This window comes from Zootoca vivipara, chromosome 8, assembly GCF_963506605.1.
Source record: "Zootoca vivipara chromosome 8, rZooViv1.1, whole genome shotgun sequence".
NCBI classification, from domain to species: domain Eukaryota; kingdom Metazoa; phylum Chordata; class Lepidosauria; order Squamata; family Lacertidae; genus Zootoca; species Zootoca vivipara.
Genome location: NC_083283.1, coordinates 14,876,781 through 15,018,508, shown reverse-complemented (window position 1 = coordinate 15,018,508; position 141,728 = coordinate 14,876,781). Strand labels below are relative to the sequence as shown.

Sequence of the window (141,728 nt, the reverse complement as noted above, 5' to 3'; positions counted from 1 at the left end):
TAGCTATTCATATCATTCTTGTTTTCATTTGCTTTACATATAAATGTGTAAGCAATCTGTCATGGCATGGCTGGAAGCAGGGGAGTGGTGGGAGGCACCAGCTGGGGAACCCCCCCCCCAAGGGAACCCCCAAGGGAAGAAGGCTCAGAGCCAGGGGTTGGGTGGTGGGTCTGATGAGTAGAGACTATGAAGAATAGCTCTGAGCAGTTAGGGTAGTAGAGCTGTCATATACCATATAATTTCTTGCTTGTCCGTTTGTTGTCCTTACGCCACCCTTTTCTCCAAGGACCTCAAGGTGGCATACATGGTTCTCCCCCTTCTCATTTAATCCCCACGACAATGCTGTGAGGTAGGCTCGGCTGAGAGGCAGTGAATGGCCGAAGGCTTCAAGGCCGAGTGGGGATTTGAACTGTGGTTTTTCCCAGGTCCTGGTTCGACACTCTAATTAGTCTGCATGGAATCTTGGGGTGCACCCCCACGCTTGTGGTTTCATTCCGTAGAGAAAAAGACTACTCTCAAGTGATCCCAAAATATCTATTTGTTAAGTTAATGGCTCTCACTGTCAAGTGTATCTTTGCATGACTAAAGAGGACAAGTCACTGGTTGCCATGGAAACTACCAGCTGGAGGTTCTTCCAGAAGATGGCCAAATCAGGCAGCCAACCAACCAACCAACTGGAGGTGATGATATTGATGAGTCTAAGAAAACAAGAGTCTGAAAGCCAATCTCATCTTGGACTGGGAAGATATGCACAGGCTTGGCTTGTTTTATGTGCTGATCCCAAAGCTGTGGCTTTCTTCTTAAAGGTAAAAGTAACCCTGATTGTTAGGTCCAGTCGCGGACGACTCTGGGGTTGCGCGCTCATCTCGCTCTATAGGCTGAGGGAGCCGGTGTTTGTCCGCAGACAGCTTCCGGGTCATGTGGCCAACATGACTCAGCGGCTTCTGGACAATCAGAGCAGCACACGGAAATGCTGTTTACCTTCCCGCTGGAGCGGTACCTATTTATCTACTTGCACTTTGACATGCTTTTGAACTGCTAGGTGGGCAGGAGCTGGGACCGAACAACGGGAGCTCGCCCCATCACGGGGATTCGAACCGCTGACCTTCTGATCAGCAAGCCCTAGGCTCTGTGGTTTGGACCACAGCGTCACCCGCGTCCCTTATGGCTTTCTTCTTACACCCCCCACCCCTAATGCAGTTGGGGTGGAGGGAGAGTAAGAGTTCTTGCTATGAAAATTCCACCTTTTGCTCAGCTTGTGTGTGTGTGTATGTATATGTGTTTGTGTGTAAATAAAATTATATAATAGAAACACCACAGTCTCCAGTGACTTTCATACCAGGGAAACTAACCTGTGTTATGTGCTCGGACTCTTGAAATATCACACACAGATTGTGGCGCATGTAGCACCACAAAGGCAGAAAGAGGCAATGGCAATTTCTGGCTGGGTTAGGGCCAGGATACTAAATTTTCCCAGGCGCAAACAATTACTCTTCAAGCATCCAGAATGCAACCTTGGTAGAGAGACATTGTGAGGCACATAGCCAGTGCACAAAAAATGCACATTTATTGCTCCCTAAATTCTAAGGCTTCAAGACTGCAGAAGCTTTGAATGTTTGGGAGATGGGCTTGTAAGATCCAACAAGCTTCATTGCCATGTTTTTGTCTATTCTGTTCAAGTGAAATTTGGAAGGGAATGTAGTCCAAACCTTTATGCTCAATTGTATGCTAAGGAGTAAATAAAGCATTTTCTGGGAACAGGGATATGTCTGGTAACGCTATATTTAGGGAGCATTTAAAGAAACAGAAAATAAACAGGGCCATAATTCTGCATATGTCCAATAAACACAGCTTGGTTTTGATACCTGGGGCTATATTGACTCCAGAGCATCACAGAACATAGCATTAATTCCAACTTAGCCAAGCCCCCTCCCCCTGAAAAGTGTGTAAGGCTTAAAAATAATGAATCTATCTAGCTATATATGTGTCACCTTATCTATATTTAGGAGTTCCTAGTGCATGAGGACTAGACACTGCTGTGATAATAGTCGTAGTGGGTGTGAAGCAGGAAATCCATTTTTCCCCCATGGACGGAAGACTGGTCCCCACAGATGCTAAAAATGCAGAATAACTAACAAAGAAGGAAAATGCCCTTCTGAACTCCACCTGAACTTTGGTGTGTCTGCTTCATAAAAAGCAAACCTTAAAAATAATCTTGATGAATTATCTGTGCATCCTTTTGAGACAACTGAAGAAAGGCAGGAGTGATGTGTCTGGTAGACCTGGGTTCTTTTCTGGTACAAGCTGCTTTGAAAGAAACATTGTGAAGGTTGGATCCAGGTGAGCAGGCATATCACCTGACACACTACCTTTTGAGATTGTCTGTTGCACTGTTGAACACCTCATACCACCTACCACCAGGAGGTTCATCTTGATGTTTAGTCTAAAACCCTTTTCTGGTCATTTGAACCTACTGGTTCAGGTCCTATCTTCTGAAGCAACAAAAAAACACAAAGTTATTTCATTATCTATGCCAGCCTTTCTCAGCCATGGGTCCCCAGATGTTGTTGGACTACAACTCCCATCATCCTTGAACACTGGTCCTGCTAGCTAGGGATGATGGGAATTGTAGTCCAACATCTGGGTACACAAGGTTGAGAAAGGCTGATCTTTGTGATAGTCTTCAGATACTTGAAGAAAGCTGTCTTACTGCCTCTTCATAGTCTATTGTCCAGGCTAAACGTACCCAACCCATTTATCTCGCCCCACTTTGTGGATAAACTTGTGGATAACCATCAATTGATATCCTTCTTAACCCTTTGAGGCAATCAATCATGTATCCTTCTTGCTGGTCTGCCTTGATTAGGGTTTGGAGGTACATGCTGTGGTGGTTTCACCTTTACATGGCCAACCAATTTCAGAAGATGGTGCTGGGGGACTTGACTCTCTGACATCTGTGGTGTGGGTCTTGCAGGGTTTTATTTACTGCTCATGTATTTTAACATCTACATGACATGGATGAGATAATTTGTAGGTTTGGCATGAGGTGTCATCAATAGGCAGATGGAACCCAACTCAATTTTTCACCCATTTTTTAAAAATCCAATTCATGTGGGGTGGTGATGGTGCTAAACTAGTGCCTGGGTGAGATAACAGACTGGTTGAGGGCTACATGAACAAATTTCAGATTGGTAGATGGGGAAAGACCTTCTTCACCACCAACCTCTGGCCTTGGATAGCTATTGCCCATCAGTAAAATCTAAAATGCTCACTGGAAGGATGGTTCCTGAAGCTGAGACTCCAATACTTTGGCCACCTCATGAGAAGAGAAGACTCCTTGGAAAAGACCCTGATGTTGGGAAAGATGGAGGGCACAAGGAGAAGGGGATGACAGAGGACGAGATGGTTGGACAGTGTTCTCAAAGCCACCAACATGAGTCTGACCAAACTACGGGAGGCAGTGGAAGACAGGAGTGCCTGACCATGGGGTCACGAGTCAGACATGACTAAACGACTAAACAAGAAAGAACAACATAATCTAAAATGGACCATATTCTGTCAGCACATGGTTGATTCACATGCAAGACTCATCGCTTTTTATAAGCACCACCACTTTTGCCCCTGAAAATTCCAGTGCTTTGCTCCCTACCATCTCCCTACTATGTATCACTAGATAGCTCAGTGGGTTAGAGCCTGCTGCTGATAACACCAAGGTCGCAGGTTCGATCCCCACATGGGACAGCTGCATATTGCAGGAGGTTGGGCTAGAATGATCCTCGGGGTCCCTTCCAGCTTTACAGTTCTATTACTTATTTTTATTTATTTATTAAATTTGAATACCACCTTTCACCCGTAGATCTCTGGGTGGTTCACAATGTAAAAATGCAAGATAAAAACACAAAACGCATTGTTGTTGTTGTTTAGTCGTTTAGTCGTGTCCGACTCTTCGTGACCCCATGGACCATAGCGCGCCAGGCACTCCTGTCTTGCACTGCCTCCCGCAGTTTGGTCAAACTCATGTTCGTAGCTTCGAGAACACTGTCCAACCATCTTGTCCTCTGTCATCCCCTTCTCCTAGTGCCCTCCATCTTTCCCAACATCAGGGTCTTTTCCAAGGATTCTTCTCTTCTCATGAGGTGGCCAAAGTATTGGAGCCTCAGCTTCACGATCTGTCCTTCCAGGACAGATAATAAAACGCATAATAAATAGCAAATCAAAAAAATAGCAAAAAAATAGCAAATCAAAACAACAACCCCCCCCCCACATTATTTCAAGGTCTTCAATGAAAGCCAGCAGGTGAATAGTAATTGAGCAAGATAGCTGTGCCATATTATTCTGAGACAGGACAAAAAGCGAGGCTGTCATGTGGAAGTGCCACACTTTGTCATTCATTATTATTTCCAATCGGAGGCAGTATTCTTTTCCCTTCCATCTCAAACACTGATGTGTCTTGGGACAGTCATATGAGGTTGTCTTAGATCGAACAAGTTACTGGTCCATTTAGTACTCTATCAGGGGCATGCAACCTGAGGCCTGGGGACTGACTGTGGCCCTCCAGGCATTTCTATGTGGCCCTCAGAAATCTCCTCAGGCCACATCCCTCACTGGTCCTGTCTCTCACTCCGCTCGAGTGTTTTCGCCGGTGACCTTGAACTTGATAATGCCTCTCGCTTATCTGGATGCAGGATTGATGTGGGAGCATGTGTCTAGTTAAAAGGTACACAAGTGGCCAAAATTGTGGAAACCTTTCGGAAAAAGTGTATTTCCGAGGTTTGATGGCTCATAACACCACTCTTTTTTTTTTTGGAGCAATACCATAAAAATTATGTATCAATGGAAAGATAATTTAATGAAGAATGTAATGCAATAACTTTTATGGAGGGTTATTTATTACAACAGAAGTCATAAAGGAGAAACACATATAAAAATGAACGCCTTCCCATGGAGTGAGCCAAGTTTTTTTTTAGTTCTGCAGCTGTAACAATGTGAAACCAAGATTGAATTATTGCGTCTATTAACTGGGTTTTGTTGCTGGTTTGCTTCTTTCCATTGAAATATAAGTTTATGGTATTACTAAAAAAAAAAAGTGGTGTCGTGAGCCATCAAACCTCGGAAATACTGTACACTTTCTCCAAAAGGTTTCCACAATTTTGACCACTAGTGCAGTGTTTCTCAACCAGTGTGCCTCCAGATGTTTTGGGACTACAACTCCCATCATTCCTGACCACTGGTCTTGCTAGCTAGGGATGATGGGAGTTGTAGTCCCAAAACATCTGGAGGCACACTGGTTGAGAAACACTGCACTAGTGCACACTTCTCGTTCAGCCTGCTTTTGACTCGGGCCCCATCCACCACCGGCCTGCGGCCCTCAGATGGTTCCCAGGAATGGAATGTGTCCCTCAGCATGAAAAGCGTCTCCTGCCCCGCCTCAAATTGTCTTTTCAGAGAAGCAGTAGCTCTCCAGGGTCTGAAGGAGACTTTTTTTAAAAAAAAGCGTTGCTTCCTGAGATGCTTTTAGTCAGAAAGATTGAACATTGGGGCCACCCTGAGGGCACTTCGCATAAACGACTTCTCCCTTTGTTCCTGAGGAAACTGTCAGGTTTATTCCATATCCTGAGGTGCTAGTAGCAGCCTGTTTGTGGCCATTTCTCACCCCATGCCCACGAGAGGAGAGACTCTCGTGGAGTCCCTTTCTCTGCAATACAACACTTTCTCTCTCCCCCCCCCCCACAACTCTTCTCTCTTCTCTCACATCTCCAGTAAATGCCACTTCTCACTAAAGACATCCATTCTTCTGCTAGACTGTCTTTTAAAAACTCCCTGCAGATTAGACTGTGCCGTTTGGGGAGAAAGCAAGTCTAATGTCTTGTGACAATGAATCAATATGGATTTGATTAAAGCTTTCAGAAAGGCATCTTGAAGCATCTGCACTGCGTGATGCAATCGGGGTTAAGCTGATGGCTTTTTATATCCCTCCGCCCTGCGCTCTCCCCGGGAGATGGCAGGAATGGATTCGATGCTGCCTCGGAAAACTCCAAGATCAGCACTTTAAGAAAGAATTGCGCCATGCGCAGAGCAGTAATTCAGAACGTCCTGAGAGAAATATTGTACCAGGTAAGTAGGTATAGGTTTGCAGAATAAACCTATAAATAAGTACAGGGTTTATCGTTAGGGTTTAGGGCCATTAACTGATAGGGAACCAATATAGGCTTCCTTCTTTGCATTTGTAATTGAATTTATTCGCAGTTTCTGAAATAAGAAGCAAAACACAGCTACCTTTTGAAATTTGTGCTTATCTGAATTGTGTGATTTAATTCTCCGATCAGTGTTTACAAAAATGCATATATTAGGGGAAGGTGTTCATGAAAATGAACCTATTTGTGAAAAGAACATAAAAATGTGCTATGTTTGGGGAAATTGCTTGCAAAAAAGTGTATATTAGCAAAACGTGTATATAAAATGGTCTAATTCTGTGTAGGGCATATTCACATGTTCATAACTGTTGCAGTGAAGAGGGTCAGGAGTTGTAGAACCACAGATATCTCTGAGTGAGCAACTGGTGGAAGTGAAACAGTGTGTAATTCAAGGGTTAAATCTGTTATCAATATGTCAGCTCGGCAGGGTATACACGGAGGTATCACTTAGCAATCAAGCAGTTGTATGATCTCTACCGTAATTGGCTGTGTAGTTCTGAGGGAGTTCCCCCCTTGTATACTTGGTTGAATATTTAACTACTCTGTACAAGGCCTGAAGGGAGCAAGACAAAACCTCTCACTTCGTTTTTCCTCAGATTATAGACTCTTTACTATCCAGTTTCCTTAATAAAATCTTATCAGGGTGTCTTCTTTCTCTGGACTATGCTTGCATTATTTACGTGACTGTGCTAACAGCAATTTGCTCCACTGAAGTTTGAGGGCAGACTGCAACTTTTAAAGACTTTTCCACCTCACCTCCTTTGCCTCTATTCCATAGCCTCTCACCTGATCCTATTGTGGAAGGATTTTGGTTCCTCGGTCTTAAGGAAAGACTGCTGTTAAGGTGCAGGCTCGGGTAAGGGACATAGCTGCCAAGTTATTCCTTTTTTAAGGGATTTTCCATTATGCTGAATAGGCTTCCTCACGAGAAAAGGGAAAACTTGGCAGCTATGGTAAGGGAGGTTCTTCTGAGCTGAAGTCTTGAGACCACATAACACCGGTCTTGAAAGACCTTCATTGACTTCCACTACATTTCCGAGCACAATTCAAAGTGTTGGTGCTGACCTTTAAAGCCGTAAACAGCCTCGGCCCAGTGTACCTGGAGGAGCGTCTCCACCCCCATCATTCAACACGGACACTGAAGTCCAGCGCCAAGGGCCTTCTGGTGGCCCTCACTGCGAGAAGCGAAGTTACAGGGAACCAGGCATAGGGCCTTCTCAGTAGTGGCACCCGCCCTGTGGAACACCATCGCAGCAGATGTCAAGGAGATAAACAACTACCTAATGTTTGAAGACATCTGAAGGCAGCCCTGTTTAGGGAAGTTTTTAATGACTGATGTTTTAATGTAGTTTTAATATTTTGTTGGAAGCCACCCAGAGTGGCTGGGGAGACCCAGCCAGATGGGTGGGGTATTATTATTATTATTATTATTATTAATTGACAATAACTTAGTTGTGATTCCTGCATTGCAGGGGGTTGGACTAGAGGACCCTTGCAATTCTCCAATTCTATGTGAAGGGCTCAAAAGACCACACAAGTCATATTATTATGGAAAAAATGGTTTATAAAATATGATCAATATCCAACCTAGAAACCCACCTTTTTAAATATGGTACATTCATTTTCTAAAACAATACTTCATATACAACTTGTTTATGATATATTTCCACCATATAACTTTTTTTTAAAAAAAAAAATGAGTTGAATTAGGAAATTACATCCACGAGACCTCACAACCTATACAGACGAACCTAAGAAACAATCTTCAAAAATCCACAGAATAAGAATGAAGGATGGGTCCAATATGAAGCATCACATAAGTGCAGCTTATAAATACACCTCCTCGTTCCCTTTAGCTTGAAAATAGACAGTGTACAATCTATTCCTTTCTCTCTCTCTCTCTCATTTGAGGGTGGAAACAGATGAAAAGCTTCCTACACTGCAGTTCGGTCAGCATTAAAAGTTGGCCAACAACAATCTATGCAACAATTGTTACAGGGCCAGCCACTGTAATACCATACAGTTGCTTTGAACTACAAAGCCCATCACCCCCAGCAAACATGCCCAATGATCAGGGATGATGGGTACTGCAGTCCACAACAGCAGCAGGTCACCCCTGCCTTATTGTGTCCCTGCTCAGTTGAGCTCCCCATTGTTCTACACCTGGTACCAGGGCCGTCTTACCCATAGGCACTAGGGGTGCGAGGCACCTGGGCGCCGGGCTCTCAGGGGCGCCAGGCCGAGAGTCCGGGGCCTGAGAGTGGAGTCCAGGGAAGAGCCCGCCCTTCGGTTGGAGTGCCGCGGTGGGCTCTTCTGCTGCGGGCATGAGTTCGGGGGCAACCGATCCAGCAAGACGCTAAGCCGGCCAGCTCGCTCAGCCCTCCTGTGTGCCTGGGACAGGGGCGGGGGGCGCCAGGCGGATCTTTGCACCCCAGCGTTCCATATGCTTAAGACGGCCCTGCCTGGTACATGGGGCACTATATTCAATTTCGTTAAAAAGAACCAAGTATTTTACTTGGGGAGAGGGCAAAGTTTGCAGTAGGGTTCAAAGGCTGACTTTTGGCAATATTCAATATTAATATTTATTATTATTATTATTACTATTAAAAAGAAACCCCCAAACCCCACAAATAAACCCCAAACACACAAGTTTTAAAAAGTCCATTTTAAGAATTTTTGGGGTCGGGGGCAGATTCATATCCACCATGTATGAGCGCTTGCACCTAGGAGAAGGGGGGGGGGAATCCTTTGAATGGCAATATTTCATACCTAGGAGTACATAAGAAGATCTCTACTGGATCAGACCAATGGCCCATCAAGTCCAGCATCTTGTTCTCACAGCGGCCACCCAAACGCTTGTGGGAAATCCACAAGCAGGATAGGAGCACAAGGTCACTCACTATTCCTGTGGTTTCCAGCAACTGGTATCCGGAAGCATGTTAAATTAATTTAGGGGAAAGATGGTTGGGGTGTGCGTGTGTGTTAGAGGTTGGGAAGAGAGGGTTTTTTTGGGGGGGGGAGGCTAATGTGCAGCTGCCACTTGAAGAGGGAGCTTAAAAGCTCTTGTGCGTGAGTCAAGCAGCGTCTCACACTGCTTCGGATCCTGATCTGTACCAGAGACAGAGGTGTTCCTGAGAAAGAGAAACTCGAGCTCTGTATAGGCACTGGAAAAAAGGCACGAGGCCAACAAACTGGAGGGGGCTTGGGGTGGGCACATTGGCACCACAAACACGGGCCTCTGCACCTGGCTTTTGTGTTTTGAGTGTGAAGGCCTGAAGGAGAATTGGGTCCGAATCTTGCGCAATTCTGGTTCCCAGTGGTGGGGAATGACCCTACTAAGCATGTTCAACGGGACATACTTAAGAGTGGGTGCGTGTGGCGCTGTGGTCTAAACCACTGAGCCTCCTGGGCTTGCCGATCAGAAGGTCGGTGGTTCGAATCCCCACGACGGGGTGAGCTCCCGTGGCTCTGTCCCAGCTCCTGCCAACCTAGCAGTTCAAAAGCACGCCAGTGTAAGTAGAAAAATAGGTACCACTGTGGCGGGAAGGTAAACGGCGTTTCCAGGCGCTCTGGTTTCTGCCATGGTGTTCAGTTATGCCAAAAAGCAGTTAGTTCCTATCAGGGGTTCATGCTCATCATGCAAAGGCCAGGAGTGGATTCATAGAATCATAAAATCATAGTGTTGGAAGAGACCACAAGGGCCATCCAGTCCAACCCCCTGCCAAGCAGGAAACACCATCGAAGCATTCTTGACAGATGGCTGTCAAGCCTCCGCTTAAAGACCTCCAAAGAAGGAGACTCCACCACACTCCTTGGCAGCAAATCCCACTGTCGAACAGCTCTTACTGTCAGGAAGTTCTTCCTAATGTTTAGGTGGAATCTTCTTTCTTGTAGTTTGAATCCATTGCTCCGTGTCCGCTTCTCCGATTGGATGGGTCGACCTGCGGATGCAGTAGACCACAGCTCTCATCACCCCCGACCATTGCCTGTGCTTGATGGGGTGATGGGAACGTAGTTCAAAGCATTTGCAGTGTACCAGACTGGCCAGCCTTGCCCTGCTCAGTTGGTGCCCTCAAACCCTCTTTTGAGCATCTGAGTAAGAACTACGTTGGGGGAGCGAGCAGAAGAGCAGCTGCCCCCAGGAAATGGCACGCTTGTTCCTCACCCCACCCCACAGATTCACCATATGGGATGCTGCAGTGCTGACCTCTCTGCAAGCGGGTCATCTGTTTCTACCCTTGATCTCAGACTGCGGCCATTCAAGTTAATAAATACGTACAACATTCTGGAGTTCAGTGACTATAAATAGCAAATACGGCTGCATGCCTGTTCTGGTATTTCTCTGCACATCTGTTTGATTTCACTGGAAATTTCGGATGTCCTAAGATTCCAGATCAGGAGCTTAATGTAACAACAACAACAACAATATTATTATTATTATTTTAAAATGATCTAGGATAGCTCTGAGCTATCCCAGTCAGACGTATAAATATAAATAAGCATAATATAGAAAAACATTCCCCCTCCCCATCCACATACAAAAAATGTAATCGTTATTGCTAGCAGCAAGTAGAGTATGAAATATTGGATAGCTAAAACTACGCACGCCTCACTTTCACCAAATGGATCTGGTTTCCTAGCATTTCTAAGAAAAGCTTCTGGTATAATTTGTACATCGAGAGGCTGTGGAGGAACTTGACCACCTTCCGGAGGCCTTGGATCGTCGTCTTGGGGAAATGGTATGTTTTCGAATGCTTCAGCCCATACGTCAATCCCTTGATGGTGTCTTGGTCTCTATTTTTTACTCTCCACAAGCTGAGAAGCTTGAGAATCTGCTCGGAAGATTTGCACAGCTTCAGAATACGGTCGACTTCTTCCTTCCCCACTTTCTTCCCTGGCAAATTTTCCATCAGGATGCTGAGCTGCTCAAAGGTGATGTTGAGGTGGCCAATGTGTTTTGAGACACTGTTTTCGCAGTGATCAATACCTGCGAAAGACGAATAGAGAAGCTGGTTTATTTCGTAGACTCACAGAATCGTAGAGTTGGAAGGGAGCCCAACCCTCTGCAATACAGGAACCTCAGCTAAAGCATTCATGACAGATGGCTATCCAACCTCTGCTTAAAAACCTCCAAGGAAGGAGAATTCATAAATAAATGTGAGCTTGCTCAGTGTATGCATACACCGCTCTGCTTGTATAAATGGCCTTACCTTGCTTAATGTTCTTGACCACAGTGTGACCATTGTTCTGCTCCTTCCATAATTTCAGTAACTGAAAGGTCTGTTCCTGAGGACTGTGCCTTTGTTTAAGCCATTCTGTAGTTTCTGTGTTGACCTTTATACCTGGCAGACTATCCCTTAGCGTGTTCAGCCAGTTGGGCGTGAGTTTTGTTGGAACGGCAAACCTGAAGAATGCTTCCTCACATAAAGTCACACCTGAAGAAGAAAAAGAAGAAGAAGCATATTGATCTTTCAAAGTCTGTCTGGTCTGGATCAGTCATCCAAACATTGCACCCGTGCCCTTTCAAAAAGCATAAAAAATCCCCAGTATTGCTCTACCAAGGCTGCAGACCTGTGTTATTTATTCATTAAATTTATATGCTACTTTTTCCTCTAAGGACTTCAAGGTGGTGTAAATGGTCCCCTCCTTCCTCATTTAATCCCCACAACAACCCTGTGAGGTAGGCTCGGGTGAGAGATGGTGACTGGCCCAAGGGCACCCAGTAAGCTTTATGGCGTGGGGAGATTTGAACTCTGGTCTCTCCTGGTCCGACACTCTTATTAGGCTGCATAGAATCTTGGGGGTGCACCCTCAAGCTTGTGGCTTCATTCTGTGGAAAAAGACTGCCCAAGCGGCCCCAAACTATCTCTTTGTTAAGTTAATGGCTCTCACGGTCAGGTGTATCTTTGCATGACTAAAGAGGGCAAGTGACTGGTTGCTATGGAAACTACCAGCTGGAGGTACTTTCCAGAGATGGAGTCAAGCAACGCCTAGGAGCCCAAAGATTCCCTACCATATGCTAATGAAGTGCTTTCAGAAGTGTCACTCTGGATGAGGAGTAGAGAGCTGCTACACTAGCTTCACAGCTGTTGTTTACCGGAAGGGAGGAGCGAGGCAAAAAGAGGATTAGACAAATTCATGGAGGAGAGGGCTTTTGATGGCTACTAGGCATGATGGCTGTGATCTGCCTCAATAGTTGGAGACAGCCATGCTTTTGAATATCAGTTGCTGGTATTCAACATAAGTAGGGGAGTCCTCTTTTCCTCAGGCCCTGCTTGAGGGTTTCCTACAGGCATCGGGCCGGCCACTGTGGGAACAGGATGTTGGACTAGATGGGTTTCGACTGGATCCAGCAGGCTCTTCTTATGTTCTTATGGTGGTGGGAAGGTTGGCGCAGTGCAAACACACTGGCAGAATCAATCCAGTGTTCCTGCCAGCGTGTTTGCACCATTCCAACTTCAGCTCTTCTGCATTCCCTCGGGTTAAGCAATGGTGACCCACCTGCTGGGAAGGTCGTGTGGCGGTTCTGCCCCACCCAGCAAGCTACATGGAGAACAACTTCTATTTCACATCAGTCAGCTGCAAGCTATCCCTTGCTTTGAAGCACAAGACTTAACTAATAGAAATACAACAACTGATAAATTGGCTCGTACCGATTCCACACTTCTGATCTGATTTGTTGCTTTTTTCTCCCTGGCAAACATTGTCACGCGTGGCGTCCCCCTTGCGCACCATTTTGAGACCCAGCGCACTGCAGTTGGTGTGCTTTTGACAAGCTTCCTTGGGTGACATTTCATTGGAGAAATAGCCTTCTGGGCATCTCTCGCAAACCGTGTCACTTTCAGGGGTACCTTGGGACAAAAGAAAGAGACAATAAAAATGCTTGGCAATTACTTTGTATACAGCACTTCAGGGACTTCTTATATATATGGTGAAAGGCAGCATGAAAGACTGAGCTGAAAAACAATCAGATAAATGCCTGATTTGTGTGTTCCCAAAGATTCTCATTCAAAGGGGGATGCTCGTTTCCCAGGACAGTTTCGCCAATTAATGTTTTAAATCTCATCTGCTTTGGTTTTGTAAAGGCACATTCAGAAGTCTCACACGGGACAGCGCATGCCCCCAGGGACTGAGCCACTTTCAAACGTAGGTGGAAGACTGCATTGTTTATAGAACTGTAGAGCTGGAAGGGACCATGAGGATCATCTAGTCTAACCCCATCCAATGCAAGAATCATAGCTAAAGAATCTTGGACAGACAGCCGTTCCATCTCTGTTTCTCCAATGAAAGATAGTCCACCTTCTGAGGGAGTCCATTCCACTGTCAGGCACCTCTTATTGCCAAAACGTTCTTCCTAATGTTAGAAAGTTCTTCCTAATGTGATTTCTTCACCTCTAAAGCTCCCTACATATTTAAACCTAGCCCATTAGGCAGTTTTAAAATGGGGAGTATTCAGATACGGAATCTGGACAAGCAAAAGGTTCACATGGAACTTGGTTGGCGCAGCAGGACACCACATGCTGTGGGACTGGTGGGGATCAGCAAAAATAAACCCCAGAAGTCCAACTCTGATACTCCAGAGCTGGTCCAAAGTCAACTCCGCTCAAACAGTTGGAAAAAGTTGCTTGGCTTTGATTCCTATGGACCAGCCCAGCATAAATAATAATAATAATAATAATAATAATAATAATAATTTATTTATACCCTGCCCTCCCCAGCCAAGGCCGGGCTCAGAGCTGCCCTGAAGCTCCACCACATCAACACGCGATGAGCTGCCATTTTATATTTCCCACAATGACCCAGAGCAGGGCTGGCCCAATACATTTCGGCACCTGAGGCAAACCCCAAAAGGGCACCCCCTCTCCAGTGAAGAATGGGCGAGTGAAGGTCTGAGTCAGGAGCAAGGGCAGGAGGTGGGCTGCCAAGGAGGAGGCAGGATCAGGGCTGGCCCATGCAGGAGGCGAGGTGAGGTGACCGCCTCGGGCGGCAGGATCCACAGGGTCAGAAGATCCCGCCTGCAAGGAATGCAGTGGCAGCAACAGCTACGGTGCACTCCCTGGACTCCAGATCTTCTGCCCCTGCCAGGGAGGGCACCAAGATAAGGGCCCACGGGTGGTACTTTTGCCCAAGGTCTTCTCAAACCTGGAGCAGAGCTGGCATTGCCCATGGATGATGGCACAAAAGCACTTTTTTTCTTTTTGGAAACTTTGAAGGAATTCTTTCACCAGAGCACTGAAACAAGTGCATTGGATAACTCAATGAAATGCCTTCTTTCCCTTAAAATCTGGCTTGTCACGCTCACGTTCGACGTGGCATGCCAGCCATGTGTTATGACCTGCTGGGTGGCTTAATAAACCCAGCCTGTGCAGGCAATCTGGATTTAACTAAAATGAAGGGTTTATCAAACACCTGATGGTCTGTGGTTCGTGGCTGCAAATTGGACAGAGCTGATTTAAGTCCCTTCTGAGCAGTTCCCCATTCCTACATAAATGGCGATAGAATTAAAACAGGTGTTGCATTTTTCAAATCAAGCTGGCATTTTCTGCCTTTCCTATGTAAATGAAAGCCCTTGCTTGCACTTAGTTGATATAGATTTGAGCTAGAGTATGAAATTAGAGTTCTGTAGGTAAATTATGCTGCTGGATACACTTAAATGAGTTTCCAAAGATTTTAAAGGTAAGGAATAGCTCAGGAATGCGACACAGTGAAGATTATGCATTGATTCCCCTCTTTTTGGGCCTGGCTGGATTATTGCATATGCCCTAAAAATACGATGCTAATGTTTAATAAAAATTAATTCTAAGGAATGCATATTTGATTAAACTGCTATTGTAAAGCAATCAACACGGAAGGCGTCGTGTATGGATGAAAATATTTTTAGGAACCTGGAGAGCAAGAAAGTTGGGGTTCCTTCCTTTACTAAAAGATCTACAATGATGAATTAAATGTGCAGTTAGGGAACAAATGCTGTCAGGGTTATTAATATGCATAGCTTCTCACAGAAAAGCAAGAATTGTGATCCATCCATATTCAACGCAACAGAAACTCTAGCAGTATGTCACCCTGATTGCGAGTAAATTTCTAGCCTTCAATTCTAGTGTTCACTTTTAAGCTTGTAAAGAGCATGGGTTGAGCTATAAATCAGTGATCCCTGTGTGACTTACCCTCTGTTCTATATTCCCTTGTCAGCTGTTATGTGCAGGAGCTAGCAGCAGGGCCTTTTCAGAACTGGCCCCACTTCTGTGGAATTTCTATGTCAGGGTAAAGGTAAAGGTAAAGGGACCCCTGTTCATTGGGTCCAGTCGTGACTGACTCTGGGGTTGCGGCGCTCATCTCTTGTTATTGGCTGAGGGAGCCGGCGTACAGCTTCCAGGTCATGTGGCCAGCATGACAAAGCCGCTTCTGGCGAACCAGAGCAGCACACAGAAGCACCATTTACCTTCCCGCTGTAGCGGTACCTATTTATCTACTTGCACTTGAGGTTCTTTCGAACTGCTAGGTTGGCAGGAGCTGGGACCGAGCAACGGGAGCTCACCCCGTCGCGGGGATTCGAACTGCCGACCTTCTGATCGGCAAGCCTCTGTGGTTTAACCCGCGTCCCTGCGTCAGGGTAGGTCACAGCATTAGTCTGAATGCAGTCAATGGGTTGCATTCAATCTTCCAGGAATGGATCTAGTGCTTGCATACTCCTTCCTTCCTATGCTCCTTCCTTCCACTCTTCAACTGAATGGCTTAACACATTAATTCCTGGTTTGATCAAACCATAGTTTGCTATTACATTCAGACTGGTAGATTATGGTTTCAGCAACGCCTTTGAACTAGCTTTGCTTACTAGAAAACCAGTTTGTAAGACTGGAATGGAGGGACTGCTTAAATAACAGCCTGAAGTTTTTTTTGCACAACAGCAAACAATGGATTGATCAAACCACACGTGAGGGGGAGGGGAGAGCAGATGCACACGGGTCTCTTTCCCAGCCCCCGAAATGAACGAATGTATTTTGGAAGAATGCATTATGAGTTCATGTAAATATTTTTATATTTCCTGTTTGGCATGCTGAAAGCATTTAATCCAATGTCTAAAATGTAGCTGTAGTTTAAAACATAATTTATGAGGATTCTCACACCTCTGGGCATACAGGAAGCCACTTTATATGCAGCTAGCTAATATTTTTGCAGTAACAGAAATATATGAAAAACCCACACTTTGCATCTGGAGCTGAAATGAAGTAGGAGACTGGATTTCACTCCTCCTTAGCTTCAAAAAAATGATGAAACTAGTATGTGCAGGGCCATTTTCAAGCGGATCCATAAAGTTTCTGCATATCTTTTTGTTGTTGTTTCTAGACAAGGATTTATTTAGCCTTTATTTTCTAGATAGTGCTCTTCGGTGGCAGTATTAATTTCCATCAATAAAGAACACGTGACCTCTTTTATCTGTCTCCCCCCCACTCCTGTTTTTGTTGTTAAAAATCTATCGCCGCGGTCTCTATCCCTTCTAGCAATGCACAATATTACCAATTTGTCTGGCAGGAGAATTACTGGCTGCGTATGTGTGTGTGTGTGTATGCTTTTCTAGGAGTATCTTTTTGCGACATTGGTAATTAATTACTGCCACACATTTGCGATGACTTTTGCTATTACACTAATATTGTTATAATTACTCTCTGGGTGCTATATCAGTCCGCGCTTCTGCTGTTTGTCAAGGCGCACAGAGGCTTGAAACAGCTCTCTTTCCCCCATGAAAAATGTTATTAGTTATAACCCATAAATACTGCATCCCAGATAATGTCCCTGTGAATGAGGTCGATCCATCATGTTTCTCATTAGAAGGCAATTTGCTGGTGCCATTAAATTACCCATTACAGTAAGAGCAGAACATTTTGCTACTGTGAGCAACATCACTTTTGGCAGCGGTCCAACGACATGTTTAGGAGGACAACGGCTGTTTTTCACAGGCGCTGCAATAAATTTGCGACCCATCCGTTGCCTCTGGGCGTATTCGTTTTGGAAATTTGAAAGCTATGCAAGTGTCTCTGTGTGAGAGCTATACAACTCGTGTGTGTGTGTGTGTGTGTGTGTGTGTGTTGGTTTTGTAGTTCCACCCAGGCAGCCCAACCAGGATGTTTTGGAAAATTTTTGACTAGGCTGCCATGCACAGCTGTTGGGATACAGTACAGTGGTACCTCAACTTACGAAGGCGATCCGTTCCGCAGCGCTCTTCGTAAGTCGAAACCTTCGGATGTCAAAGCGTCCATTTTGCGCATGCGTGAAGCGCGATTTTGCACTTTGCGCATGCCGCGCACGCCGCTTCTGCGCAGGCGCAGAACACGCACAGGGCGAAAATAATTCCGGGTTTGCCGACTTCGTAAGTCGAAACCTTCGGAAGTCAAGGCATTCAGAAGTTGAGGTACCACTGTACATTTGCCTTGCAATCCACGCAGGCAATTTCATAACTCTGAACCAGGGATGGGGCAATCCCAGGTCATCCCTGACCATCAGCTGGGGCTAATGCAGAGTTCAAGTCCAACAACATCTGGAAGGCCACAGGTTTGCTATGTCTGATGTAAGCCAACCTTGCAAATGATGATGATGATGATGATAATAATAATAATAATAATAATAATAATAATAATAATAATAATAATAATAATGTCCACTAAAGTTAACAAACTACCAACCCCCAACCCACCTCCTGTCATTCCAATAAGCTGTAAAGGAGTGCAAACCAAGATACCATAGCAAGTTGTCTGTGAGCGAAAGTGATAAACAGACACTCCTCCCTTGTTTCAGCCTCTCTGTATCCCGACCCTGCTGTCTGTCTCAGACCTCATTCACCTTCCTCTGGCGCTCTGGATCCTTGTTGACTTGCTCCGGATCCTGACCGCCAGCCAGATGATACCACACTGACACTGAATCCTATGCACCCCAACAGGAGTTTCGCACAGCTAAAGGTGCCCCCTTGTTTGAACCTTACAACAACCCTGTAGATCAGGTTGAGAGACTGTGACTAGCCTAAGGTCACCCAGTGAGTTTCATGGCCAAGCAGGGTTTCAATCCAGCTCTCCCTGTTCCAAGACAGACTCTCACTCTCACTAGTTGATCCCTCTGGGTTGGGACCCAGGTGGCGCTGTGGGTTAAACCACTGAGCCTAGGGCTTGCTGATCAGAAGGTCGGCGGTTCGAATCCCTGTGATGGGGTGAGCTCCCGTTGCTTGGTCCCAGCTCCTGCCAACCTAGCAGTTCGAAAGCACGTCAAAATGCAAGTAGATAAATAGGAACCGCTACAGCGGGAAGTTAAACGGTGTTTCCGTGCGCTGCTCTGGTTTGCCAGAAGCGGCTTTGTCATGCTGGCCACATGACCTGGAAGCTATACGCCGGCTCCCTTGGCCAATAATGCGAGATGAGCACGCAACCCCAGAGTCGGTCACGACTGGACCTAATGGTCAGGGCTCCCTTTACCTTTACCTTTATATATAATGCTAGTCATCTGTGGTGCACTGAAGGTCCTGAAAAGAAAAGGAAAAAAGCACTTGCACTGTTCCCCAGTATACCAAAGGGTGTGTGTGTAATCTTCCTGGTCTGGTTTCCTGGAGAAGTTTCTTCCTCGCCCCAGGTGAACAGGCACGAGGCCATACTCTGGGAAACAGACACATACCTTGCTCAGCAACACCATATCCAGGTGGACATGCTGTGTGTTTCAAGCAAAATTCCAGTTCGAGGTGCCGCCCTTCGATGCACTCGCAAACTCGGTTCTGGGTGCTGCTGCATTCGACTTTCTCGTATTGCAGCTCCTTGCACACCACATTGCAGTACTGGCACTCATCGTTGCTGTTCCATTCGTCTGCGTAGAACTGATCCGGGCAGGGGGCACACTCGGTCTTCGACGAAGCCGTGCAATGCTGCTTGACGTAGGTTCCGGGGGGACACTGGTCACACAATATCTGATGGGAGGTTGCCGGGTCGAAATGGAGGTACTTTGGGGGAAGATCCTCCTGGACAGTCCATTTCACAGATATGTCCAACAACTAGCAGAAGAGACACAACACAGGGTTTTAGGTTACATGGTTTGCAACACACTGGTATTGCTGCTGTTATTTACATTTCTCAGAGGCATTACCCTTAAAGCCGGTGCCAACAGGTGTCAAGAGACAGGGGGGACACCATTAAAAAGGCCCTGCCCCTTGTTGCCACCCTCTAAACACCTCTCGGAGAGGGAATTTGGAGAGTGTCCCATTGTTTTGAGGGCAGATGTAGGGCAACTTTGAATGATGCAGTTTTATTTGTGTGTGTTTGTGTGTGTGTCCCCCCCCACACACACACAGAGAGAGAAGGATTTTGAAAGGGAAATGACATTATATTGATTTCCTTTTCTATTGGATCTTTCACACTTTCACACTGATCTCCAAACAGAAGTCAAATGACATTTGAGCTCCACCCACTCATGTGAAATAAATGTGGATTTGGAGGACAATTGCAAAGACAGCCAAAGCTCCTACAGGCTTCTTTCCCTTCAATCACAGCCTTGTGAAAGTAAAGAAACTAGTTTTTCAGCATACAAAAACATTATTATATGTCTTGGCTTTGGGGTTTCACGCAGACCGCAGAAGAATGTTTGGATTTACTGAAAGAAACAAATAAAGCAGCCTCTGTTTTGCATCACAAACACATCTTGGTGTCTCCTTTGCCTTTGAAAAATGACTGTCAGGGTCTGGATGGGATCCAAAGTCGAATCCCTAAACTCTGCTATTCACTTCTCTACATAATACAAGTGCAAATGGGGTCCAAGGCCCATTGGGCCACCAGTGTTTTTCCACCAACGGGTGAGATCTCAGAAGCAGAACATACAGGGTGATAGGCCATGCCCCTGTTTGTTTGTATCCAGGATGTAGTTTTCTGGTATCTGTGGCTTCTAAACCTGGACCTATTTTTCACCTGGGTTTTTGCCTTTCTCTTTCCATGCCATCATGTTATCGAAAACCCATGAGGGACAGAAGCCCACCCAAAACCAATGACCCACTGGATCCTTGCTGGAAAGTGACATTTCCCCCTTCCCAGTCTTTCCTGGGGGTTTATGCCATTTCCCCACCACCTTTTCCCTACGCAAGTCAACGGAGAGAGATACTTTTCTGAGGGAGAAAATGCTGTGTAGCTGAAAACCTGTTGTGGGGGAGCCAATCCCCACCAAAGACCCTTCGGGTAACATGTTTCTTGGTGGGAGACGGATACTGTCCTCACTTCTTCTAAGAAACCATGCTCTTTTTTTTCTCACACGCCCCTATTCCTAATGTACCCACCCCAAAACAGTTCTCTTTGCAGGAGAACCACTGCGGCTGTCAATCTGAAATCTGTCAGGAGTCATCCCCTCAATCAGAAGAAATGACCAGTCTTCAAATCCCTGTGAAAGGGATGCACACACACACACACACACACACACAAATTATGTTGTTTGATCTGCTAACAAGAATTGCCAGTATCTGGAGATGACTTTAAATCCTAGCATCATTCTAATAATGAATTCAGTTTATGCAAACTACTGGGAAGTTGAATTCTGTTCTTCTTTTCATATTGAATATACTGTTGTTGTTTTTGATGGGGCACAATCCACTGAGAAATGGGGCTAATACAGGGGGCCATCCCAGTGGGCTGAGTCCCATTTTTAAGAACCAGAAAATCCCTTTGTTCTAAGTGTTTCTATATGATTGGCAATAATAACTCACTGAATACATGATCTACCAAAGGCTCACATGAAGCAAAGTCGACAGATAAAAGGAAGCACTCACAGTTATCTGATCAGCTGTTCCTCCATGTTGCACAACTTCTAGGTAACATCAAACATCACTTGGGTTGATTAGTCACAAGGCAAACTATTCTCAGCTATGAGATCACTTTTAGAATATATTTGTAGGGTTGTAATTGGTGCTAATCACACTCAGAGAAGACCCTTGACGTTGATGGACACAATTCACTTAGGTCTATTCATTTCAATGGGTTTACTCAGATTATAACCTACTTGACTACTGCCCATAGATTTTTGGATTCTTAGCTTTCCCAGAGTGGGGCATAAATAAATGTCTCCCTAATGTACATCTGAGAGAGGGTAAAGTGGAGAAAGGGGTAAAGGAGATTGCAAAAATAACAGACATTCCAACCCATTGATTTTGGGGCACACCTGGCGGCGTCGATGTTCAGTGGATCTCCTTATGAGTTTAGGAGCTACCCCATCCTCTTTAACGCCATAGACATCTCCACACATGCAACGGGAGCCAGTAAGAGACATTTGCCCAGTTGGGCACAGAAGATCCACAAACTGTGACCATTCGCATCAGGAGGAACTGGTGGCAGAGCAGAAATTGCAATGCTCCAGAGATCTTTCTCCCTACGATCATTTTATGGGAAGATTCCAGGGATTGTACCTTAAACCTTCTGCTCTGTCTGCCACCAGAACCTGTTCCACATCCAGCCACCACCCTTAGACCATCAGAGCACCACGATAGATAATCCAGTGCTCTCTCTGCCTATGTGAGGCAGCCCCATATATCCATACATTTGTGCAATGTATAAAATTAAACACGGTATCTGACAAACCAGTCCAGTCTCACAGATTTGCTCCTGTTCTTTCCAGCCCTCCTCTCCACAGACTGTCCTGACAATATTAAACAGATTCATAAAATTTGCAGTGGCCCAAGGCTCTCATAGGAGGGTCAGAACTAAGAGATTTAGATGGCACCTATTTCTCAAAAATGCAGCATATTAATTCCTTCCTCCACCCCCCACCCCAGAAGCCAGGAATGCCTCATCCCTTGTTAAAACTTTGCAGCCCACTACGATTTGAAAGCTAGCACACTTACTAAAAGACCTGAAGAGGGAAAGTCAGCCAGCGGAGAACAGAGAATGATATCAAGGCTCTGATCATGTCAGTTCCAAAGCAATCGTCAGTCTCTGGGCAAGGACTTACCACAAGTGTGCAGCACAGGAACTTGTTCATTGTGGTTGCTTTCAAACCCTCAGGGATCTGGGAAAGCAATCAGGCAGTTAGGGAGTGCTCTGGTCTCGTAGCAGCTTGCAAACACTGGCCCGGCACATTAAAAGCTCGTTTATATATATATCTGCAGCCCCATGCAACAGGAAACCTTGGCTCAGCTTTGAATACTCATTCCCTCCCCACGATCAATTTCTTTTTTATTTTTTATTTTTAAAAGGAACCTGTCGATGATTTCATGCAACTCCTTTCAGCTGTATTTAACCACAAGCTGGGGGGAAAAGGAGGGAGTGTCAGGATCCGGGCACAGCGATGGGTTAACTAATTACTGTCTGGCAGTCACCGCCTCTGCTGTGTTACTGCCCACCCCTTTTCTGGGCAAAGAGGGGGAGTCCAAAACAGACTCACCTCCAGGACAACAAGGGGCGAGTTATTCACAGCCTGGCTGTTCTAGAAACAAAATTATAAAAATATCCTGCTGCAACCAGCTCATCCTTAAGTTGTCTTCCTTTTTGGTAGTAAAGTTTTTGGAGGGTTTTTTTTTTTGCTTCCGATGCCCTGAACTAGAACTGAAATAAGCAATCCTTCTCACTTTGTGATACATGGTTTTAGACTTTATTTCCTAGAATCATAGAATCATAGAGTTGGAAGAGACCACAAGGGCCATCCAGTCCAACCCCCTGCCAAGCAGGAAACACCATGAAAGCATTCCTGACAGATGGCTGTCAAGCCTTCGCTTAAAGACCTCCAAAGAAGGAGACTCCGCCATACTCCTTGGCAGCAAATTCCACTGTTGAACAGCTCTTACTGTCAGGAAGTTCTTCCTAATGTTTAGGTGGAATCTTCTTTCTTGTAGCTTGAATCCATTGCTCCGTGTCAGCTTCTCTGGAGCAGCAGAAAACAACCTTTCTCCCTCCTCTACATGACATCCTTTTATATATTTGAACATGGCTATCATATCACCCCTTAACCTTCTCTTCTCCAGGCTAAACGCCCAGCTCCCTAAGCCATTCCTTATAAGGCATTGTTTCCAGGCCTTTGACCATTTTGGTTGCCCTCCTCTGGACACGTTCCAGCTTGTCAGTATCCTTCTTGAACTGTGGTGGCCAGAACTGGACACAGTACTCCAGGTGAGGTCTGACCAGAGCAGAATACAGTGGTACTATTACTTCCCTTGATCTAGATGCTATACTCCTATTGATGCAGCCCAGAATTGCATTGGCTTTTTTAGCTGCTGCATCACACTGCTGACTCATGTCAAGTTTGTGGTCTACCAAGACTCCTAGATGCTTTTCACATGTACTGCTCTCAAGCCAGGTGTCACCCATCCTGTATTTGTGCTTTCATATATTTTTTTTTTTGCCCAAGTTTACATTTCTCCCTGTTAAAATTCATCTTGTTTTCTTTGGCCCAGTTGTCTAATCTGTTAAGGTCATTTTGCAGTGTGATCCTATCCTCTGGGGTATTAGCCACCCCTCCCAATTTGGTGTCATCTGCAAACTTGCTCAGGATGCCCTCAAGCCCATCATCCAAGTCACGGATAAAGATGTTGAATAAGACTGGACTCCTGATCCAGTTGACACTGCTATGAAAGTCCATATTTTTATTGATGCATTCAATACATTTTTGTCAATTATGTTTGACCCCGCCTTAAACCCTGTACGGTAGCCCCCTCTTCGTCCTACAGTACAGATGGGAAAAGAGGGTTAAGACAGCTGTAGCAGGTTTTCTTTGGAATTAAGTATTTTTGGTTTGGCTCATGTATCTTACTTCTTTGAAATCGTCGGAATAGAAATATCATTTCAAAATGATGATGGGTAGGAACATATCAGGGAAGCTGCCTTATACCATCAGACCACTGGTCCACCTAGCTTGGTATTTCCAACTCTGAATGGCAGAAGCTACTTAAGAGTTTCAGGGAGGGGACATCGCTCTCCTACCTGGAGATGACAGAGATTAAACTTTCCCTTTAAACCTTTAATGCTTCCAGCGTATAAAGCAGATGCTCTACAACTGAGCTATAGTCTTTCCTCTGATGAAATTGTCCCCAGAGCTGATTCAGGATGAATGTCCTATTCTCATCTCCCCCTTGGCCGTCTTTCCCTCCCCACTCACAAGGCTGAGAAATTAAGCTCACAATTTCAGCTAGGGATTAGCTGAAGGTTCTCTACTGCATTAGATTCGTCTATTGGTGTTTAAATTTGTTCCTTCACAAAATAACATAGACACGAACCAACTATGGAAGATGGAAACTGTCTGAAAGTAATTTACATACCTCCTCCAAACAAAAGTACAGTTATCTGTCCCATGATGTGGTTTGGGATTGGTGGATTTGGGGAAAGTTCAATCTGAACTGGAGAAAAGTTGGCTGAAGCAGGCGCGTATTGGCTAGTGCCCATGTTAATACCAACACTCCTCTACACAGTGAAGCCTCAGAGCAGTTTTGCAAGTGTTTTGAAAACGTAAGTGCATGTTTTGTTTTTGTTTTAATAAATAAGGTGGATGAGCAAATATGCACAATGAAATGTGTTACTTAAAAAAGAACTTGCGGACAGCTCTCTCGATGCAGAAAGGCTGAGGGCAAAGCTGTGAGCTAACACACCTCTTCAGCATGGGAAGAAACTTGCCAATTCTACTTTCATCTCGCTACTATGACTGCAAGCACAGGTTGAAGTAAAATGAATTCACTGTGACCGCAAGGCTTCACAACAAGTCGGGGGGGGGGGGGGAGAGAGAGTGAGCGGGGAGAGGTGTTCCTCAGACTCTGTCACTGATTATTTATAACTCAGAAATTCTTCTCCTGCCCACCCCGCTCAGAGTTCGTTCAAATGACCATTCACAAAAGGCAATTGATTCATACAGCCACCTTTACTCCAGCCTGCGCCATTTCCCTGCTGAATATCCTCCTCCTGCTGTTTTTTACTCCCCAGCCCAATAAGAGGGGGGTGGGGGAATATACAGGTTCCCATAGCCATTCCCCACTGAATTGGTATGGTTGTGGGGGGGCAGCTTGGACTGCATTTGGACTACGGGCTGCACTTGGACTACGGGCTGCATTTCCAGAAAACAACAACAAGGACGCCTAAAAAGAATCACCAGGCTACACGGAACATGGAGTTCCGTCCTAAGACTTCAAACGTCATTTCTAGCTCACCTGACCACATATACCTAGGTTAGTCATTTGTGGCCTATGGATGAAAGGGAAAAAATAAGTAACTTTCTTCCAGTTTACAGAAGTGTCTTGTCTAGGTTCCCAGAGGCAGTTCATTTTTGCCATGATCAACCTGGTGTGCAGCTACTGACAACTTATTATTACCATCACCATATCTAACCTGGATCTCTCTTTCCTTGGAAGATCACTAGCACTGACACTCGCTTCCGGCAGGAAACTTGGTTTTGGGATTCGCACCAGTTTAATCCTTTGAATTTGCTTTGACTTTCAGCTTTGATTCATTCACTTCTGTTAAAATCAAAGCAGGGCCTTTTTCCGCTGCTCTCTGGTCCCAATGGCAAACACCTGACCACAACCGCAGGTTCCGTAAACATCTTACATAAATCCCCGGATTCATAAACACCGATTCGCAAATAATGAAGCGACAGTAGTTTCTACAACATAAAGTTTTGACAGGGAAATGCTCTCCCCCCCTTGCCTTGCCAGACTTAGCCCCCTGCATACAAACTGACTGGAGAAGGGCAAGTCTCAGAAGGATGGGGGCGAAGAGGAGAAATATCATATCACCACATGTGGCCATGACTATACCAGATGACTCAAAGGGAGTTTAGTTTGGTTCAGTTCATATTTTAAAGGCGAACCTACCTGATTTTCACTCCCTGAAACACTGCATGAACCAAAATACAGCCATCCTTTGACACCCACATTTCGAGTTTTGCAACGTTGTTCCCCGGCAAAGTAATGTGTTCAGAAATGCATGTACTAGGTATTCATATAAATGCATATACTTGTGAAAAGAACATAAAAGTGTGTTATGTTTGTGCATATTTGACAAAGCTGCATGCAAAAATACGTATATTAGTAGAAATTTGCACTGAAATACGAATGAGGACTTCTTTTTTCCAAGCTAATGTGCAGATTAATTCTGCAATCTTAAGGCTGCTGCTGGTGGGAAATCCAAAGCCTACATGGGCAAAAAGGCTGTGAATGGCTACTAGCCAGGATGGCTATGCTCTGTCTCCATGGTTAGAGGCAGTTATGCTTCTGAATACTGGTTGCTGGAAACCACAGAAGGGGAAAGTTTTCTTGCGCTTGGGTGTCAGGGCTGGTTCAGCTGCAGGTCAGCAGCTTAGAGATGAGCAGTAAAGTTGATATAATACAGAGAAACCTGCCAGAACTGATGATCTGGGCCTCCCACTTCTCCTCCCCGTCCGGCTGTTTCCCGTGCAGTGTTAAACTCCTCCCCCCCCCCGGGGCGGGCTGTGCTCTCTGTGCTTGTTCCTCTGCTACATGCAAAAGTCGCTGAGACCTTTGAGACAAGGGAGGAGGGGAGCTGAACAGAGTAGGACTGGCAGGCTCCTGTGAATCTGTTGCAGCCTCAGCCTTCCCCTCTTCTTCAGCTGCCTGTCCTATGTCTGCAGTGCTTTCTGCCTCTTCTTCCTCTCTCTCGCTCAAGCCTGTTGTTTGTTCAGCACCCAACCATTCTTCCTCCCTCCTTCATCCTCTGACCTGCCTTCCATGTCCCAACACCACTCCCCTGGATCTGAGCCTTTCTCTTCTGAGGCTCCTCTGGGGGTTTCTCCCACCACTCTCCATTGTCCAGCCAGTCTCTGGCATCGGGTTATGTTTGTTGGTTTCCCACAGGCATCCACTTAGCCCCTGTGAGAACAGGATGCTGGACTAGACAAGCCCTTGGCCTGTTCTAGCAGGCTCTTCTTATGGTCTGTTTAACTGCCCACCCGAAGCCCTGCTGGGCTCTCAGCAGCAAGACGTAAGTGAGGTCAGCAGAGCTCTTGCTCTTGTACTCTTCCAGGCTTTTAAGTTTTATTCCCCTTTGTTAAACAATCAGAAGGAAATTCTCAGGACCAGCTTCTGAGAACATATTACAAAGGCCAACTGCTGAATTGCCTGGGCTGTAAGCATTCAACAGAGCTAGGTGCACCGCTTGAGTAATGCCTTCTCAAAGGGGAACAGACCCAAGTTGTTGAAAAAGTTAGATTTAATTTCCTGGAAATATAAGAATGCTGCATATTTTATAATTTTGGAAAGGCAGAAGAGTCGTTCTAGGAGTCAGCGGATGACCCCATCTTGGCATAGGGCCACCACCCAAGCCTTCTTTTGGGCTATGCAGATGTTGTCAGTTTTTGGAAGAAAAACTGTCACGTTTGGCTTTGAGATGCAAGATACTAATCGGACCCGGTCACTGTCAAAAACATGAAGGATTATGGATAACACAAAACCAACTGCCTTCCTTTGGGTTGTGCAATCATTTTGGATGATCTGTTGTTGTTGTGTAGTCATTTAGTCGTGTCTGACTCTTCGTGACCCCATGGACCAGAGCACGCCAGGCACTCCTGTCTTCCACTGCCTCCCGCAACTTGGTCAAACTCATGTTCGTAGCTTCGAGAACACTGTCCAACCATCTCATCCTCTGTCATCCCCTTCTCCTTGTGCCCTCCATCTTTCCCAACAGGGAGTCTTCTCTTCTCATGAGGTGGCCAAAGTATTGGAGCCTCAGCTTCACGATCTGTCCTTCCAGGGAGCACTCAGGGCTGATTTCCTTCAGAATGGATAGGCTTGATCTTCTTGCAGTCCATGGGACTCTCAAGAGTCTCCTCCAGCACCATAATTCAATAGCATCAATTCTTCGGCGATCAGCCTTCTTGCTGGCCCAGCTCTCACTTCCATACATCACTACTGGGAAAACCATAGCTTTAACTATACAGACCTTTGTCGGCAAGGTGATCTCTCTCCTTTTTAAGATGCTGTCTAGGTTTGTCATTGCTTTTCTCCCAAGAAGCAGGCGTCTTTTAATTTCGTGACTGCTGGATGATCTAGCAGGTATTTAAGCCATAGAGTGTACCTGCATTTGCCATTCTAGTTATCAGAATGGGTGGTGGGAGGCTTTCGTTATGGATTTCCTACCAGATTTCTGTGAGCAGGTCTGTGTAGGTTATAGACATCACTGGTGTTTGTTTGTTTGTTTGTTTAAAAAAAAATATTTATTTCATGAAATGTATACACTGCTCGATTGCAGAAAAACCATCAAAGCTGTTTCTGAAGGAAAAGGAAAAGATAAAACAATACCATTACGTCTACAAAACTTACCCCTGCTGAAATCCCTCGTGACTTAGAGAGATTCCTTTCAGGGTATATGAATGACAACCACCTATAGGGTTACCATATTGCGTGGACAGGCGGAGTCCCCCATACCCCAGGCGACCCCTGAGCAGAATAATGACTCAATACAACTTGCTATGGAATTAAAATTGGCCACAACTTTATTAAGATTCAGATTTAGGAAGACCTTGGCTCAGGCATTGGGCGTTTATCCTTCCCAGTGCCCAGCAAGGGATCTGGGAGGGTTATCCAGAATGTGTGGGGATTGGGCTGGCTCTGGAGAACATATGTTCAAGCAGAGAGCCCGTCTCCCGTTCACCGCCATTGGAGGGGAGAGCAATGACAACCTCTCGGTGTATGGCCAAGCCTCCCCTCAAGACCCCTTTAACAGGGAACCCTGGTATCACCGCCACAAAGGGGGAGCGTGGATCACCGCTTCACGCTCTCCCCCCAATATCGGAAGATAGACTAAGGATTTCGCCCAAGGCCTGAAACCGCCAAAGTTGTGACGTTTTGCTACGGGAAAGGCGAAACCTGCCAATGCAGGAAAATTCCTTTCCGGCCCTTCAACAGCGGCCTTGACATAGCAGTGCCTGCGTACCTGTGGAGAAGAGGTTAACCTGCAAAAGAAGACTTAATTGAGGGAGGGGAGGGTGGGAGAAGCTCTGGAGCCGGCTGACGCTTCCCAGGTAAGCAACATCTTCTATTGTGTGGGCAGGGTGGCCCCTCCCCTTACGTGGCCAATCCCCTGGCAACGCCTCCCCAGGTAGGATTGGGTGCTTGACTGAGGTAGGCGGAGACCCCAGGTATCCTGCCTGGGGAGGATGAAGCCAGTCCTGAACTACCAGTAGCCACACTGGGATCCAGGGGGCTGCGCGCGACCACGCAAAAGTCGCCCCCCATTTGATGTGGGGAGCGGTCATTTTGAAGAGCAGAAAAAGAGGACACATTTGCCAACTTCCACTTTTAACTATGGATTACTATGACGACTCTACCCATGGAAAAAAGAGGATGTGTCCTGGAAAAAACCAGGACAACCTGTTTCCTGGGAAGCCTACAGCACATTCTCTGCAAATAAAACTGCCTGTATGGAATCTTACTGCCATGTTATCTATGGAGCAGAAAAACCATCCTCTCTGGGTCACATGCTGAGAGACATCATCTAAAAACTACAAGCATTTGCTTCTGCCAAAGTTTCATTAAACATGAATCAGGCATTGTTGGTTACACCCTGAAACCACCCAGTGCACAGTTTCGGGGTGTGAGGAACTTGAATTAACAATGTAGCTAGTGTGTAAGTAGTTATTGGAAGTTCGAGAAATAGGAACAGATGGTTCTCCAGCTTGGTCTAGCAAGGATCCCACACAAATGTAAGGGCAGCGCTACCAGAAAATGAAACAGTTATTAACATTCACTACCATTTACTGGAATAATACATTTAGGTCACCTCCAGGCTGTCAGTATTTTACAGGAGGGATCCATATCGGAAATTTAGGTTTGCACAATTAGAGTGGATTTTAAAGCACAACAAATCCACTTTAAAAAATTGGAACTTTTTGTGCTTCAGAAAGTGATGGGGGAATGCACTGAAAAATGTAGGGCTTCGGTTACATTTGAAATTTTATTTATGTTTTAAGTTAACTTTTTTGAATGTTTCTATGACTTAAATTTTAAAAAAGTTATTATTATTTTTTTAAAAAAAGAAATAAATGAATGTGGGAAGGATGAATGATTAGTGGGAAGTCACAGATAAACACCCTGCAAGCAAATCAGGATGAATTCGGTGTGAATGTTCATTGTCGTATAACCTCCCAGCGACCAAATCAAAGCTAATGCTCAATAAAGACCAGGCTCAACCTCAGTGTAAGCTTTGTGCAAGAAAATCAGGGTGAATACAGACAGTCTGTAGGAGCTCTTCAAATGATCTCCCTTTTCTCACAATGGCTAGAACTATCCTGACAACTCCAGGTGTCCTCTGAACAGCTTTGCAATTGAGGGTGCAGTTTGAAACGGACAATCGTTTAAGTAGAATATGATAGCAAAGCAGTAGCAGACCAGGGCTGCAAACAATTCCCAAGTAGCAGAGCAGGAAGGAGTAGGGGATGCAGCCACAAGTGGGGATGTGGAGGATGACAGCACCAAATTCTCTACATCAGGCACCCCCAAACTTCGGCCCTCCAGATGTTTTGGACTACAATTCCCATCATCTCTGACCACTGGTCCTGTTAGCTAGGGATCATGGGAGTTGTAGGCCAAAACATCTGGAGGGCCGCAGTTTGGGGATGCCTGCTCTACATTGTCCCAAAGGGACTAAATGCCTGAATAAATAAAAACTGTATTTGCAAGGGACAAATCTACAAGGAGAGGGCATTCCATCACATGATTCCAGGGTGGTTTACAAAAGAATACAGTGGTACCTTGGTTCTCAAATCCCTTTGTACTCAAACAGCTTGAAACCCAAACATTGCAAACCCAGAAGTAAGTGTTCTGGTTTATGAACTTTTTTCAGAAGCTGAACGTGCTCTGTTCTGAGAGTTACGCTTCCGATTTGAGTGCCACACTTCTGTTTTGAGTGTTACACTGAGGTCTTTCTGTTTTTACTATTTATTTTCCGTTTTTGTTTTTGCGGCTTTTTTTTGTGACTGTGTGGAACCCAGTTCAGCTACTGCTCGATTGATTGTGCGATTGCAGTACATTGCTCATTGCTTTCATTTTATATATCAGTGGTCTCGTTAGATAGTAAAATTCATGTTAATTTGCCATTTTAGGGGATGTTTTTAAAAGTCTGCAATGGATTAATCCATTTTTCATTACTTTCTATGGGAAAGTGGGTTTTGGAATGCTTTGGTTTTGGAACAGTCTTTCAGAGCAGATTAAGTTTGAGAAACATGGTACCACTGTACAAAGAATGCAATACAGTAAGAATGTAATGATTGCAGCATTGTAGATGTTTCTAACTAGCTTCTTATTTATGTAAACTCAAGCAAAATTTATATAAAATAAAAAAGCAGCAGAGTTAAAAGGGAAAGGTACCCCTGACCATTAGGTCCAGTCATGGACAACTCTGGGGTTGCAGCGCTCATCTCGCTCTATAGGCCGAGGGAGCCGGCGTTTGTCTGCAGACAGTTTTTCCGGGTCATGTGGCCAGCATGACTAAGCCACTTCTGGCGAACCAGAGCACCGCGCGGAAATGCCATTTACCTTCCCGCTGTAGCGGTACCTATTTATCTACTTGCACTTTGATGTGCTTTCGAACTGCTAGGTTGGCAGGAGCAGGGACCAAGCAATGGGAGCTCACCCAATCGCGAGGATTCGAACCGCCGACCTTCCGATCGGCAAGCCCTAGGCTCTGTGAGTTACCTGTGCTGAATAGGATCGATGTAGGTGCCCTACTTTCGCTTGCTTGATCATTGGATGATGTGGAGAGGGGGGAATCTTGGGAAAGAGAAGCCTTCATCAACCCACTTAACTTGTTTCTTCACACCTACAGGGATGGCTATTTGGGATGCGCAAGCGTTGGCAGAAAACAACAGAAGTATGGAAGTTGAAATTTCTTGCTATATGTTGCTCTGAAGTGTTGTCCGTAGAAGAACCTCCTTATTGATTTAGAACTATCCATGTTGCCAGCAGCATCTTGCTTATTTTCCTTTTCTTTCTCCCAGTATTTGCCTTCCCATCTTGCCTGTTATGATCGTTAAAAAAAATCTATTTTCCGTCCGGCCTGTCATTATAATAACTGAATCTATAAATGGACCTGCGCTTTAATCCTTCCTTTGTTCGCGGTGAAGGGAATGTGAAAGCTGAAAACAGTGAGTCAATGTACGGCGGCAGGTGAATATTGTATCATCGAGGCAACTAGGTTTTTTTCCCCAGAAGGATATTTCTGGAGCTCTATCAACAAGCAGCAGCCAAACAACAGCTTTCCTGATTCCGGCCGCATCCTTAAAAATAACTTAGCAAGCCAAGGCCAGCTCAGATGCTTGCAGGCCAACATGGTAACTGAAATAATTCCTCTGGTGTGGGCCCAGCGATCAGTACATCATCGAAGAAGGGGGTGACGCCAGGAATCCCTTTAAGGAGAGAGTCCATTAGATTCTGGAATATGCCTGGTGCCACGCTAACGCCAAATTGCAGCCGCTTTACTCTGAATGCCCCTCTGTGCGTCACAATCGTCTGAGCCTCTGCTGTGGCTTCGTCCACAGGCAACTGTTGATACGCTTGGGCCAAGTCCAGTTTGCCAAAGATTTTTGACCCAGCCAGGGTGGCGAGGACATGGCTGACCACTGGCACTGGGTATGCATGGGCCGTGAGAGCCTTGTTTATGGTGCATTTGTAGTCTGCACAGATACGGACCGAACCGTTAGGCTTGACGGGTGTGACAATTGGAGTTTCCCAGGGTGCGTTGGGCACCGGCTCCAGCACTCCTTGCTCCACGAGCCGGTCCAATTCCTCGTCTATGCGGGGTTTCAGGGCGAACGGGACCCGGCGGGCCTTGTGCCTGATGGGTCGTACAGCGGGGTCTAGCTGTAGGGCAATGGGGGGTCCTGTATATCGTCCCAATGCCCCATCGAAAACCCCTGGAAACTCTTTGCATATGGCGTCCACGTCCACTTGTAAGCTAGTGCGGTTCACCCCGGTAACGGCTAGCCCCAGAGGTCCAAACCATGCCAGTCCCAGTAAGCTAACGTAGGGGCCCTTAACTACCAGCAAGTCCAATTGTTGCTTTCGCCCTCGATATTGCACCCTGAAGGTCCCCACCCCCATTGTAGGGACCTTACGTTTCTGGAAGTCCCGGAGGGTGAATGGGGCCGGCCTTAGTTTGGGACCCCCATTAGGGCACAGTTCCCTTAATGTTCGGGCCGAGATTATGGATAGAGTTGAACCCGTGTCCAGCTCCATGCGGCATGGGGCTCCCTCTATCTGTACCTCTATATAAATTTTCTCTGTGCTGGGATGGGGCAACTGGAATACCTGGTAGTCCGTGATCTCCGTCGAGTTGCCTTGGTGCATGGTGCCGTGTGACCTGGGGCTCCTGGGTCGGTCATCTGATGCTTGTTGACGGGTGAGTCGAGCCCGACACACCCGGGCGATGTGTCCCAATTTTCTGCACTGCCTGCACTCTGCGTTGCGGAAACGACAGGTCCTCCTCTCGTGGTTCTCCCCGCAGCTTGCACAGTTCCCTCCTTCTCGTCGAGGCTGCTGTGGTGTGTGTGCTGCTTGAGTGCGCCGCTGTACTCGGTGTACTTCCTCCCTGTCAGATTCGGATTCGTCGGTGAGGTCTTCGTGGTAGACCCTCGGTTGGGATGGCGGGGCCGGTCGTGCCTCTTGCGTTGACCTCTCGGCGGCTTCGGTTGCCAGGGCTTCCTCCAGAGCAATCTGGAACGTGAGGTCTTTTTTGGCGTAGAGGCGTCGTTGCAACATCTCGTCCCTCAGGCCACCGACGAGGCGGTCACGAAGCATGTTCTCCAACTCTGAGAAGTTGCATAACCGGGCGGCTTGGCGGAGGGAGGTCACAAACCCAGTTATGGTTTCCCCTGGGGCTTGCCGCTTTGCGTAGAAGGCATTTCGGCAAGCTACCACCGAGGGCTGTGGTGAAAAGTGCTCCTTCAGCCGTTCCATTATTGTTTTGTAAGAGACGGTAGCGACATCTCTAGGTGCAAGGAGAGCCCGGGCGATTTCAAACGTCTCCTCTCCACAGACGCTGAAGAATGTCGTCCTCTTCATGGCATCGTTGGTGACTTCTTTCGCTTGCAGGAGGAAGTTGAAACGGGCGGCGTACCCTTCCCAGTCTCCTGACGCTGGTTTGAATGGCAAGAAGCTGCTGTCGGTTGCCATTCTGGGTTCCTTGGGTCCTGGAGCTGAAGCCTGGATGCACGGTGCGATGCAGCGGTGCAGCAGGTGGCGGTGCTGCGGTGCAGTGCGTGGTGGCGGTCAGCTCAGCAGGATCCCACCTTCGTCGCCAGTGAAATATACTCGGAGTCGAGAGTGAATTTCATGCTCTTTATTCAGCTCATATTCATCAAGGAGAAGAAGAGAAGACGAATGGCTCTTTTCCCAAAACCATCTGCTTATATACATTATTTACACAATGGGCCTTGCGTGATTGGCTACTTCAGGGCTACACCTGTGGGCCAATTATATTGTGGATTGACTTCTGCCTGCAGCCTGATTGGCTGCTCCTACAGGCCAATCAGGTAGCAGATTCACTTCTGCCAGCCGCCTGATTGGCTGCTCCAGCAGGCCAATCAGGTTGCGGATTCACTTCCACCTGGAGTTGGATTGGGTAGCTCCCGCTGATTCTGAATCCTATTGTTCTAGGATTCAGCTCAGTACATAACAGTAACATAAGAACATAAGGAGAGCTCTGCTGGATCTGGCCAATGGCCCATCTAGTCCTTCATCCTGTTCTCACAGTGGCCAACCAGATGCCCCTGGGAAGCCTGAAAGGGGGACCTGAAGGCATGGCATGTGGCTGGCAGGCCCATTTTCATGGGAAGCCCTTATTGCAGCATTTCTTTCTTTCCCAACTAGAAGCTCTGTGGCAGAGCCATACAAAAGGTCCTTAAGTTCTGTCACTGGTGCTTACCATTCATCTGAGGACTAAATAGAGGCTGCCTCTCCCTAGTATAGGAGATCTCCTACCATTGGCATTCGTCTGACTGAGTCCTGCTCCCAATACCATTGCTTTGCCAAGATAATTAGACACGAGGACAAGGCATTTTGCTGAGTGCTCACCCCATTGCTGAGGCAGGCCTTCCTAATGGAGTTTGGACCTCTTTACCCCTCTTGGCATTTTGGAGATAATTAAAAATAACACCTTTCTTTTTTGAAAAGTCTTCTGGTGCAAAGGCCTGTTTTCCTGCTGTAATTGTGCTTTCACTTAAAAATAAATAAATCCTTGAGCTTGGGAAAGGTAGCTTAAAAATGTTTTTGAATAGATCCACACTGACATTTTGAACCGCTTTGAAACTGGCTTAATGATTCTTATCAGAGGTACCAACTTGAATAAAATATTGGGGAGGACAACACGCACACATCATTTGAATGGCAATGCATGCCCCTCTGAGTCATGGAGAATAGTTTCTCTCCCTCTCTCATAGCACTAGAACTTTTAGACATCCAATGAACTTGTAGAACCTTTAGACATCCAATGAAGCTGAATCTGAAAAATTCAGGACAAATAAGAGAAAACACTTCTCCACACTGGATAGTTAAACCATGGGATTATCCCTACCAGAGAAAAATGGCAAAATAAGCTGTTGGACTATGCCGAAATGGCAAAACTGACCAGAAAGCTCAGGAACCAAGAAGACCAAAACTCCAATAAAGACTGGGGGGGGGAATTATAATTTACTTGAGTGACCACTGTAAGCAGATGAAAACATTAGCAGGATTGCAATAACACTTGTAATGTAGAAGATATTGTGGATTAAAAGGAGAGGCCTAAAATTTGGATGATGAAATAATATGCAGTTGAAGAGGTTTATAATATTACCCATGGAGGGGAAGGTGGGAAGTCTAGAGATTCGGAATAATCTCCAAATATGGATATGTATTTTGTATTGTTTTAACTCTGTACTTGTAAAATCAAATAAAACTTATTTCAAAAAACAAAACAAAACCCAGATAAACATGGGATCAACTCCCACAAAATGTAGCAATGTCCACCAACTTGGTTTTCTGTAGGAATCTGGTTGGCCACTATGTGAACAGGATGTTGGACTAAATGGACCATGGACCTGAACCCAGGACTCTTCTTTTGTTCTTGTTATTTTCATTCTTAACTAATTCTTGGTGCAAGTTAAAATTTTGGTTTTTTGACTGGACAGTGCCCATTCCGTTCTAGACTCAAAGTGATGGCCTACCCCTTAAGCCAAGAGATTGGTTATGTATGCATGGCAACTCTCAACCTTCAGGATCAAAGAGCTGCTCAGAGATGTTCCTCACCAAGGGATTCAATTGATGTGGTCAACCTTGTTCTGCCATTAGAGGCTGAATTCCTAAGTGCCCTTATGGGAAAGGACCTTCTTCCAGAACATTCTTCTCCAATCTACCCATCTAGAAGGTCAAAGAGTGCATTTGCTTTGGTGAGATGGCACAAATATCCGAGAAACCTAATTCCAGGGAAACGACTGCTATGCTTGCTCAGTGCCCTCTTGATCTTCTTGGCCTCGGTTTGCTTACTCTATAATGAGCGCTATTGAAGTGGGCAGGAGTCTTCCTGCAATATGATTCAAAGAGTCTCCATCCATCCAGACGGCTTTAATCGCTTGCGCAAAGACCCACTTTGACACTGAAAGCTCATTATTCATGGCTGTATCTGATAAGCCAGATTTGGCTGGTGCCAGTTTCAACATCTCCTCCAGTTACAAGCCATTGATCCAAAAGAAGCAGCAAAGTATTATCTTTTTCTAAATCTATTGAAAGTTATGGATGTTGGAAGTGATACAAGATAAGCTCTGACCAGTACAGTTTCTTGAGAGATTTCTCCCGCCGCCACCTCCTTTCATCTCTGGCTAAATTATGCTTCATGACACTGTGATTTGGTTAACCAGCTGCAGCAGAGTTCTGTTATTTCGAGAACTGTTATAATCTATACCTTTCTTCTTTGGGGGCATCAGATCAGCTCCGTCAGGATGACAGGAGGAGCTCATTTGAGACCTGGGTTTGGAACTGAATCAGCCTTGGTCACTTTGATGGATGGCCGGTATTGGGAAAGAGATCGGAGGAGTGTGGCCCTGCCTCTCTTGCTTGATAACTTGGTGGCTTTTGATACCATTGACCAGGGTATCCTGCTGGGCCAGCTCTGTGGGATGAGTATGAAGGCTGCTGTTTTCAGTGGTTCCATTCTTACTTGCAGAGAGTAAAATTTGGAGACTGTTCCTTGGACCCACATCAGTTATGTTACGGCATTCCACAGGGCACTATTTTGTCCCCATCTAAAGGAAGGTGTGAGGGACAAAAGGTACAGAGAGCCCCCTCCCATCCTGAAGAGCAGCTCCTCCACCAGCAGCAGCGCCAGCGGGGAGGGGGAAGAGTCCAGTGAGGAAGGAGGAAGGAGGCGACCCGGCTCTGGCAGCATAGGAGAGCCCCTGCTGCACGTGGGACAGGAAGAGAGAGAGGGGGAAGAGGGGGAGAAGGAAAACATGGAAAGGAGACCCCCTTGCCCTCCAGTTCCGGAATTGCGCAGGAGGAAACGCGGGAGGAGATTTGGGGTGCCCAGCCTCTTATGTTGGAGGAAGACACGAAGCGCGCCATTCCAGGGTTCTGACCAAGACTGAGCGGATGTATCCTGTATAGCTCTAGCACTGTAAATAGCCTGCACTAAATAAAAGTATGAAAAGGTAGCGGTCTGGAGAGTCGTTACTCTAGAGGAGTCGCAACGGATCCCCTGTGACAGAAGGCTTTGGAAGTGGTCATGAAGAGGTTTGGGACAAGGTGCCATCCATATACTGATGAAACCCTACTCTATTTCTCTGATTCAGGATAGGCTGTTTGGGGACTTAAATGCCACAGAGCTGGAGCTGTTGCACCCTAAGCTACACACAAACAGGCTGCACAAAGGAAAACAGGCTAAAAACAAACCATAGCCCTCACTTTGTTTTTATGGATCGAGGTGGAAGGGAATCTTTCTTGAACCATGAATCACGCTGCAGTTCTCCAGAACCCCCCAAACTGCCCTGTTACAAGGGCAGGAGGAACAGCTATGAAATGCAGTTTTCTGTCAAGCAACATCTGGTGTCTCTCCTTCTGCCTTAGGTGGAGGGAAGAAACTGGGATGCTGCATTTGCTGCGGGCATCTCCTTTTCATATGGATGCGTTGAAAGCAAGATGAGAAGGCGCCTTTTGAAATTTCCCTTCTGCCTTCCTGTGCTATTCAAGTACGTACATATTGCTGCATTTCAAACTAAAACGGCTTAGGGAGCTGGGTATGTTTAGCCTGGAGAAGAGAAGGTTAAGGGGTGATGTGATAGCCATGTTCAAATATATAAAAGGATGTCATATAGAGGAGGGAGAAAGGTTGTTTTCTGCTGCTCCAGAGAAGCGGACATGGAGCAATGGATTCAACCTACAAGAAAGAAGATTCCACCTAAACATTAGGAAGAACTTCCTGACAGTAAGAGCTGTTCGGCAGTGGAATTTGCTACCAAGGAGTGTGGTGGAGTCTCCTTTTTGGAGGTCTTTAAGCAGAGGCTTGACAGCCATCTGTCAGGAATGCTTTGATGGTGTTTCCTGCTGGGCAGGGGGTTGGACTGGATGGCCCTTGTGGTCTCTTCCAACTCTATGATTCTATGATTCTTCCTCTTCTGTTCCTAAAACTGTGACGTGCTTCTGTTCAGGGTTCCAGACACTTCATGCCCACTTGCTCCTCATACCCAAGGTTACCATTTTCTTCTCTTTTCTCCTCTGTGTGTAGGGCTGGCAGGTCCAATGCCAAAGAACCCAAGGAAAGGAGAACAGATCCCTTGAAGTTGTTGATCAGCAGTTAGCAGTACAGTAGCAGCACAGGAACCCACGGTCTCCATTCTGAGATGAATTTGTTTCTAAATGCACAACCATACATGCATATTAGGGGGGGAAATGTAAAAATTTAAGCACACATGCATCTTCTTTGATCCTCTTTTTGGGTAATCCCTTTCCTTTATTTATTTTGGCAAGGCATAAGTGGCCAATCCAGTCTCTGCAGCCTATTATTCAGGGACCCCTTGTAGCATGCTAAGTACTCCCTGGGCTATTTTGCAGGTGTCCCCCACCCCATCTGTATGTCTCCCCTAAGGATTTTCTGTACTTCTGCAAACCTTGGGATTCTCCCGAGCCCAAAATGGGCGCTGTCGTTTTGCATCCACAAAGCAATGGCACTCACAGCCTATTGCTGGTAATAGAGAAAAGGATTGTTCGGGAAAGTTCAGAAGCGGAAGAAGCAACGCAGTCATTTTGCCTCTGTTAGACAGCTATAAAAAAAATGTTTGCTTTAAGCCCAATTATGTTTGGTTTCAGTTGCCTGTTGGTGGGCATGTATGTGGGTCCCTCCCACAGCAGATTTCTGTGTCTTGTGGTATACATTGTTTTGTAGAAGAATAGCAGGAATACTTTTCATTTCCATTTGGAATAGATGAGGGAGGGTATTTGCTCGCTCGCTCGCTCTCTCTCTCTCTCTCTCTCTCTCTCTCTCTCTCTCTCTCTCTCTCTCTCTCTGTGTGTGTGTGTGTGTGTTCTAGTATAAACTACCCAAACTGTTGGTTTTTTTAAATAAATAAAAAATCCTAGAGGAACTGAACCTTTTGGAAAATCCCAGTCAGTTAAAAAGGTAAGTTTTCTCTGAAAAGTGGCACACTTCCTATTGTTTTTGCATATAATGCGTAAATTGCCACCTTAGCTCCCTGCATCATTGGTCTGGTATTCTGATCATCCAATAACCCCTTCTGTGTAGCATTTGAGGGAGCGGGCTGGGCTGAGGACCAGCAGCACATTCAAGACAATCCACTGAGGTCCAAACCGCATGTGACTCTTAACACATGCAAACAGCAGCCATTAGTCAGGATCATGGCCGTGACAGATTGGCAGGGGCATTCAGTGTTTCATCCTCTGCTGTTGGCCAATCGGAAATCAATGCCACCCTTCGGAAGCTGCCGTTTGCCTTACAAGGGTATAATGGATCCCCACCAATTTTATATATACAATGGTGCCTTGGTTCACGAATTCAATCCGTTCCGGAAGCCCGTTCTTAAACCAAAGCGTTCTTAAACCAAGGAGTGCTTTGCCATAGCCGCGGGTGACTCAGTTTACAAATGGAACACACTCAACAGGAAGCAAAACATGTTTCTTATTCCAAGGCAAAGTTCGCAAACCAAAACACCTACTTCCGGCTTTGCAGCGTTCTTAATCCAAGTTGTTCATAAACTAAGCTGTTCTTAAACCAAGGTACCACTGTATATATAAATTGCACTACAATTTGCTCTTTGTAACTTTAAAAGGTATGCCTAATATTAAACATCGCATGGAATTTTGCCCTGAGCTCATGGTGGTGGCTGCATTTTCATAAATTTATTTTTGCAAATTGTAGTACGATAAAAAAAATGACAAAAGCGAAACAAACGGTTACAGATCCCTCATGGGTCGTTGTTAAAGCACATGATTGGAAAAGTATGTTAAGGTATATGATTGGGGAGGAAGTGATGAGCATTAAAATCGGATAAGCAATAAGGGAAACAGCTATCTGTTATAGCCCCTCCAAAACCCAGCACGGCTAGTTGAAGGTCAGGAGCTCTCAAGAGGAGCATTTATAAAAGTTAGGAATGGAAACCCGTGTCAAATTGATTAGATGTAGTTTTGAGTTCATGGTTGAGGCAAAAATTCATTATTAGGGGCTTGGCGGTTGGCAGTTAAACCTCACTGGCTGCAGTCCAAACCTTGGCTTCCAGCTATCAGAGCTGAGCAGCACAGGAGGGCCACTACCCCATCAGAAGCACAATGGCCAGGATGGAAGGTGGGGGACTGGGAACACAAGGCTGGAGCTGGTATAGCTGTCAGACCTGGAATGGGTTGCATGTCGTTGCACAACAGCAGTGAAAACAGCTGAGGATTTAACAGCAGAAAGCTGGCTTAGCCACTTCAGCTGGGCAGAGCGACACCAAGTCTAACACACACACACCCTCCAGTCCAGTGCAAGAGAAGGTTTGTATTGCTCTCTTAGTTGGTAGGCTACATCTTCCCTGAAATTGCTTCTTCTTTATGGGCTGACATAAACTCGTTCTACCTTTCCCAACTAAAGGGGGTGGGAATATTCCACAAATGGAAAGCAAATATTGACTCTGGGCGTCTCGGTTGATGCCCATTAAAAAATAACAACGGTTCATTATTTCGCATTGTTGGTTTTGCTGTAAATTAAAAAAAAGGCACTTAGGGAACCGAGGAAGTCACACATAGAGATTTGATAGGTCTCTCTCAAAGGGAAAATGTCACCGAAACCTGAAATCCACTTTTGTAGCACCCAGTTAACTTCTGCTTCCCAGGAACTTTGCTGCCTGGCATTTCAAGCCAAAAGGTACATTTCATGCAATTCCCTGAAACTGTCATCTAATGGTGTCTTATTGGGCGAAAAGACACTTTGGGTAGGGGCACTTACATGCAGAACACCAGTAGAGTTGGGGGGCAGTCCAGGGTTGAGAAGGGGGGTTTTCTTGGCAGTAACGGCAGCTGAGGGGCGGAAGCAGTAGAACTGCAATCAAGGTCAGAGCCGCCATGTAAATTTCCCACAATTCCCTAGGCCAGTGGGGGACGCAGTGGGCAGTACATTACCAAGCCTGCTTTGCAGTGCTTGTGGGTTTTTTTGGACATAGAAAACCCTGAAATGCTATCTTGGCCCCCTGTTCACTGCTTCAGCAGATGCTCTTACATGTCAGAAAGTAAGTAAGCTTTATTAAACGCCTGCAGGCACAGATTGCATATGGCCACATTCGCACCAAGCATTTAAAGCACTGTTGATACCACTTTAAACATTCATGGCTTCCTCCAAAGAATTCTGGGCACTGTAGTTTGTTAAGGGAGCTAAGGGTTGTTAGGGGGCTCCTTTCCCCCCTCCCAATGTGATTGAACAATCAATTTCTCTTCACAGGGAACTCTGGGAATTGTGGCTGTTTTTTACATTAAGTTATATCCTCCCTTTTAACCTTCATACGTTTCTTGAAGACTTTTTAAAATTGCCCACAGGCCCATTCAGTTGTTTCATTTTCTTTGTTTAGGTGAGCCAGTCATTCTTGTGATAGCTTTGCATTCTTTCATGATACAATAGGTCCTGCGCAGCCTGGTTGTGTTATGTGAGTGGGTGATAAATAAGTAAATAAATAAAAAGGTATATAAATCAAAACAGTTAAGTCCAGTTGCAGACGACTCTGGGGTTGTGGCGCTCATCTCGCTTTACTGGCCGAGAGAGCCGGCGTTTGTCCACAGACAGTTTTTCTGGGTCATGTGGCCAGCATGACTAAGCCGCTTCTGGTGCAATGGAACACCGAAACCAGAGCAGCGCACGGAAACGCCATTTACCTTTCCTGCTGGAGCGGTACCTATTTATCTACTTGCACTTTGGGGCGTGCTTTTGAACTGCTAGGTTAAAATAATAAATAATAGATATCAAAAGGAAATAACTGTTTTCTTGCCTTTTAGAGTCGTTCCAGACTCTGTGGCAGTGTGAACAATGACAAATCACTTCCATAAATAGATAAATCACACACTGACTCATACGACACCCAGCATGGTTTGCCCAGGGTAGATTTTAGCACCTCTAGAGGGGTCCTTCAAGGGTGCTGGGGGGGGGTGTCCTGTGGTTGTCCAAACACTTTCCCCAACTGCTTTTGGCTTCTGCTGGTGCATGTTCAACTTTGCAAATATTTGGTTACAGTTCAGAGTAGGGGGAGCTATTGCTGGTTGCCATGATTTGGAGCAGGGAAACAACATTTAGGAAAAGAGGTGAGGAAATGCACCTTCATCTCTTTTGCTTCCTGATCCTCAATTGTCCCTTCCTCAAATGGCCTTCCAGAGTATTTTTTTAAACGGATGTCAGACTATGACTATGGGCCTTTGTATGAAATGTGTAGCTTGGCCCTCAGATTCCCACTCTATGTGGCTATTCAAATATTTGTGCAAGAGTTATACGCAGAAGATAGTTACGACTCAATAGCTTATTATGTCTTGACAGAGGTATTTTTGCTAGTGATCTGCCTCTGCTTAGAAAAGGTCAAAACATATCTAGCTATGGGGGAATTGTTTTGGGAAAGTGGTTCATTTGTTTTATGCCGCAGAATATTCATGTAAATGCTTTGATGCTCCCTATTAAAAAATAAAGCAGGCCAGCCCCCGGACTTATTCTGTCCATCCATAACTGCTCTTTCTTTTCTTTCCGATGTGCTGCACACAGTTGTACTTCAAGCAGCAAGCAGGAGCTTCGGGTATGGTGGGGCATATAACTTTAGGCAGATGAATAAGGGTTTGCATGCAAGAAAGGTGGAGACTTTGGGGGCCCACATATTATATTATAATGCGGAATATATTGTTGTTGGCATCTGTCTGTCCCGAGAGACAATGGAGTGCACCTCCACGGGTGAAGTCAAACTGCTTCATTAGCAGTACCGAATTGACCTTCCATGGTACTCAAGCTTGGTCATTGTGTAAGGACTGCCGAGACGACAAGACCCCCCTCTTGGTCTCACTGATGTGGTCCAAAGGAATACATTTGGCACCAGCTTGGCTGCAGGAGTTGCCAGAAGGAGATGCAATCCAACCGTCTTAGGGACTCCACTCTGGATTTCTGTAGGATTCACTCCTTAGCCTTTTCTTCTCCTGAAGAAATCCTGCAACAGCCTTCCTTCTCCTAGATGGGTTACCTTCCCAGGTTGACAAGTCCCATCGGTCCCTTGCATCCCTCTACAGCACGTCTTGACCACTGGACCCACTATTGGTCTGGTTCGGTCAATCTGCTGGAGCCTGTCTTTGCATGCAGGGGAAGTCCCTAACTCACAGAGGATTTGAGATCCATCGGCTATCCTCACCTGGTTTAGCTGGCCAGACGAAGCCATTCCCCAGGTGTGTGGCCGCTGATGCATGCTGACAGCTTCTAGGAGCCACAGGTGAGTGCTGAGTGGGGGCCAAAGGTGGACAAACTACCCCAGAAGGAGCATGACATGTCCCACACCAGAGATACTCCTCCTCCCTAACATTCCATACACCCCATGGAATAATCAACATCATCCTAATGGTTTGTATCCAAAGTAGTGTTAAGTAAATTGTATCATCAGTCAAAGTATTTCCATTTGTGCAACAGAACTTTCTTCCCTTCCCTCCCCCCTCAACCTCTAAATCTTTTCTAGAGGGTTCCCTTGGGGGTTCCCTCTAGGGGTTCCCCCAGCCCTCCACAGCAGATTTGGGGAGGGCATGAGGCATATGTAGGGCGAGGAGAGGGGGAAAACGTTCTGTTGTGCAAGCAGAAATCCTTATTCTAATGGGACATGTTAACTGGATAACACCCAGTATTCTTAATTATTGGGTTTTAAATGTTTTTAGAATGCTGTTTAAAAATGTTTTACATCATTGATAAGTTTGCCACCATGGTCTCCTTCAGGAGGAAGAGTGAGATATAAATTGATCGATTGACTGACTGAACAAACAAACAAATAACAATAGTATAGTATTCCTTTCCCACCCTATACCAAACGTTCCTGTGGCAAGTTACATGATAAAAACAAAGCAGTGAAAAAGCAATGCCACCCATAACCTCAAACTCATAACCCATCCAAGACGTTATGACACCAGAGATGACACCAAAATCAGCCCTTCAGTTTTCAATACTAGGTATTGAGTAAGTCCTAGCATGTGTGGTCTTTGTAATTCAACATGTGTAATAAGGTCCTTCTCCGATGTTGCCAAAGCCTATTATCCATCTTTGGGGATGATGCTGTCTCTAGAACTCCCTTGGTGGTCCTGACCATTCTCGGCAATGCCAGAGACAAAGGAAGAAGCAAACAAACAAACAGCCTTCTCTCCTGGGTCAGCATCTTCTCAGAATAGTTATGTGACTGCAATGAAGGAGAGCACCGGCTATGTTACTGGGCCGAGGCGCACAGTAAGGCAACAACCCATTTCCATCAGCCAGTAATCAGTAAAGGCATGTCCTCTTGAAAGGGGTGTCTACATTGGGTAACCCCAAAGCCCAAGCCCCCACCCAGGTCATTTGTGCTGGTCTCCAGATCTCCTGCTCCTTCCCCTGCACAAATCTGTGTCATGTTGGAGCTGTTGCTCAAGTCGTTTAAGTCCCTGGCAATGCCCCTGTGTTCTTGGGACCACATCCCTGCACAATGCAAAAAAAGGGGCCACGTGTTTGAATGCACCCCTGAGAAATGTAGCCTGTCAAGAAGCAGGGTTCTGGTTATCAAAACAAGAGGACAAGGTTGCTGTAGAAGAGGAGAAGAAGAGGAGTTTGGATTTGATATCCCGCTTTATCACTACCCGAAGGAGTCTCAAAGCGGCTAACAATCTCCTTTTCCCCTCCTGCCCCACAACAAACACCCTGTGAGGTGGGTGGGGCTGAGAGACTTCAGAGAAGTGTGACTAGCCCAAGGTCACCCAGCAGCTGCATGTGGAAGAGCGGAGACGTGAACCCGGTTCCCCAGATTACGAGTCTACTACTCTTAACCACTACACCGCACTGGCTCCCAACTACAGTGGTACCTCTACTTACGAATAACTCTACTTACGAATGTTTCTACTTATGAATGGAGCTCCATCCACCATCTTGGATGCGGTTTAGATAGGATTTTTTCTACTTACGAATTTTTAGATAGGGTTGCTTCTACTTACATTTTTTTCTCCCAATGCATTCCTATGGGATTCGACTTGCAAATTTTTTCGACTTACAAATGTGTGTTCGGAACGCATTAAATTCGTAAGTAGAGGTACCACTGTACTGTAGTTGCTCTGTAGAGATCCTGAGGCAACATTTCCTATCCAACCCCATTTTCATAATGATTTCCCTTTCCTTCCGCATTCTCTGGAAAATTCTTATCTTATTGGCTTGCATTTAAGTCTTGTATTATTGTTTTCCCTACATGGTAGTTGAAGCAGTTGTTTTTTTAGCCATTCCTTTTAGAATGTGGTCCAGATGTGACGTCTTAAGGCTAGCAAAGCACACACACACTAGCCTGCTTCAGGCGTTCAGAGGAATGTGTGAAGGGTCAAAGGGATTGGGAAGGACTGCAGAGCATCTGTCTAGCACGCAGAAGACTCCAGATTCAATCCCTGGTTGTCTCCAGGTAGGATCAGTAGAACTGTGGTGGCCACGTGTCTTACCTAACAGACAACAGTCCTATGTTGGTGTCCTCTATCCAAAAAAGTATTTGCTCCAAATCTGCTTAGAGATAAAGAACCACAAGAAGGGAGCTGCCCATCTTCCGGACAGCAGACTGGCAAGGTACGCAGGTCACCTGGTCAGTCTTTCTCACTATGGTGAATTTTTGCACCAGTCTCAAATCTTCCATTCTTGGGCAAGGTGATTGAGCAAGTGGTTGCTGAACAACTCCAGGCACGCCTGAAAGAAGCGGACTATTTGGATCTCTTCCAGTCAGGATTCAGGCCTCATCATGGGACTGAAACTGCCTTGGTCGCACTGGTCGATGATCTCTGGCGGGCTAGGGACAAAGGTGAGAGCTGTTTCCTAGTTCTGCTGGATCTCTCAGTGGCTTTTGACACCATTGACCACAACATCCTTCTGGCCTGCCCAGAGGGGTTGGGAGCTGGGGGCACTGTTATACAGTGTTCCGCTCCTTCCTCCTGGGCCATGTCCAGAAAGTGATGGTGGGGGATGAGTGTTCAGACCCCTGGGCTCTCACTTGTGGGGTGCCTCAGGGTTCTGTCCTCTCCCCCATGCTTTTTAACATCTACATGAAGCCACTGGGAGAGATCAACAGGGGGTTTGGGCTGGGTGTCCATCAATATGCGGATGATACCCAGCTCTACTTCTCTTTTAAATCGGAACTAGTGAAGACAGTGAAGGTCCTGTGTGAGTGCTTGGAGTCGGTTGGAGAATGGATGGCGGTTAATGGATTGAGATTGAATCCTGACAAGACAGAAGTACTGTTCTTGGGGGACAGGGGGCAGGCTGGTGTGGAGGACTCCCTGGTCCTGAATGGGGTAACTGTGCCCCTCAAGGACCAGGTGCATAGCCTGGGAGTCATTATGGACTCACAGCTGTCCATGGAGGCGCAGGTCAATTCTGTATCCAGGGCAGCTGTCTACCAGCTCCATCTGGTACGCAGGCTGAGACCCTACCTGCCCGCGGACTGTCTCGCCAGAGTGGTGCATGCTCTAGTTATCTCCCGCTTGGACTACTGCAATGTGCTCTATGTGGGGCTACCTTGAAGGTGACCCGGAAACTACAACTAATCCAGAATGCAGCAGCTAGACTGGTGACTGGGGGCGGCCGCCGAATCCATATAACACCGGTCCTGAAAGACCTACATTGGCTCCCAGTACGTTTCCGAGCACAATTCAAAGTGTTGGTGTTGACCTTTAAAGCCCAAAATGGCCTCGGCTCAGTATACCTGAAGGACCCCCATTGCTCTGCCCGGACACTGAGGTCCAGCACTGAGGGCCTTCTGGCGGTTCCCTCATGGCGAGGATACAGGGAAGCAGACAGAGGGCCTTCTCCGTAGTGGCGCCTGCCCTGTGGAACGCCCTCCCATCAGAAGGCAAAGAGATAAATAATCACCTGACATTCAGAAGACACCTGAAGGCACATTTAGAAGACATCTGAAACTTCAGGGAAGTTTTTAATGTGTGACATTTTAATGTATTTTTAATCTTTGTTGGAAGCCGCCTAGAGTGGCTGGGGAAACCCAGCCAGATGAGTGGGGTACAAATAATATATTATTATTATTATTATTATTATTATTATTATTATTATTATTATGTCTTCCTAAAACATCACAGGGCATACGTGTTAATTAAAATGTATTTTACCTAGGTCTTTTTGGTCAAATGTAAGTAATACCTAGCCACACCATTTTCCAAAATGCTGTTTCTTTCCCTGCTATGCTGGTTACTGGTTGCTCTGCTCCCCCTCTGGTGTCACATTTTAATTCTTCCTCCTCCCTTCCCATGTCCTTTATTATCTGCCCCTCAAATACCATTGGAGGGGGGGGGGGGTCAGAGTTTGAATGCAGTAAAAAAAGAAAAGGTAAAATGCTACATATGAGCAGCGTTTCACTGATACAGCAGCATAAAACGATTAAAAACATTAAGCAATGAAAAGACAAGGTAATAACACATTATGAACGTAAAAAGTAGGACATTATCTATGTTATCAAAACCATTTCTTAACCCTTCCTTAATGTTAAAAACCATCAGTGTAGATCTGCCCCTGGAGACTGAATGTGGCCCTCCAGTCCTCTCTGCCTGGCCTTCAATACTCTCCCCAGGCCACGCCCCTTACTGGCCCTGCAATGCAGCCTGAACATTTATTGCCTCTTTGGAGTGCCTGCATGGAGGACAGAAAAGGGTGTGCAAGTGTGTGAAGAAGCTAGACTTCGGGATAAAGGAACATTTTACATGAGTTGCTCCATCCACTTTGTCCTCTGGCTCTGGCCCTTGATGGGTTGCCCAGTGAAGAACACGACCCCCATCCATGCTATATGAGCTATATCCCCTAATCAAGCGCCATTCCAGACATCCTATATTCCTCATTTCGTTAGATCAACAGAGCAACGAAAACTGCCTTTCCTGGCAAGTGTAAAGTCCGTGACAGACTACAATTAGAGCCAAAAAACAGGTGCATTCTCAGAAGAAGAAGAAAGAGATTTGAAAAAAAATATGACCCAGCGAACGTCAGTCTCCTTCATGCTGCTTTTAAAAAAAATATTTCCCACCTGGCCACATGTTTCTTGGCAACAAGAGGTTTCTGCCTTCGCACAGTGCAATTTGCATTCATTTGTCGGTTCCTTTGCTGTCTTTCCAGGGACACCAGAGAGACATCATTATGGGATTTTCCAAAAGGCTCCCGGCTATATTTAGTGATGGTGTGCAGTGAGTCAAAACATCCACCTGTGTCCTCCACAAATAGACATTATAAATAGCAGTGACTGAAGTGTCTAAATCCCAGCTCCTGTTCTCCAGTTTTAGCATGAATTCAATTAGTGTTCTTGGTTCCAAGAACTGTAGGCTGTAAACGCTGGGTAAGGGGGGCGTGGATACTGGAAATCTCGCAGTTACTCTTACTACCGGCTAGGCTAGCGGAAGAAAGTTGGAAAGAGGAGATGTAACTTCACAGTGCTGTGATTCCTCCCTCTCCCCTCCCCATCACACCTGCTTTTTCACAAGTCTTTGCTTATTATTCATTAGTGTGTTAGGTGCACAGCCTGACATACTGCAAGCTTAGGTGTGCATGCTAAAACCAGGCTTTATTCAGAAGCTTAACTAATCTGGATTCCTTTGCATTTTTGCTCATTTCAAAAAACAGGCTTTTCTCTTGTCTGTCTTGAACCTTGACTACACATATTGCTAACCAACAGTTTCATTTAACGGGGTTATATTCAGGTTTAGAGTTTGTTAAGGCTGCTGGAAGTTGTAGATCTGTGAGGGGTACAGTTCCCAGATTCTCTTGGGGGAAGTCATGTGCTTTCGATGCGTGTTAGATGTACTTTATGGCATGGATTGCTCCTAGTTTAAGAAATGGCCATCCAACTTCTGTTTAAAAACCTCCAATGAATGAGAGTCCACCAGCTTCTGAGGGAGTCCCTTCCACAGTCGCACAGCTCTTCCTGTCAGAAGGTTCTTCAGAATGGTTAGCCTACCTAATGAGAGAGTGCAGTTATTTTACTGTGCCCTAATACAACCCCTGGTGCTGGAGGAGACTCTTGAGAGTCCCATGGACTGCAAGAAGATCAAACTTATCCATTCTACAGGAAATCAGCCCTGAGTGCTCCCTGGAAGGACAGATCGTGAAGCTGAGGCTCCAATACTTTGGCCACCTCATGAGAAGAGAAGACTCCCTGGAAAAGACTCTGATGTTGGGAAAGATTGAGGGCACTAGGAGAAGGGGACGACAGAGGACGAGATGGTTGGACAGTGTTCTCAAAGCTACGAACATGAGTTTGACCAAACTGCAGGAGGCAGTGCAAGACAGGAGGATTGTTTTCTGCTGCTCCAGAGAAGCAGACATGGAGCAATGGATTCAAACTTCAAGAAAGAAGATTCCACCTAAACATTAGGAAGAACTTCCTGACAGTAAGAGCTGTTCGGCAGTGGAATTTGCTACCAAGGAGTGTGGTGGAGTCTCCTTCTTTGGAGGTCTTTAAGCAGAGGCTTGACAGGCATATGTCAAGAATGCTTTGATAGTGTTTCCTGCTTGGCAGGGGGTTGGACTGGATGGCCCTTGGTGGTCTCTTCCAACTCTATGATTCTAACAGCCAGTCCATTAGGGCAAAGGAGGCACTGCCACACCAACCTATCTGCCATCAACCAGCCCCTACCTGCCCGACTTCTGACCTACAACCAGACCAGAGGGTTGCACTGCTTGTCAGCTCCTTCCTCCTGAGTCTCAGTGTCGCCCCCTGTAGAATTCAGCAAGGAGGAGAAGGGTGGGGACAAAACTAGAATTAGCTGGCTCTGCCTGCAATCGCCTCTGGCACCACCTACTGTTGGATTCCTGGTTTTCTGCCCTACCAGTCCCAACGAGCAATAGCCACCAATGCCAGCAGCTCTACTTCCTGTAGCACTGTTTTCTAAACCTGGATTAAACCTTTAGCCTAGACCATGTTCCTCAAACTTGGGTCTCCAGCTGTTGCTGGAACTACCGTACATACAGGGGTCGGCAAAGTTTACCTTGCCTGGACTGGTTCACTCCAGCAGAGATCCCTCTGTGGGCTGGCTGGATTGTGCGCGCGTCTGTGTCTGCGCAGATGCAATTTCTGGCGCCACAAAAATGAGTTCCCGTGCCGTGCTGCGCCGGTTTAGCGCAGGGCGTGGGGACTCGCTGAGTGGGCAGCTTGGTTTGGGGGCGGCTCGTGGGCTGGTTAAATGGCCCCTGTGGGCCGCTTGTGGCCCATGGGCCTTAGGTTGCCGACCCCTGGACTACAACCCCCAAAATCCCAAGCTAGCAGTGGTCAGGGATGATGGGAGTTGTAGTCCAACAACAAGTTTGAGAAACACTGGTCTAAGCCCTTAGTGAATGTGGTCCTCTCTAGAAGTTGTTGGACTCCAGTTCCCATTCAGCTCCGGCCATCTTAGCTAATGACCAGGGATGATGGGTGATACGAGTCCAACAACATCTGGAAGGAAAGCATTCATTGGCTCTTCCACCAATCCACATAGACTGTTTCAGAATAATGAGCTCCAGCCAGTTCATTCACATTAAATGCCCACATCCTTCGGGACGCTTGTCCGCGTTAACAATTATTGTTTTCTGCTTTTCATACCATATCAGAGCCAAAAACAAGATGTGCCTGAAAGGATGCTAAGAAGCAGGAATGCTTAAGGGAAGGAAACTGGAGGGGAGCCAATGAACTGAAACAAAGGAAAAGAAGGATCTGTAGCCATTTGGAACACATTCGCCAGCATTTATATCTTATAAAATTAGACCTGTACTGCAAACACAGGTCTTCTGAGAAAGCATCCCTCTTGTGAACAAATTTAATTAGCCGTGCTATATAAGTACTCCCCAATCATTGAGAAGTCCAAGGATAATTCTGCTGGGCTTCATCTGAATGTGGGATAGAGAGCTCTGGAACAATGGCGACTTTGTAATATTTGCTTAATTGACAAATATATACAAAGAGAGCCTGCAGGGTCTCTGGCTCCTTCCAGGCCAGCAAATGCTCTCAGCTTCTCCAAGTGCTTACAATTGACTCTCTGGGCCTCCCTAAAACCCTCGGACGTGTCTTGCATTTTCCAATCTGGAAAGAGAATCCACCAAGACCACGAACATTTCATTTGTTTTGTTATGTCCCTAAGAATCCAATGAGAACTTTTGGGAAAGAATAAACTAAGCCCCATATCTACACTGGGGTGGGTTGCTATTTTGGAGTTGGTTGCAGCTAGAGATGGATGAACTTCCCCACAAATTGCATACCCCCTCGACTGTCCCAGTTTTATCCTGTTTCTTCACGCAAGAGCACAGTAGCCATTTTGGGTGTTGTGATCTTGCACTGTGATCTTGCTCTGAAAAGGCACTTTTGGGGGTGTGTGATCTCATGTGGGTCATGTGACTCACACAGGAATGCGGCCTCGGAAGATGCATATCCTGGTTTTTCTTCTCAGCGTGTTGCAGTGTATGCAGACTGAGATCCTGTTGGAATAAGCAACAGCCTTTAATTGAAACCCACTGTACAAGGAAAGAGACAGACAGACAGACAGACATTGAGTAGCAAGCATTGTGAGAGACAAAGCAGTATTTCACTTCCTGATTTTTCTGTATTGTGATACTTCCCATTTAGAACAAAGTCCATTTCTATGCTTTTAATGTAAACCCCACCTTTAGGTCTCAAAGATCTTATCTACCTACTGGAATTACCCTTTCAGGCAGCTCCAATATTTTGCTCTCCAGAGTAGACAGAATGAACAAAAAAAACCCAACCCCATTGTAGTCAGGGGCTACATTGTTAGGGGGTGTCCCCGGGGGGGGGGGGAGATGAGACACTGAGCTCCAGGTTCCATCTACTTACCGTGTTTCTCCTAAAATAAGACGTGCCTCTAAAATAAGCCATGGCACGATCTTTTAAAAGCAAAAAAAAATAAGACATCCCCCCAAAATAAGACGTGTTGGGGGGGGGTGCCGGTACCTACCCGACCCTGACGTTCGCGGGACCCTCTGGGCAGGAAATAGCCGCCTCAACCCTGCTGTGAGGCCATAGCAGGAGACCCGGGAACTCCCCCGCGGGAGAATCGGGCACGCGCGCAAAAAACAAGTAAGCGGCGGCTGATCCTTCTGGCCCCGATGCCGTCCGACGCCACGAGGAGCTGCAAGAAAGGAGCCTCAAATGAAAGGGGGAGCGCGAGCGCTCCAACGCAGCCGTTGCTGGAGTTAGCCCCCAGGCGTCTCCAACCGAGAAGAAGCTCCGCAGAAAGCCCCCTAGGAGGTCGGAGAAAAGGCAGCTTCGTTGCTGAAGCCGCACACACCGCCGCTCTCCAGCTGATCGGCGGAGAAGCGCCCGCCCAGGCGATGTAGGGGTGGACTCCAAGTGAAAAGCAGGCACAGCTTCCTGAGCGCTCACGGCTTCTCGAGCACTGGCGGGGTGGCCGCGCAGGCAGGGGACTCCCAGCAGCTCGGAGCTGCTGCTGAAGAGAGCGCACACCCTCAGGTGCTGGGGCAAAGTCCCAGCCGCGCCGCGCCGTGTGAAGCCCAGGGACCCGGCAGCGGGCGGCGCACAAAGCCACAGGACCCGGCAAGAGCCGGCAGCAGCCTCAGCCGCGCCGCGTGAAGCCCCAGGACCCAGCAGCGGGCGGCGCACGAAGCTGCAAGAGCCGGCAGCAGCCGGCAGCAGCCTCAGCCGTGCCGCGTGAAGCCCTGGGACACAGCAGCAGGCTCAGCGGGCGGCGCAAGAAAGCTCCGTACCATACTTAATAATGCTGTACCATGCTTACCGGTAATAAAAAAATAAGACATCCCCCGAAAATAAGCCGCAATGTATTTTTTTAGAGGAAAAATAAATATAAGACGTGTCTTATTTTAGGAGAAACACGGTAGGTCCCTAAATCTCCTACCCTTCCAGGCTCCTTTTTAATTCACTTACAGGACTGATGAACATGCTGCAAAAACAAAGTAACATGGAGAGACCCCAGCCACTCAGGGACCTTAATTTGTGCATATACACATAAATTAGCATATGCAAAATTTATGAGGCTGTGTCCTGAGTCTTTTGTCTCTCCTTCTAGTGTTGTGATGGATTGTCGTGATTTTGCTTATTGCTGGTATGCTTGTGCTGCTGTTTTATTGAGTTTGCCATATGGTTTTTGTATTGGGGTGTATTGTTATTTTTCTGATTTTATGCCAGCTTAGTGCTTTCGAAATGTTCTAAGTTGCTTACAGCCTTTCTATGAGTCGAGTGACTAACAAATTGAAGTAATAGTAACAACAACAACAACAACAACAACAACAACAACAACAACAACAACTCTATAATATAATATAGCATATCATATCATTCATATCATATCCAGGGTTATAGCATTCTTTCTAGGTCAGGAAACTGTGGTTGAGGCAAAACAATGGAAAGATAACTATTCACTGACTGAGAAATATCAGCTGGCTGATAGAAACAGGCCTTAGTGAAGTCCAGGCTGTATTGAGCTCTTGCCCAACTTCTAGTCATCTGACGTATTCCTCTTCTAGAGGTCCTCTGGGAGCCAGCCTTGCATCAGCAGCGACACACAGTATAACTGGCCTTTTTCTCAGCTGGACAGGAGCCACCTGCCTATGAAAAGCTCCTGTGTACTTGGGCAAAGGTGTAAATAACCTTTCCAAACAGGCAAGGAAGGACTGCCTATTAGAGATGGATGAATGTGTTAAATTCACTTTCACCTGAACATTTCCAGCATGTTAGTGCAAATTTCTCCTACTTTTGACTAACACATTTCTGCAAGCAATGTTGCCTTATATGCAATGCATATTTGTATGTTGCTTTCACTAATATGTGCATTTTACGCACTTTTTACCCTTACATACACATTTTCCGTAACACACTGTTTGGTTGGAGGGATGTGAGTTTGGAAGAATATTCAAATTCCGGTTCACATATTCAAAAAAGCGACACTTACTGTAGGAAATTTCTCCTTATAATGGAAACAGAATTGAATTTCTCCCCCTGGCCCCTACTGGATATTCAGTTATTCTGCATAGGCTCAGGACCATTCTGCGCCGACCATTCTGTGCCAGGGAGAGCAAATTTGACAAGAAAGACCTGGTGAGCATCACTTCCCAGATAACCGACTCCCCTATGTTTGGGGGACCATCTAGGATGTTCTTGCACTAATAAGACCTGAATGCTCAAATTTGCTTAGAACAGAACGTGTACAATTTCAATGTTGTGTTTTAGATTTTGTGGGCTGATGGTTTTTTAAATGAAAACAGGTTTCGGTTATTACTGCAGAAATGTTGCATAACTTGGCGCAGGGACCTGGAGAGGAGCAAGGAAAATGTAACATGAGTAGCTGATCCATGAAAACGAACCCCCCCCCCCCAGCCCATCATTTGTGTTAACTGCATTTTGCTAAATCCTCTGATCGTATTTATCAGGACCCCAAGTTTTAATCAAGCATCATGTGCGATTAATTAAGGCAGCAACGCAACTAAGAGTTGAGCACGCTCGACAGAACAATCCTATGCTGATATTATGCCAGGACTGGGCATATGCCACTGCTGTGTCGGTGGAAAGGCCACTGTATCCAATGTGTGCTCAGGTCACACAAGTAGAAAACCCAAAAAAGAAAAAGCATAAAAACAACAAGCATCTCTGTAAACTTTGCCAGTGCCCACCAATCAGGGGGCTGAGCCAGCAATGCCACCTACATATGGAGCCAATGAACTCATAAGGACGAGGTACACACCCCCACCCACTTCACCTCCATCACCGCAGAAACACCATGCAAGATGCCAGACCGACTGGTCCCTGTGCTAATCATCCCCAGACATCTCTCAAGCCAAGGGTTCGATTCCTCTTATGTTGTTCACAGACATGGTTTCAGGAGCATGCAGCACACAAAGGGAAGGAAGGATAGGCCACACAATATGACATTGGTACGGCTCACTGCGCAAGACACCTGCCTTCTTAGGTCAAGGGTTTGAGACCCACACAGGGAAGGAAAAGCCTTATCACCAAGACCAGGTCACAAAATGAGAGTTTGAGGGTGCCGAAATCCCAAGGGAGCAGAAAAGACTATTTATGTATGTGACCACGGCTGCACGGATGTTACTGGCCCAGAGATGGAAAGAAGATAAAGTTCCTACCAGAGAAGAATGACAGATCAAGTTGATGGACTATGCCGAAATGGCTAAAAGGACCGGAAGAATCGGAAATCAGGAAGACCAAAATTTTAATAAGGAATGGGGGAAATTTATAACTTATCTTAAAGACCACTGTAAGCCGTTAAAATCGTGAGTAGGATTGGAATGCCACTTGTAGTTTAATGGTGAATTTTGGACACAATGGAGATGTAAAAGATTTGGCTCATCATAAAAGATGCAGGAGGAAATGATTAATAAAAGGATCCACAAAGGGGAGGGTGGAAGTCCAGGAGATTCCTTGGAATCTTGCTTTTATGATTTATGTTTGGTATATCTCTGTAAAATTTTAATTTGAAAAACCAAATAAAAAATATATATAAGAGAATTTGAACCTTACTAGAAATGTTGGGATGAGTGCCTACTCTTCGATACACTGCTTCCAGTTGTTTGGGGCAGGGGGGGGGCGTACTGAGGAATCAGCCTTATACTGTGTCAGGCCATTAAAACAGCTGCCCTCATACAAACCAGACTCTCAAAAGAAAGGTAAAACCACAAAAGATTTAACACCTGTTCCAAACTGCTCAACCATACCATCGAAAACTGGTGTGCCTTGCCGAGAAATGAATTCAAAATTTGTGGTTTTGCAATAAGCCTTCATTGCCTGCAAATTGGGTCATCCCTAACAAGAGGGCATGTGTTGCGGTGTGACCTGGCAACCAGACCCTGTGTTGTGGGTGGGAACGTTTGGATGGCCAAAACACCCTATTGGAGGTCCCTCAATCCTGGGTACAATTTGACCAATGGGATCACAGCTAAACCGATCGAGGGACCTTTACTTAAGCCTATGAACGTGTCCCTGAGCTTCCTCTTTGGGGCTCAGTGCATCGGAACACCCGCCCACCTCTCCCTATATTTAGGGCTTGCGCTTGACCTTGCTATGCCGTCGTGTGTCGTCTGTCGTTGGGACAGGGGCACGGCAGGAATTTCCCCCACTTGGCTAATTGGCTGGTGCCATTTGGGTTTCGCCTGCCACATAGCAAATCGTCACAACTTGTAAGGTTGTGGATAGGCTCTGGTTCAGGTGATGGGGTGGCAGAGCACTCTGGCCATCCCTATGCAATAGGTATTCCACTAAAGGAATCCACGGACTCATGGTTGGTCTTCCTTGTGAGGGGTTGTGCCCGGAGCCTGAGTCCAGGGGACATCTGGGTGGAGGACTAGCAGGGCTCCTGCTTTCTACTGTCCCAGGTGTTCACCCCAGGCTGACCTATGGTTGGTGCCCAGGGTCAGAGCTACTTGCAAGGGTGCAGGGAGCTAGTCAAACCAGAGCCTATGCAACCACTCGCTTGATTGTAATCAATAAAGTTGTGGCCTAAATTCTGCCAAAAACCAAACCAAGAATTTGAGTCTTGTCTGAATTTATTTCGGGGGGTGGTTAAAAGGTCTACACATGCAATAGTATCTGATGGATGAAGAAGGCTGCCATACATGGGGAGGTTCATATAATAGCTCCAGACAGTCTGTACCCTGAGCCCAGCCCATTTACGGCAAGAGCATTACTGATCCGATGTTTGATGAAAATTCGCCGTGGTGAAAAGTAAATTTTGAACTATATAATTTCAAGGAAAAGCAAAAGCGAGAGTGAACATTATGCCCCATTCCGTGAAAAGGAGCTTTGATGTCTGGGGAGGCATTTCCCCAAATGCCAGCTCTTCTTCTTACTTGGCACATGTCTAGGGCTTTCACGGAGACTTTCATCAGACAAAGAGCAAATTCAGACACAAGAAAGGAAGGGATCGTCCACATTGCCATTCCACAGATGACGTGGATTTTCCAAAATGAAGTTTAGAATTACACTTTCTGTTTTCCAGTGAGTTGGTAATGCTCAAATAATAGCAGGGAAGAAGAAACGTTGTGTCTGTCATTCCCGCTGGGAACATTTCAGCTGGGAAAGTTGCTTTTTTGGAAAGAGGATTAGCATGAGAATGCATCTCTTGCTGTCAATAGTATACAGGGTAGTGATTGAATTATAGAGGGGCAAAGCAGAGCAATTCCTTTCAGCATTACTGACCATGCTAAACTGGGGTTGATGGGATTTGCAGTCCAACAACATCTTAAGGGCTGCAGGTGTTTTAGCAGGTGGCCGGGATGTGAGGAGAAATCAGTTCAGTGTGCATTTAAAGCAGAATCTATTAAATTTGTACTTCTTGAAACAGTACGAGAACCAAAACACAGCCATCCTTTGAAATCCACCCTTAGCTGAATTTTGCTGAATAAAGTTCTCCAAACAATTTTTACCCCCTCCCATACCTACCGTGTTTCTCATATTATAAGACATGTCTTATATTTATTTTTTCCTCAAAAAAACACACTATGGCTTATTTTCAAGGGATGCATTTTTTTCCTCCTCCTCCTGCCGCGGCCGGCATTGCTGCTGCGCCTGTCACTATGTCTTATTTTCGGGGTATGGCTTATATTCCTTGAATGCTTAAAAATCCTGCTATGGCTTATTTTATGGGTATGTCTTAAAATATGAGAAACAGGGTATATCAGGGGGGGATGTACACAAAAAATGAAGATTAGTCAAGATAACATACAAAAATGAATGATATTAGGACAAATCACTAGTAAAAAATGTTGACATCAGTCAAAACTGCATATCAAAATGTTTCAGTTAGATTGAATTCACCCTAAAATGCTGAAGAAATTCCATGAAGATTTTTTTTAATAATTTTTTTGCAAATTGCTGCAGAAATGTGGATAGCTGAATTTAAGACTGGGGAAATGAGAATGGAGAGAAGCAAAATTATTAGATCCTTTCTGTCAGTTTGCATTTCTTAGTGCAGAAAGTATTGCTCAGATGTGTAGAGATCTTTCCTATTCTAATTAATTCAAGAGGGTTCTGGAAGCTGCTCTGTGTGAAAGAAACAAGCAGAAGGTTCATATTGTTTGGGTTATAGCTTTAGAGAAGCTGAGTACAGCTGATTTAAACTGGTAATCTTATCTCTTTCTGTCAATGTCATGCTGACTATAAAAGTGAGGCCAGAAAGAGCCTGGGTTTCACTTTCACTTTCTATCTCTCTTCCTTCTGGTGTGATGTTCTGTACATAGTATGCTTAGTGTTAAGGTTTAGACTTATTATAAGTCATTGTAAGTTTAAGTTGAGTCTGCTGCAACTGGATTTTTATGGAGAGTGCCAATCCTGATTGTATTGGATTTGTGACCATTATGCTCATTTGCCTTCAGTAGCAGTAGAGCTCTGCTGGATGAAATATAAATTTCCTCTTGGTCAATTTTTTGGGAATCCTGCAACTTGTTTAGGTTTTTACTCTGCTAATTGGAATCTGCTCTGGATCAGTACTGAGTAAAATTCAATGACACTTTCATCCCCACCCAGGAGGCATTTGCTGGTATCCCATGAGTGTGCAGAACCCACACACAAATTTACCAATTCCCCACGCCCAATTGCGGATAGCTGCTTACACACACTCTTGTTTGGGAATACACTGTTTTTCATAGCAATTGGCCTTTGGGACATCTTGTCTGGAGGCCAGCCTACATTTCCGCATTTTCCACTGGCCTCCAGAACTTCTGACCTAAACTTAACTCAGATGCATGTGCTGTGTCAATAAGGGCACTTTTAGAACTTTCTTCTAACTGGGATTCATCCAGATGATTCTCATGGGCCTTAATGTCCTGTTGGCAATAAATTCTTTATTTCTGAAAAGAAAGATGACACACATATATTTCAGGCTGGTCCCAGACATTATGCAGCAAACTCGGGATTCCTAATGCTGTGTTTTCTACTTAATATAAGTGGTTGGTTAGAGTGCAAATACAATATCAGTTGGTTAGAGCAGGGGTCAGCAAACTTTTTCAGCAGGGGCTGGTCCACTGTACCTCAGACCTTGTGGGGGGCCAGACTATATTTTTTTTGAGGGGGGGAATGAATGAATTCCTATGCCCCACAAATAACCCAGAGATGCATTTTAAATAAAAGCACACATTCTACTCATGTAAAAACACGCTGATACCCGGACCATCCGCGGGCCAGATTTAGAAGGCAATTGGGCCGGATCCTGCCCCCGGGCCTTAGTTTGCATACCCGTGGGTTAGAGCATGGTGCTTATAATACCAAGGTTGCAAGTTAGATCCCTGTATGGGACAGCTGCATATTGCTGCATTGCAGGGGGTCGGACAAGAGAAGGGTCCCTTCCAACTTTACAATTCCATGATTCTATGAAGAGAGAGGTATTTGCAGGGGAGAAGTACAAGATGTGGGGTGCTAAACCTTCTCCCACCAGCAGCTTTTCTCCCATAATTCTTCTTTGAACCATTTTCTTCTAGCTGGGATACTTCCCAGTCTCAGAGCCAGGGATCGAGGGAGCAGGAGAAAAGCATACAGAGGAAGGGTTTAGGGAGGGGGACGAGCAGGAGGAAGGAAATGTTTGAAACTGGTTTATCTAGCTCAGCATTGTCTTCATCAGGGATGGAGAGGCTGTGGCTTTCCAGATGGACTACAACTCCTATCATCCCCAACGGTTGGCAAAGGTAGCTGGAGATGAGGGGAACTGGGAGTTTGGCATGATCTGGAGAGCCACAAATTTCCCATCTCTGGTCTATTTTAACTGGCAGAAGGCAGTTTCCCAGGGCCTCAGGCATAGGCAAACTCAGCCCTCCAGATGTTTTGGGACTACAACTCCCATGATCACTAGCTAACAGGACCAGTGGTCAGGGATGATGGGAATTGTATTCCCAAAACATATGGTGGGCCAAGTTTGCCTATACCTGCGGTAGATCTTTCTCACTCCTGCCTGTATTTTTGGGAAGTGCATTTAAGCTACAATCCTATGTCAATTTAGCTTTCTCAAAGTTTTATGTTTTATCAACCTTAGTTTCAGTTTGCTGAATTTATGCATCAATTTGGAATGTGTGTGTGTGTCCTCACAAAAATTCCTGAGCATTTTAGTATGCATTTCCCCTAAAATGCACATTTGGTGTATGCAATTTTGCTAATGGAATGCATTGTCATATGCAATTTTTACATCATTATCTGCATTTTTAAACTTGCGTTCCTCCAATATGCACACTTTTGAACACACTTCTGCATGATGAAAGGAGATCCACTTCTTTCAAAAAGAAAACCAGGCATTGCATAGAGGAAGAGTAGGGAGTTTATTGAGGACAGGCAACCTCTTGGTAGTCTTACCACATGAGAGACTCAGTGGAAAACTGAAAGCCACCAATGCAAATAGCTTTGGAACAAGTCGAAAGGGAGAAGTTGCAGCAGTAAGCAAAAATGGTCGGACCTCAGGCCTCCTAACCGAAAAGATAAAGTAGAAACAGACCAGGCCTACTGAGTGTAAGGAGCATGTCTTTCACCATCATAATGTGTTTCAGTGGTTTCCATACAAGGCCATTTAGAGGATATTTTTTTCTATGAAAGAGTTGACTCTTAAATGATGGTGATGTTATTGCTGGATGCTGAAGCCTACCAAGCCCTCGCTCGGCTGGCATGAGCTCTGGACAAATCTCAAACAGACAGCGAGGAGCTTCAAAAGCATCTCTTTAAAATGGGAAACAGAAAAGAGGGTGAGGCTCACATATGCTCCAAATGAATGTCTCCATCTGCTAGGGCAGTCCACTTATTCGGCATTGTACTCATCTAGCTTTTGCTCAGAGTCGACCCAATGAAATGAATGAACATGGTTATGCGCAAATCCAAACTTCCCTTTTGCCCTTTTGACCACACAAGGGTGGAGCTGTGGTCTAAACCACTGAGCCTCTTGGGCTTGCCTATCGGAAGGTTGGCAGTTCGAATCCCCACGACGGGGTGAGCTCCCATTGCTCGGTCCCAGCTCCTGCCAACCTAGTAGTTTGAAAGCACATCAAAGTGCAAGTACTAGTAGATAAATAGGTACTGCTCTGGCAGGAAGGTAAATGCTGTTTCCGTGTGCTGATCTGGTTTCACCAGAAGCGGCTTAGTCACGCTGGCCACAAGACCCAGAAAAACTGTCTGCGGACAAACGTCAGCTCCCTCGGCCAGTAAAGTGAGATGAGCGCGCAACCCCAGAGTCGTTCACAACTGGACTTAACTGTCAAGGGTCCTTTACGTTTACCTTTTTATGCGAACACGGGTCGACACTTTAAAGCTCTGTGTCAGAGCACTCCTTTCTTTGTCCCGGAGCTTTCCCCATGAAAACCCACTTGTTAAAACTGACGCGCAACAACCAGCAATTCAGGTTTACAGCGGATTGCTGTTTGCTCCAATTCAGCAGTAAAGAGCAGGGGAAAGCTCTGGAACAAAAAGGTGCTCTGGTGTCAGGCTGGGAGTTTTTCTCAGCCCTATCTAGACATACCAGGAACCTCCTCAGTTTGTTATAGGCAAGATATATTCAAGAAGGAGCTTTGGGAAAGATGCATATTGGGCTGGAATAAATTTAAAAACATACTACACCTGCATAAAATGCATGTCAATGTAGTAGCTTACTAACTTGAGATGTTATTTCTTTAGCATGATTGGATTGTTCCGTTGACAATGTTTGTTGTGTCTTCCTATGAATCACGGTTGGTTTTCTCTCTGTGTGTACAAACTTATTTAAATAAAGCATAATATATATATATATATCTGCATGAGCCTTTCATTGCTACAGACCTCCAGTTCTGGATATGTGTAGACCACTAGGAATTACTAGTAGCTGTGATGAGTAAAGGTTGGTCAAAGTGAGGGAACTTCTATTTGGATCAATGTTTGTTTCCGCAAAGCCTGTTGGGGGAGTCTTTGCCACTGGGACACACTGAAGCTGTTATCCACAATGCAATGGTATTTGCTGAAAAGTAAAGGTAGGGTGACTCACACTGCTCTATGTTGCACTCCAATTAAAAGCACTATAATTTGGTTGAGCAGTAGCTGTTTCAGTGGTTACCTTTCGGGCTCGAGGGTTTGTTTTGATGCGGCAGTGAAAGTTTACCCAAGCTGCATGCTGCTACTAGTCATGCCTTAAGGGACCATGCCATCTCAACATTGATTTCTTTCCGTAGTGACTCATGCAACTGACTAACTCCAGTGTCTGTCTAGGTAAAAAAAATGCTGTTTGTTTCTCGTTGCTGTTTATTACTCTCTCTCTCTCTCTCTCTCTCTCTGATATGTGTGTGTGTGTGTATGAAGAGTTGATGATCTTTTAAAGTTCCTGTGTATTTTAATCATGGATGGATTTTATAGTTGTAAATGACTTAGAAGCCATTTTGGCATATAAGCAGTATATAAATTAAATAATATTACTGTACTAATCTGCATTGAAATTGTTTTAAAGATGTTTTTAAGATGCTCTTATTGTTTCATCACTTGTTAGTTTGCTGCCCTGGGCTCCTTTGGGAGGAGTGGTAGGATTTAATTCCAACAAATAAATAATAAAAATAAATTTCATCTGGCCTCAGGCAGTCAAATCAATTTTAATCACGTTCCGGCAAAAAAAGTGTCTTTAGTTTCACTCACAGGGAAATGAAAAACTGTTTTCTAGTAGTACGAAATAGAGATATTCTGCAGTTCATAATAATACTGCAGTAATAGTTATTTCCCGCTTGGACTACTGCAATGCGCTCTATGTGGGGCTACCTTTGAAGGTGACCCGGAAACTACAACTAATCCAGAATGCGGCAGCTAGAGTGGTGGCTGGGAGCAGCCGCCGAGACCACAAAACTCCGGTCCTGAAAGACCTATATTGGCTCCCAGTACATTTCCGAGCACAATTCAAAGTGTTGGTGCTGACCTTTTAAAACCCTAAACGGCTTAGGCCCAGTATACCTGAAGGAGCGTCTCCACCCCCATCGTTCTGCCCAGACACTGAGGTCCAGCGCTGAGGGCCTTCTTGGTAGTGGCACCCACCCTGTGGAATGCCCTCCCATCAGATGTCAAAGAGATAAACAACTACCTGACATTTAGAAAACATCTGAAGGCAGCCCTGTTTAGGGAAGTTTTTAATGTGTGATATTTTAATGTATTTTAATCTTTGTTGGAAGCCGCCCAGAGTGGCTGGGGAAACCCAGCTGGATGGGCCAGGTACAAATACAGTGGAACCTCGGTTTATGAACACCTCGGTTTATGAATTTTCGGTTTATGAACGCCGCGGACCCATCTGGAACGGATTAATTCACTTTCCATTACTTTTAATGGGAAAGTTCGCTTCAGTTTATGAATGCTTCAGTTTATGAACAGACTTCCGGAACCAATTACACCCATGTTTCAGTTTATGAACGCTTCAGTTTAAGTACTTCGCAGACCCATCTGGAACGGATTAATCCACTTTCCATTACTTTCAATGGAAAAGTTCACTTCAGTTTATGAACGGTTACTCCGCGGACCGTCTGGAACGGATTAATCCACTTTCCATTACTTTCAATGGGAAAGTTCGCTTCAGTTTATGAACGCTTCAGTTTATGAACAGACTTCCGGAACCAATTGTGTTCATAAACCGAGGTACCACTGTAATAAAAACTTCTTCCTCTTCTTCTTCTTCTTCTTCTTCTTCTTCTTCTTCTTCTTCTTCTTCTTCTTCTTCTTCATCTTCATCTCTGACTGAGAAAAGTCAGCCATAGAGCTGAAAGTATTAACAGAACTTTTGAGGCTTCAATCTGGTGACTGAGCGGAGAGAATATTACTAAAAGGTTTGCACAAACCATCAAAGTTCCCTCCTACCCAGAAGATGCCAGAGTGAGGAAAGGATAGGGATGGGGGAGACATTTGATTCAGTTCACAGATTGTTCTGAAACAATAGTTTTGGTGTTGACCTTTAAAGCCCTAAACAACCTCGGTCCTGTATACCTGAAAGAGCGAGTCCACTACCACCATTCAGCCCGGACACTGAGGTCCAGCACTGAAGTGAGATTACAGGGAACCAGACAGAGGGCCTTCTCGGTAGCAGCACCCACCCTGTGGAACGCCCTTCCATCAGATGTCAAGGAAATAAGCAGCTATCCTAATTTTAAAAGTCATCTGTTTAGGGAAGTTTTTAATATTTAATGCTGTATTGCTTTAATATTTGATTGGGAGCCGCCCACAGTGGCTGGGGGAGACTTAGCCAGATGGGCAGGGTACAAATAATAAATTATTATTATTATATTGTTATTAATATGTAAATGAAACTCAGTCATTCTTCTAAATTCACACTTCCCTGAATTTTGCAATGCAGTTCCCCAGCCAAGTAATGTGTACAAAATTGTGCATAAGAATGCATCTATTAGGAAAATTCCTTTACAAAGATGTGTATATTAGGGTAAAGTTCATACAAAAAAATGTGTATATTGTATTTGGAAAAATTTGCACTAAAATGCTAACAAATTTTCATGAGGACTTAAAAAAAATAAGTTTGCAAACTGCTGTGGAAATGTGGAGAACTGAATTTAAGATCGGGAAAATGAGAAACCAAATTTGACAGATTTGCCTATGCCAAGAGCAGAAAGTTTTGTGCTATTCTGAAACCAAAGCAGAAGGAGGACAGAAGCAGGAAATGGAACTATTGCTTCCTTCCTCTCCCCTGGTGTCTTCTGGGTAGAAGAGATTATCAATAGCAGCAGGGAATTTGAAGCTACCACCCTTAAGTGGGACAAACACTTTGCCCCTAGTCATGCCCCTCCCCTCCCCATCTTCAAAAACACCTCACCAAATTTTGCAGCCCATTAAAGGTATGGTGAAATTAGGCGAGGTATTGCAATTCTACTGTCCCTGATTTTTAGAGTGGGGACAATCAGCCTGAAACTCTAGGGCAGCCTTCACAACCTTCACAACTCCCATCATCCCTAGTGAGAAGGGCCAGCAGTCAGGGATGATGGGAGTTGTAGTCCAATAACCTCTGGGGACCCAAGGTTGAGAAAGGCTGCTCTCGGGAATATCAAGAATGGCATCCAAGTTATCAAACAGTCCACTAGTCTTGTGAGTTGATGTGAAACAGATATTTATGGGTTAGAGAGGATGGGGGCAAGGACAGAAGATGTTGTGAGGGTCCTTTTAAGTAAAATATTTGCCCGTTGAAAGCTAGAGAGTTCCAGAAAAACGTCTACTTCTGCTTCATTGACTATGCAAAAGCCTTTGACTGTGTCGACCACAGCAAACTATGGCAAGTTCTTAAAGAAATGGGAGTGCCTGATCACCTCATCTGTCTCCTGAGAAATCTCTATGTGGGACAAGAAGCTACAGTTAGAACTGGATATGGAACAACTGATTGGTTCAAAATTGGGAAAGGAGTACGACAAGGTTGTATATTGTCTCCCTGCTTATTTAACTTATATGCAGAATTCATCATGCGAAAGGCTGGACTAGATGAATCCCAAACCGGAATTAAGATTGCCGGAAGAAATATCAACAACCTCAGATATGCAGATGACACAACCTTGATGGCAGAAAGCGAGGAGGAATTAAAGAACCTTTTAATGAGGGTGAAAGAGGAGAGCGCAAAATATGGTCTGAAGCTCAACATCAAAAAAACCAAGATCATGGCCACTGGTCCCATCACCTCCTGGCAAATAGAAGGGGAAGAAATGGAGGCAGTGAGAGATTTTACCTTCTTGGGCTCCTTGATCACTGCAGATGGTGACAGCAGTCACGAAATTAAAAGACGCCTGCTTCTTGGGAGAAAAGCAATGACAAACCTAGACAGCATCTTAAAAAGCAGAGACATCACCTTGCCGACAAAGGTCCGTATAGTTAAAGCTATGGTTTTCCCAGTAGTGATGTATGGAAGTGAGAGCTGGACCATAAAGAAGGCTGATCGCCGAAGAATTGATGCTTTTGAATTATGGTGCTGGAGGAGACTCTTGAGAGTCCCATGGAATGCAAGAAGATCAAACCTATCCATTCTGAAGGAAATCAGCCCTGAGTGCTCCCTGGAAGGACAGATCGTGAAGCTGAGGCTCCAATACTTTGGCCACCTCATGAGAAGAGAAGAATCCTTGGAAAAGACCCTGATGTTGGGAAAGATGGAGGGCACTAGGAGAAGGGGACGACAGAGGACAAGATGGTTGGACAGTGTTCTCGAAGCTACGAACATGAGTTTGACCAAACTGCGGGAGGCAGTGCAAGACAGGAGTGCCTGGCGTGCTATGGTCCATGGGGTCACGAAGAGTCGGACACGACTAAACGACTAAACAACAACAACATTTGCCCGTTGCTGGGTAAAAGCAAGGTTTAAAGGCGAGGGAAGCTGAATTCTCATTCCTGACCATATAAGTCTCAAAGTCCATGTATTGCTACATCAATTTGGAACGCTACCACAGAGGATAAAGATACACTTTGTCAGGGTGCCCAGTCCTTTTGAAAGAAGTCCACATGAATGACACTGCAATGGAGAGAGAGCACAGTGCTGTGCTGTGGTGGGTATCCTGTCGCCCACACATGATGGGGAAAGACTCTGCGGGTTACTGACTCATGCCGGTTGTAGTTGATACTCTCTAGAGGAGAACACACACACACACACACACACACACACTCGGGGAAATTCTTTCTGGTGCTGTGCTTGCTTGTGAAGCATGCAGGAGGCCAGAGAATGGCTGAGCCACAATTGGTTGCTCTCGCTGCAGGTTGCCAAGCAAAATCCATCTCTGGTGGAGATCGGCACCCTACAGGAATTGGCTTACCACACTAGCGCGAAGGCTTCATACCATGTTACCCACCAGGCGTGGAGTGAGCCGCTCCATAGCCATGTGTGGGCATTGCCTAGCGGCATTTGGGGGAAAGTTCCAAGCCCAGAAATGCGGCTGAAGCTGCATGGATGGGTGCCGTTGCACTTATATGGCCAGGGACAGGACACGGTCAACAATAGCTGTGTAGCTGGATGCACACCAAAGCACAGATACAATGTTCTGATTGGTCAGATCCACGCCGCAGGCTTCAAAAAGCTCAGTCATGGGAACTGGAGATCTCTAAGAGATAATGTGAAGGTAAAACATTCTTAGCAGCTGTTGACAGCCATATCTTCCATGGATTTGCCTAATTCACCTTGAAAGCCATCCAAGTTGGTGGCCATCACTGCCCCCTGTAGGAGCATATTCACCCCATAGTTTAATTATGCACCGTAAGAAGTATTTTCTTTTATCCATCCTGAATCATCATTTGTCCCTGCCATTTCCCCTTCTGCATATAATTTATCCCATTGCTGTTTTGCCATCACACCAGTCTCATGCACACCCTTGCATCCGGTCTACTGCCTCCAGTTGCCTCCTTTTCCTTTGCTATCTGGCGTCAGAATTCCAAAGGGAGGCCCCAGCATGGCATTGCTGAATTACAATTTATTTAGGTCTGAACAGAGACAATGGTTTACTTTACGACTCAGAGCTGGCCCACCCATGAGGCAAGGTGAGGTGACCTCCTCAGGCGGCAGGATTCCCAGGGGCAACGAGATCCTGATGTTGATATTCCTTTCCCCCCTTGTTCCTGATGCAGATTTTCCCTCACCCCTTTTCCCCTGGCATGGAGGGGGCTGCCATTTTGGGATCCACCTTAGGTGCCAGTTTATCTTGGGCCAGCCTACAGATGCTAATCTGCATAGTCACATAGGTTGTTTTGCCACTTAACGCTGCTGTGATCGGTTTATTACACTGCTGTTTGAAAAGTGTTGCCACATTGTAGCTAAAATTGAACTGTCACTATCTGTGGGTTTTTTTTTTACATTTTGTTTCCCTATGAACCTCACTACTTCCAGCTACCCACCGCCATTTTACATCTGCCACCTTTATTAATCTAAACTGAAGACATTTTGGATGCTTCAGCTGGTGCAGAGTTCAGCAACCAAGTTGCTCATTGGGGACAAGATGATTTGAGCACATTGCACCGATCCTGACCCGGCTGCACTGGCTGCCAATTTGCTTCCAGGCCCAATTCAAAGTGTTGGTTTTGACCTCAAGGGCTGCTTCCCCCCTTATAAACTGCCCCAGACTTTGTGTTCATCATCTGAGCTGCCTTCTCTGCGTGAGGTCCAGAGGGTGGCAACATGAGAACATGTCTTTTCTTTTTTATATAATAATTTTTATTAAATTTTCTGTTTTACAATTTCAAACCAACATTTTACAACCTTTAAAATATCCTGTGGCTTCCCTTCTTCTCTTGCCTTGCTTCATTTTGCATAGCTTACATCCCTGCATATTTTGCTATACCCATTCAAATCAATTTTCCACTATTACATCCATCAAGAATTATTCACTCTGTTGAATTTAACTTAATGCTGCCAGCGTTTTCAGCCGTACACAGTTATTTTCCATATATTCAGTAAAGGTTTTGCAATCTTCTTTAAACATATGTTCTTACTCTATTATTCTTGCTCTCTTATTCTGTATGTTAAATCTGCAAGTTGTGCATATTCTATCAACTTCAGTTGCCAATCCTCTTTAGGTGGGACCTCGCTCACTTTCCATTTTGAGGCTAACAAAACAGGGGCCACAGTTCTTGCGTATGTGAATAACCTTTCCTGACACCTGGGAATTTCAGTCTGGGTTATCCTCAGCAGAAAGGACTCTTGATAATTTTATTTTTATTTTATTTTTTGAGAACGTGTCTTTTCTGTAGTGGTTCCCTGTTTGTGGAATGCACTCCACAGGGAGCTTTGCCTGGCACCTTCATTATATATTTTTAGGCGCCAGGCGAAAATGTTCCTCTTCAACTAGGTCTTTGGCTCATTAATATTATACAGCCTTTTAAATGTGTCTGCGGGAAGGGGGGGGGTTCTTATTCTAGTTTAATTATTTACTTGTGTTTTGTTTTGCATTTTATTTTGCGAACCACCCTGAGATCTTCTGACGAATGGCAGTACAGTGGCACCTCAGTTCTTGAACATCTCAGTTGACAAACGCCTCGGAACCCGATGGCTGAAAACCAAGAAGGAAATGCTTCCGTTTTCGAATGCACCTCAGAAGTTGAACAGCTCCCGCTGCGTGTTTTTCTATTTTCTCAATTGAATTTGAAGACAGACCTTTGCGCCTTGGTTTTTGAACATTTCGGGACTCGAACGGTCTTCAGAACTGATTACGTACAAGAACCGAGGTACCCTTGTATATAAATGTAAAAAAAATGTGATAAATGAGGTGGATGCAGGTCCACAAACGATTATGTAGTACCAGTAATAAAATGTGTTCGTCTTTTAGGGTGCCACAATCTGACCTCTGTGTGACCTTCTGAATGAGCGCTGTAATTACGAGCTTCCTCCATGAATGTTCAGAAATAGCTTGTCTTCCAGCATATAGCGTGTGTGTGCCGATGATGCCATGCCCCCTGGGAATCCCTGTGCCATTTTCCTATCCCGCCTCACACCACCAAAATGTACTTCCCAGCACCAGTCGTGGCACACAGCCAATTAGAAATTCAACCACAGGGCCACCCCTCTCCAAACATACTCGGGAACAGCGGGAGGTCAGCAAGGGTATGGAAGCTGGCATTAAAAAAGAACGTTTGTGTATCTGCCTACAAAGCAGCGTTCTTTGGGCACATAGCCTGCTGAATGTTAAAAATGCATGCACAGAACCGAGACAGAGAAGAACTTGGGGAGCGGGGAGGTGAACAACACTCTGTGCTGGACAAATTGGCGCTCCAAATAATTGGGAACATGGGAGACATCAGCTAACCTTTAAATAGAGTCATGAGGGACCAAAGGTGCTGTGAGGGACCTCAAGAGGCACGTGGTGAGATGGCTTATTAGAGGGATGTGGAGAAAAAACATTACATACCCAGGGGCGTAGGAAGATAGGGGCGGTGGGGGCGGGCCGCCCCGAGCGGCATGATCCCAGGGGCGCTATCGTGGCTGCCTGCCCTGACCCCCAAACGTGCACCCTGTACCTGCGCGTGGCGCACCCCGCCCCATAACGCACGTCCCGCCTCTGTGCACGGCACGCCACACCCCCAAAACACGGGCCGTGCCCTGCCCCCAGAACGTGCGCCACATCCCTGGGGGCAGCGTGCCTGCTCTCTGCCCCGGTACATACCAATGGGGCTGTTTATAGCACATGATGTCCCCCCCCCCCAAAAATCCTGGGAACTGTAGTTTGTTATGGGAGCAGTGAATTGTAGCTCTGTGACAGAGAAAATACAGTTCCCAGTGTTCTTCGCCATGTGCTTTAAATGTATGGCAGTGTGTAGCCCCCCCCCCCCCAGTCTGCACCTTACACCCATGTTGCTCCCTGAGGCAAAGGGCAAGATTGCACCCCACCCGCCCCCTTCCATGAGTAGAAGCTGACTGGACTAGCACTTGAAATTCACTTGAATGGAATGGCATCCCACAATGCACCTGAGGGCTGCAAGCTAGTTAAGGGAGTGTATGACTGGCATAAGGCACACAGAGCCACTTGAGGGTGGTTGCCTCACCTTGCCCAATGGTAGGGCCGGCCACACAAAGCAGCAGCAGAGAAATTACTTGCAGGCTTCCCAGCTTGCTGCATCAACCGGCAGCTTGAAGGACATACTGATAAGTGGAACTACTTATGAAAAGGACTCCACTTGCCCTATGGCCTGATAGCAAGAGTCTGTGGCGCTCCAGATGTTGTTGAATTCCCAGCTCCCACCATCCACAGCCAACAAAGCCAATGGTCCAACATTAGGGGAGTTGTAGTCCAACAACATCTGGATTTTCACAGGTTCCCAACCCCAGCTATACATCAAATGGAGCTTTCCTTCATTTGATTTTGAACACATGCTCCTGTTTGGTCTCCAGTGGAAGGAAAATTATTGTCCCTGTGGGACATAACGAAATCTTGGCTTGTGATACATAGCTGGAAAACAGATTTAGCTCTGAGCTTCTCCTGTGATCTGCGGTTGTATCTTCTTGCATCTAATATTAATTTGACCCTTACGGAAACATTTTGAAGCTACATCTGCTATATCAAGGGTGGACAGATTTCAGGCCTGCGGGATACATTTGGGGTTTTAAAAAACTAGATCCACCAGCCAGAGCCAGGTGGAAAAGACTCCCCCCCCAAAAAAAAAGGTCACTCGAAGACCTATCATTAGATTCATACCTATCTTCTGCCAACCTCTGTACTACATGGGCATTTCCAAAATGTTTTGCTCAGTGGTCCTCCAATGGAACTTGGTATTTGCTTAAGGTTCACTCGCTAGCCTGTCTATTTCTCTGATCTGGTAAATAATGAAGTAGGAACTGCTTTGCTGCATCGGACAATCTAGCCCAACGGTGGCCAGATAAACTGCAGCAACTGAGCTGGCCCCACCATTGGACAGAGTGAGGTGTCTGCCTCGGGCAGCCGGTTCTGTTAGCCTTGTTTAATTCGATTTACAAATTAAGTGCTGTGGGTGCCAGTCACAAAAGGGATGCAATGGGGCATGGCACAAAAGAAAGTGGCTGCTCTCGGGGGTATGAGAACATAGGAAAACCCTCTCTTCTGGATCAGGCCCTCTCTTCTGGATCAGGCATCCTGTTCTCACAGTGGCCAACTACCGTGTTTCTCATATTTTAAGGCATCCCTACAAAATAAGGCATGGCAGGATTTTCCTGAGGTGGAAAAATATAAGGCATACCTCGAAAATAAGCCGTACCAGGTGGTGGGAGCAGGTCTGTGGCAAAGAAGGGTTGCTGCCGCCGCGTTAACCCCCGGGACCTGGCTGCAGCCTCAGCGTGCAGCGCGCGCAGCCCCAAGACCCGGCTGCAGCCTTTGCGCACCGCGTGCGGACACCCAGGACCCAGCTGTAGCCTCAGCGCGCAGCCCCAAGACCCGGCTGCAGCCTTTGCCTGCCGCGCGCGAAGACCTGGTGGGAGCAGGTCTGTGGTCTGTACAGATACCGGTACTTAATAAAAAAATATGACATCCCTTGAAAATAAGCCATTGTGGTTTTTCCCCAGGAAAAAAATAAATATAAGACGTGTCTTATAATATGAGAAACACGGTAGGTGCCCCTGCGAAGCCCACAAGCAGGACCCAAGCTGGTGAATCTGGGAATCGGCCATCTGAGCTGGAGATCCTCGGCACTGTAAGCTGCTGATCCTGCCAGGTCTTCCCAGATGGTTTCCTCTTTAATGTTTACTCTGTCTTTGTGTTTCTTGCACTGTTATCTATCTACCATAAACTGAAAAAGGAGGGGATAAAAATGTGAACATGAATAAATAACACACATTTATTATTAGATTTCCCCCCCTCCACCCGCAACAGCCTTCCAGCACCATTGCAAAAATTCTGAACCTGTTCAAGGTGGGGATTAGCATTGGCCCCTAAATCTCCCCCGGTCCAAGCAAACCATTTCAAATCTAAACAGTTAACTCTGTGACAGGAAGACGTGTGTTCACTTTTCTCAAGGCGAAACGGGTGCTCCAGAAGGAATTGCATAAATATTTATGAAAATGAAGCAGGACATATTTTCCCAGGGTTGTTTTTCTCTTCAGAGCTTTATCGGGTCACAGAAGTCAGCGTTTATTTTAAACTTAGATCTAGAGCTCTGACACAGGAAAGGGCTGCCTTTTAACAAACTAAGCTGGGACGTGTACATCAATTACCTTACAGCAGCACAGCTGTCAAATTTCCCCTTTTCTCGCAAGGAAGCCTATTCAGCATAAGGGAATTTCCCCTTTAAAAAAGAGAGAACTTGACAGCTATGTACAGCATGTTTTATTTTGTGAGCATGTGTATGCTTTGTGTATCTGCTTTGCTGTTGCTGGTTGTTTTGACAACTCCAGTTGGAAAGCAGGATATAAATCTACTAAACCAGTGGTTTTCAACCACTGTGCCGTGGCATCCTGGGGTGCCTTGAATGATGGTCAGGAGTGCCATGGGCAACACTGGCATTTTCCCCTCTTTCCTTCCCTCGCTCCTCTGCTGCCCTCTCACATCTATGGCTCCCAAAGGCTTGCACAGCCGTTTGCTGCAACAGCCCTGGCTACTGGTGCCTCTGGGGCTGGCCAGGGGGTGCTGGTTGCCAGGAGCTGAGGCAGTTCGGAGACCGGGGGGGGCTGCAGCAACTGCTCAGAGGACTCCCAAGGAGAGGGGGCTGAGGGAGCACCCCACAAGGGAGGGTGTTTGAAAAAGGGTGAGAGGGGAAAGGGGTGACATAACTGGGCTCCTGAGCCTAGGGCCGTCCCTAGGCCTGGGCTGGGTGGTGCAAGGCACCAGGGCGCCTGGCCACCAGGGGCGCGGAAGGGGCGCCAAACGGCTGGTGTCTGGGAGCAGTTGCTGCCGGCGCCCCCCCATCCCCCACGGCGGCAGTAGCGTGTGGCCATTGAGCTTCCTCCAAGAAGCAGAATCAGTGAGACTCCTGCCTAGAGTGGCACCACGTGCCTGCTGCCACTCTAGGCAGGAGTCTCGCTGATTCTGCTTCATGGAGGAGGCTCAATGGCCGCGCGCCGGAGCGGCCGCTGGAGGGAGGAGCCAAGGAGGGGCCGGCACCCTCTGCAGGAGGTGGGCTCTGCGCCCAGGCCAGCCCCCTGCAAGGTGATGCGCGCCGTCCAGGCTCCGCCATCCTACACCTCCGCCCCTCAGCCGCGTGCTACTGCCGCCATGGGGGTGCCGGAGGATTCTTGAACCACGGCGCTGGATAACCTTCAGACGTGACTGCCTAAGCCCCACAGGGGCAATGCAGAAAGAATGTAGGGAGGGAGCCGTGGAGTCAAAAAGGCTGAAAACCTCTGTACTGTACTGAACAAAAAATAGCAATCCCCTGCCGCGTGTTCCTTCCTCCCCACATGGGGAAAACCTCCCTCCCCTCTTCCATCGTCACTACTTCGTATGTCAACAGAAACAGCACCACATCTCCATTGGTCCTTATTTGGTTGGACTGTGTGCCTACGGAGTCTCCATTTTATGTTTCTAAAGGAGAAAATAGCACACAAGCAGAAATATGGAGGAAATGTGAGGCCTTTTGTGCCTTTTGCTGTCTGAGGAACAGCACCGAATGCAAACATTGATTAAGGGTGCATCGCACCCAAGGCCAGTCAAGTTATTTCAGCAGCTGAGGCACAAAATCGCAGAAGCGCCTCCCCTCACTTCTCAGGCAATATAAATTATATATCCATTAATTAAATGGCTGTCAATTTGATACCCTGTCATGACCATCAATATCTGCTGCCTGAAGCAGCCGCCACACTCTGCTTATTTGTACGCTGGTCCTGTGAACAAAAAACTAATTACCGGCATATTATTGAGGCCCTACCAACACTATTTATGGGATGCGGGTGGCGCTGTGGGTTAAACCACAGAGCCTAGGGCTTGCCGATCAGAAGGTCGGCGGTTCGAATCCCTGTGACGAGCTCCCGTTGTTTGACCGGTCCCAGCTCCTGCCAACCTAGCAGTTTGAAAGCACGTCAAAGTGCAAGTAGATAAATAGGTACCGCTCCAGCGGGAAGGCAAACGCCGTTTCTGTGCACAGCTCTGGTTCGCTAGAAGCGGCTTTGTCATGCTGGCCACATGACCTGGAAGCTGTACGTCGGCTCCCTCAGCCAATAAAGCAAGATGAACGCCGCAACCCCAGAGTTGGTCATGACTGGACCTAATGGTCAGGGGTACCTTTACCTTTTTACCAACACTATTTATAATACCACTTTGAACAGTCATGGCTTCCCCCCAAGGCATTGCAGTTTGTAAATGGTGTTGAGAGCTGTTAAGAGACCCTCCCCATTGCCCTCAGGGCTACAATTCCCTGAATCTCCTGGCTAGAAGGATTGTGAAATGCAATTCTTTGAGGGGGTCTCCTAACAATTCCCAGCACCCTTAGCAATCTACAACTCCCAGGATTCTTCAGTGGAAGCCATGACAATTAAAGCGTTGTTGTTTGCATCTGTCTGTCTCGAGAGACAATGGAGTGTGCCTCCGGGAGTGAAAGCAAACTGCTAAGTTAGCAGCACCTCTCTGGGGTGCAAGCCTGGGCAGTGTGTATGGAGGTCCTGAGCTGCCCAGATGACAAGACCCCACAAATACTGCTTAAAATGTATTGTGCAGATGTGGTCTGATTTCAGCAGGGCTTCCTGGGTGGAACTACATACAGGGGGAGGGGGAAATGCTATAAATAAGTCACAAATTAAATCGTTATAACAAAGGGGCAGAAAACGCTATGTAAAAATTGCATAGAATTTTTTTGCTCTCTGGCACCATCTGGTGTTGCATATTTATAACGAATTTAAAACGTTGCTTTTCGACTAGTGTAGATGAGTCCCCTGAGAACCAGTCCAAGTCATTTTGCAGCCTGAGGCAAAGAGCAAGATAGCACCGCCTCTCTCACATTCTATGCACAGATGTGGCAGAATGGCAATGGGACTTCCACTGCACTAAAGAGGAGCAGGTCACCTTAGCAGGCAATGGCATAGGCAGCTCTGTCCTCCAACACCTCATTCTGCTCCCTGACTCCCCAGCATCTTTTTCCCCTGAAGTGCCCACATCTCTTTCTGTCCAATGGTAGAGACGGCCGTGTCAGCCTTACAGTGCAGGTGTGTTTACACATACTGGAGTCCCATTATCTCCAACAGGGATTACTATCCAGGCAGTGTGTTTAGAACGGCTGCCTTAATGCCTTTTCTATTATATTTCTCTGATGAACAGAAGAAATCAGCTCTCAGATTCCAGCAGGCAAATACAGAGGCTGGCTTGTGCATTCAAGACATCTCCTCCGGCCAGTGCACTTAATTATTTCACAGCCAAGAGATAAACTTTAATAAACAACTGTCACTGCTATATTGCACAGTGTATGCTAAAACTCACACACACACACACACACACACACACACACACACACACACACACACAGGGCCTCTTGATGGCCTTTCTCTATTTAGCTCTAATCAAGTGGGATCTTCAATTGAGCTTGCTTTCCAGAGTTATATGGGAAATCTTATTTTAGCAATTATTAAGGCTGGAACGAGGAAGGGCATTTCCTGTGGAGCTGAACGGCGAGCAGCATGAAGAACCAACTTTGGAAACACGAAACCTCCCTGTTGCTTTTTCTTGTCCTCCTAGTGCAGATTTTTGGTTTGGATGACGACAACCGGTCAGCGACGGAGATCTGCTCCACCCATACCATTTTACCAGGACCGAAAGGTGAGCCTTCTGTGTGCGAAACATCTTTGCTATTGCTGAAGGGGACACAGTAGTGTGTGTTTCAAGGGAAACGAACACATGGCTTATTATTCTCCCCCAGCTCTTGTGTTACACAGGATTGGGGAAGTAAGGTTGCCAACTTTTTGGCTGCTTCTGCAACTGCGCCTTTAAGAGCAGAAGACCTTGCAGGCTTCTGCAGCTAATCATAGTGAGAGCTTATATTTTGGTGCATCAGATTTAGTGCCGCTGAAGGTGCCCAGGAATTTTGCTAGTCAGTTGGCAATCCTTCACAGAGCGGGCGGGAGACTTATTTTCATTTTAATCTGATAGACAATGCCTGTTGTGGAAGAATAATTCAAATGTCAGTTGCACAAATCACAACGCTTAACCAGAGTGTTTTATTATGTAAACCAGAGGTGGGAAGCAGGTGGCCCTCCGGTCTTGTTTTGTTTTCTCGCTTGACTACAACTCCCACCATCCCAGATTACTGGTCATGCTAGCTGGGGCTGATGGGAGTTGGAGTCCAGCAATATCTGGAGGGACAAAAGTTCCCCATCCCTGATCTAAGCATCTGATTGGGGAAAAGTAAAGTACTGTAAATCATAATGGAGCAGAAGATATATGTACTGTAGTGTTTGTTTGGGTTATAAAGTGTTAAGCACCTCCCCGCCCCCTCCAGGGGGAAATTAGTTGGAAATATTTTAACTTGAATTAAAGCCAGTGCTATGCTATGCCCCTGGTTTGAGTGGCAGTTAATTCTGTTTGTGGTGTGCTGCAAAACATGGGCTTTTTGCTGCAAAACTGCTGGCACTGGTTTGGAGTGATTTGGACACTGATGGTGTTAACTACAAACCCTGTGTTTGATGTATCAATTACCCAGTTTGTGGGGTTCTGTGAAACATGGGGTTTTTTTCTCTGCAAAACAACAGCAAAACTTTGGCACAGGTTTGCAGGGGACCCGAAATTCCGGGGTCCGTAGTTCGTTATCTTGCCAACCCAATTGGTTGTTGTTGTTTAGTTGTTTAGTCATGTCCGACTCTTCGTGACCCCATGGACCATAGCACACCAGGCACTCCTGTTTTGCACTGCCTCCCGCAGTTTGGTCAAACTCATGTTCGTAGCTTTGAGAACACTGTCCAGCCATCTCGTCCTCTGTCGTCCCCTTCTCCTTGTACCCTCAATCTTTCCCAACATCAGGGTCTTTTCCAGGAAGTCTTCTCTTCTCATGAGGTGGTCAAAGTATTGGAGCCTCAGCTTCACAATCTGTCCTTCCAGTGAGCACTCAGGGCTGATTTCCTTCAGAATGGAGAGGTTTGATCTTCTTGCAGTCCATGGGACTCTCAAAAGTCTCCTCCAACCCAATTGGAGGAGACAACTATTCTCTTTCCCACATCGCCTCAGTTCCAGCAGTGTTCTACCGTATGATTATGATTCCACCGCAAAAAAAAAAAGCTAGTGAAGCAGAGTGCTGGCTGTAGCTGCTTGGTTAGCATTTGAAACATCGAGGTTGGAAATCCCTGCCCAGCTACGCTGCTTGTTGGGGAACCCCATGAATCAGTCTGCCCCAGCTTGGCCTACCTCACAAGGCCGTCGTGCAGATAAAAAAATAAGAGGGCAAAGACATGTGCTCACTGTTGCCTCACAGGGCAGGGTTAAATCTAAGGGGTAGTTTTCAGTTGAACAAGAAGAGGAGAAATTTCTGAATAGGAAGAGCAGTCCCACAGATACACCAGCACAGCTTTGCCATCTTGGCAAAAAAAGAAGCGTTCTGGGAATAGGTCAGTATCAAAACCAAGCAGGGGGGCTTATGCAGGATCTTAACTCTGTTCAGCTCAGTCACATGACCTGGCAAATAGGGTGTTTTTATAGGCAGGACTTGTTTTTGCTCTGAGAAGCTTGGAACCGCTCAGCCAGCAGCAGCCTTGCTCATGAATGGGGGTTTGGATCTGGCACAACTTTATCCCAGCTTACTTGCTTAACGCCAACTCCTCGTGAGTAGGAGCGCTCCCTTAGTCCGTCTCACTGTGGTACACATGGAACCCTCATACCTTTGTTTATTTATTTGCTTATTGAATCACATTTTTAAACCGCTTCGCATTTTAAAATCCAGTAAGTGTATACAGTAAGTGTATACAGTATCCAGTAAGTGTATACATCTCCTGCCAATCTAGCAGTTCGAAAGCACGTCAAAATGCAAGTAGATAAATAGGAAGCGCTACAGCGGGAAGGTAAACGGCGTTTCCATGTGCTGCTCTGGTTTGCCAGAAGCGGCTTTGTCATGCTGGCCACATGACCTGGAAGCTATACGCCGGCTCCCTTGGCCAATAATGCGAGATGAGCGTGCAACCCCAGAGTCGGTCACGACTGGACCTAATGGTCAGGGGTCCCTTTACCTTTACCTTTAAGTGTATACATAAATGCAACATAAATGCAACCGAACAGTTTTGTAAAGACCGAGATACAATACCAAGACTAGAATTTCCTTCCCATTTTCCATAAATGCTCCAGGTTCCACGCCGCCCCAAGGGGAGCTCACACCTTCCCCACCAGTTTCTGATTGTAAGCTCCTTGGGGCAGGGGACCTACCCCTTTTGCTTACGTTTTTATTCTGCAAAGCACCATGCAAGCTGCTAAACAAGGCGCACCTCCTCCTCAGTTCTGTGTGTTCATACAGAAGTTTAAAAAGTTGTGATAAAAGTCTCAGGCTAAAAATACACTGCAAGGATTACTCCTGATAATCTCAGTGGCCCGCTCTGGCTTTAAAAGTCAGCCCTTGATAAGAGCAAATAGCTCAGGCTGCTGTCCTAAGCACACTAACCTGGCAGTCAGCAGCACTGAATCAAATAGGACTCTCCTCAATTAAAAAGTGCCTAATAAAATGGACTGATGAAACCCCCTTGCTTAATAGATATTCAAGGCTGCCCCCAGGTGGCCACAAGAGATACCTGTACTGCAGGCCTTAATATCAACAGCCCCTGCAAGCAAGACCAACCTTTGCCTATGCAGCCTTTTTTCCAGGCTCATACAATAATTGTAAAATGATTTCATTCTTTATCAAAGAAATAAAATGACCGAGACTCTAATAAGGTGGGTTCCCCTGATTTGCTGTGTCTTTTTGTACATTAGTCATAAAGGAAGCTCGGGTATTTAATGCAGGTATGCTGCAGAGCACCTGAATGAAGCTTGCAGGCCACTGGGGGTCCAGTGACCCCCCCTATTGTCTTAGCCTGAGTCTCAGAAATGCTATGAGGATGAAGAAATGAGTGAAGAATTGTACTTCGTTTACTCATAGCTGCCAAGTTCTCCCTTTTTTTAAGGGAAATTCCATTATGCTGAATAGGCTTGCTCACGAGAAAAGGGAAAACTTGGCAGCTATGCGTTCACTGAGAAGTACTTGGGAGATTATTAACACATTAAGGATCAAGCCAGAAGAGATCCAGGTCTCGTTTTTTTTTCACCTAAAAGCAGCTGCAGGAGGGTGGGTTAACCCTTTCATCCCTTCTTGCTTCCCTGATTTCACTCAATGATCTCTTTCCATTGCTGGTTCCCCAACTGCTTCCTCTCACTGTTCCTCTGCCTCCATCATGACAACACTCTGCCACTGAGCTTATGACCCGGCTCCTCTCCCTAATATCCACCGCTGCTTCTCATGTAACATGATGAACCAGTCCCACATCTCATCCAGTTCAGCTGTTATTATGTATGTATTTATTCATTCGAAATTATTTATATCTCACTCTTCCTCCGCAAGGACCTCTTGTGTGTTGTTGGGTTACCAATAGCTGAAGGTACCATGAAAAGGGCCTCGGTGGAAGGTCTCGGTTCTCACACAGGGTTACATAAAGTGCAGTGGTCCTTCAGGTAGCCTGGTCCCACCCAATGATGATGCTTTATACCTTGGTCCATCTAGCTCAGTATTGTCCGCACTGACAGGCAGCGGCTCTTCATGATTTTCAGGCAAGGAGTTTCTCCCAGGTTTACCTGAAGATGCCGGGGATTGAACCTGGGACCTTCTGCAAATAAGACCACCACCTTCTTAAAGATAAACAGGTTTGTGTATGGGCAGCGCTTGGATGGGAGACAACAGAGGAACCACAGATGTACCCTGCGTGAAATGAAGTTACAGGCAACCAGGGAGAGGGCCTTCTCGGTAGTGGTGCCCTCCCTGTAGAATGCCCTCCCATCAGATATCAAGGAGATAAAGAACTATACAACTTTTAGAAGACACCTGGAGGCAGCCCTGTACAGGGAAGTTTTTTTAATGTCTCATGTTTTATTCTGCTTTTATATAAGTTGAAATCCACCCAGAGTGGCTGGGACAACCCAGTCAGTTGAGTGATGTACAAGTAAAATAAAATCATCATCGTCGTCGTCATCATCTAATGGAATAAACAATCACCCATTGTGTAAAACAGGATGCTGGACAAGATGGGCTTTTGGTCTCATCCAGAAGGGCTTTTCTTACATTCATACGGCATCTTCAAAAGAATATAATCAATTTATTTCACAAGCCAGAGCCCCCTTTTGACAAATGCATGGCACCACCCAAAGCATATTCATCACAATATCTTCCTCCATTTTTAATGGTGCCTCATGACTCTTTGCAGCACAGCAGCACCCCTAGAACATGTTGGAGGAGTTGTGTTGTTGTTTCAAGCACTATCCAAACTGCCACATGCTGTGTCCTCGTCGAACCCTCCTGAGGATGTAGGAGAGGTGTGACTCCGAAAACATATTGAAGTAATTGCACGATTGGTTCACCGCATCAAAAAGAAAAGGAATGGATGCCCTCAGCCAAGGTTGATGGGCTGGTTGCTGAGAACTTCAAAGGAACCTGAATTGGGTCCTATGCGTTCGGTAACTGGAATGGAAGGCAATTTGAAGGGGAATAATAGGAGTTCACCCTGCAGCTGTGTGGTGTGTTTTGGAACGCTCCCCTTTCATTATTTTGACAAATGTCAATTATAAACTCCTTGACATCAGTCAGTGCCTCCAAGCCCTGCTTCTTGTGGTCACCGCTGCGGCTGCTGACCATCTTCCAGACCTAATAGTGGCACTTGCACAGCTCTGCTTCTGGAAAAGGGCGAGCTCAGTCTGAAGCGGAGTTTGCCATGTTCTGAGCTCCCTGTTGGAAGTGCAGAAGGACCTCACGCCACATCCTCGAGGCTGGCCGGACTCTTGTTCCTGTGGTCTCTGTCATCACTCCCGTCTCTTCTGACCTTTGTGTTCTCCGTGCTGAAAGTAATAATTAAATAATATTTAATTAAAAATCCGAATTCCGTGCCAAATTCTGCAACGAGAAAATCCACGTTCTGCAACCTGCAGTGGAAGAGCATATGGCTTGCACACAGAAGGTCCCGGGTGCAATCTTTCGTATTGCTTTGTAGAGCTGGGAATATTCCTTGGTCTGAAACCCTGGAGAGTCTCTGCCAGACAGTGTAGTCAACACCGTCCAGGCTAGATCAACCAACGCTCTGATAAGGCAGCTTCCTACTCATATTTTAATAACAGTCGTCTTGTAACAAGGATGCCTGTGAAATCAACTTTTTTTAGTCAGAAAAAAGCAAAATCAACTTCAGAGGTACAGGTTATTCTCAACTCTTTGACTACCCTTCCATGTGCCACCTGAATGGGACTATCAGGCCACCTATGTTCTACAGATGATAGCTTGAGACCCTCTGGTGCAGGTGCAAGGTGCAGAAGTCCCACCCTCCCTGCACTTTATCTTCATAACAATCCTGTGAGGTCGGTAGGTTAGGCTGAGAGAGAAAGAGTGGAAGCCCAAAGTCACACTGGTGATCTTTGTGGCTTCGGCCTGGGTCTCTCTCCAACTACAGAAGCCCCAAGAGCAGGTAATGAAGGCTAACCTTTTTTTGGCTTGATCACACACACAGATGACACCAAATTGGGAGGGGTGGACCAGCGGTCTGATGGTGTAAGGCAGCTTCCCTGATATGTTCCTACCCATCATCGTTTTGAAATGATATTTCTATTCTGACAATTTCAAAGAAATAATATACATGAGCCAAACCAAAATTACAGCTGTCTTAACCCTCTTTTCCCATCTGAACTATAGGACGAAGAGGGGGCTACTGTACAGGGTTTAAGGCGGGGTCAAACATAATTGACAAAAATGTCTTGAATGCATCAATAAAAATAAAAATATGGACCTTCATAGCAGTGTCAACTGGATCAGGAGCCCAGTCTTATTCAACATCTTTATCAGTGACTTGGATGATGGGCTTGAGGGCATCCTGAGCAAGTTTGCAGATGACACCAAATTGGGAGGGGTGGCTAATACCCCAGAGGACAGGATCACACTGCAAAATGACCTGAACAGATTAGACAACTGGGCCAAAGCAAACAAGATGAATTTTAACAGGGAGAAATGTAAAGTACTACACTTGGGCAAAATAAAAAATAAAAAATGAAAGACACAAATACAGGATGGGTGACACCTGGCTTGAGAGCAGTACATGTGAAAAGGATCTAGGAGTCTTGGTAGAGCACAAAAGGGAGCTGGGTATGTTTAGCATATATATGTTTAGTATATATAAAAGGATGTCATATAGAAGAGGGTGAAAGGTTGTTTTCTGCTGCTCCAGAGAAGCGGACACGGAGCAATGGATTCCAGCTACAAGAAAGAAGATTCCACCTAAACATTAGGCAGAACTTCCTGACAGTAAGAGCTGTTCGACAGTGGAACTTGCTGCCAAGGAGTGTGGTGGAGTCTCCTTCTTTGGAGGTCTTTAAGCAGAGGCTTGACAGACATATGTCAAGAATGCTCTGATGGTGTTTCCTGCTTGGCAGGGGGTTGGACTGGATGGCCCTTGTGGTCTCTTCCAACTCTAGGATTCTATGATTCTACAGGTACACAGCACAAGAAGGTGGCCTCTCTCCACAGCTGATCTGTGCAGCCTCTGTGCCTTGGGTTCGCCAAAGGCATAAAGGCAACAGTACTCCCTTAATGTTGCTGTCCCTCCTACCCCAGGAAATGCTATTCAGTAGCATACTGGCGTTGAGATCATGGGCGTACCCAGCATGGGGCAGGGAGGGGCAGCTGCCCCCCCTAGAAGGCCAAACCGCGGGCCCGACTAGGGAAGCAAATACCCGGCGCCCCGCTTGTTGACAGGGGAGGGGGGAGGGGGGAGGAAACGCTGCTGGTGCCACGGCTCCTCGGCGGCGGCTCCTCCTCTCAGCCTGCCCTGCCTACATCTGTACCAATCCCCACCCACTAAAGCCTTCGCGCCTCCCAATGGAAAGCCCTGCCGGGCGGCAACCTATCCTTCCTAAGATAGGTTGGCTGGCAAGCGAAGGAGACACGGCTCGCTGCATTGGTTGCTGCCGCTGCTGTGCTCTGCCTCCCAGTAGGCTGCACTGCGATCGTCGGCGCCGTGGGCTGGGAATCACCCCCTTCCCCCCTCCGCACCCCCATCTACCCCCCTGCTACTTAGGAGTTGCTACTGAGACTCCTCCTGGGCCGGGAGAGGAAGTGCACCAACAGGAGCCAGTTCAGCCTCAGCGGGCAGAAGCAGCAGAAGCCCGCAAAGGAGGAGTGGGGGCGGCGCCCAAAGGCGGTGGTCGCAGCTGCTGAAAGGAAGCTGCGTGGGGGCATTTGCGCCGGATTGCCGGTGGCAGGAGTAGCCCAGTGGCTGCGACCCTTCCTCGCCGACCCCCACCCCGGGCAATAGGAAAGGAGCTGCCTTGGGGTGCGGCACAGCTCTCCGCTCCCCCTGCGTGCATTGCCCTCTCCGGGCATTGGCTGCTGTTTCCTTCTTTCCAATGCGCCCCCCCAGCCGAGAGAGGGGCGTTGAGGGCGGGGGAGCCTCTGCTGCCGCTGTAGAGTCGCAGCTGGGGGGGGGCTCGCTCGCCTGCGCTGCGCCACCCCACCTTTCCCATCTTTTGCTCCCTCGTGATGGGGAGGCGGCGGTGGCAGCTTCTTCTTCTTCTTTGAGGGTCTCAGCTTGGTGGGGGGGTCCCCGGTATCCTTCCAGGCCATGGGGGATGGCCCCCCAGGACTAGCAGACCCCTGAGCCCCTTCCACATCCCAGATATATAGGGTGGGAACTGGAAAGGCTTTGGGGGGACCTGGAGGAGGGAAAGCAGGGCCCAAAGGGGTTTTTCAGGGGGGTGGTTAGGCCGTAAATGGATGGGAGCAGTGTTTTCAGAGCAGGGGAATTTCGTGTGAGAGAGTTTAGGGGGTTCATTTAGCGGTGGCGGCAGCAGCCGCCGAGTCGTCGGGCCCGCTGGCCCTGTAACCCCGCCCACATTCCCACTTTGTGTCCCCTCCCCTCCCATGCCTTGGCCCCGCCCCTGAACGACCATGGCTTGCCCCCCCCCCAGTTTTGATCCTGGGTACGCCACTGGTTGAGATGAGCGGGGTATGTGTGTGTGTGCCTCTTGGCAGTGCAGTTGCTCTCAGAAATCGTTGGGAGAATTTATTATGCACCTGGAGAAATGAAGTTCTATTGCTTTCCTGCTATCAATCTCTGCCAGCAAAGTGGGTGGAGGCAGTGGCAGACCTACATTTGAGGGGCCCTGAAGCTTGAACTGTCATGTTGACTAGATGACCCTCACGGTCCCTACCAACTCCACAATTCTATGAGGACCCCTTCACAACCAGCAACGAGGCCTGGGTAACCACTGTTATCTTCTTCAATGGGATTGTTCCACGACAGATCACCACACCTTTCCAACATCTGTGCTACTGACTCTCAAGCTTTGGGAATGTTGAAATATAGACAACGACAAAAATTAATCCCTCGATTCATTGCGACTCAAACTGGGTCTAGTGTTGTTGTTGGCATCTGTTGGTCTCATGAGACAACGGAGGACTGTGCCTTTGGGGGCGAGGTCAAGCTGTAGGCAGATTAAAGTCACTTATGGGCCCCCTCTGAGATCAGGGGCCCTGAAGCTTAAACTTTGTTAGTTTCATAATAGATCTACCCCTGGGTGGAGGATTTCAACGGATAATTTTACACATCTCTAGAAAAAGGAAATGGGTGAGTTTTGGACCAACAAAAGAGGCCACGAGAGGGCAGCAAGAGTCAACTCTTGGTACATCTTCAAACTCTGTGTTGAGAGAATGTTCTTTGGAAAGGATAGTTTTCGATGGACACAAAAATCAATTCAAGGTGGTCATGATTTAGTCTTTTTTCTTTTGATGACAATAACATCGTGGCTAACACACTGCCAGCAGGGTTGCCACCTCCTCTGTTTGCCCTGGTCCTCTACCTTAAACAGTATGCTGGTGTACAAGAATTAAGACAGCACTCTAAGGCGTCTGATTGTTTCCTTTGCAGCCATGCCTTTAGCTGTCTCACACCTGACATCAGGTGAGGGGCAGGTGAGCACTTGGCCCACAGGCCAGTGGCTCCTCTGCAGCCTCTCCTTTCAAAATGAGGTCAGGATACTCATTCCTAACCTGCATTGTGACTTGTACCATAGTGTCTGTTTTCTCCCCCTCTGCCAACTCACCCTGTGTGTTTGTTTTTGAAGGAGATGGAGGCAAAAAGGGAGACCAAGGAGAAATGGGCAAGCATGGGAAACTCGGCCCCACGGGATCCAAAGGTAAAGGTACATTTGCTGTGCCCTGGAAATGTCTTGGGCCCCCTCCACCTTCCCATATTCATCCCGTCTTTGGAATGCCCTCACAAGTGCTCAGTAATGCCTCTGGATTAATGGAAAAAAGAATAAACTCTGACCCTGCAATCATCATCTGAGGCCCTTTTCTGTGTGCATTAGGATGCAACACCAGAACGGGACTTTTCAGCGGTGGCTCCCTGCTTGTGGAATGCTCTCCCCAAACCTGGCACCCTCATTGCTTTCATTATGCACCAGCAAAAACATTTCTTTTACACCTGCCATTTGGCTTTTAACTATCTGTGGCCTCCTTCAGTGGGTGAGTTGCTCAAATTCAGCACCAAAAGCAAGCCCTGATTGTTGAGGAACAACCAAGCACACTTCAAGCCTCCCAGGTGTTCCCTTGCCGCCATGGCTGTACCTGTCCCACATCTGATGTCAGTTGGGTGTGGGGCAGGTAGGCAGGGTTTGTGGAGAACAGCCTCATCGGCCAAACTGAATGGTCCTACCGAGGCTTGCAGGCTCCCACTCACACCTGAGAGCAGCCTTCACCATCATGGTGCCTTCATTGAACTCTCTCCCACCACTGCACATACACAAACAATTTCAACAATGGATTTCAATCTGTTCTCTCCCTCCGCTTTAAAATTCATGTTTCCCGAACAAGTTTGCATGCTAATTGTTTGCTGTAGCAATTACTAAAACACACATACTGGTTCACAAGTAAATAAAGCACGTCTAGACTATACTGAGGGACGCGGGTGGCGCTGTGGGTTAATCCACAGAGCCTAGGGCTTGCTGATCAGAAGGTCGGCGGTTCGAATCCCTGCGATGGGGTGAGATCCCATTGCTCTGTCCCTGCTGCCGAGCTAGCAGTTCAAAAGCACGCCAGTGCAAGTAGATAAATAGGCTGTGATGGGAAGATAAACAGTGTTTGTGTATGCTCTGGCTCCCGTCATGGTATCCCGTTGCACGGTGTCCCAATGTTTACATGGGCGGACTGAGGAACGGATTTGGGCTTTAAAAAGATACCCGCTCCCAACCAATCCCTCATCCTACTCTCTGCTGTGCTTGACACTCATGGGGTGCTGTGATTGCCACTCGGGTAGGTTGCCAAGCTATTGGCACTTCCTTCCACCCTATCATCAGGTAGTATTGAGAAGCCCTGGCCCATGCTGTCACCCCCTTGCCACTGCTGACAGTGCCAATGACAACATGGAACAGGAGGACAAGTTTGTGCCAAGGGGAGAGGGAGAGGGAGAGTCCCCGCCACACCAGAATCTCTGGGAGGCTGATTCTGGTTCTGTAGATGAAGCTGTTGATCTCGGGGGGGGGGGTGGCAATACTCACATTGCCCCGGACAATGGCAATCCACGCTACACCACTGGGCCAGCAACATCTGAAGGACACCAGGATGAGGAAGCAGCTTGTTTAGAGGAAGCAGCTGGCCACAGGCTGGGATGCCCCACGGTGGGTGCAGAAAGGGAGCACCCATCAAATACATAACACATCAAGGTGTAGGGAGGAGGTGCCACAGTTTGAGCTATTGGGAAGTTTCACCTTGGATAAAATAGGGCAAAAAGTGACAAAAGAGCACAAGGCGCTAAACAGGCCGTTTATTGTACCAATGGCCCCCCATGCCAGCTCCACAAGCTGGCAGTGGGCTTCAGAGAGAAATTTCGTGGCAAAATTGCTTCGTACTTCAGGCAGCTAGTTGGGCGCAAATAATGGCCGTATAAATTCTGTCCACACATTTATAATGGCCTAAACGCTTCAGGTTTTTGATCAATAGGGTTTTACGACCGAAACACGTTCAATACGCAGCTATAATAAAACACTCTCTGGTGCGACGCTGCTTCATATTGCAAAAATGGGATCTGACGTGGGGTTGGGGGTGGGGAGATAGGCTGTCTGCCATACACATTTATTGGCTCTTAAAAGAACCTAAATTGCCGCCTCTACAAAAACAGGGCTGCTCCATTTATTCACGTGGTTTACAGCTTTAGGAGATGCTGAAGGAAGGCGCTGGGACATTCCTCTCATGTGTTGTGAAATTACTTGGTGCCAAACTAAGGCCTTATCTGCACTATATGTTTAAAGCAGTATCATACAGCTCTTAAGCAGTCTTGTCTTCCCCCCACCCCAAATTCTGGGAACTGTAGTTTGTTAAAGGTACTTAGAGTTGTGAGGAGACCCCTACACCCCCCCCCGGTCCCACAGAGCAATAGTTCCCAGAGTGATTTAGCAATCAATCCCTCCTCTCAGGAAACCCTGGGAATTATGAAGGGGGGAGTAGAGATGTAACAGCTCCCAGCGCCCTGAACAAAATACAGTTCCCAGGATTCTTGCAGGGGAGGAGCCATGACTGTTTAAAGTGGCATGATACTGCTTTAAAGTGTAGCGCACATGGGGTCTAAAGTATATTTTAAAAAGACATAGAGCTGCCATGGGGCGGGGCAACCATCCCTCCATTAAGATATTCCTCCTCCCCCATACATAAAGAGAAACACAGCCATCCTTTGAAATTCACACTTATCCAGTTTTTGCAAAGGGTGGCACAAGACTCTTTTAACCGCAATGAGGTTTGCTTCCGAGGAGGCATGAATAACAGCCTTCCCAACTTGGTGTCGTCGAGATGCTTTTTGGACCACGAACGCCACCCATCAACGCCACCCATTGGCAATACTCCTTTTACACACAGGCACACACAAAATAAAACCTGAGCATCATCATTATGGCAACCATGTTGCTGCTGGTAATGAGTAAGCACTGAGAATTACATTCCTAAAGGGGCTTGCGGATTAAGACTGTCACATTCTGGTTTCAGCATCGTCCTTGGGGGGAAAAAAAGCTTTATGAAACAAAAACGTAACAACAACAAAAAAAGATGCCTCCGGGCTCCTCAATTGGGAACTTTTAGTTTGGCAAATAAGCTTTGAAATTTCATACTGTTTCTTCTGCTAGAGTGCCGGCGGCGGGTGTGCAGAGCCATCTGCTGCCAGTCGGCACAGAACCTCCAGTGCCGGTGAATCAAAGACAGTCCCTCTGTTGAATTGGGCTCTCAGAGCATATGGGAAACCTACTGTTCGGCTGGAAAACAGGGGAAAGCATGAATGTTCACAGCTTCAGCTCTACAGATGGCTGCAGCTCATGGCTGAAGCCTTGGCTTGCTGAAGGAAACTAAATGTCCCCACTTCTTTTTTAAAAAAGTGGTGTTGTTGCCACCCACCACCCCTTAAAGGGCCGCTGAGTGACAATCAGAAATGTAACAAGGGAAATCTTCCCCATCACCGCACTGGGGAAAGATTTGCCCTGTTGAATTTCTGCCTGTCACAGGGCTATTAACAAGAACAGCAGTCCTCTCGGAAGAAGGTGGTAGGGTCATCTAGCTACATAAGGTCATATGAAAATGGTGTGAGAATGAATAAAATGGGGACTTGTCACTGTATTCCTTTGCAGGAGACAAAGGACCGGTTGGCGATATTGGTGACCAAGGAATCATGGGTAAAATTGGACCGATTGGCAGAAAGGGTAGGTTTGCCTTTAATACTTTTGGGAATGTGTCGTGATGGCACAGAGCAAAATGTGAAACATCTGCTATTTACGCATCCCAAATTAAACAGATGGCTTTTATTGCCAAAGCAACAACAACAAAAAAGGAAGTCTTATGCCTTCAACCCATGACCGGCAGAGTAGACCTGAGATTTACCAGGGTTGCCTAAAAGTTTTCGAAAATGCATTCGCTACAGAAGCAGCTAACCATAGCTGAAGTTTCCCAGTACAAAGTTCCCTAGTTTTGGTAAGGAGTCCCAACACCTAGACGTTGTTGAGGAACTGCACAATAAAAAAATAAAACAAATCCAAAACTTGATAGAATGGGGTATGTCCCCTGATAAAGCAAAGAATTTCTACAACCTTGTTAATATATATTATATGAATTCATTTATTCATTTCTTTGAAATTTCTATGCAATGGTCAAGCACACAGTGACCATTCACGACACCAGTGATTGACAATAACACACCCTTTGCTAGCTTTAGTGTGCTAATTTAATACGTGTGGTCAGAGAGAAACTCTTGGTATCAGCTGAATCATAAATTTATAGAATCAAACTAGCTAACAATGCCTGTTCAGCACACTGAAGCTGAAGTACAGTATTCCTCTGAAGTTCTTCTCTTGGAGAGTGGTAACTTTAGAGCCACCAGTGGCATGTCCCAAGAGAGGGAAATGTTCTCCTGTTGTTTTCTGAACTTTGTCATTTTCCATGTGTTCTGCCCTCTTTCCCTTATGGGATATTCCAGACCCCCTATAGAGTCCTTAAGTGGGTTCCCTATAGGTAGGAGAAAATAACAGAGGCCAACCAGAGTATATCGAGAAGCAAAGTGGCTAGTAAGACTGATCTTTTTTCAAGGAACTGTTGCAACAGGGTCCCCACTCAACACATGCAGGAGGAAGGAGAACCCTGATCAACTTTTGAAATTGTCCACCCTGTAGGGCAAGATCACCCCCCAAAACATCCTACATACATCACAGAACGAGGAGGTCTACAGCAGAAATCCCGCCTGCCAGGATACCTGACTGCATCACCTGGGCAACCTGGTCATTCTTCTGTGATGATTAATACTTTAGTTCCCAAATCCAGATCACAGGCTCACCCTATTCAAAGATCACAGGCTCAACCTATTCAAAGACAAATACGCCCTTAAAGACAGGATTTGCAAGCAAAAAGACAATGGGAAGCCTTTCCCCAATTGCCTCCCTTACTGCAGAAGAATATTTGAGGTCAAAATGGCTCCAGGATTGCTCCCCCCTACTATTCCAGACACATGGTTCATATATTTAGATATGTGTGCATTTATGGATATTTATTCTATATCTGAGACCTTAAAATTCTTATAACACATACCAGATTTGTGTGCCTCCTTGCTTGCCCTTTACAGGCAAGAAATGAGCAGGAAGATTCTCATGCACTGTGAATTTGTGAGAGAATATTTACAGAAAGCTTTCACAGGCACAATAGGAGGTGCCACTGAGCTTCCTCCTGCCACCATGCACCACACTGACAATCCCCATGTTAGAGACAAACCAAACGTGCCCCTAAGCAGGTACAACAAACCACATCTGTCTTTCTTAAAAAATTAATAGTATGCCCTGGGGTGGGGGCCATTTTCCTACAGCAGTGGTTCCCAACAGGTGGTCCGGGGACCCCCAGGGGTCCGCGAGCTATGCCAAAGGGGTCCGCAAGATGCTATTAGAATAAAAAATATATGAAATATATTTCGTATGATAACAGATTTTTTGTTTTGGCCGCTTCCTGCATGAGCAGAGTCTAGCGCAAAACTAGAATTAGATAGAGGCAGTAGTTCTGCTGTATGCCGTTAGGTGGTGCTTTACAAACACTACGCAAAGAGGCAACGCGCGCATTCTACTAACGCTCACCTCCCCAAGATGCTTTGCGCGCGTCGGCTTCATTTGTGCGCTACTGCGCAGGTACCCTGTCTTCTCCATTCCCCTCCCTCCTCCCCGGCATGAGCTGCCTCTTTGCAAAACAGTAGTGTTTGTAAACAAAGCGTTGTTTTTCGCGGAAGCTACAGTTCGCGTAGTTAAAAATGGACCGTTGGTTAAAAAGTGGTTCGTTAAAACGACAAAGGCCTACAGATGAAGAGGAAGAACTGTAAAAAAACGTATAAATATAAAATATAAAAAGACTCTTAATTTGGCTCTCACTTTTTAATTTTAGGATTAGGAATTAATGGGGGTCCTTGTCACAATAGCGGCTCGATGAGGGGTCCTCGAGAAAATTTTGTTGGGAAACCCTGTCCTACAGAACAGCTGTGCATCTGTGGTGCCATCTTCCTTGGGGGATGCCTTTAGAGGTACACTGCTTGGCACTTAAATCTTCTTTCATGTCAACAGCACCAAGCGGAAAGCCTATTAGTTCGCCCAGGCATTTATAGATTGGTAGTTTCAGGAATGAATGATGCCTGTTTGTAGTTTGCAAGGATTTGTAAGGGTGCTGGTTTTTTGTTTGTTTTTTTAGGGGAAAAAAATCTGATTTTAATTACAGCTGTTTTTACCTTTTTTGCACTTCACAGATTTCAGGTTTGTAATCATTTTAATGAGATTTAAGGTATCTTTAAAAAAATAAATAAAAGCATAATGCCATTGTACTGTGCCCTGAGATCAGTTCTGATGAAAGGCAGGTTCAAAATACATTAAATAAATGCCAAATAAATAAATGGATACCCCTATTGGGCAAGTGGGAAATTTCCACCCTGGGGCTAATAACAACTGGGGGAGGATTATTATTTTCCCCCTGAGGTTGCAACAAGGGGGGGGGGAAATCTCCCCATCTCACACACTGAGGATCCAGCAAAAAAAACAACAACCCTCCTTCCCACTAGTGCCTGCTATTAATATTTTAAGAAACACAGGTGTGGTTTGCAATCATGACACATTTAGCAACATGTCAGGTTTGGATCGGGGTGCTTCAGAACTCTTCAGTTGGCAACTATAGCGAGATCCCAAGAAATGGATGTTTGTGTGCACATCACAAGCAATTGTGATTCTCTCACAATACCCCCATCAACTCTTCGAAAAACTATTATCTGCCTCCATGACTTGCTGCTTACCCATGCAGGAAGGCAATACCAGGCACCATCCAGCCAAGAAGCCTCTGAACTTTTAATGGGTCAGCTATTAAAAGCTCACAGCTTTGTCCACTAAAACAAAAGCCCGAGAGAGCTACCGTATTCCATGCAGACCTGTTTAAGTTGGCACCTCCGCTTAGCCCTGTATCGGGAAAGCTTTTAATGTTTGACGTTTTGCTGTGTTTTTATTACGTTGGAAGCCTCCCAGAGTGGCAGGGGCAACCCAATCAGATGGGTGGGGTGCAAGTAATAAATTATTGTGATTATTATTAGCCCTGTCCATCTCTCAGACCCACTCAGCGAACGTTACTCAACAGAGCAGTTCTGTTTTCTTATGTGTACTTCCTGTGTTTTTTCCCTTTAATCAGGTGACAAAGGACTGAAGGGGTTATCTGGTGTATCTGGAGGAAAGGGCAAAGCAGGTACGTTTTGATTTCGTTTTGGCTTCCCTGTCTGCGGGCAGCGATTCCATAGGTGCGTGTAAAGCAAGCATGGAGAACCTGTGACTCTCCGGATGTGGCTACCCAGCTTCCATCAGCCCAGTAAGCCTGGCCAATGGTCAGAGATTATGAGAGTTCATACCCTCCAGCATTCCTCAGATGAAAATAGAGACACTTCTCACTCCCCACAACTGAAAAATACACCCCAACAAATAAACTTTAGAAAGAGACAATATCAGCCGCGGACACACAAAGCATTTTAAAATAAAACCAAGACTCCTTGCGCTCCACTCTTGAAATATACTCGGAGTCGAGAGTGAATTTCATGCTCTTTATTCAGCTCTTAGTCATCAAGGAGAAGAAGAGAACAATGCCCTTTTCCCAAAATCATCTGCTTATATACATTATTTACACAATGGGCTTTGCGTGATTGGCTACTTCAGGGCTACACCTGTGGGCCAATCAGTTTGTGGATTGACTTCTGCTAGCAGCCTGATTGGCTGTTCCTGCAGGCCAATCAGGTTGCGGATTCACTTCTGCCAGCCGCCTGATTGGCTGCTCCTGCAGGCCAATCAGGCTGCGGATTCACTTCCACCTGGAGTTGGATTGGGTGGCTCCTGCGGACCAATCAGACTGCTGATTCTGGATCCTATTGTTCTATGATTCAGCTCAGTACATAACAACTCTGCTTCCCCTTTCTTCCTGCCCAGGGCAGCCCTGCCCTCTGCCTGGTCCTCATAGTCGTAGGGCTGGGCCTCAATGGCTACAGCCTCTCCTCCTCCTCCTTGCCCACTCTCTAGAAACTTCTGCAAGTTGCCCAAGGGATGTGGCAGCGGCAATGGCCAGGGAGAGGCAATGGGATTGGAACGTTCCTTCCCAGAGTGACAGCGAGGGCTCTGAGGACCAAGAGGGGTGGCGGGCAGAAAGAGATGGAGGCTTGCTTTCTTCATGCGGAGAGTGAGCGAGCCCCTCCCGTCCTGGAATGCAGGCCATAAATTTTCAGGAAAGCGTAAGGCAGGCACAGGGGCCTCGGCTCTGAGACACGCTCTCAGGGGAAGAGGGGCAAACTGTACAATATGCTCCTGAGTTGCCTCGTACTAGGAGGATGGGCAGAGTGGCCAATGGCGTATATCCTGTTGGAAAAGAGTCCACCCTCCAGTGCGCTCAACTGACCCATCTAGTGAGGAAGACTGAGCTGTGTGCTCTGACTGAACTACTGTGTAAATACCAAATGAATCTGAAAGTTATACAACCACCAGCCTGCCGTGTCTTGGTGTGAGAGGGAGATTGTAAATCCTGACAGGGATGCTCCCTCGCCACCGCTCAGGGCAAGCGCCAGCCCCTTCTCCTCTCCAAGCTCGGCAGCGTCAGAACTGGAAGGGGAAATAGGGACATTCCGGGATCAAATCAGAAACTTGGGTGGCTTTTGCAATTCCAGGCTGTCCCAGGAAAATTGGGGAACTTGGGAGGGTTTAGGAGTTGTGGTCCATCTGCATCGAGAGGGTTACAAGTTCAGTCGCAAGTTTTCAGGTTCTATAACAACGATGGCATTATGTAGCTTGTGAGGATGCTGCACTCGACTGAGTGTGTTATAATACTTAGCCATTCAATGGTGCGTTTAAATGTTCAAACCACTCCACGTAAAGTGCTCTCTTCTAATCCTTTGATAGTCCAGAGAAGCAGATGAGTATTATTATCTCTCTATTACCAGTCAAGGTGGGATGGGTGAGTTCAAACGAAAATCATGGAAAGGGCGAGGCTTCCCGATCTGTTGTGCTGTCTATGCTGCACCATGCACATTGTGTGCATTGTGTTGTACACTGATCTGAAAACATAAGAAGAGGCCTGATAGATCAGACCAGAAGTCTGCCCAGCATCATGAGAACATAAGAAGAGCCAGGCCATTGGCCTATCCATTCCAGCATCCTGGTCTCACATTGGCCAACCAAGCAGGTCATGCACACAACAGTAATCTCCCTCTCATGATGCCCATGGAGGTATTATCCAACCAGGGAAATGGGTGGTGCTGTGGTTTAAACCACTGAGCCTCTTGGGCTTGCCAATCAGAAGGTCGGCGGTTCGAATCCTCACAAGGGGGTGAGCTCCCGTTGCTCTGTCCCAGCTCCTGCCAACCTAGCAGTTCGAAAGCACACCGGTGTGAGTAGATAAGTAGGTACCACTGCAGTGGAAAAGGTAAATGGCATTTCCGTGTGCTCTGGTTTCTGTCACAGTGTCCTGTTGTGCCAGAAGCGGTTGAGTCATGCTGGCCGCATGATCTGGAAAGCTGTCTGTGGACAAACGCCAGCTCCCTCGGCCCCCTCGGCCTGAAAGCAAGATGAGCGGCGCAACCCCATAGTCGCCTTTGACCAGGGGCGTACCCAGGATCAAAATTGGGGGGCAAGGGGCGGGGCCAAGGCACGGGAGGGGAGGGGCCACAGTGGGAATGTGGGCAGGGCTAAGCTCTGGAGGTGCGCGGGGAGCGCGAGCCTGTGGCTGCCTCCTCCGCGCCTCCCAGCTGTTCTGAGGAGGCGGCCCCAGGCTCCCGCTCCCGGCACGAAGCTCCATAGGCGCGCGGGGAGCGCGAGCCTGTGGCTGCCTCCTCCGCACCTCAGCCTTTGCTTCTGGGGGGGGGCAACTGCCCCCCTGCCCCCTGCCTACGCCCATGCCTTTGACTGGACTTAACCATCCAGGCGTCCTTTACCTTTTACCTACCAAACGTGCAACGTATCTGTGACCAACACCCCTGACACCACACAAGCCCTGTTCCTTGACATTTGCACAAAGAGATGATGGTCTGCAAGGGGGCACGGTGTGCATTTGTAGGATTAGGTGTTCCTTTGCAGACCCTTGGGGGGGGTGTCAGGGGTAAAGGTCAGAGGGTGTCGGAGGCAGTGACAACAGTAGGGGGTCACTCACACACACCCTTCTCTACTTTGAATGGAAAGTGAGTGGAGAGGACTTTGGCCCAAGTTTAGCAAGTCTGGGTCCAAACAGGAGTGCCGACTTAAATAAAATAACGGGGGGGGCAGGTATGCCCCACCCTGCATAATCGATCACATGACGCAGAGCACCCACAACATTTGAATGGCGGTGCCCATCAACTTTGGGGGGAGGGCGAAGACCTCTTCGGCCCCCTGGAGTTGGCTCCTATGGGTCCGACTAAATATTAGTTATTCAATTTCTATTACTCCTTTCCTCCCAGGGCAGCAAACAGCAAAGCAGTCAAACGATGAATAGCATTTAAAAGCATTAATGTCCGAAAGCGTTTTAAAAACAGCCACGCACCCTCGCAGCTAATAATATTATGGCTGCTGGGGACAGCATATTTCCGCCATTAAATGCCTGGGTTGAACAGGGTTGTGTTTGAATCCCTTCTGGGTTTTAATGAGGGAAGTAGACACACTTCACCGGGAAGAGCATTCCACAAACAAACCCACCACCAATAAGGCCCCGTCGTGGCTCAGCAATCACCAGGCAGCAGCCAGTGAGGGCACCACCAATAATTCAGTGCCTGGAGTTCCATTGTGGAGAAAAAGGGGAGAGAGAAAATAAATAAATAAATATATAAATAAATAAACAAACAAATAAATAAATAGTTATATACAAAACCCCAGGTCAGTGATGCAACATTAAAACCTGGCACACATTAAGTCCTGATTTCTGTTATCTTAACACACTGAAAACTTTTGTTAAAGAAAAACATAACTCTTTTTTGTTGTCACACAAGGGCTTTTCTGTTCTAAATCCAGTTTTTTTCCTTCTTAAGGGCACCAAATTATTTTTTAAAGCACATACTGACATTCTCGCTAAAGCAGAGAAAGTACTATGCAAACAAAGGAAAGATCTTGCATAATGTAACTCTAATCCCTCTCCTTTCAACAGGGGAATTAGAATGAGTTCAGGAGTACAGGGTTGCCGGGGTGTTTTCGTTTTGGCCTTTTTTTGCCAGGCCCAAACAGAATCCAAGGCCAGTTTGCAAGGTTGAATATTTTGGGTGCTTCTTGCCAGTCCAGCAGTCCAGTCCACATGCTGAGGACTAAAGCAGTCCAGCAAAACGGCCCTCAGCATTTTGCAACAAGCATTCATTCCGAATGCATGGCTGTGATAAGTTGTGTGTACTTGAAATTACAGTATGCTAATAGGCCCAAGCTGCAAGATGGCAGAAGCCCACTAGACAAAACATAGAATCATAGAACCCTAGAGTTGGAAGAGACCACAAGGGCCATCCAGTCCAACCCCCTGCCAAGCAGGAAACGCCATCAAAGCATTCTTGAAATATGCCTGTCAAGCCTCTGCTTAAAGACCTCCAAAGAAGGAGACTCCACCACACTCCTTGGTAGTGTGCTGCAAGAGAGGACAGTTACCAAAGAGTCGTCAGTACCAAAAACTCTACAGTACTGTTTCCCAATCTTGGGGCTCCAGTTGCTTTTGGACTACAATTCCCGTCATCCATTACTTGCTAGCTAGGGATGATGAGAATTATAGTGCTGGAGACGCAAGTTTGGGAAACACTGTTGCAGAGGAAGAGTGGGGAACCTTTGTCCACTCCGAGATGTTGCTGACGTGAACTGCAACTCCCCATCATCCCTGGCCATTGGCCATGCTTGCTCAGCCTGATGGGAGTTGTAGTTCAGCAGCAACATCTGGCGGGGCAAAGGTTCCTCACAGCTGCTCTAGCGTGTGGTCAGTAACAGTGCTTGAAAAGCCCTGTCCCCCCAAAAAAGAAATTACTTGTTCTCCTGTAGCCTCACCTAGCAGACACAGCAGCGGAAGTCAGCAGAACACAGGTTGAGATTGCAGGTGGCAGAAAAGCAAAGGCGCTTTCTGCATTTTCCTCCGTAACAGCTTGCCTATTTTCCCAGCCCACAAAAAAATTATTTTTATCCTCCCTACTCCCACAAGAGCTTGAGGCAGCTTGCATTAGAAACATGACTGTAAAATAATCACGTTGAAACCTATAAAAGACAGAGGACACACAGTGGCAATAAACATGCTTTTGCCAAAACATTGACTAACGCCGCTGGGCGGCTGTGGGAGTCAGGCCCATGTTAAAAGTTCTGCCGTGTTTCAAGTCAGAGGCCTGGTTCATATATAATGAGAAAGCATGGTTTCCATTATGTGAACATGCTCCAGGTCCCCTTCACATATCAGAGGAGAGTGGAAGATTCCGCTGCTGCTGTTACAGAAGCCATGGTTTCCTGTTACGTCCAAACGTGAGAACAAACCAGAATCAAACTAGCCCTCTTCGGGCTTTCACTTCCGAACATGCAAAGAGGCCCATTGGGACATGTGAGATTAATTCTGAGCCTCCCAATGACATCAAGTACACTAGAAGTATTCCCAATCCAGTGTGTCATTTGCAGAGTCTGAAAGGGGCAGCAGTTTCCAACATGGGGGCAGGAATTCTGGCCAATCAGGGTTTGTGCGATAACTCTGCGGTGATGGTAGCCTCCTTCAGACTCGCCCAATCATGTGTAAGCCTCAGGACAGTGTCACCAAAGGGGCAGAGCTAGTCCTGCACATTCCTTCAGGGCCCTTCAAATTTCAGATTGAGCACCTGAACAGGGCTTCCTTGGTGTCTGAGTCTAGCTTGCTCACTCACTAGAGTTTAAACAAACCATAGTCCCTTGACAAAATGTGGAACCATGAGTTGTTTAAAACTGGAAGCAAGAGCTTCTGATCCCGTCCTGGTGGGTAAAAGAGAAGAGTGTGGATATGTTAGCTGGAGCCTCATCGCAGCTCATTCCCAGCATGATGCTCATTCCTGAATTAAGAAGCAATGGCCGGTTAAGCCAGGATTGTTACGTCCAAATTGTCCCATTGCACATTCTACCCCTGACTTCCAGTGTTAAACAAAAAGGGGGCTTCCGTGTGCATTTGACTGAACACACTTATAAGCATTATAACAATTATTTCAATTTCTTAGCTGCCCTTCACCATAAGGTCCCAGATTGGGCTGCAGCAAATTAAAAACGCAATATTAAAAAGAGTTTAAAACAATTTGCAATCACAAGATGAGTCTGGATACAAAAAAACATGACTTTCAGGTGTCAAAGGATGAGGTAAAAAGGTGCACATTCACCATACAAAGGAAACTCCACACTGAAATTTAAAGGTAAAGGGACCCCTGACTATTAGGTCCAGTTGTGGACGACTCTGGGGTTGCGGTGCTCATCTCGCTTTATTGGCCGAGGGAGCCGGCGTACAGCTTCCGGGTCATGTGGCCAGCATGACTAAGCCACTTCTGGTGAACCAGAGCAGCACACGGAAACGCCATTTACCTTCCTGCTGTAGCGGTACCTATTTATCTACTTGCACTTTTGACATGCTTTTGCACTGCTAGGTTGGCAGGAGCAGGAACCGAGCAACGGGAGCTCACCCCGTCACGGGGATTTGAACTGCCGACCTTCTGATTGGCAAGCCCTAAGCTCCGTGGTTTAACCCACAGCACCACCCGCATCCCTTCAGGGGTCCTTTACCTTTTTCCATGCTTTGTGTGCTGCAAATGGTTGATGCAATTCCATGGTGGAAATCACCACAAGGCCTTCCAGTCATGAAACAGGGGCTTTACCCCTGCCATTACCCTTGCAACCCCAAACTGACTAAGCCAAATGGGTTGTGGGAACCTTCAGAGCAGCTTGCATGGGGAAAACTCCTTCCCAGGAGTTGTGTGTGGCATCAGACCACACCCAGGTCCTTCCTGACTTTATCATATGTATATTTGTTTTAAACGGCTATGTAAAGCTTGCCCACTTTGATGCTTTGGGTAGCCTATTTGATTATATACCTGCATGGGGTTAGGTGCTGTCTGTGACTGTGGGAAATATCGCAAAGTCGTTGGACAACTGGACATCAACGTTGCTCGGCTCAAGAGTTCCATCAAGTTTGTGAAAAATGGTATGTTTAATTTCCTTGGTTCGAAAACTGCCATTTTGGAAAGGTGGCATAAAAATGTAATTAGGCGCCAGGCAAAAACATTCCTCTTCTCCCAGGCCTTTGGCTAATTAATCAACCTATGGTCTTTTAAACTGTGGGTGGGAATTTATTGCTTTTGTTTGTTACTACCGGTATACCATAGCCTTTTATATACTAACCTTTTATATTCTTCCACATCCGTTTAATACTCCTAACCCTTCTTTTAGATTCTTTTAGCCTCTTTTAGATTATTATAGTCTTTTACATATACTGTACCTTCTGTTTTAATAATTTTAGCTTTCCAAAACGTTTTACAGATTTTAAATGATTGTTCCCCACCCTCCTTATGCTGGTCTATGACCGTAATAAATATTTGATTGGTTGGTTGGTTGATATGTTATGTATCTTTGTGTTTTTATATTGTAAATCTCCCTGTGATCCTCGGATGAAGGGCCGTGTAGAAATTTAATAAATAACAACAATAATGATTCGGGGCTTTTGAGGATACCCTGGAAAAGTCTGCTTTGTTAAAACAGGCTTTTTGTTTTTCTCCCCCAAGTGTTAGCAGGTATCAGGGAAACAGAGGAGAAATACTATTACATCGTGCAGGAAGAAAAGAGCTACAAGGAAGCGCTCACTCACTGCAGGATTCGAGATGGGGTTCTGGCGATGCCGAAGGATGAGGCTGCCAACGCTGTGATCTCTGACTATGTATCCCAAAGCGGCCTCTTCCGGGTCTTCATTGGCCTGAGTGACATGGAGAACGAAGGGCAGTTCATGTATGCTGACCGTACACCATTGCAGAACTACAGCAACTGGAAGGAAGGAGAGCCTCAGGACACCTCTGGGCAGGAAGACTGCGTGGAAATGCTCAGCACCGGGCAGTGGAATGACACAGAGTGCCATCACACTATGTACTTTGTCTGCGAATTCCCAAAGAAGAGGAAGTAGGTGCCAGGGGGAATCTGTGGCACACTCTATGATCACCCTGTGCTGGTCAGCTATTGAACTACGAGTCTAGGAGAGGAATCTGCTTCCAATACACCAGGTATACAGAACTGGTGGCCCTCCATAAATTGTTGGACTCCAAATCCCCTCATCCTTATGCTGGCTGGGGGCTGATGGCCCTTGGAGTTCAACAAACTCTGGAGGGACATTACGATGACAGTATAATTTGGATATTACAATATTTACTACCCAATGAATCTTTTAGTACTGGAGCTTGAGATCTGGGGCTTCTGCTAGGTCTCTGCATTATCTTCAGACACAGCAACCTAAGCTGTTGCCTCTCGTCCTTGCTTCCAACATCTGGAGCTCATCCACAGGTAGGGTTGCCAGACTCAATAGAGGACAGGACTTCTGTGCCTTTAATTGCCCGGCTCTCTTTTGAGAGAATTAAACAAAGGTTCTGCTGGTTTCTCTTTAAGGTTTCCAGACTCAAAAGAGAGCAGGGCAATTAAAGGCACAGAAGTCCTGTCCTCTATTGAGTCTGGCAACCCTATCCACAGGCCTGATTACAGACAACCAGTGGCAAACACGAGTACCAAAGCCACAAGAGATAGAAAAAAGGGCACCCTCGACGTATGCATGTCCTTACAGGCCAGTCCTAAGCAGCTTTACTTGGGGGTACGTCCCACTGAGTTCAATAGGACTTAGGCTTGGTCTACACATATAGAAAAATGAGAATAGAATACAGCTTCAGAGAGCAGGTGGTGGAGTTAATGCTTATGAATTCTGATCCCCTCTTAATTATTATATTTTAGAAACTCCAGCAAATAGAGAACCTGTGTAACAAGTAAAGGTCTGGTTTTCTCTTTGGAGGCAGGATTGATTTTGTTTTTCTACACAGAAGCAATCAAAATTGGCATCCCTTACTGGCTGTAGCACAGTCTGTTCTACCACCACACTTGGATCTCATTCCCCTGCATGTTGGTTCCAGCGTAAGTATATTTAGGACTTTCCCCTTCCTCTGACACAGCAGCCTGGCTGCTTCTGATAAATTGCAGTGTGGTGTCAGTGAGATTATTCCTGGGGCTTCATTTCTCATGCCATGTACTATATCACAGAATTGTTGTGAAGGTTAGGACACAATAAAGTCTATAGCATGGTGCACTATGACGTACTGCATGATAAGTAGTTCTCTGTAGTAATCCCACTGGGTGGTCTTGGGTCTTCTTCATACAATCACCTAATAAACAGGAACCCAGCTCCCACTCGTCTCCCTGTTCCAACTAGAGATGGAGGAGAAATTTTATTCAGTTCACATTTCAAGGCAAACCAACATATTGTTTTGCAAAACTGAAACATGCCCGGAATTCACACTTCTCTGAATCTTGTGGTACAGTTCTCCAACCAAGCGATGTGTACAAAAATGCATAAAAAGGTAAAGGAGCCCCTGACCATCAGGTCCAGTCGTGTCCGACTCTGGGGTTATGGCGCTCATCTCACTCTATAGGCCGAGGGAGCCGGCGTTTGTCCGCAGACAGCTTCCGGGTCATGTGGCCAGCATGACAAAGCTGCTTCTAGCGAACCAGAGCAGCACGCGGAAATGCCGTTTACCTTCCCGCTGGAGCGGTCCTATTTATCTACTTGCACTTTGATGTGCTTTCGAACTGCTAGGTGGGCAGGAGCTGGGACCGAGCAACGGGAGCTCACCCCGTTGCAGGGATCCGAACCGCCGACCTTCTGATCAGCAAGCCCTAGACTCTGTGGTTTAACCCACAGCGCCACCTGGGTCCCTTTACAAAAATGCATATACTGCCATAAAAAGTGTGCATACATGTATCTATATACTGGTGAAAATAACACACAAAAATGTGTTAGGGGAAATTGCTTGGCATATTTGGCAAAAATCATGATAAAACCCTGATCGATTTTCGTAGGGACTTAAAAAAAGAATTGCAGAAAGATGTGGAAATGCGGAGAACTGAATTTAAGATTGGAAAAATGAGGAACTGAGAGAAACCAAGATTGACAGATTCATCCATCCTTAATTCCAACCCTCGTGGGTGGGGAATGGGTTATTAATTTCCTGTTCTTCTTAGGGACTTTTGCCAAGAGCTAGTTAATGAATCACAACAATGGTGAGTTTAAATGAGCAGAGAAACTTGATTCACAGGTTAGTTCAGGAGATATCACCTGAGTCACGAGCTTCCTGGGATGGGTGTTGACTAGTAGCGGGCATCTGTCTGCCAAATTAGCACCACTGGCGGTAGAGATGATGAAAGAGAAGACAGGAACGGCCCCATGGCTTGCAAAAGTGGCAAAATTGCAAAGGACCAAGTACCTTCCAAGTCTAGTTGTCCTTTAATGAGAAGGACCCCATTATGATGCACCAAGAAAACACAAGAGGGAGAGAAATTAATAGGTCATCTTTGGATACTGAGTTGTCCATGCCTATTGCAACTGGATCTGAAGCATGTTTGCTCAGCAGAAAATCTGAGAGCTCCTTTTGTAAGTTGTGCATAAGATTTCAGCCTTGGGCTACTTTCACAGGTCATATAAAAAAGAGCAGCGAAGCCAAAGGTAAATCCGTAGAGGATCATGGAGCAAGCCTAAGATATATAACCAAGGCCTTTACCATCCAAATATTGTAAGCTCTCTCTGATGCGTTCAACAACATGAATGGCTTCAGATATAGCTGTGCGCTTTGTTCCTCAAATGCAGGAGCTGCCTCTTTTGTCAAATGCATCAGCTGTCAGTTTTGGTCCCAGAGTAAGAACAAGGGTGAAGGCTCTTTTTTGCACAGAGCCTTTGTTTCAGTGAATCACACACCTCATTTCTGCAGAATAATAATAATAATAATAATAATAATAATAATAATAATAATAATAATAATGGGACCCAGGTGGCGCTGTGGTTAAACCACTGAGCCTAGGGCTTGCCAATCAGAAGGTCGGCTGTTCGAATCCCTGCGACGGGGTGAGCTCCCGTTGCTTGGTCCCAGCTCCTGCCAACCTAGCAGTTCGAAAGCACGTCAAGATGCAAGTAGATAAATAGGAACCGCTACAGCGGGAAGGTAAACGGCGTTTCCATGTGCTGCTCTGGTTTGCCAGAAGCGGCTTTGTCATGCTGGCCACATGACCTGGAAGCTATACGCCGGCTCCCTCGGCCAATAATGCGAGATGAGCGCGCAACCCCAGAGTCGGTCACGACTGGACCTAATGGTCAGGGGTCCCTTTACCTAATAATAAAATAATAATAATAATAATAATAATAATAATAATAATATATTATTTATACCCCACCCATCTGCTTGGGTCTCCCCAGCCACTCTGGGCTGCTTCTAACAGAAATATTAAAATACAATAGTTTATTAAACATTAAAAGCTTCCCTAAACAGGGCTGCCTTCAGATGTCCTCTAAAAGTCTGGTAGTTGTTTTTCTCTTTGACATCTGGTGGGAGGGCATTCCACAGGGCGGGTGCCACTACCGAGAAGGCCCCCTGCCTGGTTCCCTGTAACAGAGTGGACTCTGTGATGTCACATCCCCTCTTCTTCAAGGAGGGAGAAAATAAATAAATAAATAAATAAATAAATAAATAAATAATATATTATTTATACCCCGCCCATCTGGCGGGTTTCTGCAGCCACTCTGGGCGGCTTCCAACAGAAAAATAAAACACAGTAATCTATTAAACATTAAAAGCCTCCCTGAACAGGGCTGCCTTCAGATGTCTTCTAAAAGTCTGGTAGCTGTTTTTCTCTTTGACATCTGGTGGGAGGGCGTTCCACAGGGCGGGCGCCACTACCGAGAAGGCCCTCTGCCTGGTTCCCTGCAACTTGGCTTCTCACAACGAGGGAATCGCCAGAAGGCCCTCGGCACTGGACCTTAGTGTCTGGGCAGAACAATGGGGGTGGAGACGCTCCTTCAGGTATACTGGACCAAGGCCATTTAGGGCTTTAAAGGTCAGCACCAACACTTTGAATTGTGCTCGGAAGCGTACTGGGAGCCAATGTACAGTAGGTCTTTCAAGACCGGTGTTATGTGGTCTTGGCGGCTGCTCCCAGTCACCAGTCTAGCTGCCGCAATCTGGATTAATTGTAGTTTCCGGGTCACCTTCAAAGGTAGCCCCACGTAGAGCGCATTGCAGTAGTTCAAGAGAGAGATAACTAGAGCATGCACCACTCTGGTGGTACATATCAATGAAATACAGTCACTCACAAACAGCTGATACAGCTGTGAGTGAATGGGCTCTCGAAATTCACTATCCTATTTGTGGGCAGAGGAACTGGAGGGGCCATTTCACCAAATTTCTGCAGGAAAATGAGAAATGTCCCTGGGGTAATGACAGAAATAACACAGCTTCTTTCTCCTCCTCCGTTTTCTTTTTCTTTTTGAGGAAATAACAGTGAAATAGCATCCCCCCACAATGCCCTAGGCAAAGAAGTTTAGATGCAATTGTTTTGTGAAGTATCTTCTACTCAGTATATGAAGGTAGTCAACATGGTGTGTCTTCTGAATGTTGTAGACTGCAACTCCCATCATCCCTGACCATTAGCCATGTTGGCAGAGGCTGATGGGAGCTGTAGTCCAGAACAACTGGAGGGCAGCACTGGCAGAACTACATATGGTACCCCTGCAATATGTGTTCAAGCTCAAAAACACTAGGGTTGCCATATTTCAAACAGCGAAAATCTGGACAGAAAAGTTGTTGAGCTGTGCTTTTTTGTGTGGTTTTTTTCCCTGCCCAAATTCATTGAGCTTTTATTAGTTTTGCCTAAAGTTGTTGGGCTTTGGGGGCAAAATCGCCTTTAAAACTGCCAGTTTTGAGCGATTTTTATGGGGAAATGGCAAAAAACGGCACTGGCGGCATGGACTGCCAGACATCCGGATTGTCCCGGAAATTTTCCTGATTTCTGCCCGGACACTGCTGCCGACTGCAGTATTCCGGATCTGTCCAGGAAAATCCGGGCCTATGGCAACCCTGAAAAACACACTAATGCTTGGGGGGCTCATTCCTTGGTGTTAAATATAGCCAAGAAGTCTTTCAGTTCAGTGATGATTATATTGATCTATATTGATGTTAGATTTGTGTGGTATGTGAGAACTCCAGGGCAGAGCAAATGCATTTTCCCCTCAAGTGTTGTTGCTGCACCTTGCCTGCCTTCCTGTCACACCCTTAGCCATCCCCAAAATATTTCCCCACTGCGATGTTGCACCATGCAATTTCACAGCCAGTGTTTTACTCTCTTGATTTTCATTAGAAGGGTGGAATCTTGGAACGACTTGTAGAGTCTTGTTTACCAGGAAGGCACAATGAAGTGATCGACAGAGAAACCCTTAACAAATACTATAATGGAAGGCATACAGGTCTGTACAAAGGCATGTCCATTCTTAAGGGATGATTCAGCACTTAAGCCTGTGTTTAAATTTAAGTGTGCATTTGGCATCCCGGAGCCAAACAATCCAGTCCTATACAGCCACAGTTATTTTGACCGGAAGGTTAAACACAGGCTGAATTAAGAACTCTCCAACTGAAACCAACATCTTTAAAAAGTGCTTAATTGAGCAGGGTCGTGTCCATTGTGTAGCAGTCATTCCTGCTGAAGTTCATATGGCATGCATATATAACAAAAGGTTAAAAAAGGTAAAGGTAAAGGACCCCGGATGGTGAAGTCCAGTCAAATGGGGTTGCGGCGCTCATCTCACTTTCAGGCCAAGGGAGCTGGCGTTTGTCCACAGACAGCTTTCCGGGTCCTGTGGCCAGCATGACTAAACAGCTTCTGGTGCAACGGAACACTGTGACGGAAACCAGAGTGAATGGAAACGCCGCTTACCTTCCCGCCGCAGCTGTACCTATTTATCTACTTGCACTGGCCTGCTTTCAAACTGCTAGGTTGGCAGAAGGTGGGACAGAGCAACAGACAGAGCTCACCCCGTCACAGGGATTCGAACGCCAAGCTTCCGATCGGCAAGCCCAGGAGGCTGAGTGGTTTAGACCACAGCACCACCCGCATATCCACTATGCTTTTAAAGAACTATGATACAGTCATGATTTCTCCCAAGAAATTCTGGAAGCTTTGAAACTTTGCTCTCCACTCCGTCGATCCCACTGCAGTCCCAGTTCAGATCAGGGTCTCCATGCCTTCAATGTGCATTGCGAAAAGTCATTTTTTCCAGGGGTGTGTGTGTGTGTGTGGACTTCAACATGGACTGATGGATGTTGTACTTCAGCATCATCTAAAAGAGCCAAAGCTTCCTTACACCTGGGTTAAACGAAACGGTGCACTTCGTATGCACAAGGAAGAGAAGTTACAGCCCTTTATTCAATTTAGGTGTCTGCAAAATCTCGACAGGGTACTGGGTCGCCATTAAATTTTGACATTGATGAGATGGCTATCTTTGACGAAAGCAAAATCTGGCAGGGACTGAGTTGTGGCTGTGCCGCTTCGCTGCTGCAGAACTCCAGCCCTGCTGAATTTCAGGAGCACAAAAACTGAAATTAAGCAGCCACGAATAGAAGCACGGAGGACCAGTTTCTCTGGAACACACCATCTGCATGGGACTATGGACTGAATGCCCAAAGCAGGTGTGTTCCTGGATGAAGTGCCCGCTTGAAAAAGACTTGCAGCTGCCGTGTGCTAGCAGAGGACCACAGAACAGCTGCCGCCTTCAAGGGAAACCTGTCTAATGACATTCCTCCCTTGCCTTCCTTCATAGAAGGACATGATCCAGCAAGCATTATTGCTGAAAATGTGCAAAGATGAATTTAAATTCCATCGGAGCAACCCTTTTGCTGTTGTTGTTCTCAATAAACTGAGACTGATCGATGCAACAAACACATAGGAAACACCATAGCTGTGCATTGAGGCAGCACTCGATTCCGTTTTCAGGACAATTTCTCCTTCCCTAACTTCTGTGTTCAATGTGATTTTTCACACAGCACAAAGCCTAGTGAAGTTTAGTGCTCAAATGCATATTAAGGGGAAAGGTGGGGGGAGTCTGCAACTTGGTTAACCCAGAAAACCGTGGGAGTTTTGTGCTGTAGTTTTCCCACTGCTTTTGTGGACCCCGCCATGCGACGAAATTTGGGGTGGTATTCCAACATACAGATATTTCCCGCCACTTTCGTGGGTGATTCATGGAGGCGGTGGAGATTGATGCCCTCTGTTGCATCACACCAAGCCCACCCGGTGGGGTGGGATGGATTTTCACTTGGAATGAATTTTAAGGCAACATGGTGGCATATTGATCAAGAAGCAGCAGGCACTGCTGTGTAAACAGAATGATAGAAACCAGGAAAGAAGCGGCAGCACTCTAACCAGGAAAACAAACGCAATAATCGCAATGTCTGGATGCATTCTGAGTGGTGCTTTTGCAGTAGTGCATTCCAGACGATCATGCCCCATCCTATTCTCCTTTAATGATGCTCCAAAAGGTTGCCTTTATCTACACATAAGCGTATTTTACAGCCTCTGCTAAAAAAAAAAAAACATAAGAAAAGACTCATCTAGTCTGGAGCAAGCTCCTTTAAATCCTTTTTCAGGCGTTGACACAATTTCGTTGTTGGTTGCTCATCTCTGAAACCCTTCTACACCACCAGAAACCAGAGTTTCTACATCAGGGTAATTCCTACCCCAGTTCAGGATCAGACCTATGCTGTATCATTTTTATTACTACCAAGCACCTCTTTCATGCTTGCAAATTGCAACATGACTCCATAGATAGTTGCAACTATGCAGTCCAACCAGAATGTGGTGTGCTGGTTTGGCACAACACGAGTAAGATGAATAAAGAGGGTTTTTTTTAAAGGATATTGAAACTTGATACACAGTCACAGGCGCTTATTATAGCCACACCTACTAGGGTGTGCATGTGTATACTGGGTACAAAAATGAGAAATCCTGTCGGAGGTTCCTAAAACCTAGCAGAGCGCTGCAAACAGGATTGGAGAACAGGCCTCTGATTATCTTCCACGAGTCTGATTCATTCCATTTAATGAGAAAAATAGCCCAAGCCTTTCAAATTAATCCCATTTCCCTTCATTTTGTTGAATGTGGCTAGGCAGAGTATATGCATTCATTTAGCAGACACAGATAGAGAGAAAGAGAGACACACACTCATTCCAGCTCTCTGAGTAGCAAGAAGTTCCAAGGACACAGAACCTACTCAGGTGTGGCATCCATTAGAAGACAGTGGCACCCGCCCTGTGGAATGTCATCTCACCAGATGTCAAAGAAATAAACAACTATCTGACTTTTAGAAGACATCTGAACTAAGGTAGCCCTGTTTAGGGAAGCTTTAAATATTTGATGAATTATTGTATTTTAATATTTTGCTAGATTCCGCCCAGAGTGGCTGGGCGGAATATAAATAAAATTATTAATTATTATTATTAGTATTATTACTGGAGGCTTGTTGGTGTTTTTTAATGCTTGCAAATATATCTTCTTTTTCTTCTTCTTTGGCAATCACTTGTAGCTGAGTAAGATTGTCTCCCATAAACACGGTTTTAACAGTGAGTCCATAAGTGACTGTGGAGGCCAATTCTGCGCCCACATGTTCTTCCACAATGGGGACATAGGTTTCCAGACGGGAGTTGATCACTGTATTCTGCTCTGGTCAGACCTCACCTGGAGTACTGTGTCCAGTTCTGGGCACCACAGTTCAAGAAGGATACTGACAAGCTGGAATGTGTCCAGAGGAGGGCAACCAAAATGGTCAAAGGCCTGAAAACGATGCCTTATGAGGAACGGCTTAGGGAACTGGGTATGTTTAGCCTGGAGAAGAGAAGGGTTAGGGGTGATATGATAGCCATGTTCAAATATATAAAAGGATGTCATATAGAAGAGGGTGAAAGGTTGTTTTCTGCTGCTCCAGAGAAGCGGACACGGAGCAATGGATTCCAGCTACAAGAAAGAAGATTCCACCTAAAGATTAGGAAGAACTTCCTGACAGTAAGAGCTGTTCGACAGTGGAATTTGCTGCCAAGAAGTGTGGTGGAGTCTCCTTCTTTGGAGGTCTTTAAGCAGAGGCTTGACAGACATATGTCAAGAATGCTTTGATGGTGTTTCCTGCTTGGCAGGGGGTTGGACTGGATGGCCCTTGTGGTCTCTTCCAACTCTATGATTCTATGGTGTGGATTTGCCAAGCGTGCCTTCCTCTTAGCTCATTTCTCCCTTTCGTCCTGAGTTCAAGCCTCTTCAAAGCCCATGACACCTTTGGTAAAGGCTGTTCTCCAACTGGAGCGCTTGCAGGCCAGGGTTTCCCAGTTGTCAGTGTTTATACTACATTTTTAAAGATTTGCCTTGAGAGAGTCTTTGAACCTCTTTTGTTTTTGCCACCAGCATTACGCTTTCCATTTTTAAGTTTCGAATAGAGTAGTTCCTTTGGAAGATGATAATCAGGCATCCGCACAACATACATATGCAAATATATACGGTAGGTTGTGTACAGCCTATGCAACAGAGGCACCAGCTTGAACACTTCAAAGTCCACAGCCCCCACATCAGATCTCCAGAGAGATAGTCAACGCTCTAAGATCCCCACACAGCCCAAACTCAGCTTTCTGTGCCTTTGTCGCTCTCTCTCAAATTGCAATCACAAGCACAACCCACGGTGCTTCCGGATAACCTGTTTATTGAGCATTCATTCCGATTTGTTTGTGGGGGAGATTCTTCGGCGCCTGGAGACAGGTTGTGTAGCAGTGACCAGAGAAGGAATGACTGCTGGGAGGATCGCAGAAAGAAGAAATGCCATGGTATACCTGTATCAGCACAACCGGATGCCTTCACCTGCCCCAGCTGCAACAAAACATGTCTCTCCCACATTGGTCTCTACAGCCACAGCAGGCGCTGTAACTCTTCAACACTTTGACTTCACCTCTAAAGGCACACTCCTCCATTGTCTCCCAAGGCAGATAGATGCCAACCAGTCCAGTCCATATCAAAGCAAGCATTATTCCCCACTCTCCAGTGCATTTTCCTGCCACAAATAGACCAATCTTTTGGATAAAGCAGATTTGTTGTGCATGAGTTCCCAGTCAACTATAATTGGACAACCTTAATTTGCTGCTATGTGGTTGAATCTTGCCTGAAAATAGTGAAAACCTGGGAGTGCCTCTAGAGCAGCGTTTCCCGAACTTGAGTATCTAGCTGTTGTTGTTTTTACAACCCCCATCATCCCTAGCTAGCAAGACCAGTGGTCAGGGATGATGGGAATTGTAGTCCAAACAAGCAGCTGGAGACCCAAGTTTGGGAAACATTGCTCTAGATCCGGCATCCCCAAACTTCGGCCCTCCAGATGTTTTGGACTACAATTCCCATCTTCCCCCGACCACTGGTCCTGTTAGCTAGGGATCATGGGAGTTGTAGGCCAAAACATCTGGAGGGCCACAGTTTGGGGATGCCTGCTCTAGATTATACATCATCCTTAGCAAAGGATGGAAAGAAAAGAGAGATGACTCAGCTATATTAGTCAAAAACCAACTTTTGAATGCGTTATAAACATGCAACACCAGGTGGTGCTGGAGAGTAAAAAATAAAACCCTCTGCGATTTTCCAAAGCATTTTTTTTCTTTTGTTATAACAATTTTATTTCTGACTTATTCATAGTGCCCCCCCCCCCGTTGTATAGATCCACCCAGAGAAAGGTATCCGGATTTCAGTTATTCCCAATCCACAGAAAACCACCAGCTGATTTCCTTAAGAAAAGGAAGATATTTGGCAACTATGCTAGGGCTGTTAGAGCTGTCTGTAGCTCCATTGACCCTTACTGCCCCAACCCCCAGCCTCACAGCAATATTAAAACGTTGGTACATGTCTATATAATGCTTTTGCAATCTGCTGAAAATGGCTTACAATCTTAGGTGACTGGAGCAAATGGCTGTCATTGCATTTATGGAGTGGCTCCTCATGGCTGCTCCACCTGCCTTTTTATAAGGCTGGAGGAAGTGCAAACACAGGCTGGGTGGTTTTTTTTTAAAAAAAGGATTTACCAGCAATAATTTTTTTAAAAAATGGGGAAAACAAGCAATACAGAAAAAACAAACGGTGTGATGCATTTCAGGATTGTAGAAATCAAAAGATGCAGGCATGGGAAGCCTTCAGAAATTGATGAAATTTACTTCGAGCTATAATATAAGAGAAAACATGCTAAAGATGAACCACAGGTGGTACCTCACACCTTCCAAACTATCTAAAATATATAAGAACATCGCAAATGTCTGCTGGAGGTGTGGGGAAAACGATGGGAACCTGTTTCATATGTGGTGGACCTGTGAGAATATTAAGAAATTTTGGGATAAAAATCATGATGAGATCCAAAAAAATTATAGGTAGGAATATTCCAAAAAGACCAGATATTTTTTACTAAGTATCACCTTTCAAAAAGATATTCCCATACAGGTAAAAGAACTCCTTCTATATTCATTAGCAGCGGCTCGTATTGTTATTGCCAAAGGATGGAAAGAAAGAGAAGCTCCAAAAATTATAGATTGGCAAAATAAACTCCAAGAGTTTGCCGAAATGGGACAGCTAACAAACAGTCTGAGAGGAAAGGCTAAAGAAGAAAAAATTTAAAAAAATGGGATAGGTACAAGAAATATGTTAGAAAATATACTGAGAACAAAATTTCTATGATAGCGTTTGAGTAAAAAGGGAAGAAAATTTGCTTGGATTTGTAGAAATCAGGTTCTTTAAAGCAATAGGAGTGTGAAACGATATGTAAAAACAGAGATAGTATGGATTGAACATACACTCTGCGACAAAAGAGAGGAGAGCATGCTGATGGAGATAACAGGAAGCCCAAAGACAAAATTCTTTTTTTTCCTTTTTGTATTTTTCTTTTATTTCTTTATTTTTTTATCTGTGGTTTTTTCCCTTTCCCTTTTTCTTTTGGGAAAAGGAGGACTTGAAATATGGTATGAAAAATGTAACAAACAAATGTATATGTATGTATATGTATATAAGCACGAAGAAAAACTGTTCAGGTTTGGTGAAGGAAAAAATAAATAAACATTATTCAAAAAAATAAAAAATTGGTGGGACTCCAGTGGATTCCCTATCCAATGATCAGGGATGATGGATGTTGCAATCCGACAATATCTGAAGGTCCACAGTGTCCCTTTCTTGCTGCTCTAATGCAAAGACAGTGGGACACAGGTGGCACTGTGGTCTAAACCACTGAGGCCCTTGGGCTTAACCGATCAGAAGGTCAGCAGTTTGAATCCGCATTACAGGGTGAGCTCCCATTGCTCTGTCCCAGCAATCTAGCCGTTCAAAAGCATACCAGTGCAAGTAGATAAATAGGTACTGTTGCAGTGGGAAGGTAAATGGCATTTCCGTGCGCTCTGGTTTCTGTCACGGTGTCCTGTTGTGCCAGAAGCGGTTGAGTCATGCCGGCCACATGACCTGGGAAGCTTTCTGTGGACAAACACCAGCTCCCTCGGCCTGAAAACAAGATGAGAGCCGCAACCTCATAGTCGCCTTTGACTGGACTTTGCCATCCAGGGGGTCCTTTACCTTTACCTTTTTACCTAATGCAAAGACCGCAAGAGTTGCATGTAAGAACTGGTGGTCATGGGTAGGGATGCATCCTGCTTCATCAACAGAGCCTGAATAATAATAATAATAATAATAATAATAATAATAATAATAATATATTATTTATACCCCGCCCATCTGGCTGGGTTCCCCCAGCCACTCTGGGCGGCTTCCAACAAAATATTAAGATACAGAAATCCATCAAACATGCCTTAAGATGCCTTCTAAAGGTCTGATAATTGTTGTTCTCTTTGACCTCTGGTGGGAGGGCATTCCACAGGGAGGGCGCCACTACCGAGAAGGCCCTCTGCCTGGTTCCCTGTAACTTGGCTTTTTGTAGCGAGGGAACCGCCAGAAGGCCCTCGGTGCTGGACCTCAGTGTCCGGGTAGAACGATGGGGGTGGAGAGGCTCCTTCAGGTATAATAATAATAATAATAATAATAATAATAATAATTTATTATTTATACCCCACCCATCTGGCTGGGTTTCCCCAGCCACTCTGGGCGGCTTCCAACAGAAAAATAAAACACAGTAATCTTTTAAACATTAAAAGCCTCCCTGAACAGGGCTGCCTTCAGATGTCTTCTAAAAGTCTGGTAGTTGTTTTCCTCTATGACATCTGTTGGGAGGGTGTTCCATAGGGCAGGCGCCACCACCGAGAAGGCCCTCTGCCTAGTTCCCTGCAACTTGGCTTCTTGCAACGAGGGAACCGCCAGAAGGCCCTCGGTGCTGGACCTCAGTGTCCGGGCAGAATGATGGAGGTGGAGACGCTCCTTCAGGTATACTGGACTGAGGCCATTTAGGGCTTTAAAGGTCAGCACCAACACTTTAAATTGTGCTCGGAAACGTACTGGGAGCCAATGTAGATCTTTCAAGACCGGTGTTATGTGGTCTCGGCAGCCGCTCCCAGTCACCAGTCTAGCTGCCGCATTCCGGATTAGTTGTAGTTTCCGAGTCACCTTCAAAGGTATACAGGACCGAGGCTGTTTAGGGCTCGGATGAATACCTGTCAGCCTCTAGACGAGGCACACCTATGTCTGCAATGCCTGTGAGCTCACAAGCCTGCTTCTGCAGAGCGCTCTTCCTTGCTGGAACTTAAGAACATAAGGAAAACCTGTCGCCACGTCCATACACACAGCAAGGTCTGCAATCTGAAGCAGATCCTGCAAACCTAATTTCAGTATGGACAAGAAGACTTTCCCCCAGTTGAATTATGGGTGGAGTGATGGAATTCTGCTCTGTGCCGCTGCTGAACCTAGAATAGTATCTGATGAACATGAAACACATATATCCGCAAGGAGCTACAATGACAACTCCCAAATCTCCATTGTGTGTAATGTGCAAAGGGGCAGACCGAGCATCTTTATCCGGTCTCAGGTGCATACTTGAAGAAGCATCCATGTGGATATTAGGTAACCATTAGGCATCCAGCAAGCTGCATACACAAGATGCAAGAGGCGAGATGCAGATTCCCTCATCTGTAGCATCCCTGTCCTCTTTTGCATCTGGACAACCTAGTTCAGACTCCTGGCTGGCTGCTCTTCCCACATCTTTGGCTATTTCACCCCGCTTTCAAAGGCACAATTGGAACAGGAAGAGAATGAAACAGTAAGAGTTTACTGTGTTACTATATTTACATATCAATGGAGGCCAACACTTCATGCATCATTCTAGGCCAGGGGTGGGGGACCTTTGGCCTTCCTGATGTTGCTAAACTACAACTCCCATCAGCCTCAGCAAGCATGGCTAATACCCAAGGATGAAGGGAGCCGCATCAGGAGACTCAAAGGTTTCCCACACCTGATCGAGGCCATGAAAGCTATCAGACCACAATAAAACCACTAATCTTTACAGTGCCACCCATGTTCTTAGCTGATTTTTTTGCTGCAGCTCAGAGCAGACGTGTTGAAATCAGTGCATTTCAGTAACTTTAGTCTTGACCAGGCATCCCCAAACTGCGGCCCTCCAGATGTTTTGGCCTACAACTCCCATGATCCCTAGCTAACAGGACCAGTGGTTGGGGAAGATGGGAATTGTAGTCCAACACATCTGGAGGGCCGAAGTTTGGGGATGCCTAGTCTTGACTCAAGGGGTCTCCTCTTGAGTATGACTGAGCTGGGGGGGGTCACTCCAACAGCATTTCCCTACTCCGAAGTAAGCCCTCCCCGAGTTCAGTTGGTCTCACTCCCAAGCAAGGGTGCACAATGCTTTTTTAAAAGGGGCCTTAGCTCGAGAGCAGAGCCTCAGCTTTGCACGCGGAAAGTTCCGGCACCGGGCGCGTTCTCCGAGTCCGGGTTGGGCTGGGAGAGACCCGCGCCAGAAATCCTGTTGCCACTCAATGTAGCCAATGCAGAGCTAGACGGGACAATTGTCCTACTCAGTTTCTTATGCTCCTGAGCGTGTGCAAAGTGCAAAGTTCTATTTCCTTCCTTCTTTCCTAGCCTTCCCCCAAACACAAATCGGGCACCTTAAAAACCCCTTAAAAGGGACTCGGTGCTTAGAGACGGTCAAGATTCCGCAAGCAGCCCAAGTCTGTGTCAGCCTGTACAGCGCCGAGCACACCCGTTGCCCTCATTACCGAGGCGTGTGGAAGAAGCGTGTGCGTGTGCATGCGCGCCCACGTGTGTGCGCGTTGCCTTGCTCAAGAAGACGGAGCTCCCTCCAGCTCGGTACCGGACGCGGGAAGGTGGGCGCCAAGGCCGCGTCGGCGATCGGCGAAAGGGGGCGGGCGATCGGCGGGGCGGCGCCCGGCGAGCACACCCTCCCGGCCCGCCACCTGCGCCTCCGCGCGTCCCTTCCTGGTCCCTCCTTCTTCCTTCCCTACCTGTCCGCGGCCACGTCAGGGGCTCCTGCTGCTGCGCCGCTTCTGCTGCCTCTCTCCCTCCCTCCCTCCCTCCTTCGCCCGATCGCTCGATCCCTGCTCTGGGATCCCCCCCACCTACCCCGCAGGAACCATGATCTCCTCCCGAGGGGGCGCCATGCCACCGCCCCCCAACGCCACCGCCTACTACCCGCCGCCGCGCATCACCCTGCCCTCCGGCTTGGAGATCCTGCGCACCTACTCGGGGGCCTTCATCTGCCTGGAGATCGTAAGTGGGGGAGCGCGGGTGGGAAGAGAGGGGATCGGGGCGGCGGCAGCAACAAGTGGGAGGCAGAAAGAGAGCCAAGCACTCCGGGATCTCTCTGCCATGATGATTGTGCAGGAGGGGATTTTATGCAGTTGTGTTGCTTCGCTGGACGCTAAAAAACACCAGTTGCAGTTTTTGGCATTGGTTGAAAAATATGTTTCCCATGCATGCTTTTTCTCTTCCTAGCAGCACTTCCCTAGCAGAAACGCACCAGGTGACATGTCTATCCCACACCTGCCCCCCTCCCCCTCTCAAACCAGGGCACATAGTTTGCTGGAATTCACCTGGTCTTGCCAAGATGGATCCCCCACCTTGAGTTCTTCCATGGAAGAAAGGTGGCATACAAGTGTGTGTGTGTGTGTGTGTGTGTGTGTGTGTGTGTGTGTAAATATATAAACTGACATCAGGTGTACCTGTTGGATTGCCACTTACCAAACACAGCTGTTAGTCATGAGATGCTCTAACCACTTCTTAGAATTGTGTTTATCTATTCCGTCGAAGTCCCTCCTAGCTGCAGCTTTTCGCATTTCCTCCTTGATTTGGATTTTGAAAATATTATAGTCTTCAACCTATGTTCTATGTTTACTTGGTCTTTGAAATGATAGCTGCATTAGGGCCAGTTATGGGTTTAAATCACGAGCCACAACCTCATTCCTAGAGCCCCCTTAATTGCTCACTTAATACTTATTTCTCTTTCCAACCCTACAAGTCTTACTTGGACCCATGCCATCTTAGTTAAAAGCTTCCTGTCTTGCCTTAAGCGGCGCTCATCTGTATAAACCCCACACTGTCTGAATAGCAGCAGCTTTCCAGGGTCTCAAGTAAAAGTCAGAGATCTTTTAATTAGGAGCCAAGACCTTAATCTCTGACATTATGGATGCATCCAAAGCTCTGCTTCTGAGCTATGGCCCTTCCCCACAAATCTCTCCCCCCCCCCCCACATCCAGCCTTCCCAAGGTGGCCAGATGCAAAAGAGACAGGGCACTCCATAGAAGAGGAAATTTCAGCAGGTGTTGCATCCCTCCACCGCAACTCTCTCATCCTGACCAGTTCATACACCCATTCCATTCAAGGTTAACTGGCTTGTTGTCAAAGCAGCCGCAGAATATGTGGTGACAGCCGGTCTTGGGTGTGGCTCATCGCAACTACAGATTGCAACCTCCTTGTACCGTGGATCTGCCCTCCCAAATGTGGTTGGACTTAGCCCTAGCCAGGATAGCTAGTGACCAAGGACGATGGAAATTGTGGTCCACAGGTTCTCCAGCCCTCTTCTGTGCTATCATAGGCACTGCGAAACCAGGTTTAGTTTCAGAGTTCCCCTGGCACGACTTGCAAGGGGCATGCAAAATGGCATGCAAAAATTCAAGAGCTGGCATTTCCTGCAGCAAAGAGAAAAAAAATATTCCTCCTATGCTGTTAAAATCCACAGGAGCCCAGCCAAAAAACAGGGTTGGCAACCTTGCCCCCCCTTATTCTCACCTGTGTGGATGTACCCAGCCTGCTACACCTTCCTCAGACACACCCACATTACAGGAACACCTCTCCCTACTATTCTCACCTGCTCTCATTATTTCTCGGGATCATGCATGTGCCTTCCTGCATGTGCATTTTTCCTCATGCGCTCAACTCCAGGATGCTTCCACTCCTTGTTACCCACATCCCTGGACCTGCTAAAGACAAGAGCTGCCCCCCCCCCGGAGTTTCACGGTAGCCCACGAAGGCGCTTCAAATCCAGAGTGTGATTCACAAAATGGACAGTCCATCATATACCATTTGCCTAACAAGCCAGACTGGAAATCAGTCACAGGCTTCCCTCTTTTAAAACCTACCATTTAATTGTAGGGTAGATTCATTGAATTCTCTCCCACCGCTGCACCTACACAAATAATTCAATCATGGTTTTCAATCTGTTCTCTCCCTCCGCTTTAAAATTCATGTTTCCTGAACAAGTTTGCATGCTAATTGTTTGCTGTAGCAATTAAAACACACGTACTGGTTCACAAGTAAATAAAGCACGTCTAGACTATACTGAGGGACGCGGGTAGCGCTGTGGGTTAAACCACAGAGCCTAGGGCTTGCTGATCAGAAGGTCGGCGGTTCGAATCCTTGTGATGGGGTGAGCTCCAGTTGCTCGGTCCCAGCTCCTGCCAACCTAGCGGTTCGAAAGCATGTCAAAGTAAAAAAGGTAAAGGTAAAGGGACCCCTGACCATTAGGTCCAGTCGTGACCGACTCTGGGGTTGCGCGCTCATCTCGCATTATTGGCCGAGGGAGCCGGCGTATAGCTTCCAGGTCATGTGGCCAGCATGACAAAGCCGCTTCTGGCAAACCAGAGCAGCACATGGAAACGCCGTTTACCTTCCCGCTGTAGCGGTTCCTATTTATCTACTTGCATTTTGATGTGCTTTCGAACTGCTAGGTTGGCAGGAGCTGGGACCAAGCAACGGGAGCTCACCCCGTCACAGGGATTCGAACCGCTCCAGCGGGAAGGTAAACAGCGTTTCCGTGTGCTGCTCTGGTTTGCCAGAAGTGGCTTTGTCATGCTGGCCACATGACCTGGAAGCTATACGCCGGCTCCCCCGGCCAATAACGCTGCAACCCCAAAATCGGTCACGACTGGACCTAATGGTCAGGGGTCCCTTTACCTTTAGACTATACTGAAGCGATCCATATGTTATTTGTGTGGACAGTTGTCTTTTGCACCCCAGAATTGTAGCTCCGTAGAGACAGGGAAGTGAAGAAGGGAGCAATTGTGAAATGAATGGACTTTTGTGTTGCTCTCTCTTGGTAGAGATGCAGGGATATGAAGCAAGATTGCCTGCTTGAAATCCAAAGCTGCAAATTCCTATGCAAATAACCTGGGTGTAAGCCCCATTGAATGCGCTGGGACCTACTCCCAAGTAAACATGCATAGGATTATCTTGTATGTGCCTAGAGTTTTCCAGAATAAGCAAGTGATTAAGAGCAGAACAGCGTTTCCCTCTTTGAGATCGAAAGTAAATTTCCTCCTTGTTTGCTTAGTAGGGTCATAAATATTTAGTGACTGGGAAGTGAACGCTTTGCAGAGCTCAAGTTAGACAGGATCATGCAGATAGGTGGCGGAGTTAGTGAATTATCCAAGCAAGATAATCGACAGTGTCTACTGCAGTGTAGGGAACCCTTGGCCCTCCAGGCAGTGCTGAACTACAACTCCCAACAGCTCTTGCAAGCATGGGCATCGACCAGGAATGATGGGAGTTGTCGTTCAGCAACAACCAGAGAGCCAAAGGTTCCCCCGCACCTGGTCATAGAGCTATGGAATTGAAATGGGTCTCGAAAACCATCTAGTCCACCCCCTGCTCAATACAAGAAAAACAGAGCTAGGGCACCCCTGACTTGATGGCTTGAAGACCTACAGTGAGTTACAGCCCACCAGCCTCCTAAGTAATTGCAAAGCTGCTCTTACCATTAAGAAGTTTATTATAAGGCCTAACAAACCCAGGACAGTTCTGATATACAGCAAGTTGAGGGCATGGGCAGAAGGAGCACCCAGTTGGGCTGAAATTAAACAGGGGTGGTTAGTACCTGAATGGGAGGCTGTCTGAGAACCCTGCGGATGCCTCCTTGAGCTCCCTGGAGGAATGCAATGGGTTTGCACTTCATTTCTGCCTGCAAAAGTGTTCTCGGTGGAAATGGTTCACCAAAATGCCCGCCACCCCCTTCAAAAGTACCTTCTTTGCAGTTGGTGGGTTTCCCCTTCCCTGCTGCTCCTTCAGCGCCGCTCTTGCTCTTTTCTCCAACCAACTCCACGTAGCCCGTGAGCGTGTCTCGGTTGCTGAGGCAGCCAAGGCAAGGCTCCCTGGCAGGATGCAGCGATTCCTCTCACAGCATGACAAGGATCATTGGTCCAGTTGCCTTGGCAACAGGGACATTTATTCTCATGCACACCCAGGCTGCACCCTTTCCTGCCTTCCCTGGAAGGAAATAAAAATCACAGAGGAAAGGTGTGCTTTTCAGGGTGTGCAGAATTGCTAGCAAAAAAACTGAGCCGTTCCATTTTGGCTTAGTCCTACAAAGCACTCCCTGTTTCCTCTTCCAAGCGTTCGCTTTGCCCTTCGGAAGGGCCTGAGAATGACCACCCTGCAGTCTGTGTCATTTGATCCCTGACTAGGAGACTACTGGATCCACCATAAACCAGAGGCTTAGTGGGGGGGGGGGAGGAGTGCCAGGGGCCCCATGGCTCTGGGCATGGATTTTTGAGGGGGGGGGGCAATCTTAGGCTTAGGTATCCTGGGCCCAAATCCTTCTAGGCTCTGTCTTTCAACACAAAAGCCTTGAACCTAGTGCATAGCATGTGGGGACATCAGGGGACAATAACAATAAAGATCTGATCTATTCTATTCTATTCTATTCTATTCTATTCTATTCTATTCTATTCTATTCTAGTTTCCTATATTCAGAATGGAGTGGCAATGCTCCAGGAAGTGAGGGAAGCTCCACTTCTGGCAAACGGTGACTTTCTGAAGTCCGGGACGACACATATTTTGTAAATACAGTGTGATTATTGTGCACATACGTTTCGGTTTTAAGACCTCCTTTTGTTTGTGTTTTCAGCTGTTCGGAGCACTTGTCTGGATTTTAGTATCGGCTACCCATGTCCCTTTGCCGCTGCTGCAGGGTTGGGTGATGTTTGTGTCCGTGACGGCTTGCTTCACCTCCATCTCCTTCCTCTGTGTTTTCCTCTTCAGTTACAGAGAAAGAATCGCAATTGATTGGAACCGTTTGGTAAGCATTTAAAAGGCGGTACATTATTATTGTTATTAAATGGAAACCAGTTAATAGCAGTGTCTTTGGGGTTTGTAACATTCTCTGGAAAGTTGGACCCAATTAGCAGGTTCAGTTTCAGGTTTGTTAGCAGGTACAAAACAAGAAACACATTTTACTTATTTGATTTCAACCCCACCAAGGAATTGAAGGTGGTGACATACACGGTTCACCCCTCTCTACATTTTACGACATCCCTGTGGGGTAGGCTAGGATAAGAAGCAGAGAATGGCCCACGGCCACCAAGTAAGTTTTGAACCTTCTTCTCCCAGGTCCTGGGATCCCACAGGAGAGAGAGTGGTCTAAACCACTGAGCCTCTTGGGCTTGCCAATCAGAAGGTCGGTGGTTCGAATCTGCGTGACGGGGCTGAGCTCTCGTTGCTCTGTCCCAGCTCCTGCCAACCTAGCAGTTCAAAAGCACGCCAGTGCAAGTAGATAAATAGGTACTGCTGTGGCGGGAGGGTAAATGGCATTTCCGTGCACTCTGGCTTCCAGTTGTGCCAGAAGTGGTTTAGTCATGCTGGCCACATGACCTGGAAAGCTGTCTGTGGACAAATGCTGGCTCCCTTGGCCTGAAGCAAGATGAGCACTGCACCCCATGGTCACCTTTGACTGGACTTAACCGTCCAGGGGTCCTTTAACTACCTTTTAGTCCCCCTAGGGCTCTTAACATTTACAGCTCAATATTTTGTATGTTTTCACTCCCAAGTACAGTAATGGATGCATAGCATTGCAGCAGTAATGCATAAGAGCAGTCAGAATTTACTTAAAATGCCCCTCCAGTTAAAGCGAAGATGTATAGATATAGATGATGTTTTTATTTTGTATAAGTACCTCCCCAAGCCATGGATAATAAACTTCAATTTTTAAGAGAGGTATCCGTTCTTGTGTGAGAGGGAAGGTGGCATGCCTTTTTTAATGAAAACCCCTACTGCAGCATTGAAAAAAAGACTCTCCTCCCATCTTAGAACGCCTGATTTCTTCAACAAATGCGTAAATTAATGGTGAAACAATTTAGTTCATTATGATGCATGCAAATAGCTCCAAGGTGAAAATGTGACAACCACACTCTCCCATTAGCACTTTGTAAATCTCTGCTTCATTAGGAGGAAAAGTTGTACATCTTTCACGACTAATTAGCAGTTATGGGGGGCGGAACATTTTCCATTTCATGTATTCATCAGTAACGAATAGATGACAGTTGCAGATACAGTGCTAGGCAAGTCTTGGCCGTTTCAAAGCTTTTAGCTTTGTTTACTGAGTACAAGTAAAATAAACATGCTACGTTAGATCGCTTCCAGTAGCCAAACAACATGCGAAGGGCAACACACTGGCTACCTCTCTTCTAAGTATACACAAAAAGTATCAGGTGTAATAACAATTATTAAACAACAAACCAACAACGTCAGAACCGGCTATGAATATAAAGGACAATTTTTCTAGAATAAGTATACAGTGGTGCCTCGCTTAACGAATGCCCTGCTTAACGAAATTTCCGCTTAACGAAAGGATTTTTCGAGCGGAGGTTGCCTCGCTAGATGAATTCGTTTTATGAAAGATTCGTCTAGCGAATCGCGGTTTCCCATAGGAATGCATTGAAATTCAATTAATGCGTTCCTATAGGCAAAAAAAAAATTCAATGCATTCCTATGGGATTCGCTAGACAAATTTTTCGTTATAAGAAAAGACCCGTGGAACGAATTAAATTCGTCTAGCGAGGCACCACTGTATAAACTCAAACCTACTGGACAATGAGCAAACTCGTAAACATATAATGAACCAGTGTCTCTCTCATTGCTATACTGGTTATGTATGTGGTAAGTATGTGATTACACTCCTCTTTCTCCTTGGTCTGCACTTGCTGGATGTTGGGGTAGATCTCCAAGCTGAGCGGCGCCAGCAGGCTCTGGTTCACACTGATGGCCATGATGCCTCCCATGGACGAGCCTCGGAAGGCAGCGTATATAAAGAGATGAGCACCCACCCGCTTGAACCGTGCCACCCTTTTGCAGTGCCTGAGCAGCCCGCCTTCCTGCCCGCTCACCTTCGCCCCGCTCTGCTTGGCAGCCTCCCGCAGAGGAAAACGAGAAAGGCAACATGATGAAGCAGAGGACAACAACCTCCACCTTGTCCTTCCGCAGCGCTTCCTCGGACCCCGCGCGCTCCTTCGGCAGCCGCTCCTACACGGCGGGCCCTGTCGGCGCCTGCCGAGTCAGCACGTCCTATGCCTCCTCCAGCTATGGGGGAAGCCGTATGTTTATGAGTATCTCCAGGCCTGGTTATGCTCATTGCACTTTCATTTGCTCATTGTCCAGTAGGTTTATGAGTTTATATACTTATTCTAGTAAAAATTGTCCTTTATATTCATAGCCAGTCCTGCCTCTTCTAAGGCATCAGGGGGAGGAAATACCCTTTCAAAATGAAAATTTTACAGTGTGAATTACCATATTCCAATTCAAAATTTCCTGCAAACTGCACATCACCGCTGATTCACAAGTGCGAGTTCATCGCTTATCACATCATGGCTCTTTGCTGAATGTGTGAACTCTCTCAACTGGGAAAAGTGCATTTGAGATGACACTGAGTGATTCTGTGATGATTCATTCATACTTATGCAAGTCATAACTCGATGTTGCCATAAGGGAGTAATGAACGTGCATGCTGTTGGCTGGCTAGTGGGTGTCCAGGAAGACTTAAAGCAGCTGTCCTGGGTCCTCAAACATTGTTGGGTTACAAGCCTATCATCCCTGACCAATGCCTATACTGGCTGGGGATGATGGGAGTTGTGGTCCAAAAACATCTGGGCACCCAGTCTTGGGGAAGGCTATTTTGCTAAGACTGTGAGCATGATTGCTTGGGACGCTAATTTTCTGGAACGAGGGTGGACAGAAATTAGCTGCTGGTGCAGTTTTATGTCATCTGATCAAGTCCACAAGAAATGTTTTGCACTCAGTTTTGCTCTTAAGGAAGTCAAACCCTCCTGAACAAGGGTAGCCAGTGTGTTATTCTCCAGATGTTGCATCCGTAATGCCCTCCATCCCTGACCACGAGCTGGGAGATGATGAGAGCTGGAGTCAAGTAACATGGAGCTTTTCAAGCAGAGGTTGGATGGTCATCTGTTATGGATGCTTTAGCTGAGATTCCTCCATTGCAGGGAGTTGGACTAAATCAGTGATGGCCAAACTTGGCCCTCCAGCTGTTTTGGGACTACAATTCCCATCAACCCTGACCACTGGTCCTGTTGGCTAGGGATGATGGGAGTTGTAGTCCCAAAACAGCTGGAGGGCCAAGTTTGGCCACCACTGGACTAAATGATCCTTGGAGTGCCTTCAAACTCAACAATTCTACGGTTCTACGATCTGGAGGACACATAGTGTTGTTCTTGAAGTATTGTGGACACGGGATTGTCTACAATGCTGCTCCTGCTCAGAGCAGACCCAGGCAAGTTACTGAAAGTGACTACTTCAAGGTCATTCATTCCCGTGAGTCTACTCAGAGTAGGACTAATCTTGGTGACAACCCAGAAACTCTGTGGAGGCTGTGCAAGCTAGCAGAGGAGAGCAACTTTCAAGACCACACTATGCTACAGGGCCACAAGAGAGATTGTAAACCTTTCAGACCCAAATCGAAGCACTTAGAAATCCTATCACTCCCGTGGGTGAACAATTCCATTAGTTTCAATGGAAGCAAATTTCAGCTGGGGATAGGCTTGTCAACGCCCACTCAATGTTTACGCCATGCCTGCAGAGATGGAACCATCGTGGTTTATTTGGGTGTTCCTTCGGTGTTGTTGCGGCATTATAATCATCTCTTTGTCTGTTGTGTGTGCGCAGAGTGGGAGCACTCAGAAAGCACTTTTGATCTGGAAAGCCACAAACGCCTCCATGTATGTTTGCGTTCATCCTTTCCTTGCTTGCACAGCAAACAAGAAAGGCCCATGGCTCTGTTGCAGAGCTCAGGCTTTGCCTGCACAACACCCCTCAGTCTGCAGTGCCATGGAGAATTGTTTGCTCGTTTGACCTCTGTTTTACACCAGGCGCTTAATTTGTGTCAGCTAATGCAGGTCCAGGCCTGCCTGCCTGCTGTTGTATGTCCCACACCAGGGAACCATTCCTAATTCATGTCAGGCCTTTGCATCCATTTTGCACCCCAAGGATTTCATTGTGGCATCTTCAGCATAGAGTCAGCCATACTGCCTTTGTTGTTGTTGTTTAGTCTTTTAGCCGTGTCCAACTCTTTGTGACCCCATGGACCATAGCACACCAGGCACTCCTGTCTTGCACTGCCTCCCGCAGTTTGGTCAAACTCATGTTGGTAGCTTCGAGAACACTGTCCAACCATCTCGTCCTCTGTCGTCCCCTTCTCCTAGTGCCCTCAATCTTTCCCAACATCAGGGTCTTTTCCAGGGAGTCTTCTTTTCTCATGAGGTGGCCAAAGTATTGGAGCCTCAGCTTCAGGATCTGTCCTTCCTGTGAGCACTCAGGGCTGATTTCCTTCAGAATGGATAGGTTTGATCTTCTTGCGGTCCATGGGACTCTCAAGAGTCTCCTCCACACCATAATTCAAAGAGTGGCATAGGGAAGCCGGGTTTGAGAGAGAGGTGGGCAATATGCTCATGGTAGCTTTTGCTGCTTGCTGCAGCTAGTGGGTGTGATCCAGAGGTGGCGAGGGCATCAAGAGAAAGGAGCAGTGGGCCTTCACAGGTGGACTTGCTGGCACAGCTGCCATTTTAATTGTCCCACAATGCAACACCCTTTTGGAATGGGTGGGTCCTCATTTTGTCAGTTCTGTTCAAGTGGTTTTGTCTGTGTCAAAATAATGGTGTGGGTTATTGAATTTGCACCCCCAATTATTATTTTTAAAAAAACCAAAAACATGCCTTTCCCTCTGGCAAAGGTTTCCGTCCTTTTGCTTCTACTAGTGACAGAGAACTTTATTGTACTGGTTGCCAAGGGGCAGAGGAAGTTGCAGGCGGGTAGAGGAAATGAGATCATCTACCTTCTGAAAACACCCACAAAGACCCGCGCACACTGGGCTACTCATACGGGATGTATGTGGTCCCTTCATCGGCCAGAAGTTTGAGCAAAGGAGTTGCCCAGTGGACATCTGAAGGCCTAGGACATGAATGGTGTTCACTACAAACTGCTTATTGTGCCGCTCGTTTCCTCAAAGGGTCCTGGTTCCCTTGTGTGTTCCTAAGACAGGACAGGAACAGTAATTGGATTTCTGTGAATCGCCTTGTGGCTTCATCTTGCCACACTCCAAGAGAATGCCCTTTTATATGATGGACGGATGGGTGCCTGTGTGAGAAGGGAAGGCCTTGTATTCAAAGAGGTCCTGGATATTGCAGCGGTTCTCTGTGAGATCTCACACAGAGGCACATTATGTACATATTTACACACACACACACACACACACACACACACACACACACACACACACAGCTTGCGTTTCCACTCACTGGAACCACAATTCTTGCCACACTCTCCTTTCCAACTACCGGTACCTCAAATGCAGTACACATTACTTTTTCTCTGTAGGGTTGAACAGCAGCTGTTCACTCATATGAGAGGAACTAAATAAGCAAACTTGGGGAGTTTGCTAAATGTTAGGAGGAAATTTGCCAGCCTACACCATCCCTGATGTTTTCTCTGGTGGGGGAAAAATATGTGGGATACATCTGGCATTTCCCGACATATTGTTTGGTAGCTGCTGCAGGAGTGAGCAATTACCAAAACCCTAAGCACAGCGACATCCCATTTTTCCTTTTGCAAAAGGTTGTCAAAGGAACATTAGCTGACAGCAGTCAACATCCCCTGTAACACAGGGTTAGGCCCTGAGTTCATTCCTGTTTTATTTCTACCATATAAAATCAAGGTTGGGAAACTTTGGGTCTGTGGGCCGAAAGTGGCCCTCTAGGCCCTTAGAATTCTCCCCAGGCCACAGCCCTCACTGGACCCCCAAGTGTATTTGCTTGGCTGAGTTGTGTCCTTGAACTCTGATAACATACCCTCCAAGATTCTTCTGATGAAAATCAGGAAATGGGTCTTTTCGGTGCTGGGCTCCCATGTGAGTCAGCTGGCTTACAGGTGAAACTCGGAAAATTAGAATATCGTCCAAAAGTGCATTTATTTCAGTAATGCAACTTATTAATTTTTATTTTTATTTCTACAAATGCTTTCTTTTGGAAATTCCACAATAATAAAACAAATAGTTACAATAATACAATAATAAACATCGCTATTACATTTCATTAATTACATTCCATTTATAATTGACCCACCTAACGACAAATAATTACATTTACAACAAATAAAGGCTTGACATATCTTGCTTTACATGCCATGCATCTATCTCATATATTGGTTTCACCTTTTAAGTTGCATTACTGTAATGAATGCACTTTTTGACGATATTCTAATTTTCCGAGTTTCGCCTGTATGCGAGAGTGCAGCTCTGAAAGATCTTCCCGAACTCAGCGGCGGCAATGCTGGAGAGGGAGAAATTGGGACATTCTGCAATCCAGTCAGAAGCCAGGATGGCTTCTGTAATTTCAGTATGTTCCAGGGAAATCAGGACGGCTGAGGGGTTTGTAGGAATTAGCCTACTGCAGAAAGGAGAATCCATGTGTGGTGCCCTGCCAGCTTCAAAAGAGAAAGGCTGTGTGGAGTAGTGGTTAGAGTGTCTGACTAGGACCTGGCAGGCTCAAGTCCTGAAGCTCACTGGGTGACCTTGGGCCAGTCCTCATCTTTCAGCCTTTCAGTGTTTGTGAGGATAAAATTGAGAGGATAAAATTGAAAATCAATGGACGTGCCTCTGCCTTGAGCTCTGTGGAGCAGAGGTGGGGTATAGATTTAATAACAAATATTAATCCTGCTTTTATTTATTTTATCGTTCCGCTCAAACTGACTCTTTATTTTATTTTTGTTCCTTTTCAGGATTTCATTTACCACGCAGGTGTCTTTGTCTGCTATTTTGGGACCTTTCTGCTGCAAGCGGCAACCACCTCTTTGCATGCTCACCCGGTGAAGTACACCGTCAATTTCGACAGCGTCCAGAACACCACTACCACTACCTATGAGAAGCTTCTAAGTGAACACGAATACAACTTGAGCATCGCAGCTGCCGTAAGTATTACAATGGCACCTCCTTAAAAGGGGAGAGGGGAGAAGTATCTCCCTCCTCTTCTCTCTCCTTCGGACCTGTCTTCCTCTCCTGACCACGAGAGGGCTCTGATGGGATACTCTGCAATGCCTTGTGGTGGCTTTGGGTTTGCCCAGGCTTCCTTTTGTGTTGTGTCCCTAGACAGTGGTCCACGCTTAAAAGCTCCGTGTCCGAGCAGTTATTTCTTTGTCCTGGAGCTTTCCCCGGGGAGGCCCACATTTAATCTTTTTCAGGCTGGAGTACCCTACCCAAGCTTTGCCCATGTTAAGTAGAGAGTCTTCAAGGGAAAGCGCTCTTGGGCATCAAGGAGTTTGAGGTGCTTGGTGTGCAAGGGGCAACTTTCTCAAGGGAGAACGACTTACGGGTTGGTGACTCTGGTGGTTTGCAGGTGGGGGGGGGGAGGCTGCCAGGGCGATTTCCCAGATGCAATTTTTTTTGGGGGGGGGGGGCTGCTCATGGCGCTGTCCTCGAGCCAGCCCTGTGCTGTCTTGCAAGGCTGGGATCTGATCCCCGCAAGGCAGGGCTGGCTCAGGGAGGGCAGAGCAGAAGAGACGCAACAGCCTTGTGCCCTTCAATCCCAGCTCCTTGGGGGCAAGGCTACACACAAAGGGCACATGGCATTCTTTTCAGGCCGCCCTCTCCGAGCCGCTTCCCAAAGCCTCAGAAAGTGGCACAGGCCTGGTGTCGCTCTGGCAGCGAGGGCTGGGATGGCATGCAGCGGGCTCCTTCTGTGCTTCAGGCACAGTTAAAGCACGCTCCGCCGCTGGTGGCTTGAGGGCCTCGGGTTGGAGGGGTTCTTGTCAGGCAGGCTGCAGCTCAGACTTGGAGTCCAGGCCTAAACCTGGGTTCAACCCCTCCATGGCTTCCACTGCTGGTTTCCCCTGATGTAGCCGGTTCTTGCTCCTCTGTCAGAATCTTAGTTGCTGTATACGTAGGCATGTCCTGTCCAACAGGTAGATTGCAAGCTACTTGTAGATCACGGGGGTGTCCCAGGTAGATCGGCATCTCCAGGTTGATTTCCCCTCCCCCAAACAATGCTCACCAACTTTAGCTTCCTAAAAAGAAGCTCAACGACCTTGGCTTCTCAAAAAGAAGCTCAACAGCTCTGGTCCACCCTCCAATGACAATGGGTAGATCATGGGTAGATCATTGTCACATTTTTTTTTAATACTGTGAGTACATTGCAGTCTCTTGGAAGTTGGTCGTCCCTGCTGCAATGTGTCAGGATTATGACACTTCCTTGTTTGGGAAGAAGTCTTGACTAGTGATGGCCAGGCCTTTTTTTTGGCAGGTGTGAGAAATGACACAGAAGTCCTATGGATGAGAGGGAGGGAGGGAAAGAGAAAGAGAGAGAACACCACACCCTAGTGGTTTTGCCTGTGGTTTACGAAGCTGCAAAACAGGTAACAGAGCAAGAGTGGGTAGGAAATCCATAATGTACAGCTGAATTCATGCTGACCTGACCCCATGGGTCAACCTACCGCAAGGCCATCTTAAGTATATTTGGCGCCCTGGCGCCGTGGTGCGACGGATCCCTCCAGCGCCCCCGCCCCGGCCCGTTTCCCAGTGCGGCGGGCGGCCAGATCTGCGCGGTCGAGCGGGTGGGCCAGCGGGCCAAGCATACAGCGCGGCTGCCGGGGCCGCAGCTCCGCGGCGGGTGGGCGGGCGCAGCTGTGCAGCGCCCCCCTGGCGCCCTGCGCCACCCAGCCTGACCATAGGGGCGGCCCTGACCTACCGCTCTTCACTACTGCTGCCTGTGCCACTTTTGCAGTGCTTAAATTGGGGGCAGGGCAGGAAGAGGAGCTGTGCCCCCGTCCGAGTTGCGACTGACCCTCTTAGCTACATAGGAAGCTGCCTTGTTTCGGCTCAGACTCTTTGCCCATCAAGCCCAGTGCAGCTTCCTCGGATAGGCAGCAGCCCTCCAGCATCCATCCCACCGCTTCCTATAACACGATCCCTTAAACTGGAAGTGCCAGCTATTAAACCTGTGACTTTCCCTGCAGAAAATATGTGCTCTTCCACTGAGCCCACCCTCTTTCCCCTGAGAGGCTGTGGGAAGGACTGGAGTATTTCTCTAATGTCCAGCCAGCCTTCTTGGGCCCTTCCCCATTCAAGCATGGCACATGGGCCCTTTCTGGTGATGTCTGCCCATCCAAACACTGACACATGACCATCCATGGTTCTCCTCCTGTTCCTTGTCTGTTTCTTCAAAGGGTCCTCTTGAGCTTTCTCCCTCCCATTATGGTTTCTATAGGACTCAGTCCTCAATCCACCCCCAAAGTCGATGTGCTTCCTTTGAGGACACACAGTGCAAATTAGTAATCATTTCTCCTTTCCAGGAAACCCTGGAAGCTATAAGTCAGGGGCAGCCAACATGGCGTCCTCCAGATTCTGTTGGACTACAACTCCCATCATCCCTGGCCATTGGGACTTGGGAGTCCCACAACGTCTGAAATGTGCTGTGTGGAATACTACTGCTGCAACGTTTTTGAGAATGACATACTGTTGTTGTTGTTGTTGATGTTGTTTAGTCGTTTAGTCGTGTCCGACTCTTCATGACCCCATGGACCATAGCACGCCAGGCACCCCTGTCTTGCACTGCCTCCCGCAGTTTGGTCAAACTCATGTTCGTAGCTTCGAGAACAATGTCCAACCATCTCGTCCTCTGCTGTCCCCTTCTCCTAGTGCCCTCAATCTTTCCCAACATCAGGGTCTTTTCCAAGGATTCTTCTCTTCTCATGAGGTGGCCAAAGTATTGGAGCCTCAGCTTCTCGATCTGTCCTTCCAGTGAGCACTCAGGGCTGATTTCCTTCAGAATGGAGAGGTTTGATCTTCTTGCAATCCATGGGACTCTCAAGAGTCTCCTCCAGCACCATAATTCAAAAGCATCAATTCTTCGGCGATCAGCCTTCTTTACATAGCTGCCAAGTTATCCCTTTTTTAAAGGGATTTTCCCTTATGCTGAATAGGCTTCCTCGCGAGAAAAGGGAAAACTTGGCAGCTATGCTTCTTTATGGTCCAGCTTTCACTTCCATACATCACTACTGGGAAAACCATAATTTTAACTGTACGGACCTTTGTAGGCAAGGTGATGTCTCTGCTTTTTAAGATGCTGTCTAGGTTCACCAGACTACAACACCCAAGATTCTTTGGAGGGATCCATGACTAGTTTAACCTGTCCAAAATGTATAGTAAGGCTAAATCCTCAATGTCTGCTTGGACACCCACTTGAGTCACTGCCCTGGTTCCTTGTGACCTAAAAGGTGTGAATATCATGTGCAATCAGGGATTGGTTATCTTTTTATAAGAACAAAACCTGGTTTGCATTGCTAAGCATGCTTACGTAAGGATACACATTTGAACTTGGTGGGGCTAGTGCTCAGATAGATCTGTTTTATTACCAAGGCGTTAGGGAGACATCAAAGCCATTAAGCAATCTATGGAGCAGAGTCCCAACGTAAGAAAGAAACCTGGATTACGTTTTCCCTTTAACCCTGGAGAGGTTTCAGGTTGAGAATTAATGCCAAAACTTATATAACCAACGTTGATGTCATCCACATTATTTTAGGGTGACTCACCTCAACGGTTTTGATGAACAGGTAGATCAAAGAACATGTTATGCAGGGAATCTTCCAGCAATATTTATTCCTCCCCCCGCCCCCACTTTTCCTTTATGAAACCTAAGGGATACTTTACTATCCCACCGACCCAACAGGCGCAGTTTTGCAGGTCTTTTAAAATCTGTTGCTCTTCCTATTATTTCCTTTTAAGGTGATGATGTTTTAAGTGAGGGGAAATTGGGGGGCGGGGCGGGGAGAGAGCAGGCCTCATGCCTAAAGCTTGGAGAAAGTGTTGGGCAAGGCGCTGTGGTCAATGTTGGGGTCCCAGGGCACATCATCACCCCCGATCCTTAATCTAAATATATAGAAATTTTCACGATGCGTGCGCAGGGGCCAATGTATGGAGATACAGGGGGGAGGGGACAACAGAGGGCTCAGACAAAAGTAAATACTGGGAAATGGAACCCAGAAACTGACAGCTCCTTCTCCAAGGATGGGGCCAATGTAGGAAGATACATGGGGTAGGGGCCAACACTCCCCAGGAACAACAGAGGGTTCAGACAAAAATGCATGCTGGGAAATAGAACCCAGAACCTAACAGTTCCTTTTCGAGGGTGGGGCCCAAGGTATGGAGATACAGGGGGGAGGGGCCAACCCTCCCCAGGGACAACAGAGGGAAGGGTATCCTACGGAAACACAGGGATGAGCCGGGGTGGAGGGAGGAGGGGCAGGATATGTCATGGATCGTGACAGGGGGGGTCACAGGAAAGAACCACAGCAACGCGTGGTCGGGTCAGCTAGTGCTCTTATGTATTCGTTTATAGGGAGAACCCAGACTTGCTCTGCAGGCCAAAAAAGCCACAGTGAGTGGTGCTGAACAGTACTTCTGCAGCCACTCCACTTTCTGTTTAAAACCTCTTTTTCTCCAGGGAGAACGTGGTTCACCCCACTCCCCCCCCCCGCTCTTTAGTTAATCCCTGCAACAACCCTGCGAGGTAGGTTAAGAGGTTGTGACTGAATCCAAGGTCACCCAGTGAGCTTCATGACCGGATTGGTGATTTGAACCCTGATCTCTCAGGTCCTAGTCTGACACTCTAATGCAGGCTTCCTCAAACTCAGCCCTCCAGATGTTTTGAGACTACAATTCCCATCATCCCTGACCACTGGTCCTGCTAGCTAGGGATCATGGGAGTTGTAGGCCAAAAACATCTGGAGGGCTGAGTTTGAGGAAGCTTGCTCTAATGACTACACCACACTGGCTTCCTAGAGAACTTATGCTATGGGGCAGCTGTATAAATTAAGTAGGCAACTAAATACTGTACGGGGAAAGGGAAAAGTCAGTTAGAGAAGGATCTGAAATATTTTCCTTGAAGCTTGAATTTGTTTTATTTTGGATTGTATTATCTGATGTTTTAATGTGTTGTAAACTGTTTTGAGATTTCCCCCCTTTAAAATATAAAGTGGTATAGAAATGAAAATAATAATAATAATAATAATAATAATAATAATAATAATAATAATAACAGTCGTACCTTGGAAGTCAAGCAGAATCCGTTCCGGAAGTCCGTTTGACTTCCAAAACATTCGGAAACCAAAGCACGGCTTCTGGCTGGCTGCAGGAAGCTCCTGCAGCCAATCGGAAGCCACGGAAGCCGCTTCGGACGTTCGGCTTCCAAAAATAGTTTGAAAACCGCAACACTCACTTCCGGGTTTCGATCGTTTGGGAGCCGATTTGTTTGAGAGCCAAGGCGTTTGAGATCCAATGCGCAACTGTAATTATAATTATAATCTCACTGCAAAAAAGGTGCCTAGGCATTCCATTGTGGCAAAGATAACCTTGATTTAAGGTGCCATGTGGTGATTAGCTTATATATCTTGAGTTTCTGATTGGAAGGGAAGAGGGATTTGAAATCTAGTGGAACAGCCAATTTTCTATAGGAAAACTCACCTGGCACTTTCTTTCCTCCCTCTGCAGATCTTTGCCTTTGCAACAACTGTGTGTTATGGGTTCAGCACAACCCTGGCTCTACGGAGATGGAAACTATAGCACTAGAAGCTGACAAGGCAGCTCAAAGGCATCCCGTCTCGTTTGCGTACCTGTTCAGATGATCAAATGATGTACTACTTGTGGAGTTGCAAAGGATGCTGGGAACACATTTATATTTTTCTAAAATGTTGGCACACACAAACATACACAAGAAGTCTATGTCATAATTATATATGTGTGTATATAATATATATAATATATTTGGACAAGGGTGGGGAAAAACTCGCTTGTTTATTTCTCCAGTTTTCAGTTGCTTATGTTAACTGATTTACCGGGAGCATTATCCTCTGCTACAGATAGTATTATAAAGTTGAGTGATGGAATAGGGTTATCCTCGGCAGACAACTGCGTACTTTTTTTTGTTTGGTGCTAAACATCTGCTTGCAAGAGAAACAAACATCTCTGCAGATGGGCTGTGTCTCTTGCGCACACATGCAAACACAGGGAGGCAGCTATGAAACGATAACCCACCAAGCTTCCGCCTGAAAGCTAACTGTGTTCGCAGGCCTGCCAACATCAGCAGCTAAGCACAACCTCCATTTATTTCAGTGCGGCATCCTTTGGCAACCTGGCGCCCTCCTGATGTTGTTTTGGTCCAACTCCTATCAGTTGTCATTCCACAACATCTGTAGGTTGGCAAGAGGTGGCGCTGTGGGTTAAACCACAGAGCCCTAGGCTTGCTGATCAGAAGGTCGGCGGTTCGAATCCCTGCAACGGGGTGAGCTCCCGTTGCTCGGTCCCAGCTCCTGCCCACCTAGCAGTTCGAAAGCACATCAAAGTGCAAGTAGATAAATAGGGACCGCTCCAGCGGGAAGGTAAACGGCGTTTCCGTGTGCTGCTCTGGTTCGCCAGAAGCAGCTTTGTCATGCTGGCCACATGCTGTCTGCAGACAAACGCCGGCTCCCTCGGCCTATAGAGCGAGATGAGCGCCGCAACCCCAGAGTCGGACACAACTGGACCTGATGGTCAGGGGCCCCTTTACCTTTACCTTAGGGTTACCAACTCCCTGGGTTTGGCCCTGAGTTGGGTTTTGCAGTCAATTCTCGAGGCCATTGAGTAGTGTCAAATTGCTGCCTTTGAATCTTGAGGTCTAGGGGGGTTGAAGTAGTATTCCTTTAAAACAATATAAAAATAGCTCACCATTCTGAAAGAGAAAAGGTGTAAACTTTTTTTTTTATCAATGTTTCCCCAGATTTCCAGTTTCTCCAGTGGAAAAACCAGGGAGGAAATTTACCCAACCCCATATTAATTTCCCCCCATTTCCCCTGATCTTCGCATCTGTAAGTTCCACCCCTCTGAGCCACTTCTAGCTCTTTTTTTAAGAATTGGCAGCTCCATTCCGAGGTGTTGGGATTCCAGAAATCTGTCAACCCCATGTGGGATTTCCATGGAAGTCTCTTGCAATCATTTAACAATTTCTCAGGAGCGATGTTAGGTGGATTCTCCTAATGCAGGCACCCCCAAACTACGACCCTCCAGATGTTTTGGCCTACAACTCCCATGATCCCTAGCTAAGAGGACCAGTGGTCAGGGATGATGGGAATTGTAGTCCAAAACATCTGGAGGGCCAAAGTTTGGGAATGCCTGTGACCTAATGCTCTTGAACTGATGTCTATACAGGCAGGGTAGTGGAGTTCTAAACCAGTGAATGTAATATTTTTCAGGAAGTTGATTTCCTTTTTTTTTTTTACTTTAAAAAGAAAGTAATTTATGGAAAGGTGGGTGGGTGGGGGAGTCTTTTAATATTCATTCAGTCCTTATATAAGGATCTAGCTTTAGTTTTTAAACTGTACTTTTCACCTGTGATCTTCAAAGCATTTTTCTTGCCCAAGAGTAAACAGCATACTAAAAGCTTTAACATTAGCAGAGAATGGAAAGGCAAGCCAGGAATATTAATTGGTTGGATCTGAAACCATGACAGCTAGCTAATTCAATAACCACATAGCTCTCAAAAGTCAGGCTCTTTCTATCTAGTATTTGTTGGGCTGATAATATACATATTTTTTACAGCTCTGAATTTAAATTGTATATCAAAATTCCTTTTTGAAACTACTTGTGTTTCTTCAAGGGAAATAGTTATATTCAGTTTTAAAATGCATACCTATATTGATTAGCACTGTAGTTCATATGATCCACTCAGAAAACAAGTATATTGCTTCAACTCTGTGTGGGGTGTATAAACTTGGATTTTATTTCTAACTTCTCCTGGTCTTGCATGTCTTACTGCAACAATATGGAGTTCCTTGCCAACTTTTGCAGGCAAGATCTGGAAAGTGCCAATGTCTAAACTCATATTATTTAATTTATATTGCAGACTCCTGCACTTATCAGAAACGGCTTTAGATTTTGAAAGCCAATAGCATCTTGGATGTTTTAGCAACATGTATGTATATTGCAGAGCACCTCTAAAGCATTGTTCTCAGTGTGGGGGAAAATGTGTATTTGTGATTAACTGTTGTGCAGATTTCTCCCTTGAATATAAATGTTTGCACTATTTCACCTGGATGGGCAAGTTCTTAACCCATTTATGCTTTCTGTAAGTGTGGCATTTACGCTTTCTTCTAACGAAAGTTTCTTAAAGATCATGTAAATGGAACTGAGCCCAGGTCTCCAGCTTGACTTCTTTGTATCGTCTCATTTTCTTGCGCTCCGAGACCCCCACAAACCAAAGGAAGGCATCGCCACTGGCTGAAACCAATCTTGAAATCGGAAAACGCAGCCTACCCAGACAATTGGTAGAAGATTAGGAGCTCTGTATAGGAGACTGGCTGGATCCAGGCCAGGTATGGCAAACTAGGTAGAAATTGGGTTTGGAGTGCAATTTCGAGAGGAAGTGGACAAATCCTAATGACTGGAGCCGTGACCTAAGCAATAAACAGCTGATCTACTGGCTTCACAAGTCAAGGGAAGGGCTGTAGCTCAGTGCTAGAGCATCTGCTTTGCATGCAGACGGTCCCAGGTTCAATCCCCGATATCTCCATGTATGGCTGGGAGAGACCACCAACTGAAATCTTGGAAGAGCTACTGCCAGTTAGTGTAGAAAATACTGAGTTAGATGTACCACTGCTCTGACTCAGGGGACGCGGGTGGCGCTGTGGTCTAAACCACTGAGCCTCTTGGGCTTGCTGATCGGAAGGTTGGCGGTTCGAATCCCCACGACAGAGTGAGCTCTGCAAGTAGATAAATAGGTCCTGCTGTGGCAGAAAGGTAAATGGTGTTTCCGTGCGTTCTGGCACTCATCACGGTCTTCTGTGCGCCAGTAGGGGTTTAGTCATGCTGGCCACATGACCCGGAAAACTGTCTGTGGACAAACACCGGCTCCCTCGGCCTGAAAGCGAGATGAGCACTGCAACCCCATAGTTGCCTTTGACTGGACTTAACCGTCCAGGGGTCCTTTACCTTTACCCCTTTTTTTGCGCTGACTCAGTATAAGGCAGTTTCATATGTTTCACGGAGAAAGGGTACGGGAAAGGAGACGAAGAGATCAACATGCATTGGCAAAAACAGAATCTCTCCTTCTTTCTTTGATTGGTGCATTCGGGTTTCCCTCTTGCCTTTGAAGCTGGCTCTGAAGTTTTGCGAACGTCGTTTGTACCTTACTCGAGTCACAAACGCCTTAAACCTGGGCTAGTAAGTTGGGTGAGGAGAGAGGGAGCTCTGGCGTCAGGAGGTTCAAACTGGATTTGTGACTAAACTAACTGAACCACAGCTGCTGCTGTGGGGAGACTTTCTCAAAAGGAAGAGGGGAATTAACCTTTTCGTCTGCTTTGCCTCCAGCCTGGATGGTTCAGCAGAAGCATTTCCTGTTTGGCCTGGGAGCGCCAGGAAAATAAACTGCCAAGGCCTCTCCCCGCCTTGTATTCCTGCTGCTGCTGTAGCATTTGTGCTTGTGGCACATTGTGCCAACGAGAAAGGAAACTTGAGGACTTGTAGGAGCTTTCGAAGCCATGGGGCGGAGCTCAGTGGATAGGAAGGTTTAGGACAGACGAAAGAGCTTTTTCACATAGCACACAGTTGCTCTTTGATTCTTGTGTTTTTATGCCTCAATTGCCAAGGTGAGTGTTTGCCATTAATGCTGTTATAGCTAATGCACCACCAGAGGACTGAGTTGCCATTTATTTTCCTGATTTGTATATTTAATTCATTGTGCATATCCCAGGCTTGGGTTTTTTTTATAAAAAAATGATCCCTAAAAATTCCATCCCTATTCTCTCTCTCTCTCTCTCTCTCTCTCTCTCTCTCTCTCTGTGTGTGTGTGTGTGTGTGTGTTGGATTGGGTTTTTTTTAAAAAAAACAACAACAACAACCCAACACACCAATCTTGTGGGAAAACATGCTTTGAATGCGCATAAAGAAATTTATAAAACCAGAACTCTAAACACTGACTTTGGTTTTTTATGTTGTATAAAAATGACGTTTCGTTATACAGTACACACGTTCCGCACTACACACACAAGTTCCGAGCTCCATTTAAAAGTGACCCAAATATTTGGTGGTTGAAGCTACTGAGGAATTCAAGACTGGTATTAAAAGTTGGATGCACAAGAGAAGCATTTACTTTTTTTAATGTTTTAGTTAGAAACAGTTCGGAATTGCAAGATGGAAGATGAGACTTGTAGCAGCTTTTCCACAGCAGGAACCTCCTGTTGATACTGGAGAAGAAAAAGATACAGGCTAGAATGAATGGGTCTTAAGTTACAGGAGGACAAACATTGATTGAATGCTAGGAGAATCTTCCTGAAATTTGGCAATGGGATTACAGTTATCAACTGGGGTGTTGGCCTCCCCCTTCCTGGAGGTCTTCAGGCAGAGGCTGGGCAGCCCTCACCCCTGTGAGGTAGGCCGAGAGATAGTGACTGGCCCCAAGGGATTTGAACGCAGGCCACTCCAACACACTCAGCATCCGGGCTTTCCCTACTGAAGCTTTTGCTAATGTGGCACCCTTCAGATGTTGTTGGACTACAATTCCCAGCACCCCCATGGTCAGCCACAACCTAGGCACTGTGGTTCCCATGGATTCCTGCGGCCAGTATCTTCTCCTGTTGCGGCTTCTCATTATTGCGCCACTCTAGCTGCAAACGCCTCCAGCCCGTGAATGAAGTGTTTGTTGTGATTTGCTCCAAGCAGGAGTTTTGTCGGCCAAGACGCACACCCCCTCTCAGCTCAAGTGATAGAAACTTGATTGAACCGCAGACAAGGACCTTGTCAAACTCCCTTTTCCAGCCGCCTCAAGTGGAGCGGTTAGACGAGTGCCAAGTGCACTCCAGCTCTTCCCCGAAATAAGAATCAGCTTGCAGCTGTTGATCCTGGAAAAGGGCTGTTTGAGCTAGAGAGAAGAGGATTCTCCCCAGCTCCACACCTCCCCCTTGCTTTATACCCTCTTCCTCTTTCCTGATCTGGGCTTGCTGCTATTGTGCCATAAACATCGACATATCTCCTGGTCTCAAAAGCAGCCGTTGGGAATAGGAAGTAGCTGTGCATGCCTGTGGTCTCAGGTGCAATCCCAGACATCTGCAGGTAGGGCTGGAAGACACCTCTGTCTGAAACCTTAGAGAACCGATGCCAGTCAGTGTGCTGTAGACAACCCTGAGCTAGCTTCCTATGTTCCTAAGGCGAAGCGATAGGTGTTGCCTATTGCTGTGTCTTTGTAGTTGTTACTGAGGTGGGGAGCACAGAAAAAGCACAGACCAAGCTACCCAAACTGGACTGGAGAGAGAGAGAGAGAGAGAGAGAGAGAGAGAGAGAGAGAGAGAGAGAGAGAGAGAGAGAGAGAGAGAGAGAGAGAGAGAGACCACCCTGTGCCCTGTGAACTGTCCTGAGACCTCCAGGTTTAGGGCAGTATATATTTATCATATATAATTATTATTTATTATTTATACCCCACCCATCTGGCTGGGTTTCCCCAGCCACCTTGGGCGGCTCCCAACAGAATATTAAAAACACGATAAATGTGGTTGAGAAGGTAAAAAGGGGCTTTAGAATAATAGAGTTGGGAGGGACCCCAGGGACTGCCTGTTCAATTAACAACAACAACAACAACAACAACAACCCCGCCTCCCTTCCTACCCCATGCAAATACTAACCTCTCTGATAGCTCTGTTGGTTAGAATATGGTGCTGATAATGCCAAGGTTGCAGGCTCGAGCCCCGCATGGGAAGACGGCATATTCCTGCATTGCAAGGGGTTGGGCTGATCCTCGGGGTCCCACCCAACTCTATGATTCTAAGGCCCCTTTTTACCTTCTCAACCACATTTCTGAAGCCACACCCCCATTGTACCTTCACCCCATTCCCATGCCTCCCTTCCTCGCTTCCCTCTTCCCATATCACCCCTCAAAATGCCTCCTTTGTTCTGCAACCCCGTTCACCTGCCCCAGCCCCAGTTCCTCCTTCCCTCCAGCACTCTCCCCCAGAGGCCTAAAAACTGTCACACACATGCCTCCCTTCCTCCTACATTTCTCCTCATTCTTCCAAATGCCTCCTTTACCTCCCAGTCTCCTCTCCAGTTCCTTCTCTCTCCCTTCTCACCACCATCAAAGGACCCCCACCCCCCTCATTTTCTCTCTCTCACACACATTTCTTCCACCCAGCCAGCAGGTTTTCAGTCGTCTTCCCCAGCCCTACCTGGGACCTTAAATCTTGTGTTCGAGTTCTACTTGTGAGTTTCCCATAATGGGCCTCTGGCTGGCCACTGTGGGTAAAGTACGCTGGACTAGATGGGCCATCGGCCGGATTCTGCAGGCTCTCATAATGTTCTCATGCGTTTCCTGCATCGATTGGAGAAGAGGAAGAATGCACATTAAAAGCATGTGCGCTCTCTTCCTATTTAACAACACAAGATGGAGCTCTAACCTAGCCTAGCACTTTTTCCCGGTCACATTCAATGTATTTTACAGAACACTGCCTGGAAAAAGGAAGATTCTAAAGAGGCCTTTTCCTAAGATGAAAGGGAAGGGCACTCGGCCTTCCTAGAAGTGTGCCCTGCATAGGCAGAATTGCTAACTGCGGA

At 46.5% G+C, this 141,728-nt stretch overlaps 3 protein-coding genes and 1 long non-coding RNA gene across 5 annotated transcripts; 2 read left to right on the top strand and 2 right to left on the bottom strand.

Annotated features, from left to right (window-relative positions):
* Positions 1-7,661: 7,661 nt before the first annotated feature.
* TNFRSF11B (TNF receptor superfamily member 11b) lies at positions 7,662-22,354 on the bottom strand. Its single transcript, XM_035126347.2, has 5 exons — positions 22,149-22,354; positions 18,849-19,218; positions 12,848-13,045; positions 11,405-11,629; positions 7,662-11,181 (listed from the first exon to the last, which is right to left on the bottom strand). The coding sequence occupies exons 1-5, from the start codon at positions 22,176-22,178 to the stop codon at positions 10,793-10,795; spliced, it is 1,212 nt and encodes a 403-aa protein (XP_034982238.2). The 5' UTR covers positions 22,179-22,354; the 3' UTR covers positions 7,662-10,792.
* Positions 22,355-76,639: 54,285 nt separating this feature from the next.
* Positions 76,640-101,920, top strand: COLEC10 (collectin subfamily member 10). The gene is made up of 6 exons (XM_035125985.2): positions 76,640-76,948; positions 86,447-86,518; positions 89,990-90,061; positions 93,549-93,602; positions 100,422-100,517; positions 101,095-101,920. The coding sequence occupies exons 1-6, from the start codon at positions 76,810-76,812 to the stop codon at positions 101,484-101,486; spliced, it is 825 nt and encodes a 274-aa protein (XP_034981876.2). The 5' UTR covers positions 76,640-76,809; the 3' UTR covers positions 101,487-101,920.
* LOC132592535 (uncharacterized) lies at positions 101,220-120,979 on the bottom strand. 2 transcript variants are annotated; one of them, XR_009557987.1, is made up of 4 exons: positions 120,857-120,979; positions 103,674-103,839; positions 102,659-102,766; positions 101,220-101,282 (listed from the first exon to the last, which is right to left on the bottom strand). It is a non-coding gene; the product is annotated as an uncharacterized LOC132592535 (long non-coding RNA). The 2 variants fall into 2 exon arrangements; XR_009557986.1 differs by lacking the exon at positions 120,857-120,979 and having other exon boundaries at positions 103,674-104,027.
* Positions 116,814-137,320, top strand: MAL2 (mal, T cell differentiation protein 2). Its single transcript, XM_035126101.2, has 4 exons — positions 116,814-117,109; positions 121,740-121,910; positions 128,888-129,076; positions 134,649-137,320. The coding sequence occupies exons 1-4, from the start codon at positions 116,975-116,977 to the stop codon at positions 134,718-134,720; spliced, it is 567 nt and encodes a 188-aa protein (XP_034981992.1). The 5' UTR covers positions 116,814-116,974; the 3' UTR covers positions 134,721-137,320.
* The last annotated feature ends 4,408 nt before the right edge of the window (positions 137,321-141,728 follow it).

Bases quoted from the DNA above. Each gene is read 5' to 3' on its own strand.
- TNFRSF11B (XM_035126347.2), bottom strand. From the start codon at position 22,178: ATGAACAAGTTCCTGTGCTGCACACTTGTG. The intron at 19,219-22,148 runs GTAAGTCCTTGC...CTCTTCTGCTAG, and splicing joins TCCTGTGCTGCACACTTGTG to TTGTTGGACATATCTGTGAA. The intron at 11,630-12,847 runs GTACGAGCCAAT...TTTCTTCTTCAG, and splicing joins AGATCAGAAGTGTGGAATCG to GTGTGACTTTATGTGAGGAA.
- COLEC10 (XM_035125985.2), top strand. From the start codon at position 76,810: ATGAAGAACCAACTTTGGAAACACGAAACCTCCCTGTTGCTTTTTCTT. The intron at 76,949-86,446 runs GTGAGCCTTCTG...TTGTTTTTGAAG, and splicing joins CATTTTACCAGGACCGAAAG to GAGATGGAGGCAAAAAGGGA. The intron at 100,518-101,094 runs GTATGTTTAATT...TTCTCCCCCAAG, and splicing joins CATCAAGTTTGTGAAAAATG to TGTTAGCAGGTATCAGGGAA.
- MAL2 (XM_035126101.2), top strand. From the start codon at position 116,975: ATGATCTCCTCCCGAGGGGGCGCCATGCCACCGCCCCCCAACGCCACC. The intron at 117,110-121,739 runs GTAAGTGGGGGA...TTGTGTTTTCAG, and splicing joins CCTTCATCTGCCTGGAGATC to CTGTTCGGAGCACTTGTCTG. The intron at 121,911-128,887 runs GTAAGCATTTAA...GTTCCTTTTCAG, and splicing joins CAATTGATTGGAACCGTTTG to GATTTCATTTACCACGCAGG.